Source organism: Phyllostomus discolor, chromosome 13 (assembly GCF_004126475.2).
Source record: "Phyllostomus discolor isolate MPI-MPIP mPhyDis1 chromosome 13, mPhyDis1.pri.v3, whole genome shotgun sequence".
In the NCBI taxonomy this organism is placed as follows: Eukaryota; Metazoa; Chordata; class Mammalia; order Chiroptera; family Phyllostomidae; genus Phyllostomus; species Phyllostomus discolor.
Window position 1 is genome coordinate 36,312,031 of NC_040915.2, and position 139,224 is coordinate 36,451,254.

A 139,224-nucleotide genomic window follows, 5' to 3' on the forward strand; every position below is an offset into this window, starting at 1 on the left:
CATACTTTTGACATTGACATTATACTACTTCCCTAGATCGTGCAAAGAGGAGCCACATTTTCAAAGGCAATTACTCCGAAGAGAAAACTGGCATCCGGATGGAATCTGGCCAGGCATTTCTGCTCCCTAATGATCAATTCCCTATGGTTACTAAAATGAGATTTCTGTTCTGTGCTCAAAAGATAAATTCTGAGACCTTAAGAAGTATAAAGAGCACTCTGGAAGCACAGGCTATGATAGCTGGGTCATTTACTAGCTCCCTGACCTTAACCAAGTAACATGACCCTTCTGAGCTTTAATCCCCCCCTGTGAAAACCGGTCTATTACCATTGCATGTGCTTGTAAGGATAACTAAATGAGGTGATAAGCCCATCCCAGAGTACTCGTTCAATAATAAAGCATCGCTGTTATTATTGATAGGATTAGCGAGCACAAGAAAACCTCAAGTCCATGAGTTACGAAGGTTTGAAGTTGTGTACAGGTCTTCTCTCTTAAAAACGCACACAATCTGATCCCTGTGTCTGGGGCATACGTGCGCAATGAATACTAATTGAATGAATGAACGAAAGAATGACTGAAGGCAAGGTCAGTCTCTGGGAATTAAGACGTTCATTCAGACGGATAGGCCATTCATAAAAACAAAGTCGATACGAGCTCTCAAATTAAAATGCCCTCTGTTCCCGCAGACCCCTTCGAGTTTCGGTGAACTTAAACTGAAAACGGGCATGCCGACACTTCAGGCCCTACCGCGAAGTTGTGAGGTCAGAAACAACATTGGGGGACGATAAAGCCTTTGTAAACGAACACGCTCCACAACGTGAGTGTGGCTGGATATCTCAGATGACCCTCGCCCACGCTGCCTTGGCAAGCGCTGAGCCCCCGGTCCGCCCCCTCTTCCGGGTTTTTCCCGGCAACCCGCCCCTCCGGTGTCACGTGACAGGGGTGCCCTGCCAGGACAAGCTCCTGATTGGCGGGGCTGCAGAACGCCTTGTGATTGGCCCGAAGCCGGCGGGCCCCCGCCTCCCTCCACCTCCTCGCCGCGGCCCACGTGAGGGGGGCGAGTCACGCGATTTCCGGGAACCCGTCAGGAAGGACATAAACAAAACAAACCCGAGGCAGCATGGAGAGGGGCCGCGGCCCCTGCAGCAGAAGCGGACCCAGTCCCTGAGCCGCCGCACAAGCACAGGTGAGCGCCGCTGCCTGCTGCCCGGAGCCCGCAGGGGCCTGGGCTGGAGGACAAGCCGGCTGGGGGGCGGAGGAGGGCCGCTGGCCTAGGAGGCAGCCGCGCCGGAGCTCTGGGCCGGGCGGGCGCGGGCCGGGGCCGGGACCAGGGCAGCGTCTGGGGGCACGCGGGCCGCAGGCTGCCGCCTGCCGGTCACGGGGGCTCCGGCCTCCCCTCCCCCACCCCTGGCCCCGGACGGTTATGTAAAAGCGCGGGGCGGCGGTAGAAGGGGCCCACGGGCGGGAAGCAGGCTAGGTCAGGGGTGGGCAGTGCCGGGCGTCTGCCCTGCCGGGCCGCCCGGCCCTTCGCCGCTGCCTCGGAGCCTGGGGCCGTGGCTGCCGGCAACCGGCCTGTCAGAGGAGCGAGCGGGTGGGAGGGGCCGGGGAAGGGAGGGGAGGCAAGGCCGGCGGGGGAGGAGGAGGAGAGAGAGAGGGGCGTGTGAGGAAGGGCCGGGGCCAAGAAGGTTGTAACTGGGCTGGCAGGAGTCGCGGAGGCGCCGGCTGGGGCTGGGGGGGTACAGGCAGGGGTGCCTCGGGGGTGGCCGCTCCCCCTTTCCGTCCCCGCCCCAGCGACAGGCAAGAGGGGCCTCCCTCCGGGGATTTGTTTATATGTTTTCTCAAAGCAGCTTGAAGAGGACCGGGGGCGGAGCCCTCGGCGCGGAGTGGCAGGCCGTGCAGTCCAATGGAGAAGGCGGACGGGGGCAGCGCAGCCAATGGGCGTGGGGGAGGCGGTGTGTGGGTTTCCCAATTCGTTCGGTTGTGTCGGGGGTGGGACGGGGGCTGCGGCCATGTTGGATGGGAGGGGACCGGTGGTGGTGGGTCACTGAGAGGGGAGGAGACAGGGCAAAGGGCGCGGGAGCCGGGCTGGGGGCGTTTCGGGTGTCCGAAGGGGAGTCGGATCGGAGCAGGAAGTAGCTCAGGGGAGTCTGACCCCGACCCGCCGCTCTCCCCACCCGAGCAGAGGAGGCAGGGAAGTACCGAGGGTAGTCCAGCCGGCCCTGGGGGTGGTCCCTGGGACTGGAAGGAGCTCAGTCTCGGGATTCTCCCTCTTTCTCGGCCCTAGGCTTCCTGGCAAACCCGGCCGCCAAACCCTGTAATTGTCCTTCCTGAACCCAAGAAAGCAAACCTTTCGCTGTTTCTGAGCGGGCTTGAGCCTTAAGACTACCTTAAGAAGGTACTTGGGTAAACTAGCGGTCTGAATTTCTGCACCAGGCCTCGGGTAGAGGCAGGCAGGGCGAAGGAAGTTCTGCTTTTCTGGGTTTTTTCACAGAGAAGACGAGGACTAGAAAAGCAAAGAAAGTTAAGGGCTCCGCGGGGTTTCCATGTTTTTCATCAGGCTACCCGCTCAAGATCAGACCCTCTCGTGCTTACTCCTCCTTCTCACACTGGTAGCTTCCGTAAATGAACTTCATGAGAAAACTGAGCCTTGAGAAAAGTCTTTAGAGTTGAAGGTTCTTTAGGATTTTGTCTTGCGCATACCCTTCAGGTGAGAAATAGGATCAAGATCTGACTTAGTTCTTTTAAAATAGCAGAAATTAAGACTTCTGTGTAAATCTTGTCATCTGTGGTAACCTGGTTGTCACTTGATTGTACTTTTAAATATTTTTCCCCATTGTCTCTTAATTCAGAATAGCCAGGAGGAACACCAGAGATGAAGGGGGAAATGCTGTGCATAATGACAAAATCACTAATTGTACTTGTTTCATGATTATATTGACATCCTGTTGGCCTTACGAAATGCTTAATTTAGCTTTATGTTAACATAAACCTACAACCTGTGGCTACATTGGTATTGTCAAGGCTACCAGGTTGTCGATGCATCTTTGGTTAAGCACTGAGGGGTGGTAGTAACACGCCTTAGATACATCATGCAGGGGCTATTCAAGAGTTGACTGCATTTAGGGATTTGCATCATTTCCTATTTTGTTAACTGGAGACAAATAATAATTGGTAAATAAATGATTTATCGATTCTGTATTAATTTGACTCAGTTCTGTTAGGAATGATATGTAAAAGTATAATCCGCTCATTTGATAGACTTCAGTTAATTATAACTAACAGCAAATAAAAATATTAGCTTGTTTTTTCTCTTATTGTAAGAATGGCAAGTATATCCAACAGGACTAAATTGGGTGTAATTTCTTTATATGACTCATACAGCAACTTCGGGATTTTTTAGGCTAGTAAGCATAGAAGAGACTAGATACATCCAGAAAAGATTTCGGATGCTTCACTTGCCATCCCCGTCTCTGTCTGTCATGGCAGGTGAAACAAACTTTTATGAAGACTATATCCTACTTAGTTTACCTAGTTCATGGCGTGTGGGTTCTTGGATGCGGTTGTAAGGGTGTGGAGGAATAACTAGTATGGCTCCTGGTTGTGCTTAACTAAGTACAAGTGACAATAAAAGTACATTGAACTTCTATGTTGATTTTAATGCGGCACAGTGTTTAAAAGATTAAGAGAACTAAATTCACCATTTGCTTTTAAAGTTTAGTTTTTAATTAAGATTGACGATTGTACGACTTTGAATGAGTCAGCAGAAGTTGTTTCATGTGGGTTTCTACTTGGATGCGTTGGGGGAGATTTCTCTTTCACTGTATTGAGTAGTTCACGTTCCAGGGCAGATACACTTTTAGGGGAGGCATACATTTGTCAGATCGTCTATTTTGATGACTCTAATAAAGGGATCATTGTATGCCATATAGTTTCTGTCACAATAATTCAACTCTGCATACTGTAGCATGAAAACAGCCATAGACCACGTGTTTGGGGCTATATTCCAATAAAACTATTTACAAGAACAACCTGAGGTCGAAGGTGTAATTTGTCAGCCTCTGTTTGAAGATGTTAGTCACTGGGCTCTGAGAACGTAGATGTTCGGATATTGTAGAATGTGCTAGTACATGCACTTGTGCTAGTAGTATTTGAGCACTTGCATAATGTACATATCTCCTGCCTTGAAGGATTTTTAGACTTAGAGCACATGACACTGTGGTCTATATTTTTATTTCATTTGCAAATAGATGTTTTCCTGAAAAAACATTTAAACAAATGTTGAATATTAGTTCTGTTTAAGAAGTGCATTCTGATAGAAAAGACTTTGGGTTTAAGGTATGATACCTAAGAACCTCAGTGTATGCGAGGGCACAGTCCAGCTGAGGTTTAGAAGTGCATTTAGCATATCATTCTTTACAAGACCATATGTAGCTGTTTTAAGAGATGTTAGTCAAGTAACTAGTCAACACACTTAGCTCACCTGTATATATGTCGTACAGTTAATTTGGAAGCCACATTGATTGTGCCAGTGCCTGAGATGTTTGTAGATTTGCCGAATAGGGTAGGATACTTTTTTAAACAAGACTCAAAAAGATACAGCTTGCCGCCCCTCCCATTCTCTGGAACAAGTCAAGTGGTGCTAAGTGCCCACTGAAGCAGAGATCCATAGGCAAATACTTTTTTCCATGTGTAGCTTTCCACTTTGTTTTAATGTGATATTTTTGTCAGTTTCGTTGATATGAATTGGGCTTCTGGATTTCAGGTGCAAATTTGAGAGTTTAGAAAGAAGAATATATTGACCTCTTAAAACTGTTTCATCATGTGGTCTGTAACCTTATTTCTGGTTAACCTATTATTCGTCTGGGTTGACTGGATAACACAGTTATTTAATTTGTAATGGTAGGGATTAATGATGTTCTGTATCTCACAGATACTGGGCAGTTTGTTATTGTGTCCTCAAGCTCTTATATTTCGAATATGCTAATACGTGGGGCTGCACATACTTCAGGCTGATTGGAACCACCTCTCAAATCTGGATTCCATTCTCCTAGCTTATTTTGCCTCTCAGTACTAATCTCTTTAGCACTTGCCCCCGTCGACAACATTTCTCTACCCATTTAACAGCGGGCTCAAGGTTAGAGTCCTCGTCCTATTTCTGTGCCCCCAGTGCCTGACACTGTGCCTGACAATTTTTAGTGCTCCCGAACTGTTTAAATAAACGATGCTAAAAACTGCTTATCTGGTGCTCGCTTTGGCAGCGCACGTACTAAGATTGGAACGTACTAAGGTTGGAATAATACAGAGAAGGTTAGCACAGCCCCTGTGCGAGGAGGACACGCAAATTCGTGAAGCATTCCATATTTTTTTAAAGAGGAATAAAAAAAAAAGAAAAGGAAAACTGCTTATCTGGGAGGTAATGGAAGTCAGTCTATTAGTAGAGACGTTAGGCTTTTCTTGGTTGGAGGGGAGGAATTAATCACCATCTGCTCAAATATTCACTAAAAAGCCTTTATTTAAAAATTGGCCCTTTCTTTTAGGAAAGTTTATGTAGAAGCTATTTTGATGATGTCTAAAAATCCCTTAAATGCTTTTGTTATCTTTTTTCAGATTAATTCTGTTAGTTAAACTTGTTGAATACTTCTTCCAGGTACAATAAACCTTGTCCTTTGTCCTTTGGGTTTGTCTTTAGCTCTGCATACTAGATCTCCGGGTGTTTGGCAAATGTGAGTGGAATCTCCTTTCTTAGTGGTTTGAGATCATTCATTGTTCATCTCTATACCAGGGACCCTTTTGTGGGGAAAGCACTGTAAAATCATTCTTACTAGTAATTCTGATTCACCCTGGTGGTGAGGGCTAGACTTGGGGAGAAAGTGGTGCAGGTGACCTCAGTGGTACTTTGTGAATGCAGCACCATCCCATTCCATCTCCAGCCAAGCCTGGTTTGCCTTTTCACTAGTTCATGACCTTTTCCCCAATGTCTGTTTCAGAACTCGCCTCCCTAAACAGCGTTCTGAACTAGTCATCTCCCTGCTAATTCTCAGCAGCTCTGATCGTGTTATCATTCTGTTCTTTTAACACCAAAAGCACTTTTACATCTTTTGTTACAAAGTCATGTTGTCACTTACCTTCAGGTATTGTTAACTTTAAGTTTCCCATGAAAACTTCACGAGCTTGCTGGCTTTTTATCCTGCTCCAGTTTTCTTCAGATTCCTGTTGTACAAGATCTTCTATCTGCGAGAGTTTAAGGAGCTCCTTTTATTTTATAGAGGAAGTTCCTCCTTTGACTGCTATATGCTATCCCTGATGCAATTTGCTTTCTTCTATATTATATGTTTGCCATTCACTGAGAAATTTAAAGCATTACAGAAATCAAACTTCAGTAAAGGTGGGGCAGTGCCCTGGCCAGTTAGCTCAGTTGGTTAAGGGTTAGAGCATTGTCCGGATGAACCAAGGATGTGGGTTCCATCTCCGTAAGGGCACATAAAGCAACAAATTGATGTTCCCCTTTCTTTCTGGCCCTTACCGTCTCTCTCTAAAATCAATTTTTTAAAAAAAGGTAGGGCAGATGTGCTCTTGTTCAAGTGATTCATTGTAGAATCCCTTCAAACAGCAAGGCTTCTAGCATCCTATTTGTGTTGGTAAGAGGAGGGACTTCACATTTTTAAAATGTATTTATATTTAGACAGGGGAGAAGGGAGGGAGAAAGAGAGGGAAACGTGGATGTGAAAAAGAAACATCTATTGGTTGCTTCTTGTATGTGCCCTGACTAGGGATCGAACCCACAACCCAGGCATGTGCCCTGACCAGGAATGAACCAGCAACTCTTTGCTCTGCAGGATGACACCCAACCAACTGAGCCACACTGGTTAGGGCACTTGACATTTTTGAACTGCTTTTTAGTAAGGGCTTTTGTTCTTATTACTGAACCCTCTGTTGGAGTTGCCTGTAGACTAGTAGAGGAGACAGACATTGCAGTTCAGCATTAGGATAATATTTAGAACAACGTGTTCTGAAAATAAGGAAGAGGGATTGCTAACAATGCGTGGGAAAGTCGGAGAGGCTTCACAGGAAAGGCAGTATTCGAACTGGGCTTTGAAGGCCAGTGAAGGGAGCATTCTAGTCCAGACAAGGAGTGTGAACGGTGCACAAGCTGTGTGGGCCGGGGTTGGGTATGAGAAGACTCCGGCTAAGGCAGGCATGGAAGAGACTGCTTGGTGAGATTTAGGAGAAAAGAACTTGCTTGTTTCCTCTTGTCCTCAAATTCTCCGGGGCCTGCTGTCAGGTCTTTGGTCTCTCTTCTCTGTAGCTCTGGCTTTTGGTTGGTTGGTCTCTTTTCCCCTAGTTTTTAGTTTTACTTTTAGTCCCTCATCAAGGTCCAACGCACCTCCCTTCTCTCTTCTAATCTGTCAGTATCAAGGCCCCTTTGATTCTGACCCTGTGTGTCTTCATTTCACCCCCTTGCCTCTGTTCTCCTACCTTTATATCCTTTGGGTTTGTTTCTTTTTTGACTCCTTCTTTTGCTTTGTTTAAAACAAAAGAAAACAAATTATTTTACACTGTCTGCTTATTTTTCATATGAACAGTAATGTATGTCTGAATTGATTCCCTCTTGGGAAATCTTGTAAGATCAACTTGTCTTTGATACCTATCCAAGTACTCAATATTCATCTCATTGAATTTCCTTTTATGAAACATTTCCCTTTGTATTCACTTCTAGGCTGCAGTGCAGAGTATGACTCCTTATCTCGTGAGTTTTCTACTTCTTTTGCACCTTAAAATTGTTCTATGCTGAGATCCAATTCAAATCTCACCTTTTCCTGAAACTTTCCTAGGTAGAGATATAGTATTCTCTTTTGTAGTTTTATAGTATTTTGTAAAGACCTCTTTTTAAAATCAGCTTTATTCAGGTTTAATTTACATAAAATTTGCTCAGTTTTTAGTTTTGGCAAATTCGTGCAGTCGTCCAGTTACCTCTGCAGTCGTGATGTGGAACTTGTCCACCAGCACGAAAAGCTCCTTCATGCCCCTTCACCCCGACCACAAGTACTGGTTTACCGTCTTTCTCTGCAGCTGTGTCTTTTCTGGAATTTCATATAAATGCATCCAAGAATGTGTTGTCTTTTGCTTCTGACTTCTCTTATTTAACATGATGCTTTTACTTAACATGATGGATATTTGAGTTGTTTCCAGATTGTAGGCTGCTGTGAACGGAGCTGCAGTAAACATGCATGTGTAGTCTTTTAAATACGTCCTTTAACATTAGCTGCCTTTTGTTTGGAGGGCAAGTTGCACAACGGTTAAGAGTGAGAGCCCTGCAGTTAGCTATAATATATTCACAAATATACTGTGGTTTTGAGACTTTCTCAGCTTTGATTCCCCATCTGCAGAATGGTGGTACTGGGTGGAGACGGGAGCAGCTGGAGAGCACAGGCCACTTAGAGGGCTAACTCTGACTTCAGGGCAGGTGATTCAGCTCCAGTGATCTTGTCGGGCTGTGTACCCATCGTTGATCAGATTTAATAACCAGCCAAGACAGTGGCATTCAATAATAGTATTTAAAAATGTTATATGAAATTTCCAATTTAAGTGCTGGCAGTTAAAATTTAACTTTTTAAAAGATTTTATTTCTTTTGAGACAGGAGAAGGAGAGAGAAACAGAGGGAGAGAAACATCAATGTGCGGTTGCCTCTCACACACAACAGGGGGTCTGGCCCACGACCCAGGCATGTGCCTTGACTGGGGATTGAACCAGAAACCCTTTGGTCCACAGGCTGGCACTCAATCCTCTGAGCCACACCAGCCAGGGCTGAAATTTTTAATTTTTTAGCAGCACTAACGTGCGGCTTGAACAAAACCCATGTGTAGGCTGCAGGACAGTTTGAGTTGTTTTGCTTTAAATCTTCAGCTAATTTTTGTCTTTTGTTTTAAAATGTCCATATTCCTAGTAGAGTGAATTTGAACTTTTTAGGACTGTGTCATCTTTATTTTGTAAATTAGCATAATAATTTCCTGGCTGTCCAAACTCGCAATTTAAAAACTAATGAATTACTGCAAGTGAATTTTATTCTTTTCCTATATTGGAGAAATATAAGAATTCTGAGTGTCCGATGGGAGGGTGGGACCAAGTTCTTGTTACACTTTGTACTCCTCTGATAGCTGCTGATTCTGTTCAAAGTTATCCTCTTCCAGCAGTTGGGATAGTCACCTTCCTTTGTCTGACTTATTCAGAATCCGGTTGAGACAAGTATGGCATAGATTAAACTCTGTGAGTGTTTATTAGAAACCATTTAAGATGTTATGGATATAAAGATAAGTTTTATTTAAGTCCATTCCCTCGAGTTGCCCAGAATCTCTGGCGAAGCCATTATAACTCACTATAAAAAAAGTTAAACTGTACGTCATTGTTGGAACAGTAAGAACAAGTATCTCTCTGAAGAAGTCCTTTCCCCTTGTAATGTATCTGCCAGTTCTTTATTGTGTATAGAGATGACTTGTTTGCAGCTTTATGAATTACTTCATGAACCCAAAGATCTTGTGCTGATTAAACCAGCATAATTGACATTCACCCTCATAAAGCTGGGACAAGGGTGTTAAATGACCCATGTTGCCTCCGTGTTCCTTACTCACTCTTGTTCCAGGTAGTTGGGTTTTTGTGATAATTAAGTGAGGAATTTAGATAATCTAGGATTCTAAGTTGAGCTTGGGTTTGTGTCTTCAGTAGCAACAGCATCCCAGGATCATCTACCAAGGAAGGAATCTGAGAATAAAAACGGCTGTCATTTATTGAGTGAGTTTGTGTGTGTGTGTGTGTGTGTGTGCGCGCGCGCGTGCCAGAGCTAGATACTTAACATAATATCATGAATCACAATATCCCTGCAAAGAAAGAAGGGGAATTCTTTTATTTACAAATAAATGGAGGCAAGTGAGAATCAGGAATGAAGTTCCAAATATTCAGTTATAAAACAGAACCCTTTATCTTGAATCTAGAGTTTGTTTCTCATCAAGCAAGCCTTTTTAGGAGTATTAGAGGCAAAGAGGCAGCCAGCCTTTCTCAGTGTTGAAAGAAATAACTTAAGAACTGTATCAGCAATCTCTTTGTAGCCCTGTGCCCATAACCTGCATACCAGCTGTTCTGTAGACTTAGCATGTGGTTTTGTCCTGTTTCACAGAGTAGGGAGGAATTGAAGGGAATTTCAATGTAGTGTCTAGTCTGTGTTCATGCTATGTTTGAGAAGGAGACAGTACATCTTGAGGGAAGAGCCCAGACCCTTGCTGACAGCAGGGGAGTATGGAGGTGGTTAGGGTATGTCCAGAGTGTCCTGTGATGGATGTTTCCGTGGAACCTTGCTGTATGGCTCCAATGAGTTCTCATCTGCACCACTGTCTTTTCATGCTGCTGACTTCCATTGTACTGTTCCTTTTTTACATTTTGTGGATTACTGCAGAACAGCCCATAAAATAAAATGATTCTCTAAAGCTCCAATCTCAACCCACATTAAATATTTTATTTTAATTAAAAATTGTGTGTGTGTGGGTGTGAGAGAGAGAGAGAGAGCAAGACAGAATGGAAGGGGGAGGGAGGGATAGAGGGAGGGAACAGTGTAACAGGGGCAATCCATCGGTTTAAAGAAGTTCTAACTCCCTCCTTCCTCTGCCCTCTCCTCCCTGGATGAGAATCATCCCAGATCTTTAAAACTGGCTGAAATTCAGACAGCACTCTTCCTGGAAATTGAAACAAAAGGGGTACAATTTTAAATATTTTTACTATATGATACTACAGTGGTTCAAGCCTCAATTAACAAGCTACCACAAGATACTTCAGAGCACATAAGAGATGGTCAATAAATATATATTGAATGACTGACTGACTTGTAATGCCCTCTTTGTATATGAAGAACATGGAACCTCCTTACTCAGAAGGACCTGTGGTCTCAGGATTTCCTGTCCATTGTTGGTCAGCTTTTGCCTGGGTGCCTGTGCTGGGCAAGACATTGCTTTTGGCACTGTGGCGAGATAGACATGAAATATGATGGTCATCAAAGGTTTTACAGTCTGGTGGTGGAGACGGGGTTGGAGAGGAGGGTGAGGAAAAACATAAGCCAGGGCATAAAAGGCCAGGGTCTCACGGTTGGAGCTCCTTAGTGGAGTGAAGTGGGATTTTACGTACCTCAAGGATTTGGGGGAAATGTTAAGATCAAGAGAATGTTAATTAGCGTTATATTTATAGAAAGAGTAGTGGAAGATGGGGTTGGAAAGATAGTTTCATTGTGTCTGAGTATCATGAACATTATCCCAGAGATGTCTGGGAGTGCTAAAGTGATGTGGGAGTTTAGGGAGAATAATTTTATAATGGGACATAATAACTGCAGGGAGGGGGAAGATCTGTAGGTCAAATATTGGATTGATCAGTAGAAAATGATGAGGCAGGTAAGGGTTGAGAACGTGGGAAGGGCCAAGTCAAACATGTGCTTGCTACAAGAGAAGTTGTCAGTATATCTTTGTGAAGGACTGGAGAGTGAGGAGGAGGAACTGAAAAGGCTGAGACAGGTGCTGGCGCCTGCGTGGCTGAGAGTGCCAGTACTATAGACAGAACAGGAGTGTTGTGTGGGGAGGTGGTATGTTGTGAATGAACACAGAAATACCTGTTCTCAGGTGGCAGGGTTTGTGCACTCGGGTGTTGAAGGTAAAGATGTAGATTTACCTGTCCTCTAGGTGTGATCTTTGAGAGCGTAAGAGTAGAGGTGGTCTCTGAGATGGAGGGTTTGCACAGAGGCATCATTTCCTGAGTGACCTTGGACAAAGCCCTTATCCTTGCTGAACTTTTTTTCCTAATGTAAACATGGTTGGACAGGGGGTCGAGGATGGTAGTTACGCTAATACTTACCCTAACTACTTTGCCAAGTTGTTGTATGAAATGACAGGATATAGCTGTGTGCTTTGTAATCTGTTAACAGCTACACAAATATAAATTTGTGAATATTGTGTTGCCAGTAGTAACCAAGTATGGCAGGAGTTAGAAATGTGTTCTTTGGTTTTGTCTAAAACTGTCCCACACTCTTACTCTAACGCTCTGAGCAACTTTATTGACAGGTATCAAGGCTTCAGAAAGCCCCTAATGTTTTATAGTTACAGAAATAAAAAGTATCTGTTCCCATTCAACTCACATTGGTCCAGAAACCTGTTTTTTACGGCCTTTCTTATTGGTTCCCAAAGCATTTTAAGCAAACTTCCGTATGTTGTCTCTGTAGTCCAAAGATTAAAGTCGAGCGAAGCCTTTGGGAAGGAATTGAATACAATTCTGAAAGGTCTTATGTCTTCCTCCAAGACAACATTCCAGACAGAGATAATTTTTGAGCTACAGTGTCTTAGCTCCTTAGGGTCCTCAGTAGAATTACTTTGTTTAATTAAGTTTTGGTGGTAAAACTAATTTAAGCCCCGTAGTTTTTGAACTCCTGGAGTGGGAGGATGAAAGGAGACTATTGGATTGACCCAGGGACAGAGTTCACTAGGCGTCGGGTCACATCTGCCTAGTGGCAGATGAAATCACATCTGCTTATAAGGTCGTAAGTACTCCTTGGCTAGGAAAATGCTGTTTCCTCACCTGATTTGAGGGGAAAAAATATGTCTTCTCCCTCCGTACTCTCCTCTTCCCCGTTTTCTGTCCTTAAAGACCAGCAGCAGCAGGATGTAGAAAATAAATAATGCGGGTCTTTTGCTGATAACTCCTGACATAAACTGTCATCATCCAGCTCGACGTTTACTTGGCTGTTTTCTGTATTTTGGAGCTCGGAGAACTGCTGTTGAAGGGCAGGGAAGCGCTCTCTGCCTGCACTCCGGTCACGGGATTTCTATTACATAATAAAGGGAGAGCTCGGCCCCACCTTTCTTCCAGCGTGTTCCTGGTTTAGGCAGCCTCTGCCTCCTCAGTGGTGTGGAGATTTGGGGATCTCCGATGGCTGCTGCCCTGTGAGCACTGGGGGGACTGTTTGGTTCAGCGTCTGCTGAATTGTTTTCAAAGGAATTACTGAATGGGACGTACGAGGTATAGCAGAATGGCTGGGATGGGTGGCGGATGGGTCCTGGTCTGTTAAAGAGCTTGAGCAATGGAATAAACCGTTTTTCTTACCAAACAAGGGAGTCCATGGGGTAGAAACCTTTAAATTACCAAGTCAGTAGTCCTTTCTTCTTCCCACCATCCCATCCCTCCACTTTCTTCCCTTTCTTTGAGCTTGACTTGGGGGATTAAGAGCCAAATGATTTGCTTAAATTGTGGGTCAGGACAGTTACCACCTCTTAGAATTGTGAATCTGGCACAATTGAAAGAGACAGAGACCCCAAGAACTCTGCCTTCCTGAAGGAAATGATGAGCACAAACCAGCAAAAATCAGTCAAGATCCAAATAAACCATGGAGTATGAATTGTGAAACAATGTAAATGTGTTGGCACTTCTTACCTCAAAAATTTTTTAAAAATATTTTTCATTTTGGTAAACAAATTTTTCTATTTAAGCCATTTTTAAATGTGCAATTCAGTGGCATTAAGTACACTGACAATCTTGTGTAACTATCACCACTGCCTATTTCCAGAACGTTTTCATCATTGTAAACTGGAACTCTACCCATTAAACACTAACTCTCCCAGCCTCTGGTAACGTCTATTTTGCTTTCTATCTCTCTGTGTTTGCCTGTCCCGACACCTCACGTAAGTCATACAGTGTTTGTCCTTTTGCGTCTGGTTCAGTTTATGTAGCACAGTGTTTTCACTGTTCATCCATGATGTGGCATGTATCAGCATTTCATTCCTTTTTATGGATGAACAATGTTTTGTTGACTATAGGGACCGCATTTTCTTACCTGTCCATCTGTTGATGGCCACTAGGGCTGTTTCCACCTTTCAGCTGCAGCGAAGAGTGCTGCTGTGGACGTGGGGGTATCTGTGTTCGTCCCTGCCTTCCATTCTTTGGGTGTATCTCCAGGTGTGGAATCGCTGGATCGTACAGTAATTTCTCTGTGTAACCTGGTGAGGAGCTGCTCAACTGCTTCGCGGCTGCATCGGTTCACGTTTCCACTGGCAACGTGCACCTGGGTTCTGATTTTTCCATATCCTCGCCAACACTTGTTATTTTTCTTTTTTCTTTTTTCTTTTTTTTTTTTTTTTTTTGGATAATAGCCATCCTAATGGGTGTGTCAGAAATTTTTGACCATCTGCTCTGATGAATGTTGGATGACTCAGAAGTGCTGCTCACCATTGTGAGGAACCAGTTCCCTCCAGTTACTACAAGGGAGCGGTGGCCTGAGCCAGTGCCCTCTAAGGGGAGCTGCAGGGACGCCGGCCACAAGGACTGACGCTGCTTGTCCAGAAGACATTCTCATTTTCAGAGAGGTGTGTGTTTTTCCTGGTGTCAGCCTTGTTTCTGTACCTGGACCGTCAGGGGTCAGCTGGAACCCTCAGAGTCAGAAGGGGCATAAATGAGAAGCTCTTGGATATGTGTGAGCTGCCTGGGGCACACCAGTCAGCCCTAGGGTTTGGCTTTTAAAGATTGGATCAGTGGTTTGAGCAGTCCCAGGGAGGAGGAGCTTTTGTAAGATGTCCTTTGACTTACTTCTCTTACATTCCATTCCCCCTTGCCTGAGGTACATAGTGAGCCTCGCATATTTTCCATGGAGAACCAAAAAAACCTGTGGTAGGACGTGGTGGGAAGGGCTGTTACAAAAGAGATTGAAACTCTGGGCGTCTTTAAGTGGCACCGTCACTGCTCATAAATCAGACATTTGCCCCATCTCATTGCTTCACAGGGCTGGTTCACGGTTACTAGAATATTTTCCTGTGCTGAGAAGTTGCTGTCGAATAGTTTTGGTTGAGCCCTGGTAGAGAAAATCTGTTGGTAAATATCATTTCTGATGGACCACAGTCTTCTCCCTTGAAAAACAAAACTGTATTGGGAACTGTGAATAAAAGGAAGTAAGGTGACATAATTTAGTCTTTCAGCTTTTTTTTTTTTTTTTTAAAGAAATGCTAGTCTTGAGTTCAGCTTGAGGGTAGCGTGGAGGATTTTATGATCAAATAAGTTTGGGACGTGACATCTGTTCTCTTCACCTATTGGTGATTTATAATGTGCACCGGGACCTAGCATACCTAGCACCGGCAGGTTTCCAGGAAGTCCTGCACGACGGTGGTGTAACAGTCGTGTTTAATGTGTTTTCCAAAGCTCACAACCCTTCTGTTGAGTAACCGTTCTGACATTCCTGGGAATAAATATTCTTCAGGTCACACATCAGGAAATCAGACTATTGCTTTTTATGGACTTTAATATTAAAGCTTGAGTAAAATAGGGCTTTTCTTGAGCCTAGAAAAGTGTGCAGGCATCCTGAAAAGCAAGCTTTTACACCGTCCTCTTCAGCATTACTCGGCCACCCAGGCATTCATGTCCCCTTAGCGTGTGGCTCCCCGGTGTAGGTGATAGCGTTGGAGCGGTGTATCGTGATGGGAGAGTCTGTGTAATGGTAACTGCTGCAAAAGTGCTTTTCTTCCTTCCACTCTTGGGTGGGGGATTTTATTCTTCATAGTTGTTTCTCAATATATGTCTGGAATGGGACCAAGCATTTCTGGGTAATGGATGCCAAACATGGGGATGAGGATTGTTTGTTGTGAACTTGGGTCATTAGTTTTAGAGATTACAAGAGTTGATCACAGAAGTCCTACTGCTTGGTGAAGAGGTGGCCCTTCCCTCACTCCTGCTTGCTGCTCCTTGAGAGACTAAGAGAGGCAACTAAGGACCTTGAACTATCCCAGGTGAAGGAGCTCAATCCTTTCCATAGTGGACACTCTCACTCAGGAATAGGTATCTTTAAAACAGTCAGCCTTGCTTACAACAGTGGTCCCAGAGGTTGAGTTTCTGAGCTGGGCTAGCTGTGGGACAAAAAAAAGGCATTGGCAACATTATACCTATTGATAAGAATCCCCTTTTAGATGTATTTTATTACTGTATCCTAATTTAATGTCTCATTTAATTCTCATAACATCCCTATTACATAGTTAAGAAAGAATAATTGTTAATTCCTCAGTCTGGGAGCTAAGGCAGAAAAATTTAAGCTCTAATTCCTGAGTCTGCTTAGTTTTGATTATGGGATCAAAACTGGAATCCAAGTCTCGTTTTTCTAAAACAAGTGGTCTTTTTGCTAACTGCATTGACTGACGTTTGCTTCGAGGCCAAGTGTTTAAATGAATTTTAAATACTTGTGTTTGTATGGCAGTATTATGGCATAGAAAATTCAGTCGCAGAGAGATGAGAAAAGTGAGGCTTAGAAAGATAGACCTACTCAGTGTTGCATAGTTTGCAAGTGAAAGCTGCAACCAGCATTTAGCCCTGTTGTTGATCTGGTGTTTCCCTGATAAACCACGCTGTTGGGAGATGGTGTCTTGAGTAGATGCTAATAAAAATATGTTGAATACAACTCAGTCTCTTCTTGAGTCATCGACCCTTGCTAGGAAGGGTACGTTTCAGGATTTGCAGAATATCAGACTTTTCTCCCAGACCCACATTGTAGACCAGGGTTGCACTGGTACCCTTTGGTGAATGCATCCCTTAGAATCTCATGTCTTTTTGGCGTCTGCATAATAGGTCCAGGAAATGCACCTGACCTGTTTCTCACAGGAATCAGGGGAAGAGTTTGGGAGACTGCATATCAGCAGTGGGGCCAACCATGAAGCCACATAAGCAGAAGCTGGGCCAGGACTGGTCTTTGGAAAGAGCAGGGTTCAGTCCACTTAGACCGTAGCCCTGGATTGAGGTGCATTCACTAATTCTGTTTCTAGGCCCAGGCTGGGCACTTGGTGGTGTCTCCTAGGCTAGAAGAAAGAGCTCAGAATGACAACCAGCCAGAGGGAAGAGCCCAGCAACGAGCCAGGAAATACAAATGGTAGTCGATTTATTAATCTAATTAAGTAGAGAAATGATTGACTCCCTTGTTGCCTATGTTTTATTTATTCAGCAGCAGACCTTTGAAATAATGTACCACTCTAACCTTCTAGCCCAGAGAGTGTGCTAATGATAGAGGCAGCTCTGCTTAAATTGGCTCTTACATCAATCTAAGAAATGATACTGCATCTGGACTGAAAGAGCAAGGAGTAGGCAGTGGTTCTCAGCTTTAGGGAGGGTCAGAATCACCTAGATGGCTCCTTGAGACATATATCTGGGCCCCACTTCCAGAATTCCTGCTTCAGTAGGTCTGGGCGGGGGACCCAAGCTTTTGTACTTCTGACGAATTTCCAGGTTGACACTGATGGTGCTGCTCCTGGGATCACACTTTGAGGCCCACTGATCTAGGAAAGATGATGAAATGCTTACCGCTGATCAATTCTGACGATGAAGGCTTTCACAGAGGAGGGACAAAGGAACTCACGTTTAAGTCTTCCACAGTTAAGACCTTGCGCCAAGTGATTTGCAATCATTGTTTAATTTAACCCTAAAAACCACTCTGCAAAGTAGTCCTCATCCCTGTTTCCCCCTCAGCATACACACATTTAAAAACGTACTTGAATAATTCTTTCTTCAAGGTCAGCTTTCACTTCCAGCTGAAAGAATAGTGCTGCACATACCATTATGAACATGATTTTATTTAATGTGGAGGATATGTCAAATTACATCGTTCACTGTTATGTATTCGTTGCTCTTGTATCTTTATGAGTGATTTGAAATACAGATTAATTTAGCATTAATGATTAATAGATGGAATTAAAAGTTGCAACGTATTTTCTCATACAGAACATAAAGTGAGCAGGAACTTGAATGTTAAGTATAATACATCTTTCAGGTCACACGAAAAATCAGCTTTTGTTAATTTTTCAGGGTTTTCTTTTTAATCCTCACCTTAGGATATGTATATCGATTTGAGAGAGAGAGAGAAACATTGAACAGTTGTCTCCCGTATGCACCGAGACTGGGGGTCACACCCCCTGCAACTTTTTGGTGTGGGGGACAACGTTCCAGCCAACCGAACCACCCGGTGAGGGCGCAGCGCTGTTTTGTTTCATTTAATGTGGTTCGCTTCTTACTGACTGACTTCTGTTTTAGAAACAAAGGAAAGAATGGTGAATTTTAGAATAGTTGGTATTAAGAAAGAACCAAATTCTTGATATTGCAACCGCAAGACTTACTCCTTTAAAGGGTTCTTTGTTAAGGTCGTTTTAGAAGGTCAGCTTGTTTTTAACGGTGCTTGGTGAAGTTACTGTGTGTTGTTGTCTGACAGATTCGCACAGGAAAGAAAAGCAGCGACCCAAGCAATCTAAGTGAAGGCATTCCAGGGAACCCTGCCGTTTATTGTGAAAACCATCTTTAATTCTGAAATTAAAAGTAAAGCTGGAAAGGAATTTACAAACGAGAAAAAAAAGAAGTTGGGGATCGGACTCACGGGACCTGGGCTTGGAAATGCCTCAGGTAAGCCGTACAGAGCGGGCGCGAGGTTTCCCGGTCTCCCGCGGCAGAAAGTCAGCGCCCTTGGTTCTGCGAGTCCTCCAGTCCTTGACACAGCCTGACGCACGACCTTCCTTTTTAAGACATTTGCCTTCTGCTCTCAGCTAGTTTCGAATACATGTCCTTCCTTCCGTTGCTTCTGTTTTCTGCTGTGCTGTGCAGCTTTGAAGTTTATGAGCTTGGCACAGGGAACATGGTAAGTGAAAAAGTTAGAACTTGGACAGATCTGCTGGCTTTATGGGGCTAACCCTACTCCCCTGAAAATGAATCTGCCACAAAAGCCTGTTTTCGTCTTCTCTGTCTTCTGTTTCCCAATTGTTCCTTTCTAGTCATGCCTGTTGAATTGAAAGGTAATTAAGAGGAAATGGAGTGTCTTTCATATACATATATGTATGAAAACACACACCTCCCATAAAACATGTCTAAGAATGGTTATATGCATTTATATTACTTTAATTGATCGGTTCTGGTTTCAGATAATCACTGAAGCCATAAACAAAGCCCGTTAGACCCCACTCTGCATTGCCAGACTTCTTCCTTTCCTCCTCATCGTTGGCTTTTTACCCTCTCCCCTCTGTGTGTTCAGTTTTGGGGAGAAGTCTGGAAATAATGAGAGGGCAGGGGTGCTTAGGTGGCTCCATGTGAGGCCAGGCGGAACTCTGCCCTGAGCACAGCACGTGGGAAACTTGCCGGGGCTGTGCAGTGACTCGGGGACAGGCAGCAGAGGTGAAGAAAGCGGATTTGCTCACCGATGTTGAAAAGGCCAGTGGCCCACCTCACCCCGACCCCCTGCCAAGTGGGCTGCACGTACCCATTCAGAGTTCTTTCCCACCCACGGGTTAATTTGCTGCTTATTGAATGCTTGAATTTAGGGCTATAAAGCACTTACTTTGAGCTTGCCAGTCTGGGAGGGTTGGGGAACGTCAGAGAAGGAAAAGCATGGGATGGGGTATACCAACGAAGGGAACGTGATGAGAGAGTGTATGTGAGTCTGTGGTCGGTGGAAGGTACATGAACACAAAAATGTAAGCAAACAGTCTAATAATTTTTTAGAGTTTCAGCAGAAACTTGCAGAAAGAGAACAAAAAGGTGGAGAGGAAATTTGTATTTTTTCCCATCCTCTTCCTTCATGCAAGTTCAGTGTCAAAGGCAGACCTCTCTCTTGTTTGGGCCACTTGAGGAGCGTGAGCCCCCCTTCACTCTGGAGTGATTTGTAGAGATGCTGCAGTGGGAAAGGGGGATTAACTCTGGGTGCCAAGTCTTTTTTCCCTTTCTTTTTTATTATAGAATGAATTGTACCGTTTTCAGGAACCAGGATTAAAGCTACTGAGCTCATGTCCAAGTTAGTCCCACCCAGGAGATTTTTGAATATTTGATTGTATCTCCATCATGGCCCTGGAGGCATTTGTTGATTGGAGACGCCCAAATTCCCTTCCAGCTTGCATTGGGAAATTAGACATTGGGCTCAGGAGTATGGAGTTAGACTGACTTGTTCCCTTTGAGACCCCAGAAGTGGCAGGGAGTTCTCCTCTTCAGGGAGTTAGTGCAGAGAGTATCAGTACAGATGGATTTGAAGAATATCAATAACCCAGTAAAAGTACTCCTTAAGTACTGTATGCTGATTCTGGTGTCTAAATAAACTTTCGTTTTTAGAGGTTAGGTATTTTGAACACTTGCCACTCTATTCTTTTTTTATGCATCTTATTTTCCTAATATAAGCCCACAGTGTAATGCTAGTTAAGTTTCTGAAATGTACTAAACAGTAGGAAAGATTCTGAATTGTCTTCTGAAGATAGTCAGTGGGTGCGGGATAGGGTGTGTGTGTCATAAATTGGTCTCGAAGTAGTCTTTCAGGTTCTAAAGCTAAGATCTCTCTGTGATAGCCCAGTGTAAGCGGAATGGATCCGCCTTTCGGGGATGCCTTTCGAAGCCACACCTTTTCGGAACAGACTCTGATGAGCACAGATCTCTTAGCAAACAGCTCAGACCCAGATTTCATGTATGAACTGGTGAGTAACGTTTTCTCGGGTTCTTCTCTGATTTACGGGACAAGTGTTGTGGTAGAGTTCTTTATTTATAAATGACGGGAAGAAAAAAGGATGCCATTAGGCCTAATTCGATACTTGTGACTGTCACTCTAGTAACTTTAGAAGAATGTATGAACTCACTGGAAACAGTAGGATGAAAGGTTTTCTAAATACCTTTGGTCTGATTTTTGATGGTGAGGGTGGGAAGCTGTCTTCTTTAATATGCCTGAATGCTAAAGGAGTTCTCAACTGGAAAAGTCAGGAACGATAACATTGAGCAAGGTGTATGACACAGAGAATGTGAGACAAAAAAAGCAATATCTGCATATACTTACTTATTCTTGAGGTGAATCGACACTTAAGATTCCTAAGAGAAACATTTAAAAAAATAATTATAACTACATATAATATAAGCATCACAGAAGTATATAAAAACTGGAAAACTGAGAGTACAAATTGGCTAATTCACTAAAAACCATTGACTTGTACACTTAATATCGGTGAATTTTATGGTATATAAATTATATACTTCAATAAAGATGTTAAGACACACACACGCACACACACAGAATAAAAAATTTCAAACAAATACAAAAGTGAAAACAACAAAACACTGGGAAACTGAAACTTTCTCGTTTCCTTCCTGAGCCTCTGCTCTCCAAACCCCCCCAAGGGGAACTACTACTGACATAGTTTTTCTATGCCTACAGAACTATATGGATATTTTAAATTGGATGACATACTTATAAGTGCAGTATTCTGTCACCTTTTTAACATAAAGATATATGGGGAGCAGCCTTTCATGTTAGTTCATTGGAATTTAACTGCGTTCTTTGTAACGGCTGCATAGTCTTACTCCCATTGTTAAAATTACATCTCTGCTTGTGAGGAGTACTTTATTCCCAAGCCCAAGTGTTGTTACAAGGTCTTACTAAAGATCTGATTGTTCTGTGGCTGAGTTCCAACTCTCTTTGAATTGGTCTTTGCCTGTAACTTCGAGTTCTCATTTGAGAAGACACTTTGTTCTGTGATGAAGGTAAGGTCTTCGCTGTTGCTTTGTAATTGAAGCTTACTTCTAAGGAGGTCCCAAAATCCTTCTAGGTCAAAGATCAGGAAATGTAAACTTTTTTTTTCAGGAAGAGTGTTTGTAGTAAAGTTCAAGAGGCCTTGATATCTGGACCATACTTAAACCTCTCAAAGGACATATTTTCCCTCCTTTTTTTTCTTGCCCAAGAAAATGATGTTATATGGAATGGTAAAGTTTCATGTAAGTAGCCTTTATCTTAAAATAAAACAGACCAGAAGTCAAGCACTTGTTTTTATCAATTTGATATGTGGAAGTGGATGGAGGTGAATGTTTCCTGAAGCAGGGCGTGTAATCTTGTCTCGAACCTTCCTCAGGATAGAGAGATGAACTGCCAGCAGAACCCCAGAGACAACTCCCCTTCTCTGGAGGACTGCAAGGACATCGAGAACCTGGAGTCTTTCACGGACGTCCTGGAGAACGAGGGCGCCTTCACCTCGAACTGGGAGCAGTGGGACACGTACTGTGAGGACCTGACCAAGTACACCAAGCTGACCAGCTGTGACATCTGGGGGACAAAAGAGGTGGACTACCTGGGTCTCGATGACTTTTCCAGCCCTTACCAGGACGAAGAGGTCATAAGTAAAACTCCAACTTTGGCCCAGCTCAATAGCGAAGACTCTCAGTCTGTTTCTGACTCCCTGTATTACCCGGATTCGCTTTTCAGTGTCAAACCAAGTCCTTTGCCTTCTTCATTCCCTGGCAAGAAGATCGCAAGCAGAGCAGCCGCCCCTCTGTGTTCTTCTAAGACTCTTCAGGCTGAGGCCCCTTTGTCAGACTGCGTCCAGAAAGCAAGCAAACCCACTTCAAGCACACAGATCATGGTGAAGACCAACACGCATCACACGGAGAAGGTGAACTTCCATGTGGAGTGTAAAGACTACGTCAAAAAGGCAAAAGTAAAGATCAGCCCAGTGCAGCAGAGCCGGCCCTCGCCGAGCCAGGCGCACGCCGACGCCGCCAAGGAGAACACCTGCTACTGTGGGGCGGTAGCAAAGAGGCCGGAGAGGAAAGGGGTGGAGCCTCTTCAGGGTCATGCCACTCCAGCTTTGCCTTTTAAAGAAACCCAGGAACTATTGCTCAGTCCCCTGCCCCAGGAGGGCCCGGGGGCAGCTGCAGCAGGAGAGAGTAGCAGCCTTTCTGCCAGCACATCGGTCTCGGATTCATCCCAGAAAAAAGAAGAGCACAATTATTCCCTGTTTGTCTCCGACAACTTGGGTGAGCAGCCAACCAAACACAGTCCTGAGGAAGAGGAGGAGGACGAGGAGGATGTCGATGACGAGGACCATGATGAAGGATTTGGCAGCGAGCACGAACTTTCTGAAAATGAGGAGGAGGAGGAAGAGGAAGAGGACTATGAAGATGACAAGGATGACGATATTAGTGACACTTTCTCCGAACCAGGTATTGTAAAGCTTGGGTACTGTAATGCAGGCTTACCAGACTGGCCTTTCTCCTCCTGTCTGGAAATAGAACGCTTTGCTATGGATGCTTTCTTTGTCTTAGTTTGAGGATTGAATGGCTTAATGTCTTGGCTTCAATATGTAATTGCTTTTTTTTTCTATTCAGACAGCTCTAAAATAATTACTTTTGCTCATATAGTGTTTCATGTGCTGATTCCTCGAGGGCTACTTCTTAATTTATTTTATGCTAAGTGACCTGATTTATCACTCTTGAGCAGCTGTGCAAAGATGCCAAGAATTGATTGGCTTGAAAAAACATTCCTATTTATGCAGGAGTCCCTCCATTAAGTTATGAGTTTATAGAATGGTGAACCAAGAGATGATGGTTTATATTATTCATACCTATAACCAACAAAGCCTACTTAATGAATAATGTAAAAAAGAGATTTTTCTTTGTGTGTGCTGCATCTTTCATGTGCTCAGTATTTTTCCACTTAAGAAAAATATATGCTATAATTTCATGAGTGTGAAAGAGATTGTGTTTTATTTCTGTGCAGTGCTTACAAACAAAAGTGAGAAAGAAAGTGAAAGCTGCAGGGGCTGGTCCACTTCAGCATTTACGTGCTTGGGCTGTCGCCACTGTTGGCTCGTGCAGTTTCCTTATGAACATGATACTGCCAAGTGGAACACAGTTAATACGCAAAGAAATGGAGATCTTCAAGTTTAAGCAGAAGTTTTCTTCAGAAATGATGTTGATAAGGCCTACATAAAAAAACTTAAGTTATTAAAAAACCTTACAAATTGCCAAAGAACACCCATCCCTGTTTGTTATGATGATTGCTAGAATTTCCAGCAGTATAAACATTGCTATTTAATTTTTGGAAAGGTTTTTAAGGCATAGTAGCCGGACTGTGGGCACTGGAGCACTGTTCCTGCTGAAAGACCCCTTTTATTGCAGTCTTCCTATTACACAAATGCTTAGAGGGATGTGTTTGATACAACCAAGTTGTTTGACTTGGGCGGGGTTGCAAGTAAGGAAAAGGTACTTTCAGTTTAATGTGGAGGAAAGGGAGTTTACACTTTTCTTTGGTTTACTTTAGAACTCCAAAGAGTCTAGATAGTACAGTTGTCTTTCCTACTTCGCAGGAAAATTTTTCAACAAACTAATACTGTCTGCTTGTAGAGGTTTCAAGGAAAGTCCTCTTTGTAGCCGGTAGGGAGACCAGAGTGGGCCTTACTGTCTCGGAGGCCAGCCCTGTTGCTTTGAGTCCACATTTAGAATTAGGTTAGGAGGCTGGGGGAAGGGTGAGGCCAGAGGGAGCCAGGTAGTAACTAAGGGAAATGGAAAGTGTGGGGAAGTAAGTACCTCTGCCAGCTGGTGCTTAAAGGGATAGATAAACCAGGGAGCAAATCTCCCCACCGCCAGCCAGGACTAGACTACACTGCTTTACATTTTGCTCTTCGTTGACTTTTCACTCCACTTTAAATTTATTTTTGATCTTTTGACTTGGTTTCCTCTTGAGAGGTGAGTGGGCCCTTGAAGAGATACCACTTGGTAGGTTGACCCTTGTTTCCCTGTTCTCAACCTTTGACCCTGATATGGAGGAGGAGCCAGTGTCAGGGTTGGTCCTGCCCTGTTAACAGGCCACATCCCCCGGATGGTGTTGAGCGAGCAACACCACTTTAGAGCAGAGATGGGCTAGTGGGCACTCTGTGGGGGGCAGCTCTCCTCCTGGGGCTGTTTGACAATGTCACAAGTTTGGGTGGCATTTAATTCACTCATTTCCAGTTGACTTTAAGTAAAATCTCCTTGGTTGGTATCACTGGGACAATTTTCACAAACTTTAATGAATGACATTCTTTAACCACAAAATCAGCACAATTTTGTGGTTGTAATTTGGGCTTCATTCACATTCACTAATGAAAATGTTCCTTTTTCTTGAAGGAAAGAGCTAAACAAGAAACTTTAGGAATGCATAAGTGAATTAATGCTGAGAAGCAGGAAGAAACTGTTTGAAGATGAAAAGCGGGAATAGTTGTAGCTCCTTTAGAGCACTAGTTTCGGAGTGGGTTGACGGGTGTGACTTGCAGCAGACGGTGTACAAAGGCCCTTTTGTGACGACTGGCTCCCTTGATGCTGGTTCTTGGCAGCTCGCTGCAACAGTGCCTGCGCCTGCAGAGCTCCAGGAAAGGTGTAAAATGGAGTTTCAGTCCCTATTCTGGACTGGCTCCCAAGTTCTAATAGAGCCTATTCTGTGGACAGGCTACAACAGTCTGGGGTCATGGAGTTACTTGGTTGTAAGACTGAGAACTGGGCCCCCAGAATGAGACTTTATTTTGTAATCCTCACTGAGCATTTTTACGATGGACTTTACCAGCTCGATGGCAGCAGTCCTTACCAAAGATGGGGGATTGAAGTTTTAGGCAATAATAAGCCTTTTTGATTTTCTTTTGATTATCATGTCAGGAAGGAATGAGTTGGATCAGTATGGTGAACCATCAAATGAAAAAGAAAAGGGAAAAGGCTTGGTTGGAAACGTTGCATTAAACAAACCATTGGCTTGTTAAAAAAATTGTGAGTGCCTCCTTTCGTATCAGGCACTGTGTGGAGATGAGCGGAGCAGACGTGGTCCTCGTCTCCGTGGAGCCTGGAGTTGCGCGGGCCCACTCATGGTCGCCGTCTCCGTCTTCTGCTCCGCCTGTGCGCCCTGTGACTTGGCTGGAGGGAGGTGCAGGACGAGTTTCTTAAGACTTTTTGGACCACAGAACCCACTTGGGGATGAAGGCATATCTGACAGTGATAGTGTTTCTCAGAACATACTTGGAGAAATATTTAGCGACCGTGAATGCCAGCCCAGTGGTCTGAGAATGTAGCTTGTCTGCATTTACTGGGTCACGGTGCACTCCGTGCTGGAAGGTGGGCAGCTTCAGCTCACGGGTGCATTGTGTGCATGCGCTGTGGTGGGCTTACCGTGTGCACTCTTAGACAATGTTAAAAATACTCGGGCAAAGAAACTGATGGCCCTTTAAACACTTATTTTAAAAGACTGACCATATTTAACCAATATGTCCAATCCAAACAATTTAGGTGGTACCTGGTTTAGGTGGGACAGAAGAAACGAAAATCTTCATGGCCCTTTACATTTAACGTGGAATGTCTGTGGGGAAAACCCCAGTTAGACCATTTCACTGGGGCGGCGCAGGAAGCATGGGAAGCCAGGGGGACCCAGACTCCTGGAGTCATGGGGCCTACCTACATCAGTCCGGGCTCTGTCCGGTCACTGAGCTGTGCTGCCCACATTGTTTAAACGAACCACAGATGCACGCTAATGCTGTAAGAGCTTGGCCTGGCTGTTGCTTCGAAATCATTCTGCTCTCCGAACTGGTTCTCCTTCCAAAGGTTACATTTATTGGGGTCTGATCGTCACACAGTGAAACTCGCTCCCTTCGAGTGCACGGGGCTGGGAGTTTTGACAAGTGTGTGTGGTCGTGTAACCACCGCAGTCCAGACACAGAGAAGTTGATCGCCGCCCCCAGATTTCCCTCAGGTTCCTTTCTAGTCAGCCCCTCTCTCCACCCTCAACTCCTGGCAACCACTTTGCCTCTGTAATTTTGCCTTTTCTAGAACGTCATATAAATGGAATCATATTCCTAGTTAATTCTTAATCTGAAGAAAACCTGGTAAAATTCTAACTTTTCCCTAAATGCTCAGACGTCATCACTTTGTGTCAGTTCCAGAGGAGTCAGTTTTGGGAGGGAAAGTGGTCGTTGTACTTGGCCAGTGCCGCCCAGTTTTCCCTGGCCACCTCAGGTTGTGCGCGTGCTGTGCGAGGGCGGCCCCGCTGCCCCGTGCACCTAGCCCTAGCTGCGTGAGTGCGTACGGGGCGGCGCTCTCCGAAGGGACCCGAGGGCTGTGGCTTGTCCTGTCCGAGGGCTGGCCAGACGGAAGCTGCCCCACAGCTCTGCCACAGGGCGACACCCTGCTGCCCCCCCCCCTCCCCCGCTCCCCCGGAAGGCACAAGGCAGCTGTCCGTGGGGACTGTTCCAGAGGCATCCACATCAAAAAGAAGACATGTAAGGTCACAGCGTAGTGGCCAAGCACCATTATCTAATAGGCTCGTGACATTCCTGTTGCTCTCCTTCCTTACTCTCTGAGTCCTGTGTGAGGATGCGAAGTGTCATATACTGCCTCATGCAAACCAAAGAGAAACCGCGGGGAGATAGTGTGGTTGTCTTTGATTTTGATCGCTGAATATTTTATGAGTCAGATTTCTACATTAAAATTTATTTTATGGACCTGGTTTATTATCTTTGACGTGCTAGTGATAAACAGTGATATTTTTAGGTGAAAGGAAATGTATCAAACAACAGATAGAAGGATCTTTTTGTTTGTCACGATTGGTGTATTGTAATTTATGGAACTTAAAAATTGGGGTGGCGGGGCTTTTTTTTTGAAGGTTATGAAAATGATTCTGTGGAAGACTTGAAGGAGATGACTTCAATATCCTCTCGGAAGAGAGGCAAAAGGAGGTACTTCTGGGAGTACAGCGAACAGCTCACGCCGTCGCAGCAGGAGAGGATGCTCAGGCCCTCTGAATGGAACCGGGACACCTTGCCGAGTAATATGTACCAGAAAAATGGCTTGCATCATGGTAAGAGGGGGTGTGGTCAACTATTTATTGCCCCTTTAAATAGAGATACTAAGCCGTAATGTTTAACCGTCGCATGTGGGTGTTCCACCCTTCCTGGCGGACTGGAGAGGGGCGCAGTAGCGCTGCCGTGTTTGCTGTGACCGCTGCTCGCTCGCAGACAGCTTTACCAGGGTTGGGAGCCGTTACCTGAGCAGGAAGGGAGGCCCCCCTAAAAACGATTTCTTGTCTAGTCACTTCTAGGAAGTGCTCAGGAGACCGCGATCACGGCCTGCCCCAGGTGCCGTGGACCCAGAAGGGCCGCGGGGGAGGAGAGCGGGCCCTGGCGCTCACTGCCATTCTCACCTGGTCTTCAGGCCTGAGATGGGGCGGGGGGTCGGGCTGGGCTCCAGACAGTGGTGGGAGGAAGGGGGAGGGTGAGGAAGAGACCAGGATAGCTGTAAGAAAAAGGGAATGGAAAGAGAAAAGGAGAAAATAGGGGTCAGGAGAAGCTTATCCTCTTAGGTCAGTTTTTGAATTGTGAACCCCGGCCAATGTCATTAAATAGAATTTCTTCTGCACAAATGTTATTCTTCCATTAATCCAAAGTGGAGGGCACTAGTAAGTTTGGTGCTCAATGGTCCGCAGATTTAAGTTGCTAAGTGTTTCTGACGCTGGAATTGTACCAGAAGTATGTTTGTGCCTCACTTTCCCTTTCCTCTGGGACCCAGGTCTGTGCTTTACTGTCTCTCAATGAGTAAAAACCTAGTTTTTGCCTTAAGATTGGTTTTTCTACCCAAAGTGGAAAGGCAGGACCAATAGCTAGGTTCAGAGAGCATGTGGAAAGCACTAAGAAAGTCGTGTGGTGCATTGTAATTTGAGGACAGAGCTGTGCCTCTTGCCTGCAGTGATAGGGCAAGACCCTCAGGGTCTTCCGTGATGTCATGTACCAAATGCACCAAAGAAAAACTTTCAGAAAAGGCAGTCTGAACTTGGTGGGCTTTGGGGTCCAGCATGTATGACAATTCCAATTTAGAGAATCAAACTTGGTTTGGGTAAAATCTCCACAATCTTTTTCTGACTGTATTTTTACCCTAGCCCTGATTTTTTTTTTAGAGAGGGGCAAGAGAGGGAGAAGGAGAGGGGAAAGAAACATCAATGTAAGAGAGAGACATTGATCGGTTGCCTCTCGCACGCCCCCAACAAGGGACCTGGCCCGCAAACCTTGCATGTGCTCTGACCAGGGATCAAACTGGCAGCCTCGCAGTTTGCAGGACGATGCCCAACCCACTGAGCCTGTTGGCCAGGACCTGATTTTTGTGTGTAGGTGAACTTGCACTTTGGTCCTAAAGCCCTCAGATGCTTATTACTGCCATGCAAAAATAATAAGACTCATATCAGGGCTAGAAACCATAAGCTGAGAAGGCTTGGAAAAGGCTGGAGCTGTCACATTCCCCCACTCCTTGAGTCACTACACGGGGAGGAGAGGAGGCCAGTGCTTCTCGCTCGCATGGGCTGAGATTGTGAGACTTCTGAAACATGCCAAGACTTCTGAGTGAGGAAAGGGAGTTGGGTGGGGAAATGTGGTCTTAAAATACGGCTGTAGAAAATGTATCTTTTGGTAAAGAAAATGATGTATCTTACACTTCTTTTAAACCACCTGTAGGGAAATATGCAGTAAAGAAGTCACGGAGAACTGATGTAGAAGACTTGACTCCAAATCCCAAAAAACTCCTGCAGATAGGCAATGAACTGCGGAAACTGAACAAGGTGATCAGTGACCTGACTCCGGTCAGCGAGCTTCCCTTAACTGCTCGGCCAAGGTCAAGGAAGGAAAAGAATAAGCTGGCTTCCAGGTAAATACTAATCATGGCTGCTTGCGTGAGTGAAGTTAGGAGGTGAGGTTAGACTTGCTGTGAGTTGTATAGAAACTCACCCAACCCTCAACCACTTATTCAGAAATAATACTCTTATAAATACTGCAATGAGAGTATTATAAACTTTCCTTTGAAAGTAAAAGTTAGTATTTATGCTATTTTTTATCCTTATCCGAGGACATTTTTTTCATTGCTTCTAGAGAGAGAAGAAGGGAGAGAGAGAAACATCAGTGTGAGAGAGAAACATTGATTGGTTGCCTCCTGTACGTGCCCAGATGGGGGTTGTTTGTGCCTGGACCACCGGGGACTGGACCCGCAGCCTGGGTATGTGCCCTGACTGGGGCTCAAACCAACAACCTTTTGGTCATGGGACAACACTCCAACCAACAACCAATTGAGCCACATCAGCCAGGCAAAAGACAGATTTTATGCTTGATGGAAAGTTTTTTAGGGGTAGAGCTGAGCCCTAGCTTGGTGGCTGAGTTGGTTGGAGCATTGTCCCATATACCAAAAGGTTGAGGATTAGATTCCCAGTCAGGGCCCATGACTAGGTTGTAGGTTTGATTCCCAGTTGGGGTGTATATGGGAGGCAACTGACTGATGTTTCTCTCTCTCTGTCCCTTCCTCTCTCTAAAATCAATAAAAAACCTATCCATGGGTGAGGATTAAAAAAAAGGTTGGTGGGGGAGGTGAACACACTCAAGTCTAGTATAACAACAAAAATTTTTATCATAGTTTTGGTTTTTGTTGGTTTTATAGTAATTAAAATGTGTCCCTTTTAATGTACACTTCTGTGAGTTTTGACATACTCAGTCATATAACCACCCCTACAATCAAGATATTGAACATTTTCATCACTTTAAAAAATTTCCTGGTGCCCCGTTGTAGAAGTAAACCCCTTCTCCTGCCCCTGACCCCTCACCACTACTGACCTTTCCCACCCCTGCAGGCGAGTTCTCTGGAGTAGCGTACAGGTGGGGTCCCGCTGCTTACAGCCTTTCGGCTCGGGGTCCTTTGATTTAACTCTCCGTGTTTGAGATTCATCCATGTTGTTGTGAGGGGTAGTGAGGTTTGTTCCTCTCTTTGTTGAGTGGCGTTCCTTTGTCGGGACACACTGCAGTTTACCCATTCACCGGGTGAAGGACATTCGGGCTGTTGCCAGTTTTTGGCAATTACGAGTAAAGCCACCATAAACATTCACTTAAGAGATGTTTGTGTGAACATAGTTTTTTGTTTCTCTGGGTATATACCCAGCAGTATAGGGTTTGATTTTTTAAGAAACTGTCAAAGTGGCTATTTCCAAAGTAATAAAGCAAAACTTTTAAGAAATTGCTCTTTTCCAAAGTAGCCGCATGCACTGCTTTCCACCCCCACCAGCGTGCACGAGGGCTGCACTCACTCCCTGCTCTCTATATTGCCAGTTTTGTTTGCTTATTCCAGTGCACTGGTCAGAGCTTTATTTTTTAATGTGCTTACAATTTTTAAAAAATCATTTTGGATAAATTATTATATTGTGGCTTTTTTGTTAGATGGGTTACTTAATACAAAAATATTGGTGGGCAGTGGTTTCTGGTTGCTATTAGAAAATGTCGGACAGCAACAAAGAGAAGTGTATATTGAATGCTCATTTTTAGAAAGTAAATTAATTACTCCTTCCTTTCACAGGGCTTGTCGGTTAAAGAAAAAAGCCCAGTATGAAGCTAATAAAGTGAAATTGTGGGGCCTCAACACAGAATATGGTAAGCTTAAACTTTTAATAATTTGATTAACCTCCTGTTATTTGCTAACCACTCTTTTTCTTTGGTTTTGTTATTTGCTCCCCCTGTATTCTGCCCACATTTAGGCCAGCCTTATTTTCGTTAATCCACCCAGTAAGTGACTTGCTCTTACTCATCCGTGTCCTTCTAGTGTGAGTGTCTCTATCTGTGGCTCCCCGGCCAGATCTCATTCTGCCCTGAGGAGCTCATCTACTTGTGAGCATAGTAAGTGCTTGCTTTCATTTTACAGTGGTGTGACCGGGGTAGCCACATTTAGGGACTACTGTTCATTTAGCCTTCGAGTGGGTAGTTTAGATCTCTGGTTTACAAACTGGTTTGCTCTTTGGAATCATCTGTGCACATGCTGAAATACAGATTTGTAGGCCCCCCCTCCAGCTCCTCTGAATCTGTGCAAGTAGACCGCAGTAATTTATATTTTTTACACTACCCTGGTTACTTGCATGCCACCATCTAGCATGTATGTGGGAATTGCTGGTTCAGATCTCGAGCTGTCACGTGATCGCACAGGTAGAGAATTACTGTCTCTGAGGCATCCTGGGCTATAACCAAGTAGGCTGCTCGTGAGGGAAGGCCCCGTGGGTGGAGGGGACCCATCTCATGCACCTGGAACTCTTCCCAGCACACGAGAGGGTGGGAAAGCTCTGGTTTAAGGTGTCCCTCCTTCCCCCCTTGCTTTAAGCTTGGTATCCTAAGCGTTTGCACGTTCCTTTACCCCTAAATTTGGACACTTCACCGTGTAGCTGTTGGGCTAAGTTGTATCAGAAAGTGAAATGGTGGCAAAATGATTGATTATGGCTGGCTTCTGAAGGTTTTCTGAAGGCCAGCATGACGTCTGGCACGCAGGTGCTCACAAACTTCCTGGAGTTTTTCTTAATCCTTGATCTGGATAATCTTGTTTCCATTTGTGAGAGCAGAAAGAGGCTTTCCAATTGCGAAGTTTACAGTTTGTTAAATGAACTGTTGTGTTATTTATTAATGGCCACTCTGGAACTCTAATCAAGGTAAAATATATTAGGTAAAACAATAGTTGGCTTCTTGGAATGGAAATCTACCCCATTTTTCTATTCTTTCTTGCTGCTGAAGCATTTTGATCTTGAGCTCTGAGAAGTGCATATAAATGCAGTGATTGCAATGGCGCTGGCATTTGTATTACTTTCAGATCCCAGCTGGCTCACACTGCAGGGCGACGCGGTGGGCCACTGGAAGCCTCTGGGTCTGTGTGTCTTCAGACACGTGTTGGCATCCCTCCGTGTGCTGTCAGTTAAGCCACTTATCTGCGATGATGTGTGTGTGTGTGTGTGTGTGTGTGTGTTGCGCTTGTGTATATGCACCTCTGTTAAACCAGTTGGCCGTGTATATGTGGTTCTACTGTGGACTCTGTTCTGTTCCATTGGTCGATTTGCGTATCTTTGTATAAACTGTCCTGATTACTGTATTGTATAGTAAATCCTGAAGTCGGAGTTTTAGTCTTTGCTCGTCTTCCAATTTTGTTCTTTCCTTTCAAAGTAGTTTTGACTATTCTAGGTCCTTTGCATGACCACATAAATTTTAGAATTAGTTTACCCCCTTTAAAAAAACTTACTGAAATTTGATTGGTATTGCTTTGACTCTGTAGATCAGTTTGGTAGGAATTACCACGTTAACAAAAGGGAACCTTCCAGTCCCTGAACTTGGTATCTCTTTCCATCTAGTTACATTGTCTTTAATTTCCCTCCGCCTTGTTTTACAGTTTTCAGTTTTAGAGTGCTTGAACTTCTTTTGTGAGGTTTATTCCTGGATATGTTATGTTTTTTGGTACTGATGTAAGTGGAATTGCTTTTGAAATTTTACTTTCAAACTCTTTCCTGCTTATAAATGCATACAAAATGGATTTTTTAGTATTGCTCTGTGTCTTGTTATCTTGCTAAATTTATCAGTTCTAGTAGTAGGCATGGAGATGCCGTAGGATTTTCTATTTAAGCAATTATCACCTTCAAATAGAAGAGGTTTTATTTGTTCCTTTCTGATCTTTATGCCTTTTATTTTTTTTATTGCCTTATTGCAATGTCAAGGACATCAAATATGAGTGATGATTGCCTTGTTTGCGATCTTGGTAGGGGGCATCTTTCCCTTTTACGATGTTGGCTGTAGGCTGTTTCTGTACATGGGAGGATACCCTCTGTCATCATTTTGAGTAAGTTCTCTTCTTTTCCTAGTTTCTTTTATCATGAATGGGTACTGAGTTGTCATATAGGCTTTTTTTTTGTTTTTTGCATTTATGGGAATAATTGTTTTGTTATCCTTTTTATCTGGTATTATTTCACAGTAACACCTATAAATATGGTGAATTACATTAACTGATTTTTGAATATTAAGTCAACTTTGCATTCCTAATAAACTCTACTTGGTTACGATGTATTTTCCTTTCTTTATTAGAATCTTTTGCAAATACTCAGTTGAAGATTTTTGTGTCTATACTCGAGAGGGATATTAGTGTGTGATTTTCTTTTTTTATAGTGTCTTTGTCAGGTTTTGGAATTTGGGCTATACTGGTCTTATGGAATGAATTTAGCTATAATCTTTATCTTTTTTTAAAAAAGTTTAAGAATGGTTTTTATTTCTTCATTGTCTGTTTGGTAGAATTTGCTATTAAAACCATCTGGGTTTTCTTAAAGGAATACTTTTGGGTAAATTCAGCTCCTTATTTGGAAATAGGCTGTTCAGATTTTCTGTTTCTTCTTGTGTCAGTTTTAAGTTGCATTTTCACAAAAGTTGTCCATTTCATCCGAGTTGTTGAATTTTTTTGGCATAGCATTTTCTTGTGATCCTTTTAATGGCTCTAGATTGTGAAGTGATCACCCCTTTTTCATTGTGGATATAAATGATCAGTCAGTCTAGCTGTGGATGGATGCAGGACGGGGTATCAATTTTGATGATGTTTTCAAAGAACTAGCTTTTGGTTTTGTTAACTTACTCTAGTATGTGTTTGTGTTCAGTTTATTTCCCTCCTCCTATTTACTTTTGGTTAATTCTGCTCACTCTTTTTAAGCTTCTTAAGGTGGGGAAATTTTTCTCAAAGCTTTTTTATTTGAAGGACTTTGTTTGGTTTATTTAATAAACTCTTACTAAGATCTTGTGAATCGACATACCAGGCTCTGTCCTAGTCCTAAAGCTGTGAGGACAAGTAAGGCAAGTTGCTGACGGGGCAGCGGACACTGGTGCAGGTCTGCAGTGTGCTCTCGAAAGGCTCATCGTGTGAAATTAGTCTGTTTGGATAGGAAAGCTTAAAACTGTCATAGCTTAATGTTTTCTTACACATGCTCCATTTTAAATCGAATGTTTGTTACTATATAATTAAAAGCAAATTCTTCCATGTTTGCGACACATTCCGAGTATCTTCTTCTATCTTGCAGATAATTTATTGTTTGTAATCAACTCCATCAAGCAAGAGATTGTAAACCGAGTACAGAGTCCAAGAGAGGACAGAGGACCCAACATGGGGCAGAAGCTTGAAATCCTCATTAAAGACACTCTTGGTAAGAAGAATATTGGATAATTAAGGATGAAATAATAACATGTTGTATAAAATATGTGACTTCAAAAGGATAAGGAAAAACTCAAGTGCTCTCATTGTGGTTACTCTCCATTATAAGTAGTTTTGTCTTTTGAGATTGAGCATTCATAAACATACACTGCTGGTTACCACATGTTGCATTTAGACCTCATCGCTGAACTATTTAACTCTTAGAGAAGATAAACTTCTGGCAACTTTAACTTTCTCCGGGGGGAAGGAAAATAAAGATCGCTGAGCTGTGGAGCCTGCAGCTTACACTCTAGTTGAGGTGCTCACCTACTCATTTTACACTTCACAGGATCCCAACAAACTCGACTGCCTGGCTTTCCCTTCCTGAGCAGACTATGCAGTGTGGAGAGGAGCAGGCGTCCTGAAGTCAGGCACAGTGCGGCCCTAGAGCAGAGGCAGCTAGAACACTGGAGGCCGGGAGCTTAGCTGCCCTGGCAGCAGGCTGCTCACAGACCAGGCGCACCCCTAGGGCATCACTGCAGAATGCGATCGGTGGAGACCCTGTGAGGCGTCATGAAGTTGCTCCAGCTATGCTACCTGTTGTTTAACAGCATTTGTTTTGTGTTCTTTCAGTGCATTTCTGTCTTTTGTTTCTTCTTCTTTAAAATAATTTTCTGCCTTGGCTGGTATGATTCAGTGGGTTGAGCACCAGACTGCACACCAAATCGTCGCTGGTTGGATTCTGTGTCAGGGCACATGCCTGGGTTGTTGCGGGCCAGGTCCCCACTGGGGCGTGTGAGAGGCGGCTGATCAGTGTTTCTCTCACACACTGATGTGTCCTTTTCTCTTTCTCCCTCCCTTCTCCTCTCTCTCAAAGTAAATAAAATCTTTTAAAACATAATTTTCTGTCTTTCTTTGTTAGGTAGAGGGAGGAATTTAATATTCTAAGAAAAGAAAAATTTCTTTTTGCCTTCTTTTATTTTAATTTAAAGAATTTCTATGTTGAAAAGCTTGTCTATTCCTTTTATATTTGAAAGTCTGTTTCATCAAATACAAAATCCTTGACTCATATTTTCTTTCCTCGAGTATTTTAAATGTGTTTCTTCATTTTCTCTGGCACTTAAGAGTTGCTATTAAAAAGGTAATAATTGCCTAATTTTTTTCCTTATTAAGCCATTTGCTATTTTTGCCTAAGGGTTTTTTTTGTTTTGTTTTGGGGTTTTTTTACCTTTAAATCCCAGTAACTTTACTGGACTGTGTCTTGGTATCGGTCATTTAAGGTTGATACTCTCCTGTGTTCACTGTGCTCTGTCAGTGCGTAGTTTTAAATCTTTTTAGGGCTTGACTTGTTCCCTTGCATTGGTTTTCTTCTTCAGGGACTCAGCCGTTTGTGGGTTAGCTCTCCTTTGCCTGTCTTTCATGCTGAAATTCTTCCTGCCTTTCACCTGGGTTTCTCTTAAAAGCATTATCTGTTACATTTATTTCCTCCTGTGTTTCTTTTAGTTTTGCCTTCATTTCAAGAATTAATTTTTTCTTTTATTTCTAATTCTTTTCTGAGTTCTGTCACCTTATTTCTGAGTTTTTTTCTCATTATGTTACTCCTTCATATCTTGTATCATTTTCTGTAATGTCTTCTAGTTTATTTTGAAATAAAAATGGATTAAGGTTTTCATTCATTTTCATGTCTTTTGGGCATACTTCTGTTATTTGTAGGAATTTTCTTATTTTCTTTTGTCTTACAATAACTTACTGGGATTTTTGACCTTGATGCTTTTCTGTTACTAATTTGTATATGAAATCAGGTATTTTTTGAACTTTCAAAAGACAGTTTCATTCATAACTTTTCTAACTTTGAAACTTCACAGAATCCCCTGTTTTCAGTTAATGTGAAAAGTGTCCTGTATTTGCTCATGAAATGGTCATTCCCGGGCATCCACGAGAGAGGCCCCGGGGAGGGGCAGGGAAAGCGAGCTTGAGCCTGCCCTGGGGAGATCAAGTCCTGCCCGCCTCGGCGAGGCCGCGTGGAGGGGGCATCTGAGGAAACGGGCGCAGCCAGGCGGGTGGAGAGGAGGCAGAAACACACCATCGGGCCGAGTGCCTTCCGTGGGAGCGGGGTGGAGTGCGGAAACAAGGGTCTGGGGGTTTTGATGCAGTTGAACGTCACTAGGCCGCAGTCAGTGAGGGAGAGAAGAGGACCTGGTGGCAGGGCCAGCGTTATCACACTGGTGCTGGTGGCAGCTCGCTTTCTCAGATGCCTGGTGCTACACCCCTCCCCCATTCCGTCCAGACCATTCTTTCCTTTCCTATCTGTTGTCCCTCCCCGGCCCAGTTGGGATTCTTACCAGTCTTGGCCCCAGTCCTGCAGGGGAGTCCTGGCAGTCGGTTTCCTGAGTTCGCAGAGGCCGGACTGCGGCAGCCCCTTCACTGCGCACTGTGGGCTCCCTGCGCTCACGCTCTACTGGGGGCGGTGGGGCGGAAACGCCCATCGCTTCGGGCCCTCCGGGGACCAGCCTGCCGGCTGGTTCAGACCTCCGCTGTCCACTGCTTCCTTTGGACTCAGCCCGCACGGGCAGTGACATTGCTAATACCATTTAGGCTTTACAGCTTTTCGTAGTTTCTTCTCCCGCTCTAGCATTTTGGGGTCGGGGTGATACCATGTCACTTGTTAACGCTTTCCATGGGTTCATGGTTTTGCTATCTCATTGTCCTGGGGAATTCAGGAGATGAAAAATCTATGCTGTCATAGAACTGTCTTCCCAGAATTACCCTCTGGAGCAGTTTAAAATACATTGGAATTTTTTTTTTTTTCTTAAAGGTTTGGTAGAACACTCTTCAAAACTATCTGGCCCAGTGGTTTTTGTGATCAACTCTTTAAAAACATCCTCAGTGTCCTCTGTGATAATTTATCAGATTATAACATCTTCTGGACTCAGTTTTGATAATTTATATATTCCCAGAAAATTATTCCCTTCCTCCAGGCCCTCAAATTTATTTAAATTGTTTTTTAATTTCCCCTATATCAGTGGCTAGTATTCCATTTTCATTTTTTAAAAATTATTTATTTACTTTTAGAGAGAGGAGAAGGGAGGGAGAAAGAGAGGGAGAGAAACATCAGTGTGAGTATATCAGTGAGTTGCTGCCCACACGCCCCCAACTGGGGGCCTGGCCAACCCAGGCACATGTGCCCTGACTGGGGTCAGACCGGTGACCTTGTGGTTCGCAGGCCAGGGCTCAGTCCACTGCACCACAGCAGCAGGGCCATCTTCATTTTCCCTTTTATATTGTGTTGTTCTTTATTTCTGGAGTTGAGAGCGTGTCTTACCCCCTGCCCAAAGAACCAGCTCTTGAGTTTATCAGTTACTCTCATTTCTTCAGTTAAATGCTGGATTCATTTGTTATTTTCTTGTTCATTAATTATAATTAAAAGCCTTGGGAATTTCTATCAAGTTCTACTTTAGCTATATTTAATAAATTCTGATATGTCCTACTTTAATTGTTTTCTGAATACTTTGAAATTTTAGTTTGATTTACTTTTTGACCTAAGAATGGTTTGAGAGAGATTTAAACTTTTCCAGAAGGTAGGGATTATTATTTTCTAGTTTTATTATTAACTTCTATTCTGTTATGATTTATTGAGATTTTTTTAGCTACCTAGTATATGTTTTGTGGGCTTCTGAAAAGAATGTACATTTTCTGTTTTATAGTAAGACTGTAATATACATACGTCAGTGAGATGGTCTTAATTGGGTCTGGTCTTCATTTCCTTTTCGCTTTCGTAGGGGGGTGTCCCTGCATTGTGTAGCGCTGAGAGTGCCCCCGAATGCGTTTCACTGTCTTCTCTCGTTTTCTGTGGTTTTGCTTTTGAACGCTGCAGTATTTGAATGGGACTCATTGCTACTGATCTTCATAGTGGGATGTAATCTTGATCATCATGGGTTAAATCTTGTCTGGTACTGCAGTCCTGAATGCAGCTTTCTCTCTTGTATTTGCTTGGTGTCCCCTTGCCTGCCCTTTTATTTTCAGTTTTTTCCGAATCACTTAACATTAGATACATCTCTTTTAAAAAACATTTTTAAATTTAATTTTTGATTTGCATACCACAAAGTTCATTGTTAGATTTTTATATTACAATACATAGTGGAATTTTCCTTAATAGTCAATCTGGGAGTTTTTCTTCAATAGGTGAATTTAGCTCATTTTTATTCTTGGTATAAGTTCAGTTTTAGTTCTGTCATAAAAAGATCTGTTAGGATTTGTTCATATGGATTTTTTTCCCTTTTCACGTCATTCGCTATATTATTCATTTTCATAGTTTGTTTTTTGTATGTGTTATAATGTGCAAGCTCTGCATTTTTGTCTTTTGGACTGCTATTGTCGTCTGCCCCACTTTATAAGGTTGATTAACCATTTCTTTATGGTTATTCTTGATTTGACCCTTCTGATCTTAAAATTGCCAGCTCTAATCTAGTGGGTGGAATTATTTTCTGGGCTGCAGTAGCAAGGAGCAGAGGATGCATCTGGGACCAGTGTCAAGCTGAGGGCCACCCTTCCTCTACTCATGCTCTCTCCATTTCTGTGTCTAAGTGTGCCTTTGATTCTTTCTGCAGGTCTCCCAGTTGCTGGGCAAACCTCAGAATTTGTTAACCAAGTGTTAGAGAAGACCGCAGAAGGCAATCCCACCGGAGGCCTTGTAGGACTGAGGATACCAACATCAAAAGTGTAATCAGCCTCATTGGACCACTGGTCAGAACTGTCTGAGTTTGTCATGTTATCCGTTGTAAATTTTCATTCTGTTTTGCATGTCAGTTTAGCATTATGTAAACATTTGCAATTAGGTTACATTGTTTTAAGAACTAAAGTAGCATAAGTGAAGCATGATCCAAAACACTTGATTATTGCATTTTCAGAGCGTAAACCATGGTTACAACTGCTACTGGCATCAAAATTGAAACTCACACATCTAACTAAATGTTTAGATACAGATCGCAAAAATCTGTTAAAGCAGAACATTTTGGGGGGTGAAGATTTTAGTAAATGCCAAATATCGTGGCAGGTTTATGTTCTGAACTACAAAAAAATCGAGGAAGCAGTTTTTTAAAGCAGTTTAGATTGTTTTTAGAATTATTGCTTTTTGTTCCAATTTTCCACGCCCATCAGTCTCACCTGTACGCGGCACAGCCCAGCATTCACGCCGTGCGCCGTGTCGGAGGTTCGCGTTCCGAGCTCAATGCGGCATATATAAATATATAAATATATATATAATGTCTGTGCGAGTCAGAAAAAAAGCATATTCTTTGTGCCTTGTATTTTGGGGAAACTATAAAACTGGTAATATTTTGTATGATGAAAACCCTAATGAGGAAAAACAAGATATATAGATGGAAAAATTATGGGGTTTAAATGTTTTTTTGTTCCAACTCTTTTTCAGAATTTTTGAATGTATATAGGACTATGTTGAAATGTAGATATATGCCACAGAGTCTGTGTATTGTATAAAAAAAAAACAAAACAAAAAACAAAAAAAAAGATGGCTCTAGAAAACTCATATTTCGGTACTTGACCGGAAGAAGACAAATACTTGCACATTATTGCGATTGTTTTATTTTTTTGTACCAAAGACAAATGCAACTGATATGGCAAACTGCCAGTCTAAGTAAAGTTTTGCACAGCTTACATGATACTGTATGAATGTATGAATAAAAGGAGAAAAAAGAAAACGAAAAGGTCAGGGTTAGGGATCTTACTGAACTGTGAATTTTATTTCTGTTTGGGTCCAATTATCTACAGAAGGAGCACCCACATGTACAACTATGATTTCGCTGTTCCTCTAGTTCGCTTCCACGGTAGATAAGTTGGTGGCCATTTAGGTGTCTCGTCTTTTTGTTTCTGCACTTATTGTAGAAAAATTTAATATATTTCATTTTAGTAAGCTATTGATAAAATAGTTTTTGACCTTGAAAATTTAAAGTTTATTTAGCTTATTGTAGTATACTTCCACCAAACAACCAAAATACAGATTATTTTTATTGTATTATGTATATATATGTAAAGAAAGAGAAAAGCTAAAAATATCTAATTCTTTAGTTGCCACTTTTCCAATGGATGTATTATTGTGCATGTAATATTTTCAAAGATCAACACAAGCTTAAAACAAAAACAAAAAAATTTATAGATTTTTATATTTTTGTACAGGTATTTTCAAACTAGCTTCTTCTTCAGACTTACATGTGACTTCTTCTATAGTTTCTAGAACTGAGAAATACTAACACATTTAGTTTTTAGGTGCTCTGTTTTGCTCACATGAAACAGCTTCATTAGTCAGTGTTTAACTGTGTTCAAGCTTTACCTCTCGATGAGAAGTTTCTGTGTCAAGGCAGCACTGCAACCCTTCCCCTGGGTCTTCCCAGCCTGTCTCTCTCTCACTGTGTGATTCTCAGATCTTGTGGTTTGAACTCTGAAAACTGGTAGCTTAAAACTATATGTTAAAAAAAAAAATTCCTACCTAGCCAGAAAAAAATACCAAAAATTTCAGACCTAGCTGCTGAGAGAGTATCTATTTCTCCATTACCCATTGGAGAATGTATTCTTTAATTATAGTTTGTCTGTATCGTGTATTTCCTTTCTTTGACTCCTCCCACCCCCAGGCATTTGTAAGCGATTGCACACGAAGCTCTAGCTTACAAAGGTTTGATTCTAAAACTCACAGTAACACCCGAGCGATGCTTCACACGCTTCTTTGACTTCGCGCACTGTGACACACCCGAGTCTGTGGTGTGCTTGGTGGAAATGTGCCTGGTTAGTGTGTTCACACCGAACAGATGATAAGCTCAGATCTGTTGGTTGAATAGAATGTGAGCTCATTGTTTCAAGTTTTTCCTTTCTAGGTGGGAGAATGCAAAGCACAGGTTTGTAACTTGGAAGTATGTAAAGTTTTGACAGGATGTCTCTGGCAAATTAAGACGTATTCCAAAATACAGCAGTTTTGCAATCAGGGGAAAGTCATTTTATGATAGAGATTCAGCTGATGAGATTTCTAAAATTGCCCCTTTCTAGCTGCTCTGTTAGGAATTCTGGTTTTTGATACCTTTTTCCTCTCTGCAAACCAGAATTTGATTTTTTGGTCTTGCATTTCAAAAAAGACTTTGAATCTGTTTAGTAGATTCCATATCCTTGCATTTCAGTGTTTTATATGTACTACTTAAGTTAAATAGTTAAAAGCTTTTAAATAGTTGAGCTTTTTAATGTTGACACTTTATTTTGTACCTATTTATATACGTATGTATATCTTAGAAAAGCACTTTGTTAAAAAAATTTGCATTTTATATGATTCCTGCCATTTGCTGCTAAATCTGGGCTGGTCAGAATGCTGCAGCGATACTTGATCTAAACAAAAACCTGGCGGTAAAATGTAGAGTGCGAGTTAAACCCTCTTGCTGTTTTAACTTGATCATAAAGATGACATAGGCAAGCTGTGCAGCTTTACATTTTAACCAGGGGACTCTGTGGCATTTAAAACCGTCTAGAAATGGTTGTACTTTAATGCCAGTAATAATCTGCTTCCTCTATTGTCATTAAATATGTATGTTTAATGTATCACACAAACAGATCTTATAAGGGTAATGTAAAAACCCCAACAATTGTACATGTTCTGTTTTTGAAATTGTGGCATGTATTTTTGGGTGAAGATCCTTAGAGAAGAGCTCTCTAAAGGTTTTCCGTGTTGTTCATACATGGTATACAGATCACTCATAATGACGTCCAGAATCTGTCTTTAAGTGAAGGCATTGTGAACTCACCTCAGATGAACCCATTGTTCCAAAAGCAATTATAGAGACTCTGACTCTAGTAGTACTATGATTTCAAAACAAAACAATACAAAAAAAAAACAAAAAAAACACAAAAAACGTTCTTCCTCGTTTCAGATACACTGGATTCTTTATAGAGTTTGTCTCCATAATGAAAGCATGCTGTCCAGTTGTTCTTGTTAAGATCTTGTCTGAGTTTTGAACTGGGTGCCACACTTCTCCAGTCAATATGATTGCCTGTTCTATTGTACCATGTATGATCTTGTCCCTTCCTGTATTCTTCATGACAGATTATGATGTGGCTTTATATTGTGCCTTACTTGTACATGAAAACAAACCGTCTCATTCCCTTCCACTTCCTAAATCTTTCACTTCGACCTTTTTGGTAAGAGAATCAAAGCTATTCTACAAACATCATGAAGGATTTCAGATGGGTATGGTTCAGATTCCCTCTCTCTCTCTCTCTCTCTAGTGATTTTATATTTGTCCGGAAGACCGGTTTTGAGTGGTCTCCGAACAGGAGGGGGGAGGACGAGCGGTGGTTCCACTACGCCCCTCTGTCCTGACTCATCAGTTGGTCGTACATCTTCTTTCTGATGCTTGACTTCATTTGCTTCACCGCAGTAGTCTGCATTTAAAGAAAGGTGTGTCCTGTTCATCAGCTTGAAGTTGACTATTTCATTTTTCCAGAATTTTTTAGAAGAGTGTCCGTTTTGTTTGTTTTATAAAACAGATGACAAGTCTCTTTAAAAGAAACAGAAGTACAGTACTTTTGAAATACAATGCTGTTAGTTTGGATTTCTTTTTTATATATATAATATTCATACAATTATCTGATGTTTGCCTTCATTAATAAAGCTGTTAGTTTATTCACCAAAATGTCAAGAATGGATGTGCTTTTCTTTCCACACGTGTAAAAATATTTTAGCTGCTAAGATTTAGTTAACTTTCTAAGAGACGAATTCCAGTTGCCTTCAGTAGACATTAACCCTGATGTTCCCTTTCTTTATATAGTCTTCCTGAAATTTTAAGTATTTTCCAGTTAAGTGTGTAACAGAATGTTAGCATCTCTCCAAATCTTGAAACTTGAATTTTGAGGATGCATCGAATCGTGCTCCAGTGTTCGGCGTCCTAGTGAAGTCCGCTGTGGAATGGCGTTTCCCGTGGGACCGAGGCCGTGGCCACAACTCCGCACAAGACTCCAGTCTCGTTCTTCCCTCGAATCACGACAGACCCGTCTCACCCAGTGCCGTAATACTTGTGGATTCTTTTGTAATCTTTGTAATCTCAATAAGGGCATTACGAGAAGATGACTCCATGTTTTTTTACTACTTCACACACGTCGGGGTGTAACCGTGCACGTCCCCGGTAGGGATGGTCGTTTCGTTTTAAGGAATCAGCGCGCAGGGGAGAGACGGTGAAATGCACTACTGAACGTTTTCCACTCCGCAGGCGCGTGGGGTCATGTGTTGAAGCATAGCCCTCCTGCTTAGTAAACTGACTGAAGCTGTGGAAATTACACCTAGGGACCGAATTCTGCCAAATTGCCATTTCTGTCCAGAGAAGAGAGATTTGGGGGTATCTTAAAACTACTTCCAGATAGTGTTTCGGAGACATGGTGACCTGCACAGAACATCCGAGTTGGGGTGTCAGGTGCCAAGTTCGGGTGAACTGCGTTTGCCTCTTTCATCACAGGGGTGTCGTCGGTTAAACCCCGGGGGTGGGGTGGGAGCGGGACTGACTACTGTGTCTTGCCCTTGGTTTTCCTCCCAGAACCAAATAACAGAAATGTGTATGCGTGTGTTGTATCTGCCTTCCAACCACATTTTTTATGACGCTGTACTCCACTGCCTGCCTTCTCTGCCTTCTCTCCCTGGGATCTGTCCTGCAACGCAGCGTTTGTGGCTGGCAGTCACGCGACGGCTGACCTCGCACGAGAAGTCACAAGAGCAGAGCCAGAAGGGCAAGGATTCAGAGCATTTGTCCATACAATGTGCGACCTCTCTTGCATAGCTGCGTAGGATCCTCTTTGTCATGCTGTCGTCTTCTGTCGTCCTGTTCCTCCGCCCCCCTCCCCGCCCCACCCCCACCCCAGCTGGAGCTATGAAACTTTTAATTGGATTCAGTCTTGTCTTTTGTCTAGAAAGAATTTTATCTTGTTGACGCATGAGCTGTTTAAAAATTATTCTATTAAATGTTGGTTAATAGTTGTGCAGTTTTTCTTTTCCGGAGAAAAGGCAATTCACACGTTGCCTTTGTTTTCTGTCCCCTTCCAGTCCCCTCAGCACTTCTAGTCACAGATTTCATCCGTGTATGCAACGTCCTTTGTAATTTAAAATAAAAAAAGATGGAAAGAAAAGGTTTTGACTTGTCTGCCCCGTGTGTTCGCCGTCCTGTCTCCGTGGCTTCCCCGCGGCTCACCAAGGCAGCCATCCGCTTTTCGGACAACCCACCTGCCAAGAAATTCCAAACGGAAGACGGCAGAGAACTACGAAGAAATTTAGCTATTAGAACTATTTATTGATAAACGTTTGCATTCTTTATAGCTTGGAGCACAGTGTATACTTATTTCTCCCCTTCGATGCTTTGGGCAAGTGGGCTTTCTGAGAGAGAGGAAATGTTTTGAGTCCCTTAAATAAGAATACTTAGAGTTGGGAAATCCTTTAGTGTCCTGGCTGGAAGGTTCAGAACAGCAAGGAGGAGTTAGAAAGTCCTAGAAAGCTAGGGTGGCATTCTGGAAGCCCCTGCTAGCTGCTGTCCCGTCAGGGAACCCTGCTGCTGCGCTCAGTGGTTCAGTGAGGCGGGCTGTCATCAGACAAGGCTTGGAGGAGAGCACTCGCTGCAGACCCAGCTCATGTGATGTGGAACTCTGGTGCAGACAACTCCAGTCTGCTTGCTGGGCTCGGAGACCACCCACCCTCACTTCTCAGGGACCGGGCCCAGGCCCGGGCGGTGTTGGGATGGGTGTCTGTGTAGGAGAGAAACAAGGGGCTTAGAATCAGAAAACCAGAAAGAGCTAAAGCCAACACCTAGCAGATGTAGGAACCAAAAGCTGGTCTCAGGATCAGTGGCTAAAGGTGATGGGAGCTAAACAGAGTTGGCAGTTGGGGAGTGTGGGTCACCGTACTGCGTGCCTGTCCCTCAAAGAGGACCTCTAGCTTACAGGTGGGTCATTTTGTTAGAAGGGACTGTGTTGAAGGGTGGAGAAAAGGGGAGCTGTGTTTTCTTTAATTGCAGAGAGATGCAGTTGGGGACTGTTGATGACATAGGGATTTGCAGTGAGAAGCAGGATGTTAAGAGGCCCGAGGTCACGTGGGCAGCTCTGCTGCTTGCAGACTTCGGGCTGCTTCATTGCCCTGTATCGGGAGCTTCTGTTTGAAGAGCCGGGGTTTTTGACCTGAATAATGTGAACTTCCATTTCTTGAAGAAATTTTAATCTTAGAATCAACACAATGTGTAAGGTCTAAGGAAATCTTGAAAATACTATGAAGGATACAGAAAACTTGAACAAATGCAAAGGTAGACCAAGTTCTTGAACAGGAGCAGTCAATAAAGCTGTCAGTCCTACATTAAATAAAAAATGTAATGCCATCCCAATAAGGACATACCAATAGAGTTAAAAAAAATACGTTCACATGGGGAAAATAATAGGTGGGAGATGCTGGGGGGAGGGGGTGTTTAATCCCTAACAGATATTAAAACATATAAAACTATAACAATTTAAAGTGTCATTTTGGCCCCAGGTGGTGTGGCTCAGTGGATTGACCACGGGCCTGCAAAACAAAGGTCGCCAGTTCAATTCCCAGTGAGGGCAGGTGCCTGGGTTGCAGGCCAGGTCCCCAACAAGGGGCACATGAGAGGCAACCACACATTGATGTTTCCCTCCCTCTCTTTCTCCCTCCCCCTCTCTAAAATAAATAAATAAAAATCTTGGAAAAAAAGTCATTTTGGTGCATGAATGACTGGGCCAACAGAACAGAAATACATCAGCATAAGAATTTAGTACGATAAATGCGGCACCCTGCACCAGCAAGAAAAAGGTGGATTCTTCAGAAAATAGTGTTGGAACAATCAGATAGCTGGAGAAAGTCAAGTTGGCTCTATACCTCACATTCTGTGCCACCATACTTTTCAAAATGGGTTAAGATCTAGATGTTAAAAAAAGAAAGAAAAGAAACAATTCCTGTTGCTGGTGGGAGGGCTTCCAAATGTGGATCCCAAATCCAGAAGTCGTAAGTGAAGATCGGTAAATTCTACATGAAACAAAAATAAAGCAAAAATTAAAAAACTTTTAAAGCCCCAAAAACACTAAGCCAACTCAAAATTCTATAGACTAAGGAAAGTTCATGGCCAAGGGCTAATCCTATTATAGAAAGTACCCTTGGGAATTGACCGACCAACAACCCGATAGAGGAATGAGCGGACAATAAATACAAATAACTCTCAACCTCATTCATGGTGAGAGAAATGCAAATTTAAAAAATGGCATTTTTCACTTAATCGGATTGGCAAAAATCCCAGTGTTGAACACGCCAGGTTGCCAAGGCCGTGGGAAGCAGGCATTGGTAACGCATGCGGGTGGGAGTGTGAACTCCCACAGACAGAACCTCTGTGGGGAGCAGTTTGGTGGCATGGGTTGGAACGCCCATGTCCTTGGGCCTGGCGATTCCATTCCCGCCAGGCAAGGATCGAGCCCTGTGCCGGTTCCCCCGTGTGTAAAAGAGGGGTGATTCTATCTCATGGGGCGGTTGTGAGAGTTAAATTAGATGGTACACATAGTTAGTACAAAGTGCTTGGCACATAGGAAGTGCTTCCAAAATGTCAGTAACATCATAATAGCAGCCGCGGGCCACTGCGTTCTTCCCAGAGGCCACCTCCCCACCCTGTGCTGGGGGCTTTGCGCGTCTTACTGAATCCTCCAGGCGACCCCGTGCGTACCACCAGGTGGCCTCCAGTGGGCACTGAGGCACGGACACGTGATGTGGGTTCACTGTACAATATGAAACATACAAGACAACTTAAAGAAATGTAAAAATGTGTCAATGCCAGCTTGCAGAGACATCCCGGTTGGGACTTTTCTTTCAGTCTCCCCTCCGACCCCAAACCTCAATGCAAAAAATCTGTAATCGTTAGAATGGCCGATCGGCGGAAGATGGGGAGAGGACACTGCGAAAGCATTCTTGATATTCTCTCTTCTCTTCCTCTCCGTTTTTTGGGGGCCACAAGAGCTGCGAGAACGATTTCACCGCGACGTGCTGGGGAAAGTCCCCACGACTTGGCGCCGCCAATCTCGCTGGCTTTAGGCCAGTCTCTAGGGGGCGCTGCAGCAAGCCCGGGAAGCGAGAAAACGCGTTTGAACTTGGCCACCGCCGCTGCCCGTAGCCGGCGTCTCAAACATGGCGGCCACCCAAGATGTCCACGTCCGAATCTGCAACCAAGAGATTGTCAAATTCGACTTGGAGGTGAAGGCACTTATCCAGGTACTGATCCTCGGGGCCCCTGCTGGGCTCCCACTGCCCTGAACCCGGGCTCCGCTGGTCCCCTGTGAACTTCGCGCTGTCATCCGAGCTGTACCTACTTGGTCAAGTCTCCCTGGTCGTTGGCCCCGCTGTATGGCCGGCTACCTTCTCTCTAGCCGCTTTTGGTCCCTTCCCCTTGACCTTTAGCCTTGAGCCTCCATCCAGGTGCCGTTGGCTCGCCCTTTCCCGGGACACCCCTTGCCTCGCCCCTGACCAGGGGTCGCCTTTGTGGCCCCGCTTGGTCCCTCCCATCCGGACCCCTGGGTATCGCCTTGCCCAGGACCACCTCTCAAGGTACCCGTCACCCTGTGGAACCCTGCCTTCTGATACGGCGCTCCCCACCGTTCGGTAGCGTTCTGGAGGCATTAGCCCCACCCCCTGCTGGCCCGCTCCAACGGGTCTGGTGCCAGGTGGCACCCAAGGCCACCTGGCGCGGGAGGGACCCGGTGAAATGAACGTCACCTGGACGTAGTTGTGGTTTTGCAAATGAGGAAATCGAGTGAACCGGCAGAGACTGAACCTGAAGGCAGATAGTGGCAGAACTGGGAGTTAGCCTAGAGAAGGGACTTAGGTCATTGAGGTGCCTCGGCTTACTGAAGCCACGTAAGGGCAGGAGGAAGCAGTGCAATAAACCAATTGCCACAGGCAAGAGTTGGGAATGTAGTGGTGGTTCCTTAAGTCTAGCAAAAAGAAACGAAGAGTTTCAGACCTTGGTTTTGGGCAGATCGTTGCCATTTCCAGCAAATGTTATTAAACATTAGATATGGATTCAGGGTTTGCAACTAGCTGGGGCAAAGAGTGAAGGACAGTAGGGCCACCACGGAGACGAGATGCAAAATAAACCAAATTAGTGGTTTACCATCTGATGCCAGGGAGTGTGATTTAATGAGTAAGCCAAGGGGCAAGTGAGGCAAACGATGCAATCTTTTAAACTTCTTGAACTTTCCTTCTCCCATGTGCAAGCTACAAAACATTGGACTGTTTCTAAAATCTAATGAAAAGGGTTGACAACAGCTGGATTCATTATGCTCTGTGTTCCAGCTCCTTGGCTGCACGCTTTACGTACATACATGGTCTGTGAAGTGGGTGATGTGATGAGGAAACTGAGGCACAGAGAAATCAAGTGATTCCTTTCCCCAGGGTTGCACAGCTAGTAAATACGCAGCCAGAACCCCATCCGCATAGTCCGTCCCCAGGGCCTGCTCTGAAACCTGGCTCCAATAATTCCGACTGTCCAGAAACAAACTCTAAAGGTGTTCTTGAATATGTCTGTAACCACGGCGATTTATAATAGAGGGTTTGTCAAATCAGATTGAAGTTAATCTTGTCATACGGTGCCAGGAATTTAGCACCCCAGTTTTCAAAGACCTAAAGTCATTAGTGTCAGTTTGGGATTTCTCTGTTAGTTGGACCCACAGGTTACTTTAAAGCTTTCATACTCACCAGGGGGTGTTTCTTTAAACTGCAGGAACTAGCAAGTCAGGGCAGAGTTGTGTTTCTTCTCTCTAGGCTTTTATATCACCTACTCAAACCTAATTTAGAGAGGGAGGAGAACCGTGTAAACAGTGATGTGTTTGCTTGTGTTGCAGAGGGAGACAGCACAGATCAGGATGAACTGCAGGCAGGGGCCAGCCGGGGTTGCGGTCCCTGTGCAGCTGGTGTCCACGTCATGGCATGGCCCTGAGAAAGGCCCTCACCTCTTCCATGTCTCCTAGGATATTCGGGATTGCCCGGGACCACTAGGCGCACTCACTGAGCTGAACACTAGCGTGAAGGAGAAGTTCCGAGAGCTGCGGCACCGGATACAGGTGAGCGGCGGCGGAACAGGTCCAGGGGGAGTGCAGGGACTGGGTCTGGGGCTGACCTTGGCCTGGGAGATGTCCGCATTCTTTGCCAAGCGTTTAGATGGTGGGGGTGGCTGTCCTGACCTGCCGTCCAGGTTAAAACTGGACACTCCGGAGTGCAGAGTACTGCCAGCTGTGCTCGGTGGGTGGCAGGGACATCATTGCCCTTGGAATTTCCGACTTAAAGACTCTGAGGTCACTTGAACTACTTCCTTTTCTCCACCACTCTCTCCAGCCCGCCCACCCCAATCCATCACCAGTGTGGCCTGGGTTTGTTTTGTTTTTTTTTTTTCAGGCTGTCGCTTTGCCCAGCCTCTTCCTTTCTGTTTTGTCATCACCAGTCACATCGTATGCACACACAGCGCTCCTGTATTCCACTCTGGTATGTGAGGTCTGTCTGGAAAGAGTCCAGCCATTGCTAATACAAGGAGAACGGTTTGCAGACATCTGTGCAACCTGGCAGCCGAGGCGCGTGGACTGGAATGTGCATGCGTGAACAATGACGACTTCACTGTTCTAGTCAGTGGGACAGTAGAAGCTGTTGAGTGAGCCTGTGTGCTGTGTGGCGTCACGTTCAAAATGACTGAGCGAGTAGAGCAACGAATCTGTGTCAGAGTTTGCATTAAGCCGGCACATTCCTGTGCGGAAACGATTCGGATGAGTCAGAAGGCCGCTGCTGTGGGCAGCTGGTGATTGGCAGCTTCATCACGACAGTGTGCCCGCTCATGTGTCACGTCTGGTGCCCATTTTCTTGGGAAACATCAGCTCACCCAGGTGACTCAGCCCCCTACAGCCCAGAGTTGGCCCCCTGCGACTTCTGTTTTCCCAAAGCTAAAATCACCTTTGAGAGGGAAGAGATTTCAGACCATCGATGAGATTCAGGAAAATAACGCCGGGGCAGCTGATGGCAATTGGGAGGACTGTGTGAGGTCCCACGGCACCTACTCTGAAGGGGACTGAGGCATCATTGTCCTGTGTACAGTGTTTCTGGTATCTTCTTCAATAAACGCCTGTATTTTTCATAGCACGTGGCTGGATACTTTCTGGACAGACCTCGTCTGTGCCATCTGAAAAAACACCCAGGCGAGAAGCACCGGGTTGGATAGTGTAGGGTCCCTGCTGCTGTGCCTTCAGGGGGGATAACGCGGGTGGCAGGGGCCTGCCCGGCTCCGGGTGAGTGTTGGGCCCCCAGCCCCCCTGCACGTGCAGATGGAGCGGAAAGACGCGTGCCTTTCGTGTTGCGGGGCCCCAGGTGCCAAGCCAGTAACCGTGGCTGCTGCTTAGCCCAGGGAGACGGCCCGCTCTGCAGCCGGAGAAAGATGGGCCGTGGGCCCCTCCGAGCGGCGTGCCCGTGTCCTGCGTGTTCCTTCCCCGGGGGACGCTCGAGGGCACTTTGGGAAGCAGGCAGCTCTCGGAGTTCCCGAGCCGCCTCAGAACAGGGTGCGTCTCCCGAGCAGTGCCTTTGTGCCTCTTCTCCTCTCGGGCCTGCGCCGTGTGCGTCACCCGAGGCCTCTGCGCTCCCGGGCAGCTGCGCCCCTCACAGGCCGACTGCGCTGGCCAGGTCCCCTCCTCGCCGTGGGGTCTTGGGCTTGTCCTTACTTTCCTGCCAGCTCAGCCATGTGTTTGTTAAAAGGATGTTTGCGGTGTGTCACCTGGCATTCCGGGTGCTCTGCTCAGGGAGGGCTTCCAAGGGCTGGCTCTGACCCGGCTACAAAGGGAAGTGCCCTCTGGTTTCTGTGTCGGCTTTGAAGTCATTGTAATGCGGAGCCGCTGTCCCCCACAGGAGCTGGAGCAGTTGGCCAAAGAGCAAGACAAAGAGTCGGAGAAGCAGGCGCTGCTGCAAGAGGTGGAGAACCACAAGAAGCAGATGCTCAGGTGGGCGGCCCGGCCTCCTGCCAGCGGCCTCTGCTGGCTCACGTGCCCCCGGGGAGCCTCGTGCCTGGGTTTGCCTGCGGAACCTGGGTCTGGTGACCTAACTGTGTCTCTTATACACGGACTGAATGTTCTCTCCAGAGCAGTAATTTCCAAAGAAAAGGGCAAGCAGGAGCTGTTGCGTAGGTGGAACTGGGCATAGTTTCACAAAAGCATAATTAATGTTACACTGTATTTTATATTTTTAAAACAAAACCAAAAAAATGGTTGCTATTGTAATACAGGACCTTTTTTTTAAAATTTATTTTTATAGAGATAGGGGAAGGGAGGGAGAAAGAAAGCGAAACATCACTGTGTGGTTGCCTCTTGCACGCCCCCTACTGGGGACCTAGCCTGCAACCCAGGCACATGCCCTGACCAGGAATTAAACCAGTGACTATTTGCTTCACAGTTTGGTGCTCAATCCACTGAGCTGTACCAGCCAGGGCAATACAGGACATTTTTATCTAAGGAGAATTGGTACCAGAAGACGTCCATTAAAAGTGAACACATTTAAAATGGACCAGCCCTGACCTGTGTGGTTCAGTTGGTTGCAGCTTTGTCCTGTAAACCAGAACATCATGGGTTCGATTCCTGGTCAGGGCACATGCCTGGGTTGTGGGTTCAGTCCCTGACCAAGGGTGCGGGCAAGAGGCAACCGATCGATGTTTCTCTCTCACTTTGATGTTTCTCTCCCTCCCTTTCTCTCTCCCTTCCTCTCTCTAAAATCAGTGAGCATGTCCTCAGGTGAGGATTAGTAGTAATAATACATTTTTTTAAAAAGATGGACCAAAATTGAGAAAACTCTGAATGGGACTTTATCTTGAGAAGTGAAACCAGAGAATGCACCTGAGCTCATGTTCTATGAAACCGAGGTGGTGTGGCCGTGGGCCATGCTCGACGGTGTGATTGACAGTCGTGCCGTTTCTCGGCATTGCACTGGGGGGCTTTCCAACAAAATTGTCGGGTGGCGTGAACTCGTACCTGCCCCTCCACATTTGACTCTTGCACCAGGATCCTGGAGGATCTTTATTGCAAAGCCGCCTGCGGGCTCCGTCACCTCTCCCAGCCCTCTGGTCGGGTGCCGGGTCGTTCTCCTTAAAGCCCCCGCAGGCGGCCCTCCTCTGGGGCCTTCCCTGCGTCCTCGGCAGTTCTCTCCGAACTCGGCCACATCCGTGCTGGTCTGAGGCTCTGCTTCTGGCGCGAGTGGCGCTCTTCCCGGCCGGCGGCAGCCGTGTGTATAACGCCCGCCCCTCCGGAGGGGCCGGGCCGACCCAGGCGTGGGCGTGCGGGGGGCGGGGGGGGGGGGGGGGGGGGGAGGGGGCCGGTCCAGGCTGGGAGGGAGCCGTGCGTGCCAGCAGCGTTCCAGTGCGCGGCTCAGTGGTGACGCTTTGTGTGTCGTGAGGACCTGCGCTTCCCAAGGCCACCACCGAGGGCGCTCCGGTTCTAAACGCTGAGTGAGGGGGACACCCGCTACGGAGTGTAGTGAGCATGCCGGACACGGTCGGCTCAGCGCGGGTTTGAAGTTGAGAATGGCCGCCCGTGCAGGGAGCTTGAGGGCAGGGGAGGGAGGGCCATAAACCGAGGCTTTGGCCACTGTGTGCGGAAGCAGTGGCCGAGCTTGCTGGGCCGCGTGCCGTCACACCGCACGGTGACCACATGGGCTCGCCGTCTTCCCTTCCGGTGAGTGTGGGCCCACGGCCCGCTCAGCCCCCCGAGCAGGGCCCAGCAGACCTGCCTTGATGACAGCTGGGACATGTCACTGATTCTTTTTATCTTTTTATTTTGAAGGTTTTATTTGTTAATTTTTAGAGAGAGGGGAATGGATGGAGCGAGAAAGAAAGGGAGGGAAACATGGATAGTTGCCTCTCACACGCCCTCAAGTGGGGAACCGGCTTGCGACCCAGGGCTGTAAACAGAGCCGCTCTGGGGCCGGCTGCCCCCTCGGGCTGCCCAGGGCTCAGAGACAGCGGCGGGCAGTGGGAGAACATCCTGGCGGCGGGCAGGGTCCAGAGGTGCCTGGGCAGCCCACAGGAGGAAGTGGTGAGGGCCAGGGACTGGAACTGCCTGTCAGCCCGGCGGGGTCCGCAGAAGCTCACGTGTGCCCCTTCTGATTCCAGCAACCAGACGTCCTGGAGGAAAGCGAATCTCACTTGCAAAATCGCAATCGACAACCTGGAGAAGGCAGAACTTCTCCAGGGAGGGGACCCCTTGAGGCAAAGGTAACGAACGGCCTTTGTTCCAGAAGGCAGCACCATGGACGGTCCCCCCTGCCCCTCCCCGCAGTCTGTAAGAGTGTGGGCTCCCCATGCTCTGGTCGGCACTGGCCGTGAACACTTGAGAAACGTGTTGATCTGAGAGGCGAAAACACGGGGTCTCCGCTTGCATGTGGGACTGGCTCCCTTGCAGCCAGGCTCTCGTTGACACTCCCCCTCCTGCCCCGGACTTCCAGGAAAACCACCAAGGAGAGCCTGGCCCAGACGTCCAGCAACATCACAGAGAGCCTCATGGGGATCAGCAGGATGATGTCCCAGCAGGTGCAGCAGAGCGAGGAGGCCATGCAGTCGCTAGGTACAGCCCGGCCCGGAGCCGGACGCGTCTCCCGGGGGTGGGCTGCGGAGTCCCTGGCCCGGCGCCCGCCCACCACAGGCCCCTCCGCCTCTGCCTCTGCCTCCGGCCGCAGCCTCCTGACCTGTGTGGCATCTCACTTCTGCGGCGGCTGGTTTTCCCCAGAGCGAGACGTGCTGCTCCGGCCGCTCCCCAGTTCCTGCAGCTGCGCACCCCCATTGGAAGGTTTCCCCGCAGCCGCACTCCCAGGGGCTCGTGGGCAGTGTGGGCGGCAGCAAGCAGGGGCGCAGCTGGGGGGGGTCCTGTTCTTCCCCAGGGCCCTCGGGACCAGTCAGGCTGCTGTTTGGGACCCGTTGCCCAGGGAGATGGGGGGCCGGCTTGTCTGCTGGGACTCGGGCTTACAGGCACGCGGCCCGGTGCGGTGTTGGCTGGGAGCTCCCTGTAAAAGGCACAGCTGGAGGGCACCGAAGAAGCTGTTGGGACCGTCTGGTCCCCCCAGAGCTCTCCCGTGGCATCTGCCTGGGGACGCGGAAGAGGGTCGGTCCCCTCCAGGGCCCCCCATCCCATGTGGGGAACAGAGGACGAGGGTTTGCTCCTTGAGGTGCTTCTGGAAGACTTCACACAGAGACAGGGGCAGGGCATGTGGTGCTCCAGCCCCACGGAGCCGGCACCCAGCCCCAGTGGCTGTCACCACACGGCCGGTCTCGTCCCAGCCCCGTCCTCACTGGGCCCCGTCGGGGTGATCTGGGGCAAATCCTAGGCATCAAAAACACCTCGCTATGTGTCTCTAAAGGACTGTTGAAACAAAACAAAGAAAAACCAAAACCACAGTCCTGTTACTGCCCCTGAAAGGTATCCATGATGTGGAGCCACCTTTTCTCAGTGCGCCGCGCAAGCAGGCAGAAGCAGCAGGAAGGCCAGCAGCCCGTCCCCGGGGTCACTCCCTGTGTTTGAAGCTTCCCGGGGCCCTTAGGCCCAGAACCAGCTGGGCACGCATCTCCGTGTGGGCACACATCTCCGGGCACGCGGTGGCTTGGACTGCGCCTTGGGGGAGGCCTTGGGGACGTGGGGGAGGGGACACATCTGGGCTCTGAGTCGAGGCTTTTCCGCTCCGGGGCAGGTGACACCCAGCCTCCCCCGACACGGGCGTCGGAAGCAGATGGTGTATTTCGGGGGTAGGTGGGGAGCACGGGTGCTGAGGACTGCTCTTGGGGCACATTCTGTAGGAGAGAGAGCTGTTGAGAAATAAGAATGCGATTCTTCATCTTTTCTTTATGGCTCACAAATTCAGCTTGACCTAAAAGCTGGGGGGAGCCGCGGTGTTCTTTGAAAAAGCCTGTCAGGGATGCGATGTCCGGACATCGCTGGCGGAGGCTGCGAGGGGACAGGGTTGCGGGGAGTCGGCGGCGCTGGCGTAGGGGTGATGGGTGCATGATGTTCATGACACTGTTCCGTCTGCCCCCGTGGGGCTGCGCGCCCTGTGGGCAACGCCGGGAGGGATGGGCCTGTCAGGCTTGTGCTTGACGGGGTTTCACGTGGGCGCGTTCAGAGCCCTGGGGACAGAGGGCCGAGGGGGGCTTTCTCAGTCGGTGCTCGTTTCCTCCCCAGGTCTGCCTTCTCAGGGCGCTTCTCTGCTTCTTCCCGCAGTTTCTGTTGTTTGCTTCTCGTTGTGTGGGAAGGCGGTCCACGCTAGGTGGGTAAGGAGAGGTCCGCCAGGCCGCCGTGTCCGAGAGAAGCAGCAGGAGCCGTGGAGGGGGCACAGAGGGGCTCGGGGGGCGGGGCACATCAGAAGCGGTGAAATGGAACGTGAGGTTCACTTGAACCACGTGCTTCCTTCAGCCCGCCGCACACCAGATGAGATGCATGCCATCTCAGTGTGCCAGTGACAGGGAAACTCCCGAGACACTCTGCCCTGAGACACTCTGCCCGCCTTTGTCCTCCACACCGAGGCTTCGGGACCGTCCCACGTGCAGACACACCGCTGTCTGGGTGGGCTGCGCCTCCGAGAGCAGGCGCCCGTGGGTCCGGTGGCTGCCCCATTGGATAGCACGGCCCTGGGTGGTCCAAGAGGGAAGCGGAAAGACAGCCACCCCCCAACCACCTCCTGAGCCCTGACCCCCAGGTCCACCCCCCAGAGGGTACCGCTGTCACCAGTGCCTCTTGTGTCCTCCCGAGGTCCCCGAGCGCACAGGGCACACGCACCTGACTACCGCCCATGCTCTCCCTTCTCAGGGAGACGGCGCACTCCCCCCCGTGTTCCCTCCTGGCTGTTCCACGTGACACGTCTCCTTCGGGGTGTCCGGACAGTGGCGTGTTTTCCTTTGTGGGAGAGTCTCACCGGGCAGCCCGCCTTCCCCAGTGTCAGGCCCGGAGACCCCCACTCGGAGGCAGAGCGGGCGCCTGGGCACAGCGGGCCCCGAGGGACTCAGGCCTCCTCTGAGGTCTCACGCGGTGTCCGGTGCGCAGCTCCCTGTCCCGGACTGCAGGGCGAGTTTGTGTTTGTGGGAGGCGTGTGGTGGGGCCGAGCCCGGTGATTAGCGACCCCTCAGAGAGCAGCCCTGGCGGCCAGAGGTCCTGGCAGGGTGCCTCTGCCCCCACGCAGCCCTCACGGCCGGTCCACGGTCGTCTGGGCCGGGCCGGTGGCTGGCGGTCCTCAGCAGCACCACCTGCTCCGGAAAGCCGAGGTCGGCGCGGAGGGAGAACCTCTCCCTGCCCTTTCCCCTGGGGGCACCCACTGCGGGGGACCCCGGGTTACGGCCTGTGACAGTGTGTGCACACAGGGAGAGCCATCCTCCCTGAGCTGGATGGGGCCTAGGGAAGTGCCTTCCTTGCTCTGTCCCTGTTCGCCACCACTCCTCGGATGGACGGACGGTCGGTCGGTTGGGGCCTGCTGCCGCAGAGCGGGCTCTGAGTCGGCCCCTCCCTTCCCCTTATGTTTCAGTCAACTCTTCCCGGACTATCCTGGACGCCAATGAGGAGTTCAAGTCCATGTCGGGGACCATCCAGCTGGGACGGAAGCTCATCACGAAGTATAATCGCCGAGAACTGACGGACAAACTTCTTATTTTCCTCGCTTTGGCCCTTTTCCTTGCGACGGTTCTCTATATTATAAAAAAGCGGCTCTTCCCGTTTTTGTAGGGCCTGAGAGCCGCCGGCACGTGCCTTCTGTGCTCCAGTGTCGGCATCCGGCCACGCTCCTGAACGCAGGCCCCGGCTGCCCACCGCCCGCCTCCCCCAGGCAGCTCCAGTTGCCGGGAGGTCGGTGGAGACGGGCCGCAAGCTGTTGCCTGCGGCCACCCTGACAGGGCCAGAGGAGCCAGAGGAGGCCCATCGTCGGGGTGCCTGTGGGGACACAGGGCCTCCGGGAGCCGGCGTGCACCGCAGGGGTGGCTGTGCGGGGCACTCAGAGGCCACCCTCTGGTGTGGGATGCGATGTCCCTCCTCCCCCTCTCCGGCTGCCGCCGTCACGCCGGATCTGGTGGAGGGGAGGGACATGGGAGGAGGAGAAGGAGGAGGATGAAAACTTGTGTCCATTCCCTGAATAAACTTGACTGTATCTAACAGAGTGAGATGCGTCTGGGTTTACGAGGTGTCTCGCCGGCCCCCGCTGGAGGTGCTCACCCAGCACCCGAGGAGGCCGAGGCAGCCTGCTCTCTCCTCGCCCCGCACAGCCCTGGCTGGGGGTGCTGGGGGGTGCGGTGTCACAGGGGCTGGCCCGCGCCTTTCTCTGTGAGGTTGGGGCTAAATATAACCGAGGAGAGCGAAGCTGGTGATAAGCAGAGGCCTGTCGGGGCCCGAGGCCTGTGGGGGCTGAGGGGGTGCGCCCCTGGCTCGGCCAGGCCGGGGATGCTGGTGTCTGTCCGTGCCGCGGGCCGGGCCCACCTCGCACCCGAGTCTCCGCCTCCCCCACTGTGGAAGCCCCGGGGACCCTGGAAGGGCAGTGTGGGGGCCGAGGGGACAGCGGGCTCAGAGACTTGGTTCTGAGTCTTTGCTCTGCTACTTACTTACTAGTGGGCCCCATGGTTCTGGGCAAGTCCCTTCACGTCACTAAGCCTCAGTGTCCCCGCCTGTGCCATAGGGCCGTCGTTTATCACGGAGCCACTCGCTGTCGATGTGAGAACCAAGTGAGAATGTCAAGTATCGAGAGCCGCTTCTGGGGACTGAGCAGATGCAGAACCCTGGGCCCCGGGGCCCTGTGGCGCTGGCCGGGGCGTCCCGGCTTCTGTGTGGGTCTGTTGGAGCAGCAGGGCCACGGTCAAGGCCTCCAGTCTGAAGTGCCAGCTGGTCACGGGGCCGGGCCGTGGGGCCGGCTGCACAGGGCAGACTCGCTCGTTCAGTGGGGGGCTCTGAGTTAAAGCGTGTGTGCGCGTGTGCACGCTCTCTGCGCATCACCCTTACACAGCGTCTGGCCCCCGGAGACGCCGGGTGCAAACTGGGCCTGCGTGCGTCCTGGGCACGGTCCAGGGAAGCTGAGAGCGAGACCCAGGTGGCAGTGTCCACTCAAGCTCCAGCTGGAAGGGCAGCAGGTGGGCGTTACCGGGTCAGGATTTTCGCGTCTCCACACTTCCCTTCGCTGATTGCCAACGTCCTCCTCACAATACGGAAGGGTGTGGGCTCTGTGCTCCGGAAGATTCTCCCTTTGACGCTTTATTTCTCCTTCACTCGCCTCCTGAAAAGAGTGTTGAATTTGCCCCATTTTGAAATGCCACCGATGACCTTGATCTCACAACCCCACTCGGCCACGGGGGAGTTAAAAGTCTCCCCCAGCCGGCCGGCTGTGCAGGCAGTGGCTGGCTCCACGTCCCACCAGGAGGGGGCACTGTTCTCATTCGCTCCATGGACTTGGCCGCTGGAGGACTGACCCGTCAGTCGGTGTGAAATGCTCTTGGGGATTTTTTTTTTTTTAAACAGATACCAGGTTTGGAAAATCACATGCACAAAGCTGACTTATGTATCTTGTTTTTGGAAGACATGTCATGAAGCCCTTTGATTTTCACTGTTACACTGGGAGGCGAGCTGGCATTCTACCGTCGCATGAGCTGCCAGTCCGGGAATTCGGAGGAGGGAGCCCACCGGAGCAGAGATCTCCCGCCCGGCGTCCGCCCCGCGCCGGCCTCGTGCCGGGCACCACGCCAGGGAACCCCCGTGAACAGGACACAGACGCCCCGTCGCAGGGGACTCAGAGGGAACGCCAGGTGGCTGGTGAACAGTTAACGCACCGAACCAGCCGGTCCCTGTGTCAGGAGACAAGTGTGTCCGGGAAAGCGGATCGGGCTCACGGGGGGCGGGGGTGCAGGCCTGGTCGTGAGTGGGGTGGGCAGCGCCGGCTCTTTGAGGAGGGGAGGGCTGAGCAAAGGCTGGGGGTGGGGGGGTGGGGGCGGGGCAGAGACGCACCTCACCCAAGCACACCCGAACGGGCAGCGGGACAGCGGAGCGGGAGAGAGGGCCAGCCGGAGCAGGGGCCCGTGGTGGACGCACCTCCGATACTGTGACTGATGATAAGAAGAAATATATCTGTTTGGTCTTCGTCCCGATTCTGGCACACAGCGCCCAAAGCCCTTGGAATTTCCTGCGAGGGGAGTGAGAAATGTGTCTTTTGTTATGTTAATGGGGTGACTCTTGGACCCGCCCCCAGGATGGGGGCTGGTTGCCAGAGAAGCGGACCCTGTGAATAGGGGGTTGGAGCTTTCAGTTCCGACCCCCGCCTCTGGGGAGGGGGGCACTGGGGACAGAATTCAGTCACGATGGCCAGTGATTTAAGCCACCGGGCCCCTGTGACGAGGCCTCCATGGAGCCCCCAAAGGACAGGTTCCGAGAGCTGCTGGGGCGGGGCACACCCGAGACTCCGCAGCAGTGTCGGGAGAGTGCCCGGTGAGCGAGCGCACGGAAGCCCCGCCCCCTGCCCTACGCCCCCCCCCGCCCCCCCCCCCCCCCCCCCCCCCCCCCCCCGTTCCACCTGGCTGCTCCGGACTTGCAGGCTCTCCCATGCCCAGCGATCTGGCAAGCGCTGCCGCCGAGTGCCGGGAGCCGGTGAGCCAGCCGAGGGAGCCCCCGACCTCTAGCCCGCTGGTCGGAGGCCCGGGGCGCGCCCTGGATCTGAGGCTAGCCTCTGACGTGCAGGCCAGGGCCGGTGTCGGGGGACTGACCCTTCGACCTGCGGGACCGGATGCTCCCTCCAGGTGGCTCGTGTCAGAATGGAGTGGAATCTCAGCACACCCAGCCGGCATCTGAGACTTGCTTGGTGATGTGGGAAACACCCCTGGGCCAGCTGGTCCAGAAGCTAGGCGTGCCTGGCTTACCTGCAGAGTAGCAGGGGAGCCGCCGCGTGTACATCAGAGTGTGGCGTGGGGTGCGGAGCGGTAACCCTGGAGGTCACACTGACAGACAGGCAGTGCGGGACAGGACCATGAAAGGGCGTGTAGGGAGGAATGGCCTTGTGCTCTGAGAGACCCAGGGAGCCGCAAGAAGGCTTAGCGCAGAGGATCGACTTACTGTGATTTAGGGGTTGACAACCAGGTGAAGGGGACAAGGGCAGAGCAGAGACGCCAGTTAGGATGACGGCTGCCACCGCCCAGGGGGCAGACGACGGTGGCTTGCACCCGGCTGACAGCAGGAGACGCAGGCAGGTCATCCTGTTCTGGGTGTATTCCGAAGGTAGCTCTGAGTGGATAGGCTTTCCGGAAGGAATAGGTGTCATTCTTGAAGAAATGAGAGCAAAACACGAGGTTTTTGGCTTAAGCAACCAAAGGGGAAAGAAGATCGGGAGCTGGGTTTTGGACACGTGGGGTTTGGGGTGTCCGTTGGACATCCGCTTTGAGGGGACCGGTGGGCAGGTGGCTGTGTCAGTCTGAAGTCTGGGGGACCAGCCGGGGCAAGAGCTGTGAGTGCGGAAGCCTCTGGCCTGCGGACTCCGAGTCCCAAGGTTGGAGGGGACCCCCGGGATGCGGGTGCAGACGGGGCGAGGTCAGGACCGAGAGAGGAGAGGAGCCAGCCGGCATGACGGAGTGGGTGGCCAGGGCCTGAGGAGGCGCCCTGACTGTTCTTTTAATCCCTGCAACAAGAGACCTTAGCTTCAAGAATCCATACTTTTCATCATCGTCTTCCTCATCGTCATCATCCCTGCTATGGCCATCAAAAGTGGACAGTGCAAGAGCAGAGTGGAGTTTCCGGACACATGGAGTCACCGTCGGCCATGACACTTGTGTCAAGTGCTGTGGCTGAGGAAGGGGTGTCACAGGAACGCCCTTAGGAGGGGCCCTGAATGGCCACAGCCACAAGTCCGGACACTTGGGTAAGGACCCATCTGGGTGGGACCTGTCTGCCCCCTACAGGCTGTGAGAACTCAGAGCTCTGACCGCCCACACCCCAGCTCGGCTGTAGCAGGGGTCACGTTCGGAGCCCTGCTGGACTCCCACCGCACCGGACACAGGCCGCCACCGCAGCCACCTGGCTTGAGACCGACACCCACTCTCCACCCGCAGACGCCGCCAGTGACCGGGACTTCACACCGGACACTCCCTCCGCTTGCTTCTGTCACATAAGCTGCCCCCTCGGTGTGTAACCTGCGTGTGCCTCCACGGGCTCATGGGGGGTCTCCCCGAACACACCTGGTCTCGTGGGAAGACACGGACGTGTGTGACTCCTTCCAGGGACGCTCCCTCGCTCCTGACAATAGTTGTCGGGTTCCCACTGCGTGTTGGGCACCTGGAGACCACACGGAAACCCGAGGCCCCGCCCTTGGGAACAGCACAGGGGACAGCGGTGCCCGAGTCCTGCCGCCACTGAGGCTCTGGAGGGAGAGCGCGGCTCTGGGACAGGACGCAGCTCCGTCCTCTCCCCTCCCACACCCCATCTGCTTCAGTCTGCCTTCTGCCACCATCACTGTCCCCGAGACACAAGTCTAGCCCAGGTCTCGGTGGCCTCCAGGCTGCCCATCTGGAGGACGGTTCCCCCGCCTTCCTCCTCTCCCAGCGGTGGCGGGCCCTGCTGGCCGCCGGTTCTGCCCAGCCACCTGTGGCAACCACACCCTCTCGTGTGTCTCTTGCTCCCCCCCCCCCCCCCGGGCTCACCCCCCTCCTTCATCTCCTGCTCAGCCCTCAGCGCTGGCTGCCACAGACCTTCCCTCTTCTCCCCTGCATAGTCTCTTGAGGGCAAGGCCACCCGTGTCCCCGTGGCTTTGACCTCTAGGGGGTCAGCGTCCAAAGCTCCAAGGTGGGGTGTCCACTGCAGACCCCGCCCCACCCCCATTCAGATGTCTGAGTCTCCTGCCCCGCACCAGCCCCGGCTCCCCCGCACCCCGCCACTCACAGCGGAGGGGAGCTGGCTCTCTGCCCCTTTCCCTTCACAGAGCCCGTCTCCGTGACACCTCCTCCCACTGCCCCCAAAGGGGACACTTCAACAGAGACAGGTCAACCACGTCCTGAACAGAAGGTGACTGTGCTTGGCTTTGGGGAGTGCGGGGAGCCGAAGGACCCCCCTGCTCACGGTGATGTGGCAGGCGACTCCGTTTGGTCGGAGATGCTCCGAAGGGGAAAAAAAAGACAATAAATCAGCTCTGTTCTCTTCCTTGGCTCCCGATGGGCTCCCTGGGGCCCCGCCTGGGGGTTCGCCCAAGCTGCGTGTCTTCCCCGAGCAAGGGCAGAATAAAAATAGCTGGGGGCTAATCTAAGAGATACAGGATAGACGCTGTCAGGAATGAGGGCTGGGGTGAGGGGAGGGCTGGGTGTTAACCCCTGCCCTCAGCCCCCAGCAAGCAGGCAAGCCCTGGGGCCTGGGGTATCAGCCCACTTTCATTTTCCATGGGCCGCAGGACCCAGTGGTCAAAATGCGGCCTTTGGTGGTAGAGAGGCCAGGGTTCAGATTGCACCCTTCCTGGCCGTCCGCCCCTGGCCGGGGCTCCTCTGTCACTTCCTCATCTGGAACACAGGGACAGCCCATGGCATTGACCTCTTGGGGGTGCTGGGACGATTCAAGGACAGAGCTCACGCCTGGAGCTGCCACGGGGGGCTGGGCAGAGAGCGTGGGAAGAGAAGGCTCGGTGTCTGACCCTGGTCGCAGCCATGCTGGAGGGCGGCCGGGGGAAAGGAACCGGCAGACAAGAACTATGGGGGTGCGGGCGAGGAGCACTGGCCAGGGTGCCAAGCCCAGGGGGCCGAGGTGTGGACAGAGACCTGGCTGCCCGGCTGACCCACCAGCGTAGTTTCCGGGGGTGGAGGGCAGAAGGCGGGCGGTGAATGTGGACCCTTCCATCAAGAGGTCTGGCCGAGGCGGGCAGGAGGGAGAGAGACCAGTAGACAGGGGCTGCTGAGACAGGAGACTTGCATCTTGCAAAGCAATAAAAAGGATTTGCTGGGAAAGACCGTACGGCAGTTCCTCAAAAAAAAAAAATCAAACATAGAAGTGCGTATGATCCAGCAACCCCCCTTCTGGGTTTTCTGCCCCCGGAAGGGACTGAAAGCAGGGACTCCGGTGTTTGCACCCCCCGTGTGCAGAGCCCGGACTCCCCGCCCCCCGCGGTCGGGAGAGAGACGGCAAACTGTCCTTCCCTCCAGAAAACGGATTTGCATAGCAAGGTGAGCCCCCAGGGGTCGCATCTGCAGCCATCTTTCAGTCTCACGCTCATGTTACCCCGCGGCAACCCGGACTTCAAAACGCTTCCCCGTAGAAGCGCAGGCGTGGCAGCGGGCCCCTCCCAGGGCAGACCGGGACGCGTCATCCCAGGGCCTTCCAGGAATGTGGCAGCAACCCACCGAGTCGTTAACCATTTTCTGGGCCCCAACCCGGTAGGTAAGCAGGGAGCAGAGACGCCCTGGAGCAGGTAGCGGTCAGCAGCCCAAGGATCTGACCAACCCTCCCGCCAAAACCCATCCACTTGCTCCGACCTGAAAGACGCCGCTCCTGGCCGGCCAGCGTGTCACCCGTGCACTCCGGCCCACTGGAAGCGCTTTCTCTCGCTGGCGTTTCCGGGGAAGGAGCCGGGAGGAAGAGGTGCAACAGAGTGTGAGGGAGCCCGTGGCCCTGGAGTCCCCCTCTCCTTCCTGTAGGGATGGGGGCGACTTGGCCATGTTAGGGACGGTTTGGGAGAAAGGACCTGCACCCCCTTCCTTGGGCGGGGACGCAATGTCCCTCAGCCCTCGGCGGAGGGGCAAATGTCCTGTGGTGGACATCCGCCGTGTCTGCCTGTCCCGCACGTCCTCTCCTTCCTCTGGGAATAGCTCTCCCCCTGGTCTCCGCTGGGGGGCCACCCTCCCCACCCTGTCCACACGGGGAAGGGTGGAGCTGACCCAACTGCAATGCCAGGGCTGGAGATGTGACCAGGATAGTCAGGGCCAGAGGGATCGGCCCGCCGATTTGTTCCCATGACAGAGCGTCAGGCCTGGGATTGCCTGCTGCCTTTCTCTGGGAAGGAGCATTCGTCTGTGATCCAAAACCTCAGAGGGAAGGGTCCTGGTGCTACTGGGGAGCTGTCTTTGTGGCAGTGGGGGGCTGTCCAGGAGGAGAGCTGAGAGACAGAGGAACAAAGGGGCAGCTTCCTTGAGTCCCTGGATCCAGCCGTACCTGAAATGAAGTGAGATCTATCTTTGGTTTTCTAATTTTGGTCAGCCAAAAATTAACTTTTTTCGCTTTGGGTTTCCCTTACTGCAGCCCACAGTGTCCTGAACCAGTGCAGCCCCTGTGCGCTGAGAAGGAGAGACCCAAGAGGGAGGGACTTGGCAAAGCAGTCCCCCGCCCCCAAGCAGGCTTCTGGAGAAAAGAGCCCCCCACATCAGTACGGCCAACAGCGGAACCCGCTTCCGTCCCGACTTCTCCCTGCAAAGGCCCCAGACCCTCGTGCAGGTGTGGGCCCTCATGACTTTCGTTTTCCATTCGCCCCCCAGTGGTGCCAGCCTGACCGCGACCTGGCCTTGCCCGAGCTGGGAGTGGTAGCGTTGCCCCAAAGTTCTGGGATTTGACCCCCTCTTGGCAGGTAGTCGGGCTGACCCTGGGCTTCTGCACGGGGCTCTGCCCCAAGACCAGGCCCCCCTGAGCACAGCAGGGGGTTGAAGGACTCCTGGTGAAACCCGACCGGGACCCAGGAGCAAAGAAGCTGAGGGCCAGAACCTCTGCCAACCTCAGTGTTCTTCCCCGTTTGGTGCAGCCCCTGACGGGGTGGCATGGCGGCAGCCTTCCCCGGGGGCTCGTGGGCTCCCTAGGGGCGCCGTTCAGCGTGAGGGCACATTGCGAGAGAAACAAACCACCTTTGTTGTTCATTTTGTTTATTTGTGGACACTTGGATCCGCCCTATGGAAAAGTCCAATGAGTCTATTATTATTATTATTATTATATTGATCATCATTATCACTTAGCAGGGTTCCTGGGTATAAGATCAATACAGAAAAAAATGCATTCCTGATACAAGCAGCACCCTGGAAACATATCTAAACAGGTTGCACATACAACAGCAAAAAAGGAGCTCGGGAATGAGTCAGACGGGCCTTGGGCTGGGCCTGAACTTCATGGAGAAAAGTGATAAAAATGTGTTTTAGAAAGACAATAAAGAGTGTTCGAAAACACAGTGACCTCCAACGTGTTCAAGGGACCCACGGATAGGAATGGGACTCTCTGTGCTAACGGTAAGCAAATTTTCTCCCAAATTCGTCCTCTCAAACCCCATGCAGCTCCCAAAACAAATAAAATCACGTCCTGGTAAGAATTTTTGCAGAACTTGGCCATTTAATCTAACATGTGGAGGGAATAGCAGAATCGACAAGACAATTTCAAAGAATGAGGCTGGGAGCATGCCTCCTCCCCCCACCCCGAGGCAGTTCCGAGAGAGATCAGAAACCACAGCGATTCTGACGGGGCCGTGGGCACCCCGCGCACTGGGACTGGTAAGGGGGGCGTGCAGAGCGCCCCCTGTGGGCAGGAGCCGCACACATCCCCTGAGTGCGGGCTGGGGCCCCAGGGCCAGGTCTGCATTCCTTACGCTAGACCACTGAGTCCTGGGGCTCCAGTGGGGTTGGCAACAGTCTGCTTCCGAAGCCAGCGGCGGTCCTAGCTGCCGGGTCACCTCCAGTGCCGAGCCCGGCAGGGAGAGGACAAACGAGCGAGCGAAGGAAGGAAGGAAGCAAGATCTCCCGCCTCCCAAGAGCGAGGGCCCTTTCCCTTCCAGCCGTCACTGTCCGCCCGCCCGGGGAAGGCCGGGCTGCAGCCTGTCAAAGGGAGGGAGAAGCAGCTTCCAGACCCTCAGAGGCCCCTCCGGTCCCACGGTCATCCATTTCGTGGGGGAGCAGAGGTCACGGACGTCCTTCCTGTCTCTCCTCCCTCCCCCCTGGCCGTGTTCACAGGGCCTTTGAACACCGTGGCCCTTCCAGGTGTGGCCCCTGCCTCCCCCTCGCTCTGCGCCCCCCCCCCCCCCCCCGCTGGCTTCAAAGGGCGGCCCTTCAAGGGAGCAGACGGGGCTCAGCTGTCTGTGCCCGCGCATAGTTGTGAATTTGGGCGGGAAACTTCCGCAAAAATGTGAGCGGCTCTGATTCCCGTGCTTAGGGCCGCTCATCCTCCCGGCTTTGAAGCCCCAGCTGGGGCGTCTGTGCGGCCTCCAGCGGGGCAGGGCTCAGGGGTAGGAGACAGATGGCCGCGTCGTTAGCAGATGACGAGGGGACAGTGGGCTCGGGAGAATCCGCGGTTCCAGGGGGGGTCTCTGCAGTTCCCCGGGGGAGCTCTGCGCCTTTGGAGGAGTGATTCTGGCAGGCCGTCCGCCTTGACGGTGCCTTTGGGAGTTAGGAAAGGGCGGCCCCCTGGGTGTCCCGGGTCCCTGGGCCCACAGCCGGCCAGTGCTGGCACCCTTGTGTGAGAGAGTACCCCCCCCGTTGGGGAAAGCTCGGGTGGCCGCAGAAAAGCCGTGACGCAGGCGTATCGTGGGCTGGAGAGGAGGACCAGGCGGGGTCGGTCAAGGGCGGCGCACCCAAACCCCGGCCTGCTGAAGCCCGGTTTCCAGAGGGCTAGCGGGGGTGCTGGGCCGTGGAGGTTTGGGAACGAGGCTGCAGAACCTCTGACTCTGGCTTGTCCCCCAGAGGCGGGGTCTGTGGTCGGGGCCCCGGGGGCTCCATGTCCCTCCTCTGGAAGGGGGGAGGGCTTGGGACTGCTCAATGTGTGGTTAGCTCTTGTGCGCCTCCTACTGAGACCTTGCCTGCAACACAGACATGTGCTCTGACTGGGAATCGAACTGGCGACCCTTTGGTTCGCAGGCCGGCGCTCAATCCACTGAGCCACCCCAGCCATGCTCCTTGTGTATCTTATTAACGCGTATCCCCAGTCTCCAGCACCACGCCTGAAACGTGGGTTGAGCTCATGCAGGAGTGAACGAAGGAATAGTGACTTGTCAGGGGGAATAAAGCTTTCAGAACCTCCCTGTGAGCCCTCCATGGAGGCGCGGAGACCCAGCCCCGGCGGGACCAGTGAGGTGGCTGCAGCCACCGGCTATCGCGTCGCAGTCGGACGCTGATCTGTGGAGGGTCCAGCGTGAAAGCAGAGTTGCCGCCTGAGCCTCTCGGGAGATAAAGCGCGGGTGTGCAGCGATAAGGGCTCCCCGGGAGCCAGGGCTGCGCTGGGCAGGGATCAGCGCACACCCGGCCCCTGCAACGGTGGTAAATATAGAACAGCATGAAAGCAGGGCCCCGCGCCCTCTCTTCCAGCTGTGAGAGGGTCACATACGCCCGAGCCAGGCTCCTGAACCCCGCCCCTCCCAGGCCCTGTCTTGCCCACTGCACCTTTCTTCCTGGTCGCTGAATACAGCCAAGGTCACCCGGGCCCAGTGACAGCAGAGCGGACTCGTGCACTTGGCAAACCCTGGTGCAGAAAACAGCCCCTGGCCGCTGGCCCGTGGACATGCACAGCAAACCCCACATCTCTCTGCTCAGCCGCACTCTCCAAACCCCACTCGGTGATTTCCAGCTTCTCCGACAGCTGCCGAGGATGCGGCTTCTGCGTCCGAGGGCCGCATCACGGCAGCCCTGTGAGGGGAGCCGTGGGGCCCCCGAAGATGCGCCAGGAGGACACCGAGCCCAGTGGGGCTCTGCCACTCTGTCTGATGAGCACCTGCTGCGTGCCAGGCACCGCGCTCAGAGCTTTACGTCCAGCCTCTCGTTGAGATTGTCTTCCCAGCCCCGTGGTGCAGGTCCCCGCAGTCCCCGAGTGACAGATGAGAGAGCACGTGGCCCAGAGAAGTGAAGTACTGGCCCCAGCGCCCTGGAGGCCACCTGGGACCCGAATGACGTGGGACAAAAGGGATGTGGTCTTGGCCCACACAGGACCTGTCCCCCGTGAGCCTCGCCCCCCGTCAGCGGTGCGGGGAGGCCACAGGTGTCCTCTGAGCCCCTGCCATGAGCTTTGCAAGCCGGTTTCAGAAAGAGTCACAGAAACCACATATGTCGAGTGTCGTGGGAAGCAGAGTGACCCAGCCAGGCTTGTACGCAGCCAGCTGAATGGCCGCCGGCGCTAGTGATAGGAAAGCACGACTGAATTTGGGACAAGGGCTTTGTGTGGAGAGGGACCGAGAGTGAGGGCAGCCGGGATCCTGGGCTGGCGGGAGGCATGGAGCCCGCCTGATGAGAAAGCCTGAAGGTCAGGTGACTGGCCGTCGCCGACTCCAAGGTCAGTGGTGGCTCTCAGGGACAGGGTGAAGCCGGGGTCTTCTGGTCTGCAGACGGCCCCCAGGGCCGGGCGGGGGCCCACCTGGCTCACAGCCGGTTTTGGCCTGGAGGGAGGGTCGTCGGCCAGATGTGGTGCTGGGCACCCGCTGGGCCTGCTCTGGGGACCCTCACAAGGACAGCCGGACATGTGTTGGGTTTTCAACACAAAATGTACCTTTTCCGTTTTTCAAGGAATTATCTGATCATCGCAAAACTTCCAAAAAGAAGAAAGAAAACAGACATGCATGCAATCCCACCGTTAATGAAGGCCAGATATTGGGTCCAAGTTCATGGTCTCGGAATCGGGGGAAAAGGCATCTTTCCCCCATGAATGCAGCGGCCCACAGTCTGGTGGCCCACCCGCCTGTCTCCCATCCGTCCGAGGAATGTGACGAATCCAAGGACTTTTCTTCGCCTGACAGAATGTTCTGGTCCCAGTCCCCGGCTTCTGGTGTCCCCCGATGTCACCCTCTGATGTCTGCCCTCCCCTTCCTGCCGTCCTATCCAGGCGGCAAAGCCCACGGAGCGGTGGTGAGGAGACCCCCCTCCTGTGCCATGCCCGCTGACAAGGCGCAGCTTCCCAGCAGCACGGCCCGAGCAGAGCCCGCCGCGGTTTCTGGTAAAGAGATCAGGGACATGAAAAGGAGCGAGCGTCTGGGCAAGGGAGCCGACGGCTGGCGAGGCCTCCCCTGGCGCAGCCCCTGCGGCTCAGCCTGCACTTGACTCTGGACCGCAGGCCCCAGAGGCCGCGGATGAAAGCGGGAGAGGAGGCACCCCAGCCGCTGCCTTTCAGCCCACAGCCCCGACAGCTGCGGAGGCCGGCCCCCATCCCCACCCTGGACGCTCGGGGCCCAGCCACCTGGTGGGCGGGGGTCCGGGCCCCACTTAGCTTCTCGCACAAGCGCGCTGAAACAGGTTCTCGGCTTTGGAAGACGATCCCTGCAGGAGCCCAGAGTTCAGTGCCTGGAGTGGACGCTGTCAGGGTTAAAAGCCCTCACTCTCCAGCCAGGCCCTCTCCTGTCTGTAAACAGCGGGGTTCAGTTTCAGTTCCGAGGGGCTTCACATTAGAGGGGGAACCGGGGGGCATGGGGAACAGCTGGGTCGGAGACGGCCCGAGCCGGTCCGTGTTGTCACCTAACAATGTTCACCTGGGGGTTTTCTTTAACGTGGTCTTGCGGGCCCACCGTGTCCTCAGCCTGTGGCTGCTCCTCTGGACAGCGGCCACTCACTGCCCCGTGTTCGTGAGCGCCGCCCTCTGGCCAGGCCAGTGGTGTCCCGCAGAAGCAGTGGCGGCCGGTGAGCGAAAGGATGAGCCCCGGACTGGCCTGTCCGGTCCCCGAGCTCCGTCCTGGCTCCGCCCCTTACTCTCCGTGTCCTGCCAGTGGAGACTTTCCCCGTGGCGTCTTTCTACAGGGTAAGGGCTCCGTGTGATGGGTGTCGGCCGCGCCGTGAGCGTGGACGAGGATCGCGTGGTCCCCGCACTCGTGGGTGCGCGGTCTGCCAGCGCGCCGCAGCGGACCTGGCGGAGGGGCACCCGGACCAGGCCAGTGTGGAGGAGGGAAGAGGAGGAGGCAGCCGGGTGTGAGGACGGGTGGAAGGAGGGACGGCAGGAAGAGCGGAGAAGAGGCCAGTGTGGCTGGGCCCCTGCTCAGGAGTGAGGGAGGGGGCTGGACAGCAGGCAGGGCTTCAGTGCCGAACCCCCCACCAGCAATGGGGGGCCTTGGTAGCAGGGGAGTGACAGCGTCCGATTTCTGGATTTGTATAGATTCCCTCCCGGCTGCCGGGTAGAAACGGACTGTAGGGAAATGTGTTCATTTTCTATTCCATGAACTCTGCGGCTTCAAACAACACCATTTATTATCTTCCAGTTCTGAGGTCGGGGTCCTACGAGCAAGGGGTCGGCGGGGCTGAGTCCTGGAAGTTGCCTTTCTAGTTTTGACAGGTGCTGGCCTCTTGTAGGGACCCTGTGATGCCAGCGCCCTCCCCCCATAATCCAGACCATCCTCCCACCTTGAGACCCTCATCCCACCTGTGGGGCACGCTCTGTTTTTGCCCATGACTGCCGCCCATTACACTACGGGGGGTTAGGACGAGGCCGTGGTTGGGGGCCATTATCTGTCTGGCGAAGGGGCAAGGGTGGGAAAGGGGGAATGGCTGGGAGGCCACTGTGGTCACCAGGCAGGAGCTAGTGAGCCTGGACCTGGTGGGTGGGGGGCGCTGGCGGGGGGAGAGAAGTGGATGAACGAGAGGTGCCCCGTCTGCCCCGCAGAGGGGGAGTGAGAGACACCGCCCCCCGGAGGTGGTACGGTAACACCACTTCCGCTCCCGAGCCCCGAGGCGGCCGTGCTGACTGTGCGGTGGCGGGGAAGTGTGGTCATGGCCTGGTGCCCGCAGGAGGACAAACCCCGTGTGCGTGAGGGGCCCCCGCCACACCAGGCCTGCTGCGGACACCTGGGGCCAAAGGCTGGGCCTCCGAGGCGGTGCTCCCCCAGCTGGCTTCTCCCTCCCCTTGAAATCAAACCCTCGCTCCTCACCCCACTGTGGCTTGCTCCTAGTTAACCCAATCCTCGGGGGTGCTGGGAGACACCCCACCCGCCCCCCCCCCCCCACAAAAGCCCAGGGCTGAGAATCACACCCGCTCTTCTCTTCCCTACACCTCTGGGTCGGCCCGCGTCTGGCCGGGGCCCAGGGAATAGATAGGCCTGGCTCACAGGCTGGGCCCAGGCCTGCTCCCACAGCTCGCATCCTCCCGGGCCAGGGGCCTGCGGGGCAGCCTCTTCACACGGCGGAGGCAGAGGCATCAGACGGCACGTTCCCCCGAAAGCACATGCCAGACTCTGCCCTGTCCTATCTGCCAGCGTCCCCCTTCCCAAAGCAGGTGCCACGGGCGGGACGCGCAGGTGTGGACACGACACCTGCACAGCGGGGCGGACACCCGGACCCAGGAGCCCATCTGCCCGTGTTGCGGGAGGCTCGCCTCCCCGGCCCCCGCCCACCCACCATCCTATTCCTCCCCCCCCCACCCCCCACCTTGGGTGCACTGGGAAAGTTTGCTGAACGTTAAAAAATTGTTGAATATACAAACAGAATGAGGAATAAAACACATCTATGCGAGGTTTTACGTACAGTAATAGAGCAACACCCACGTCGAGAAATACAGCATTGCTGGAGAAACCTCCAACGGACTGAAACTCCGACCCATTTTCTGGAGGTTCCACACTCCAGCTCCATTTAAACTCTCCCGTCTTAGAGGGTGTTTCTGTCTGCGGTGGAGGTCTGGCCCTCCTTTCCTCAAAACCCCACGCCTAACGGGAGGGTTTGCTTCCATGTGTCTGCATATTAGCGCCTTCCCTAGCTGTCCACGCGTCATCCATCCAGATACCACGTCATGAGCTCACTGCCATCTTTTTTTTTTAAGATTTTATTTATTTATTTTTAGAGAGGGAGGGGGGAGAGAACAAGAGAGAGGGAGGGAGGGAGGGAGAGAGAGAGAGAGAAAACATCAATGTGCGGTTGCTGGGGGCCATGGCCTGCAACCCAAGGCATGTGCCCATGACTGGGAATCAAACCTGCGATGCCTGTTTTGCAGCCCGAGCCTCAATCCACTGAGCTACGCCAGCCAGGGCTTATTGCCCGCCTTAAAATGCATCAACTGACTTCTTAAAAGGTAGCGCTTTCAATTTCTGATACGATAAATCTTGATCGATAGATCTGACCCAATCTAAAGCCCTTTGGAATCCTCAATGATTGTAAGAAACGTGCAGGTTCCTGAGACCAAGGGCTTCTGTTTGAGAACCGCTGGGCCAGTTGGGCTTTGGTTCCTTCACACACTCCTTGTTTTCTGAAGGCAGGGGTCCGGGGGTGGGGTGGGGGTAGGGCGGGCCTCGGAAAGTGAACGTACTGGAACCCGGTCTCAAACGTAGTTCCGTGAATGCTCTTCTGGTCCCTTGTGGATCTGGTCATCGCTGCATTCGTACACTAAGTCCTTGCAGGGACAGACACGAATTAGGAGTTGACGGGGAGTTTGGGGGCGTCGTTTTTTCTCTGACGAGGCTGTGTCACCGCACACGCCACCCTTCATGTCCACGGTCATGGGCTTGCCTGGAAGAGCTTCCTCAGGCCTCCTGAGATCGCTGGTAACCCCGATGCCCGGATCCTTCCCTTCAGACCCTCTTCCTCTCACCGTCAACGGTGGGGGCTCAGCCCGCAGGTCCTCGCCTGCCTTTGGCACAGGTGGAGATGGATAAACACTTTCCTCGGCTTCCAGAAAGTCTGTCTCTTTTTCTTTCCTTTTTAAAAAATTTGGGACTTAATTTTTTAAGTTTGTGGTCAAAATGTTTATAACATGGCATTTACCATTTTTTAAAAAGATTTTATTTGTTTATTTTTAGAGGGGGAAGGGAGGGAGAAAAGAAGAGAGAGAGAGAGAAACATCAATGTCCATTTGCCAGGGGCCCAGGGCCTGCAACCCAGGCATGTGCCCTGACTGGGAGTCGAACCTGTGATGCTTTGGTTCGCAGCCGTGATCAATTCCACTGAGCTGCGCCAGCCAGGGCTTGCAGTTAGCATTTCCACTCGTTTTCCAGCGTGCAGTTTAGCGCCGTAAACACACTCACGCTGCTGTGCACCCGTCAGCACCGTCTTCTCAAGAATGGTCCCGTCTTCCGCACGGAGAGACTCCGTCCCCCAAGAAACACTCGCCCCCCCCCCGCTCCGCCCCCGGGGGTCCCCCACTCCCACCAGTCTGCTTTCTGTCTCCGTGACTCTGACCGCTCTAGGGACCTCCTGGGAGTGGACCCGTCCCAGCATTTGTCATCTTTGCGTCTGGCTTATTTCAGTTCCCACAATGTCATCGAGGTTCATCCGTACGGCAGCCTGTGTCGGGACTTTCCTTCCTTTGGAAGGCTGAGTAGTCGAATTCCGCTGGGGGGTGCTGCGTTCGGTGTCCTCCTCCGTCCGTCAGTGGGCGCGGCTGCTCCCCGCCGCTCCGCTCCGCTGAGTGACGTCACTTGCGAACGTCGGGGCACGGCCATCTGTTTGAGTCGCTGCGTTTACTTCTTTCAGTTGCAGACCCAGAAGTTGACTTGCTGGGTTGGGATGATGATTCCTTATTTTCCATGTTTGAGGAATTGCCTTATTGCTCCTCCCAGCAATTGTACCGTTTTGCCTTCCCACCAGCAATGTGCGAGGTTCCTATTTCTCCACGTCATCACCAGCACTTGTTACTTTTACTTTTTTTTTAAATAATAGCCACCCTAATGGCTATGAAATGGTATCTCACAGTGGCTTTGATGTGCATTTCCTCCTAATGATTAGTGATGTTGCGTATCTTTGCATGTGTTTACTGGCTATTTGTATCTCTTCTTGGAGAAATGTCTGTTCAGTCCTCCGTCTATTTTAAAATTAAAATCCCATGTCTTTTGTGATATTTATTGTTTCAGCTTACAATTAAATGGCCCTTATAGAGTTGCACTGAGCTGACGGGCAAAGGAAACAGCCAGTGCAAAGGCCCTGAGGCAGGAGTGTGCCAGGCTCATGTGACAAACCTCCCCTGAAAAGCTGAGGACAGCCCGGCTGGTGTGCCTCAGTGGATTGAGTGCGGGCCTGAGAACCAAAGGATTGCTGGTTCGATTCCCAGTCAGGGCACATGCCTGGTTGTGGGCGGATTCCAGTAGGGGCATGTGAGAGGCAACCATACATTGAAGGTTTTTCTCCCTCTCTTCTTCCCTTCCTCTCTGTCTAAAAATAAATAAATAAGATACTTTTTTAAAAAGCTGAGGACAGAGGAGACCAGTTTGGCGAGAGGGTGGAGCTAATGTGAGCCAATGGGATTTCTGCAAGTTGGTGTTGGGGTGGGACTGGGCATAGTTAGGGTGTACTGGAAGGGAAGGAGGAGGTTTGGTGTTTAGAACTCTAGTGGGCTGCTGCCTAACTGTGGAACAGGGCAAACTCTTCAAGCCTCACTTTCCTCATCTATAAAGTGGAGTCCAGGGCGATCAGCTGATGATGAGACTTGGAGGACCCCCGCAGACAGGGGGCCAGGGGAAGGCCTCGCACAGGAAACTCCCCTGGCGGCGGGTTCGCCCCTACCCCCCTGCTTGTGGGGTTCCCCAGAACAGACGGACTGTCTCCGGACAAATCCCTCTCCTCTCCCATGCGGCACTGCCAGGCACGGGGCTGCTTGAGCCACAGGATGACGTCGTGGGTCCAGCCGAGACAGGTGTATCCCAGGGGACCTCTCTCCCGCTCTGCCCTCCTCCTCCCCGGCCGGCGTCCCCAGGGCTGCCCGGCTTGGGCGGGAGCCACTGGGTCAGGGCAAACACACGGCCATCCCAGGATGGGAGAGCAGGGTCTGGGGAGGGGAAACCTGACTTCCCGACTGCCCCTGAGGCCTGCGGGTCTGGGGCCGATCTGAGAGGCGCAGTTCTCCAACCGCCAGATGACGAGAGTCACCTGCCTGCCAGCCTGGTTTGCAGGCTCGTCCCGGGGGAGTCCTGTTCACCGGGAGCCAGGCAGGGCAGGGGGTGAATATGGCCCAGCCTCCTGCGTCTATATCTTCCGGAAAGTTCGAGAACTGCGGAGAGTGGTTCAAAGAGCCAGGCTCCAGTGGAACTGCCTGGATACAGGCGGCGACCCCTCTCGCCCACCCCTCCCCCGGTCCCACGAACAGCGTGGGTGGCTCGGGAGGGCATGTCCTCGCTTCTCTGCGTTTCAGCTCCCTCCTCGGGACGTGATGGGATGGGAGCCGCAGGGCCCCACGTTGCCCGGGCGTGGGCAGGAAGTGGGCAAAAACGGGGTGTGGTGCAGGGGTCTGCACCCAATCCCAGGCACCCCGTGGCGGCTCTGGGAGACCCACACGGCAGGGTCTGCTCACTCCGGTGAGCTCTGGGGGGGGGGGCAGTTGGGGCAGTGGACTGTCCCCCTGGAACCCCGGCGGCCACGCCTCCCCACGTGTGGTCCTGGCGAGTCACTGTTCTCTGTGGCCAAAGTGAAGAAGAATTGTGCCACCTGCTGGGCTCGTTACATCACCTCACACCAAAAAAATCTCCATAGATTTGTAGCCAATATTATTACTGTATTCTTCAGCCAATGGACACATTGATAAGGTGGCCTTGGTGTCTATGCTTTGGGCCAGGGATGGAAAAAACACCGTGCTCTAGGGCTCGGGAGCCAGACTGCTGGGTGTTCAAGCAGCTGTGGCACTGCCTGCTGTGTGACCCCTGGGCCAGTCACTCCTCCTCTCTGGGCCCATGATGGACTCCTCTGTCTCCTCAAAGGTGCGAGGGAGGGTTTAGACGGGCTCCCTTTGTAAAGGGCTCAGGACAGGGCCTGGCATCTGGTGAACTCCACGAGTGATAAATCCATGGATTCCGAGCCGCCAGCCCCCCTCTTCCAGCAGCCCAGTCTAGAGGGGAAGTGGGCAAGACCTGGGGGCTGCGGGGTGGCCCCTCCTGTCCAGGTGCAGCCCCTGAGCCTGGAAATACTTCCCGGCGGAGGGGTGGGGGGGCCAGCCCGGGAAGGCGGGGCTCTGGCTGCTGCCGAGCGTGCGGGTCTGCAGTGCGCCGGCGGGGGTTTGCGAGTTCTTGTAAATACAGGTGTGGCGACACACAGCATCGGTGGATTTGAGGGGAAATCTATACAAAATAAACAGATGGAAGCTATTCTGATTGGCAACACCTGTTTCTGCTGGCTGGGGATGCCGCAAGGAAGCGAGAGGACTTCCGGGAGGGGGAGGGATGAGACCGGGGAGCGCGCGGTGGCCTGGCCTCTCCATCCAGGGAATCCTTTCTTCTGCGCGCTGGCGAAGGGCCCCACCCCATCCCGGGGAGCCGGCTTCCTTCTTTTTAGTACCACGGTTTAGCTCTCACTAATTTTCGTGCATGGCGTGTGCTTGTCTGGCTTTTTAAATTGTTAAATGTAGCCAGCCCCCCTAGGCCCCGTGGCGCTCCGCACTGGCGGCGCCGCCCGCGCCACCCCGGGGTCTCGAGCGCTTTGCCACCCGGAAGGCACTCGCAGTTCTCCTGTTCCCCGCTCCTCCATCCTGGCTGCGCCTTCCTCCCTCCGCACGCGTCGCTTATATAATCATCGGAAAACCAAACAAACGCCGCGGGTTTAATTTGGAGCGGGATCGCTACATAAACGCCGGGGCGGGGGAAGCGTAAGTTACGGCACTCCCGACCCTGCGCCCCCAAGAGCCGCCGGGCGCTTCCCGGAGCTCCGCGCGCTACAGTTGGCCCCGAAGTGGATGTGGAGCCTGAGACCCTCACCCACGGCTGAGAGCGTGGGGTCGGCTGGGTGGGCGCCTGAGCAGGGTCCCCCGCATCTTCCTGGAGGAACACTGCTTCTTAAACGTGTCCCCGCCCCAGGGGACGTCCCCTCCGCCCTTCGGCGTGTGGCCCGCCGGCTTCCCAGCTCAGCTCTCGGAAAATGTATGACCTTGACCATTGATTACCCCCGGTCCTCAGTTTCCTGGCTTGCAAATGAAGATGGATTAGATTAGAGAACCTTAAAGCATTTAACCCTGGCATTCCGGGCGGCCAGTGCCCGCCAGCCACTGTCATCCCTCTGTGAGAGACCTTGGGTGTCCGTCGCTCAGCTGGTCCCTGACAGATGGGGCAGGAGAGGAAGGCACCATAGGAAACTCCTTGCAGGACAGTGGGAATGGAGGGAAATACTGTTTTGGGCCAGCACCGCAGGCCTGCGTGAGATGAGGAAGACCCTCGGGGTGTGCGGAACCCCAGAGGGTCCTGGGCGAATACACTGATCTGGTCACCGGTCAGCACCAAGGTGGGGGAATTCCCGGGAGAAGGGTCCCCGCGGCTGTGTGGGCTGGGCGGCCTGCTAAGGCTGCGGGCCGAGGATGCCTGGCAGGAGAGCCCCGAGGGGGCTGAAGAGCGGGTTCTGGCGGCCTGGCGGAGCCTCGGGGTGCTCCTCCTGGAGAAGGGACCACGGCGCGCATCGCCGAGACCGGCAGGGAGGGCTCGTCCCGCACGAGGCTCCCAGGTCGGGTTCTAGGCCCAGGAGCTGAACGCGCCCCCTCTCCCCCTGGCCCTCGCAAGCCTGGCTCTCGGACCTCACAACAGAAGGGACTCGAGTCAGGGCCCAGAACCCAGACCCGAGCTCAGCCCTGTCGCCTCCTTCCCCCAGCCCAGCCCGCAGCACGGCGGGTGGTGGTGGGCCGAGAGCCTCCTCTGCCCCCCCGCACCCTGCATGGCGCAAGTGCCTGGCGCAGCTCTCTCAGATTCTCCTGGCATCGCCCCTCCCCCTAAGCGGCTGGGGCCAGGTTGAGGGTATGCACTTATCCGATGACCACAAGGCGTCACTGGCGCGGGGGGCAAGCGCTGCTCGACCCTGGACCCCGGCGCCACAGCGGACAGCACCAGGCCTGGCCGGGCGACTCTTAACGGGGCAGCAGGGGCGCACAGAGCCTTGCCCGGTCCCTGGACACCACCAGCAATGTTCTGAGTGCCGGCCAGAGCTTTGGCCACCCGATTGTCCCAGGCCCTAGGCGGCCAGCCCAGCACTTCCCAGAAAAAAAAAATCACATTAGACCCTTATTCTGTGAAAACTGAAAGCCCAGACTCCCTCCCGCCTTCCTCCCTTTTTAAGAGCCGGTGGTTCCTCCCAGCGCTGGGGGCCGGCGGGCAGAGGAGCTGGCGGCCAGGCCCGCGCACCTGTGGACCAGGGGACCCCGGCTCAGGGAGCAGCCCTCCCGCCACCCTCGCTGCACAGACAAACGGGTCCGGGGCAGGCAGTGGGCCAGCCTGCAGCCAGGGGGGCGGGGGTTTAGCTTGACTTGGCCTTGGCTCCGCTTCCTGGGCTGTAAACCCTGCACCGCGCTCGGGAGCATCTGTCAGTCAGGGACCAGGGCAGCGGCCGAGAAACGCCCGGAGGAGAGAGAGCAGGACATGGGCGGGTTGGGGAAGCAGGTTCCCTCACCACGTAAAGTCACGTGACCTAGCCACTGCTGGGGTGAGCACAGTCCGTGGCCCTAGGACGTCTCTTTGTGGTCCAGGTTCGGCTCTCTGCCTGCAGCTAGGCAGCAGGGGAGACTCTGGCTGCGGGACCCCAGCTGCGGCCGCCAGAGACCCGCTGGGCCGCAGGGCTCTGGGAAGTTTGACAAGGGCTCTGGGTCTCAGCTCTTCGTCTGTCCCACGGACTGAGGCGCTTCTCCCCCTAAGCAGGAGGAGCTGTGGTGCCCTCCAGGCCCACAGGGCCCGGGAGTCCGCTCGCTCTTCACGTCCCCGCGAGCACCTGGAACGGCACCGGGCGCACAGCAGGGACAGCACCGTGCGCACAGCCGGGCTAAAGGATGGGAGCTCGGCGCAGAGGGCCTCCATCTCTCCGGGGCGACCCGGAGCCCAGCCGCACGCAGTTAGTTCCACCAGTACTGGCGCTCTTTGGCCCAGGCAGGTCATTCAGCCTCCCCGACACTCAGTCCACTAACCTTTTACACTAGAACCACCTTCCTGCGTTGTTGAAGGTTAGGAGAGGCAATCCCAGAAACTGCCCAACAACGGACGCGACGTGGTTTAGCGGCGTCACCGCTTTGCTCAGCGCATGCGCCTCCACCTGCAGCTCGAGACGCGCAGGGGCAGCCTCTGCTCCCCCCAAATTGAGAGTCTGAAGCGCCGCGAGCTGAAAGAAGCACACGTGCCGGGTCAGCGCACTCTCTTTAATGGGAAGGGGAGTCTCATTACTTACAGCAACAGGTAAAAACATAAATACGGGTGGGTGGGTGGGTGAGCGGGCGGCGGCAAGGCAGCACGTGCCCGGGCGCCGGGCCCAGGCTGCAGAAAGGCGGCCGGATCTCAGGCCCCGCGCGCCCGGGCTCCCAGTCCTAACTGACCGGTGTTCGGCCCGCTGAGGTTGCCCGTGGGCGCTCGGAGTGCACGCCGCGGCCGAGGGAAAGGCACCAGGGTGCGGGACCGTTCACCGCAAGTGGCAAACTCGGCTACCAACTCTCTCCCGCGTAGGGACAAAGGCAACGCGGGGCGGGGAAAGCCCGAGGCCTCTGCGAGGGTGAATGGGAACCCCGAGGGCCGCAGGAACGAGTCCGGAGCCCTCCCTCCCTCCCCCCGAGGGTCGGTGCCCTTCGATGGAGGTGGGATCCGTCCGGAGCGCCCCGGGCAGGTCCCTTCCCTACCAGGCTCGGATACCGTGCAGCGTGGACACTCCCGAGTTGCCCTGCGGAATCCGGGCTCTGCACCGCGTTCAAGTCCCCGACGCCGAAGTTCACGAAGCTGTTGTTGGCCGCGGCCGTGGCCGACTGCGCCGGGGGCGGCCCGGCGGGGTAGGCGGCGGCGCAGCTGTAGCCGGGGCTGCAGGCCGCGCCGCCGTAGCCCGGGTAGGCGGGGTAGGCGTTGTAGCCGTACCCCACGCCGTAGGCGGGCGCGTAGGGCGCCGAGTCCCCCAGGCAGGGCTTGCCGTCGCGCACCAGCACCGGCACGGCGATCCTGCGCGCGGGCGGCGGCGGCGGCGGCGGGGGCAGCCCCACCAGCTCCAGAGTCTGGTCCTGCCGCTGCCGCTTGCACTTGTAGCGCCGGTTCTGGAACCAGATCTTGACCTGTGTGGACGTGAGCTTCAGCACGCTGGCCAGCTGGTCGCGCTCGGGGGCCGACAGGTAGCGCTGCTGTTTGAAGCGCCGCTCCAGCTCGTAGACCTGCGCCTGCGAGAAAAGCACGCGCGGCTTCCTCCGCCGCCGCGCGCGGGGTCGCTCCGCGCTGTCAGCCTCCGGCTTCTCCAGCTCCGCAGCCTTCTGCAGCGCGCACAGCTCTGCGGGGCACAGAGAGGCAGAGAGACGCTCGGTCAAACGGTCAGGTTAGAACGGCCCGGCCCGCGAAGCCCGGGCGGGGAATGGGCCCTAGTCGGTGAGACTCCGACCAGCCCCGGGAGAGCCCAGCTGGGCGGCGGCTCCCCCTGCCCGTGCACTGAGCACCGCGGGCGGCTCGGTTTCCGCTCCACAGCCAGCAGTTGTTGAATGCCTACTGTGTGCCAGGCATGGCTCTGGGCACTGGAGGACGAAACAAGAGCGGTCCCTGCCCTCCGGGAGGTCACACTGTGTGGTGCGGGGGCTGGACAGCGATTCACGATTTCAGGCTGCAAAGAAAATAAAACTCCGGGGGGCGGCACGGGGGTGAATTCGATTAGCGCTGCTTTGGTTCGGTGAAGGGAGTGCCGAGGCCTCGCCCAGCGTGGGTCACATCATCTCAAAGTTACGGAACCATAGCAAGAGAAGGCAAGAGGTGCTGGTTTGATGACCTAAGCCCCCCTCCCCCCCGCGAAACTGGCGCGGGGTGTGTGCAGCGCCCAGAGGCCGCGGGGTGATGGGCAGGCGGCCGCAGAACCTGCCCTGCGCGCGAGCTCGAGTTGGAATTCCAATGGGGAGCAAGCACTTCAGCCCGCCGGGCCCGCCAGCATCTGTCCGGGCCTTCTCTGTGCTCCTAGACAAACCTTTCTGGGCTCAGACGAAGATGCTCTCCCTCCGGGCTCCCAGCAACCCTTCTCCCGGCGCCCGCGGCCGCCCCGGCTCTCGGGGACCCCGCGTCGAGCCAAGGCGTCACCAATGTGCTCTCTTCCGCGGGAGGGGGGGGGGGGCAGGGGGTCAGCCTCCCCCGCTTCTGGCAAGGCGCACGCTCGCGGGTGATTAGGCCACCTCCCCAGTCCTCTGTCTCCTCTGCTGCCCCGCACCTTTTGCCCGGCCTTTTCTAACCTTTCCCAGGGCTGAACTTCTTGGCCCTGAGTGCGTGGGGAAATCGTGCTGGAAAACTAGAGATGGCAAGTCAGATTCCTGACCGCCCGCGCAGTATTCCGGTTTTAAAATCGAGGCCCTTGTTCCCCAGATTACACTGTCCTGGAACAAAGGAGGAAAAGCCCCAGAAACGCGGGTTACGGTTGGGCATGAAGGTCCTGGACCCTCCTCCAACTGTGCGTGCGTAAAAGCACGTCTGGTGTGCAGCGTTTTAGTTTGGTCACCGATCTTCCTCAGGTCCTCAAACAAGGGCCCCCATATCCAAAAGAGACTTTTAAAAAACACCGTCACAGAGAATCTCTCTCTCTGTTCTGTCTGCTACTACAAATCGGTTGCTCGGCTGAACAGATCCCGGCGCAGGGCTGCCGCGCCCGGGGCTTTGTTAGGCCCCAAAACACACTTTGTCTCTTGTTTCTGACCGTCTCCACCCGGAATTTTTCTCCAAAACCCCCGACTGGACGCGGGGCGCCGGGGCCTTGGCTGCAGGGTCCCCTCTTCCACTCCCAGCCCCCTGCGCTCGGCCCTCAGCCCCGGCGCTGGAGTCTCCTCCACCCAGGCCAGACTTTGTTGGCGGCGGGGTTCGGGGACGACATCGACTCGGAAGGGGGAAGGGTCTTGTGTCTCGTCCTTACCTTTTTTATCCGATCGAAGGTCCTTGGCAGGGTCGGGGTCGCCGTAGGCACGCGGGTAGAAGGCGGGGGCGGCGGAGAAGGCAGGCGCGCACTTGGCGGGCGAGGGCGCGGGGCCCAACTCCGTGCGCAGCTCCGGGAGGCCGGGCACGGAGGCCTCGGGCCCCGCGTAGGCCTCGGGCTTGAAGGCTGCCAGCATGCAGGAGGCGGGCGCCAGGGTGGCCTCCAGGCGCGCCGAGAGCTCCCCGGAGGCCAGGCCGCGCTGCTGCTCCAGGTTCAGGATGTCTTTGACCGAAAACGGCGTGGGTGCGAGGGCAGGGCTGGGGAACATGGTGGCAGCGCGCGTCTCACCACGCCAGGTGGGCGGCAGTGAGCCGCGCTGCCCACGGCCCCTGGCAGCCTCCCTGCATGGTGCCCGCCGCCCTCGCGCCCGCGCACCCGCCTTCCCACTCCAGTTGTGGCCGGGCAGCAGGTAGTGCGGGGCTCTGGGGCGGCGGAGGCGGGATCAGGCCGGAGGAGGGGGGCTCAGCTTGCCATTGGGCCAGGGGCTGTGTTGACAGGAACGATGAGCAGTTTCGTGTCACCTAATATAGTCATTAGACTAAAAAAAAAAATTCCTGCTCAGCTTTTTAAAGGGGCCGCAACACACTTGAAAGGCTCTCCTTCTGCTCCTGCAGCGTGAGATGCCCCCACAGTGTCCACCTGGAAACCCCTCCAGGATGCATGCACAGGGAAGAGCTCGATTTTCCCCGAATCTGGGCGGGGTGGGGAATGTGAAGAGATGTTTCCCAGCACCTGAAACAGAGTGGCAGAGGGAAGGACTGGGAGGGGGCTGGGCAGGGGGGTCATGTGCAGGGAGGGGTCTTAAAGGCTTTATCGCTGAAGGTATAAGACTGGGAAGAGTCTGCAGAAAACAAGGAGGGCTGTTGCTCCGGGTGATGGCAGGAGGGGCAGACTCCGGACGATGTGGGGGCTCTGTTCGACTTGGCTGAGGGGGCTGGTTCTGCCCCAGTGGTCCCCTCCTTCCCCCGGGTGGGGGGTGCTTGGGGGTATCCAGCAGAAAGGCCAGATGGGTGGTTGTGGTGTTGGAGTTTTACACACACAACTCCAGGGGGCGCCAGTCACTGCCAGTCTCCTCCCAGAGAGCTGACCCTCCCCTTAATAATGAAAGAAGTCCAGAATTCTGGCCCGCAGACAGCTTCCCGGAGGAGGGCTGCTTTCTAGGGTGCCCTAGCTCCCTGAGGCCTACTCTCTCCCATTCTGGACCTCACCACTCCTGCCTCCCTCCCTCCCCTGTCCACACCAAGTAGCTGTAAGGCCCCCAGACCCCTGCCAGCCCCAAGGCCTCAGGCCCCAAACCAGGCTTGGCTCTCCAGCGGGGCGGGGATCCTCTGAACACAGCGGGAAAGATTTCTCTGAGGTCTCTGGGCCAGATCCAAGTGGGGCACCCTGACTGCCAGTGGCCAGGCGCGTGGGGGAAATGCAGGACGGGGGGGGGGGGGGGGGGGCGGGGCGGTGTTTAGCCCAGGGTCAGTGAAGTGGTGGTCTTTGGTAGGGAAAATCTACCCGTAATTAATGTGGGAGCACAAGCTACCAAGCCCGATCCCAGCGCCTCATCCTCTGGGTTCCTTGGGGGATGAGATACAGGCTTCTGGCCTCCCCCTCGGCCCCGGAACTCCGCGCTGGGGCGCTCCATTGTCCGTACAATTTCAGGGGGGTTCTGGCCCCAGGAAGAACGGCCCCAGGTTAGGGCCGCCTTCTCCTGTCCCTGGGGAGAAGCGTCGATTTCCCACCACCCAAGTTTTTGCCGGCAAGGTGCAGGGGAGGCGCGGACTCTCGGAGCACGGAGGCTGGGAGGGCTCGGCCTCTCGCAGAGGGCGAGTGGGAGATGGGGGTAAGAAGGGCTTGGATTAGAAGAAAGTCTGCTCAGGGCCCAAGGCAAGCTAAAGGCCCGGTTCTGGCCTAAGGCTTCAGAAGGTAGGCCCTGGGCGCAGGGGAAACGCACAAAGCGGCGAGGGGACAAGGTGGCGACTGTCGTCCGGAACGTGAACCTTAGGCTGCTCTTGAGGGGCCGCGAGCGGTGGGGCAGCGCGGTGGGCAAGGGCCCCGAGGAGTCAAGCCTAGGCCCAATGTGGAGGCCCTCCCGGCCCCTCATCAAGCCCATGCTCGCAGGGTCTGTAGCCTGCGAACTAGGGCGCAGGACCGGGGAGCCGCGCGGGGACCGGAGCCTGGGAGCACTCCGACCCCGGCTTCCAGGCGCCGGCCGCCAGCATCAGGCCTGGGCTGCTGGAGCGGAGTGTCGCTTGAGTTTGCCAGCCGGGGTCCACAAACGGCTCTGGGATCCTTAGCTGGTTTTGCAGAGAGGTGCCTGGTTTCAAATGTGCGGGTTATCCAGGCCCCGGAACCTACTGCCCCCGCCCACCTCCCAACCCCCCAACCAGCCTCCTCCGCGGACCCGTCTGCACACCCGTGGCCTCGCTTTGGCCCTTCCTCGCCAGAGTTTGGCCAACGCTCTAGTCGCTGCTCTCAACTAACCTAGCTTAGGGGCCCGCCTCGCCTTTGGAGGTTGCCCTTTGGGGAGTGGGAGAGGACCCCTATCGCGCAGGCGGTGACGCCTGGCAAACGAGCCACATCCGATTCAATTAAACGTCTCGCTGAAAGGAGCCCAGAACCAGGGTCCCGGGAGCGCGGCTAAGTGAATGGGCCGGCCCGGCGGCCCTCGATGACAGTTTGAAAGATTAGCGTGAGCTGACGCCTGAAATATTGCCGTTTAATGGGGAACATGGAGGCCACATCCGGGATCCCTGTTTTTAGTGGGGTTTTTAAATTTTTCTTTTAAGGAGATAGTTCTGGAAGGAGGAAAAAAAAAAAAACCCTAGCATTTCCTCTGCATGTCAAGGCGGTGAAGATTTATCACTTATTTCAACTTATTCCTGGTATGGGGGTTTCCAGGGCTGACACACCTGTGGGTCAGGTGTCCAGAAAAGGGGAGGAAAGACCCTCCCCCCGCCCCCGCCCCCAGTTTGGACAACTGCGGTGGCTTCTCCACCCCTACACCCTCTGGGGGTCCCCTCACAATTTCTCTCGGCTCTAAAACAGGCCTTAGCGTTCATGGAGGGAGAACACTGGGACCAAAGTGGATGAGTAGGGGCAAAACCGAAATTGGGGCGACCCACCCCGGGTCTCCCCCTGGACGTGTGTCCAAGAGCAATCTCTAACTTGTATCCGCCGTCTTCTCTGTTTCCGAGCGAGTGAACACGGTTTTGTTTTCTCTATTAGTCGAAATGCTAGGGCATGGGGAGGGGCGAAACCGGATTCCCCGGCCCCACCGGGGAAGCCTCTTCCTCTCCAGGGGCGGCGGACCCGTCCTGGACGCCTCTCTAAGCCGCACTTTGGCCGGCGGAGCAGGACAAACAAACAGCCTTCAGCCCAGCAGAGAAAGGCGGAGAGAGACACAAAAGGAGGCAGAGACGAGAGGGAGAGAGAGATCGAAAGTGCCTCCGTCTCTTTCCTTGCCTTTTAAAGAATTGCTGCTTTAAGATGAGCCGGGTTCCAGGACCACTCGAGCGCCTTCTGCGCACATAAAATATTATTAATTGGAGAGCGATCGGCGCGGGCCCGAGCGGCCCCCGGTTCCTGCCGTCAGCCCCGCCGGCCGGCCGAAAAAGGTATATATGATTAATTGAAAGATAAGCTGGAACTATAACCGGGAATGTCATTAATGCGCCAGGGAGACGTCCATTGGAGACAGGCGGCGTTATCCGCGGCTTTATCTTCAACAACGCCTCGCTCTCGGCCCGCGCCGGGGAAACAGATGGGGGTTTCTGTCTGGGACGCTCGCCCCGTGTTTATATTTTGGGAAGAATCGCAACTCGCGGAGTCCCGGGCGGGCCCCCTGATAAATGAACATTAGCACTTTTTCGGACTACTGTATCAACAAAGGGGCTGAGGCGCGGCAATAATTGGCGAGAAAGCAAACAGAGGGCCGAGAGCGCGCCTCTGCTCTTCGTCCGGCTGATGGATGAGCCAGCGGCGGCGGCTGCGGGCCCGGCTCCCGGCCCTCGCCCCGGCTCCCCGTCCGGCCGCGCGGGGGCCCCTCCGCCGCCCTGGCTTCCTTCCGGGCCCGGGGCGGGGGCGGGGGCGACTCTTGGGGCTGCGGCCCTCGCCCTAGGCTCCTGAAGAGTCGGGTGGCCTCCGCCCCACCGGGTTTTTCTTGCCCCTTGATGCGCCTTGTTCAGGTGGCTCCTTCCGTGCCACCGCCGTGTCTTGGGCGCCCACTGGGTGAGCCCCACGCTGTCACCTACTTCATCTCCGATCCGCTTACCTCGATTGCTCCGCAGAGCTCAAAGGCTCAGGGAGGTGAAATGACTTGCCCAAGGTCACGGAGATGGGAAGTGACCACGAGTCAGTACCGGAACAGAGGGCCCACCGCAGAGCCGGAGACCCCTCATTGCCGGTCCCTGCCTCACCAACGGCGGGGGAGGCAAGACGCCCTCCCCCCACCCTCTTCTCCCGCCAGCGCCCCCGGGGGAGGACCCCGTTGCTGGATTTAGGGTGCTGGGTTCCCCAAAACCTTCTGGAGAAGGGGGACTTTCGCATAAGGTTCATTTGACAGAATGAGGGGGAAATTTAAGATCCCTTCCCCACCCTTCTCCTCCCCCTGCCCCCTTCTTTCGGTAAGGGCTCTGTTAAGATATAATAGATGTCTTTCACACGCCATACACTTCATCCATTTAAAGCATACAAGTCAGCGATTCTTAGTGTGGTGACAGATGTGTGAGACCGTCACACATTTTTAGGATCTTTTCATCACCTCCCCAAAGAGACCCTAACCCTCCCCCCCATCTCCCACCTCCCCAGCTCCAGACAACAACCGTCAATCCACCTACTTTCCGTCTCTATACTTTGCCTTGTCTGGGAATTACACACAAATGTGACTACATAACATGTGGCCTTTTGCGACTGGCTCCTTTCACTTAGCGTGATGTTTTCCAGGTCCATCCGTGTAACGTGGGTTAGTACGTTGCTCCTTTTCATGGCTGAATAATATTCTATTGGACGAATAGGCCACATTTTGTATCTACGTTGGTCAGTGATGGGCGTTGGGATTGCTTCCGTTTCAGCTGTGAGGAATGACCCACCCCCAGGCCATGTTCCTGAAAAGTTGAAACGTTAGAGGCCAGAGGTGGACTCTCGTCTGCCCTCCCTTATCACTGCCCCTGCCCTTTCCCAAGGCCGGCTTCCCGGGCGTGGGACCTGGGCCTTTGCATGGGGGCTTGGGCGTGGAAGGCCCCAACGCAGTCCTGTTGGTGTCTACACATTCTCGATATGTTTCTCATGGTGGGCTCCACATTGTCATTCTCTACTGGACCCCACAAACGAGACAGCCGGCCTGCTTTCTGGGCAGTGTGAGCGAGCTCCGGAGATGCCGTCTCTGTGTCCCCAAGGCCTCCCCTCCATCGGGCTCCTGGCTCTCTGTGCTCCACGGTCAAGCCCCTGTTAGCCAGCTGGGAGAGGCAGGAAGTTCCCCAAACTGCTTCAGTGGTGTCTGTCTGTCTGTCCGTCTGTCTGAAGTCGCTTGGCCCGAGGAAGGGCCTAGGGCCCGCAGGTGGATGTCATACATGCATTTGTACGAGTGTGCGTGTGGCAGGGGGACAGTGAGCGGAAAGGCAAAAAGAATGGGCTGCAGCGTCCGCCCAGCCTCAGGTGACTGCACGGCCTGGCCCCTGTTAGACTCCGGGCCTGGTTCCCTGAATCCCCGCATCCAGGTCGACCGGGTGCTCACCAAGCAGCAGGTGCTGGAGCTGCACAGCCCGAGACACATGGACCACTAGGGAGGCAGAGCTGTTCTAGGCCATGAACCGGTACTGGGTTCGGGTCCTGCTTCTCTCACTGACTGGCTGGCCAGGAGCACATCGTTTTTCTTCTGGTGGTATGAGGTCCCTCCCCAGCTGTGTGGTTTGGGGAAACACCCCAGGCTGTTACCCCGGCAGGGGAGGGGTGGACAGGCATGTTGGTGGTTGGTTAGTCTACAAAGTGAAACCAGTGGGTTGGGAAACAAGGCCCTGTGGGCTGAGATGCCAGGCTATTTCGGAGGCTGTGGTCCATACAACAAGACACATGCAAGATAAAGTGGAGGTGGTGTGAGGGAAAGAGAATGGACTATTCCTACACTGACTGTGTCTAGTTCCAGAGAGATGAGAAATTTAAACCTAAGTACTAAAACATAAAAGTGCCGTAAATCTGGAGTGTTTGTATATTTGGGAGGGTGGACGAGGAAAACCAGAGACCTAGAACCATGACAGATGAATTACATAAACCTGATGGCATACAAATGAACTCGTGCGCAGCCGAAAATGCCATGAATAGAGTCAAAGTGAAAACTACATGCAGGTTAAATGCTAGAAAGAAGGACAAGAAAAACTGATTTCCACAATATGGAAAGAGTTCCTGTAAATCAATGAGAAAACGACCCAAGGAAACAATTGAAATTGGCCACGGGAGCAGACCCTTGCTGGTAGGCAGAGAGCAGGAAAGAAAGGCAGATGAAAACACAAAGAAGCAAACGTTTTCACTTATCAGATGGGCAAACACCGGAGCTTTGATAACCCCTCCCCCTCTTCACTCTTTTGCCTTGCCGATGGGAAGTGAGAATTGGTGAATCTCTTTGGAGCCCTTAGCGGCTATCAAAATAAAATGAATAAGCCCTTGGAAAAGTATTTCCACTTCAAGGACTATTCTGTAGGTATGTGCACATCAGAAGGGTATTTTCATTGAAGTTTTTAATTTTTAAAGCATCAAAACATTAAAAAAATAACATGTTTACTGCAGGGGGCTGCTTTAAAAAAATGCTCATCGATTGAGCAGAATACTTAGCAGCCGTGAGAAGGAATTTGCTACCTTTGTGTTTCCTCCTCTGGACACATTTTGGGGTACGTGACATATCAAACCAAGTGCAGAATCTGCATTTTGCACGGAGCGTGTGCGTCTGTGGGTTCGTTCTGGAGGAAGCAGGAGAGGACAGTGAAGCCTTCTGGGGGAGGTCACCGGGGGCGGGGCCAGGGCGGCAGGAATAAGACGTGCCCCTTTCTGCAGTGCCTTTCGAAGGAAGGACAATTTCCTGGAGGTGGTTGTTGTTGTTGTTTCCACACGCATTTATTGCCTTAAAGGGATTTTTAAAAATCATGATTTCTGAAGTGTAGGGAGTTAAGCCGCGCCCTTATAGAAGGGCAGAAACTCCTGGGGCTGTGGAGATACCTAGGCCAGAGCCCCCCCCCCCCCCCGGGGTGCGTTTGTAAAATGCACACGCCTGGGCCCCACCCCTCACCTTGGGGTTTAGGACCAAAGGTGTGTACCCGGGGCTGGTGGCTTCCCCACAAGTATCCACGCTGCTTTGCTGGCAAAGGTGCTGTGGGCCTGCTGGCCGTGAGTGGGCAGCAGATGAGGCCAGCCCCAGGCTTGGTAGCCGCCGCCCCCCCCCCCCCCACTCCCCAGCGGAGGAGTCTGGCAGTTCCTCCTTTTCCTGACCCGGCCTCTGGCCCACAGTCCATCTGTCTCTGCAGGGCCAACCTCCAAAAGCACTCTGTGAAACTGCTCTGAATCTGAACCAGATAGGCAGTCTGTCCTAAGTAAGGCCGAGGTGACTCTCCCCTGTCATCCAGGACAATAAGTGGAGGGGGTATTTCATATGTGGTTCCCCCCAACAGCCACTTGCAGGCGACCCTTGGGGCCACGAGCCCCATCAGGAGGTGGACTGGGCCAGGCCCCAGGAGCCCTGAGTCCACTGGGGCGCCCCGGGCAGCTGTCATGGACAGAGATCCAGGGTCTGGCCTCCTCCCACAGTGCTGCGGGGCTACCGTGCTTTGCTCCAAGCGGGATAGCGTGCTCCCGCCGCTCCTGTGGCCTCTGTCGCCCTCTCCCGTGGCCCGCCTGCCCTGGGTGTCCGAGAGGACGCGGCAGCCACCCGCACCACCCGGAAGCTCCAGAGAAGTTCTCCGTCCTCACTTTTCGTTGCTGTGCCGGCCACATTAGCCAAACTCAGATGGAACAGATCGGACCATCAGAGACAGAGCTCACCTTCCGAACCCTTCCCAGGCTTGGACGGCGTTTGGTCTGTCTTTGTTCCCACGGTGGGCGCCCAGGCTTCTTCCGTTCCTGCTTTTGCGGGCTCTCTCAATCATCGCTCTGTAGTCACGTCACAACAGTACCCTGCTTATATATTTTGAATGAGCAATGCACCCTAAAAACAAAACAATGACAAAAAAGCCCCAAAACAAACAAGTAAAAAACGAGCTAAAATACAAAGCGTACTATGCCCCTCTTCCAGCCACACAGGTCCTTTCCCTAAAGTCAAAATTGTGTCTGGGTTTATTTAGTTTTAAGATCAGCTTTATTAAGGCACACTGTACCAAGAACGGGATTATCACAGTTGAAGTGAGCGGTGTGCAATGAGTCGTGACGCTGAGGAGCCCCCTGTAAGGACCTCGGCAATCTAGATACAAAAAAAAAAAAAAAAAAAAAGCATCACCCGGAGAGGTTCCCTTCTCGTTTCACAGTTAATTCCCACCCCCTCCTGGTGGTCACCCGCTTTTAAAAAGTATATCGTTCTAGAGACATTTTCTGCAAATTTAAGTATCATTGGATTTATTTTTATATTTAAGTATATATTGGATTTATTTTTTCCCCCGGAGAGCAGCTGAGTTGGCCGACTCCGGTGCATTTTCGCCGTTGCCAGTGTCGCCAATAGTACCTTTGTGTAAGTCACTTTCTTTCTCGTGCTGTGCGGGGTATGTTTCTAAAACCGAATGTATCCTGCGTTAGATGTGACCCGCTTCTAAGACTCGCGTTAGGGTTTGCCAGATCGGAGGGAGTCGCTTTCGAACTTCCGTGGTCGTTTCTCGTTCGCTTCGAGCTTTCACCTGCCTGTTGCCAGGGCCCCACGACCGCCCCCCACCCCCTTCCCGGGCTGCAAACTGCTTCGGCGACAGCAGCAGCGCCGAGAGGCAGAAAGAATCCGTAGCGGGAATCAGCCCGTCTGGATCTCTTTGGCGAAGGTCACAGCCTGAAAACTCGGGTGACAGTCGAGTCAGAGGGACGGCGACTCGGAAACGGGGGAGAGGAGAGTGGATTTTCTCGGGCCAGTCCACACCTGCCGGGTGGGTGTGCAGCCCAGCGAGGTGCGCGCTCGCGCGGTGCAAGCACCTCGCGCGTCCTTGTGCGGGTTCGGGAGCAGGGAGTCGGCGAGCCGCTGCCTGCTTTTGCACAAAGCGCGGGGGCCTAGGGAGGCCTACAGCCGCGGCGGCCGGCTGCCCTCCGTGCGGTCCTCCGGGTCCCGGCTGACCCGGCAGGTCCCCGAGCTTTCACCCTGGGTTGCCGCGGCCTGGTCAGGATTGAATTTAAGCTGGAAATGACCGGTCAGCGGTCGGTAGCAGGTCTTAGGCCCGCCACGCTTCAGTCTCTCGCATCTTCCTCCCACATCTTTTCCGACCTGCCCTGCAGGCGGGGGCGGGGTGGAGAAACTACCACCCGCTACAACGCAGCTTCTGCGGCGCAGTTTCCACCGCGGGGGCGGGGCTGCACTGCCAACACCCTTCGGTCCCGTGCGAGTGGGTCCAGTCGGTATTTATTAGCGTCTCGCCGGGTCACGGCGCAGGGGACCCGGAGGCCAACGAGCTGCAGGTCCCGGAGCAAGTCCAGGGTCAGCCGCGGGATGTCCCCGGGCGCATTCCGTACTCCAGACAAATGCGCGAGGTGCAGGGGCTCAAACGCGAAGTGAGCGCACTCTCAAGGGCTGTGTGGACGCAGCCCCACACTGTCAGTGTCCATAGGACAGTGTGGACGTTCAAGCCCTTAAAAGGAGCACCAGGGAGCGCCTACGATGTTTACACCGTAGACACGTATCTGTGGAGGTCGTCCACAGCCTCCAGGAACCGCTTTGAATGTGTTTACTGGTGCGCTTTAATTAAAGGTGCCCATGCGGTGTGGATGGACACCCGCACTTGAAGAGCACAGTCGCTTTCTTTGTGTGTGTTTTACGTGCACACGGCCAGGATTTTCCCAAGGGTTATCCTGGGAAGTGCCCGTGGTGCCCTCCCGCCCCTGCTGCCCTCCAGGGCCTGTCCGCGCGCTCCGCAGTGTAAGTGTCTTTGCGCTCCCTGCGCCTCAGTCGGCCGTCGCCAGTGCAGACCTCCGCCGTGTGGAGGCCTGTGGCCTTGTATCTCTAGGCGGGGAGCATCTTTTGTCCCAGGGCAAGAAGCTTTCCTCCGGGAAAGATAAAGTAATCGATAGGGTCTTTTAAATAGCTCCGCGTTTCCTGTCGGGCGAGGAGTATCAGCGCGCGCACCAAATCTGCTCTGGTATGTCACCTTATCTCCCGTCCCCGCTGTTGTCCCCAAACGTCTCCTGTCAAGGGAGACGCCACCCGCATTAGGACCCAGACTGGGGCCCTTCCGCTCGGGGTCACGCGCAGCGCCCCGGGCTAGGCCCCACCGCCCCTTCGGGCGTTGGGGGTGGGTGGGTGGGAGGAAGGGGGGGCAGAATGGAGGTGGGGAGGCGTTAGAACTTCCAGCGGTGCTGGGGAGGAGACTAACTAACAGGCTGAGATGGGGAAGCCTTCCGGTGAACACCGGGTGGGTGGGGAGTGTGCTTCTTTATTGTAACCTCCAAAACAGCCGGTCTGGGTAATAGGCAGGTTGGGAGCAGCGCTTCCGCGGCTAGGCAGGCAGCTTGCTTGTGCACGGAGGTGAATCTGGTTTATTATTTAGAGAGGGCCCCTGCAGGGGCTTGGGAAGCCCCACCGGCACCAGGTCAGCATTCCCACTGCGGTAAGGAGAGGCTTCACCAACCTCCCGGTGACTAGTGTTGGGGAAGGGAGCAAGCCCCAAGTCCTGAAGGTCAACAGGACCCTGATTTGGCCACAGTCCTAGCCTCTGCCCGCATCACCTCCCAGCCTGCAGCAAGCTGGAGTCAGGGCTGTCTCCAGGGCAGGGCTCAGCCTAGAGACACGACCCCAGGATGGTCTCCCAACCTCTGCAAAGGTCCTGTGGCCAACGGGGCTTTTCCTTCCTTCCCATGATGACCCCCCGCCCCCCATCTGCAGGCCAGGCCCCACACAGAACTGTTGTCTTGTGTCCACCAGCTAGCAGGCCCTGGGCTTGTTCCCCGAATCTCCTCATTTTTGTTTCAATATTCAGTTGTATGTGGTTTGTTTTTTTTTTTAGAAAAATATTCCAGCCCTGGCTGGCTTAGCTTAGTGGATTGAGCTCAGGCTGTGAATCAAAATGTTGCAGGTTCGATTCCCAGTCAGGGCACATGCCTGGGTTGCAGGCCATGGCCCCCAGCAACCGCACATTGATGTTTCTCTCTCTCTTTCTCCCTCCCTTCCCTCTCTAAAAATAAAATAAAATCTTAAAAGAAAGAAAGAAAGAAAAATATTCCAAATAACAATAACACAAGCTTCCCCCCCCCCCCCCCCCCCCCCCCCCCCGTCCCTCGCCCCATAAATGTGCAGGAAATCAACCCCCTAGGTAACTGGGACACAGTGGTCCCTTTATTGCAGCCTCACACGACCCTCAGGGCCCCCTCCTTCTGGGAAGCGGGAGGGGGGGGAAATGACTTCTTGGCTGCCATGCAGACTCGCTGCCTTCCAACTTGCCGGGATCAGGCGGATTACTCCGACTGCTGAGAGAGGACCACCCAGGGGGACCGACCGCGGGCCTTGGGAAGATGTGGGTTCTCACTTATCAGGGCCCATCTATCCAAACAGAAATTCCCGGGTGGAAATTAATTCAGCCTCGGAAGGCATTGCCCTGCTCCCTCCTGGGGAGGAATTCCTGCATCTTCTTATTCTCCGGGGCCCTCCTCGAGGCCTCCCTCCTCTCTGGGGGCCGTTCCCCTGTGACCTCAACCTTCAGGGAAAAAAGGCTGAATGTGATGGTTATCAGTAACCAAAGTTGGGTGGCGGTGGAGGGAAGGCACTAGCTGTGTTTTCTCGCAGGGCAGGTCCTACGGAGCGTGTGTTAGGTTGACACCTGTGGGATGTGGGCTGACCCCTCTGGGCCACCGTTGAATGGAAGGCAGAGTGTCCTCCGTCTCCGGGGAGCCTTTCCCGGTTCTTTCCCCAGCAGCGGGGGAAGAGCCACATGCTCCCTTGGGGACGATCAAACCTGAGTACCCTTTTGTACAACCCTTCCAGAGAGCAATTTGCGAATTCTCCTTTTCAGAATTGTTGCATGTATTTAAGGTGAAAGCAGCATAGTACAATTATTTTAATTATTTTCAAAGATGTGCAATCCACTTGTATTTTTCTTTCTGACATGTCTCACCTGCTTGCACCTGCAGGCCACTCCTCCGCTGAGATCTTAGCTTTTTTTCTTACTGATCTCCACGAGCCGTCTTTAACAAGCAGTAACTCTTTGCCATTGTATCTTTCGCCCTTAATAGTTTTACCATCTCCCCATTTGTCTTCCTAGAACCTTCCTTTTTATTTGAAGGCGCTTTAGCCAATTAGGACTGCTCGTGGGCCAGCGGCAGAAGGAAGGCTGTGTCTGTCTGGGCCAAGGTGCACAGCACCAGCTGTCCTGAGCCAGGGACGGTTCCACGGGACACAGGCCCTTCCCACTGTGGCCTCATGGGGTACGAGGAGCCTGCATGTCGGGGACATTGGAGATCCGCCACACCTGTGGGGGGGGGTGTCTTTCTTGAAATTTCCATCTTGGGCTCCAGGTGAAGGTGGCATGGAAGTGGGAGTCTCACGCAGGCCAAAGGAGATTCAGAGCACACAGACCAACACACAGAGGTAAGGGCAAGATGGTCTCGGAGTTGGGGCCGGGGGTTTTGGGGGGGGGGCATCCGGAGCACAGGAGGGCATCGGGGGAGCGCCAGGCAGGGCGGTGTCCCCTAGGCAGTGATTTGGAGCCCGGGTCCTGGAGTGGGGTAGCTGGGACTGTGTAGCCGCCCGGAACCTCAGCGCCCCCATCTGGACAGGAGGGAGAACGCGCGTACTCCCTCCGCAGGTTATTAGGTGGGAGTCCCACCGAGAGCGACGTAAACCACTGCCGTAAGGTTCTCTGGCGGCCCTCTCCGCGAGGGGGTCCGTGTGCTTGCTTTTCGACACTGGGCAGGCTCGGCCCTGTCCCACCGCATGCAGCCAACAGGACGCCGTAGCCGTGGCTGGGTTGGACGACCCGGTGTGGCTTCTTTCCTGTTTGCTGAAACACTCGCTCTCGGACCTGCGAGCGGTTGTCCTGTAAGGGGTCGAACTGCCCCGAGGCCCCTGTGTCATGAGGAAGCTCGGGCCACAGGAACAGGTAGGGGGGCACTTGCAGCTGAGCCAGGCCTCTGTCGCTGCTGCAGAGGAGGGGCCAGGCCAGGAGCGAGGAAGCCTGCAGGCGGAGCCAGCCCCCAGCGGGCTGGGGGGCCAGCTGTCCTAGCCAAGGCCCCCGACTTCACAGAGTGGGGGATGAGCCCTCCCTGTGGTGTCCCGTCCGAACTCCCGCCCCACTGCACCAGCGAACCTCATCGCATGGTTGTTTTCACACTGCTAGGCTCTGGGTCTCTTATGTGTTGCTCGGCAGCAAAGATGACCAGAGCACTGTTCGAGCACAATGGATTCACACAGTTTGCTTGGTCGCGGTCGTCTCAGATGCGGGGGCTCCCGGGAGCAGTGGTGTGGGTGACAGCGTTGTCCCGGAGTGGAGGGCAGGGGCTCCGAGGGAGGAGAAGCAGACAGGCCCGCTGCAGGAAAGCCGATCCATCGTGATCTCAGGCCTCCCACCTGCACTGTGTCTTTATTTTGGCTCCAGTGTGAGTCCGGGCGGTGAGGAGCCAGGAAGGGAGGTGGTCGGAGGGCCTGGGCATTTTCTTTCCCATCCTCATTCTCTTAAAAAAAATGCTAGAGTCATGTTCGCAAGGGTTGTAGGCAGAGGGTGGGAGCAGAGGGGGTGTGAGAAGACATTCTGTTGCTTGAACCCTAAAACCAGAGCAGCACCGAGCCGGAATCACAGCCAGGCAGGATAACAGCACCCCCACGCTGCTCTCCAGGAAGTGGAGCGCCTTCCTGCGCTTTGCTGTGTCTCCAGGCGTCTGCGGGCAGAGAGTACGTTCTCGGCACCCTTCTCGCACGCAGGTTGAGAGGGTCCCACAAAGGCTTGGTCCGTACCCACGGAACATTGAGCAGTGACTTTACAGCAAGTCCGTGCGCGGGCACAGCGCCTCCGGCACAGGACAGGGGTCCCTGCGTGTCTGGGCCTCCTTCTCTCAGTGGGTCCTGCCCCAGGTCACCTGCCCCTTCCTCCCCAAGCCCTCAGGAAGGACAACTGAGAGATGCGACATCAGGGAGCAAAGCCTTGGATGCAGCCAACAGGGTAGAGTTTCAAGCGACAGCAGAGCCATCCTTTCCTTTTCTCTGGAGAGGGTGGTCCCCGCGGCAGCATTGTCAGGGGCCCGTGCACAACTGGGCCTGGGGAATCTTCTCGGATTTCTGCGGTGGGCGCCGCCCAGCTCCCCTTACAGGCAAGAGGCTTCTCCTGCCTCTGAAGCGGCAGGCAGAGCGGCACCAGGAGATTTTCCACCGCGGCCAGGACATCTGGGCAGATCGTTACAGCGGCCGGCCGGCTGGCAGCCCCGCTCCGGGCAGCTCTATCTGCGCACGCACCGCACTTGCACCTCACCTTGACTGTCGGCCTGGCCTCGGGGAGGCTGCCCAGACCAGGCGCCCCCGCCCACTCTTCGTTCTGCTTTGCTGTCTTCCCTGCTGGTTGCTTTTCCTAGAGAACTGCAGGAGAGAGGGAGGGGCATTGAAGGGGAAAAGACAGGCCGAGAGAGAGAAGACAGGGGAACAGATGGAGAGAGAGGCAGGATGGAGACAGAGACAGAGACTGAGAGAGAGAGGGGAGAGAGGGAGGGAGGGGGAGAGAGAAGAGATGGAGAGACACACAGATTACAGAGAGAGATGGAGGGAGATGTAGACAGTGATAGGACAGACTGAAAAGACACAGGAGAGGCTAAGAAAAGAGAGCTTTAGGCCCTGGCTGGCGTAGCTCAGTGGATTGAGCGTGGGCTGTGAACTAAAGCATCGCAGGTTCGATTCCCAGCCAGGGTACACGCCTGGGTTGCAGGCCACGGCCCCCAGCAACCGCACATTGATGTTTCTCTCTCTCTGTCTTTCTCTTTCTCCCTCCCTTCCCTCTCTAAAAAAAAAGAAAAGAAAAGAGAGCTTTAGAGAGATGGATACAGAAATGGGGGAGGCAGGGAGGGAGGGAGAGAGTGTGTGTGTGAGAGAGAGAGACATGGGGAGGGAGGGAACTTTCTAGAGAGGGGAGGGTCCCCCCAGGGGAATGGCCCGGAGGGAGGGGAGGGGAGGGTGTGGGGCCGGAGAACTGGCCTTTCCTCTCACCCACGGGGAGACTGACAGCGGCCAGGTGTCCGGGAAGGAAGATGGGCATCGGATTATTAAGGGACCTTGAGCTTTGATGAAAAGGTTCGGCTGCTTGTTTAACTGTTGTGAGAGGGCCTTCCTTTTAATCAGCTAAACGTGGCTGAGTGGGGGTGAAGTGAGCAGTAAATCATCCTGTGTCAGAGCCACCACTGCACGCGGAGGCGGGAGGGAGCCCGCGGAGGGGCCCCGGGCGCTGCCTCTCACCGCTCTGTGGACCCCCGCCCCTCCTGCAGGGGTGGGACAGGGAAATGCGCTGTGACCCCAGCACCCCCTGCCTCGCTCACAGCCGAGCACAGAGGGGAGCTCACTAGGGTGAACCTCAGTGTCTCCCTCCAGCTTCCCGCCCCCCCACCCCCCCATGATCCCTCCTGAGTCTTGAGATGTTCTGAGGGCTCAGTGTGTGAGAAAGGCGGTATACACGTGGAGGCAGTAATTGTTCACTCTTGAGAACGTGCCTTTGAGAGAATTGTCCTCCCTTTTATTTTATTTTTTAAAAAAGATTTTATGTATTTATTATTATAGAGGGGAAGGGAAGGAGAAAGAGAGGGAGAGAAACATCAGTGTGTGGTTGCCTCTTGAACGCCCCCTACTGGGGACCTGGCCTGCAACCCAGGCATGCGCCCTGACTGGGAATTGAACCCGAGACGTTTTGGTTCGCAGGCCCATGCTTAGTCCACTGAGCTGTACCATCCAGGGCAAACCATTAATGTGAAAAGACAGGCACCCCTGTGTTCATGCCACCATTGTTTGCGATACCCAAGTATAGAAGTGATCTGAGGGTTCATTGACAGATGGATGAATGGTGTGGTACACGCACACGATGGAATACTACTCAGCCATAAAAAAGAATGAGACCTTGCCCTTTGCCCCAGCATGGATGGACCCGAGGGTGTTGTGCTAAGTGAGATAAGCCGGACAGAGAAAGCCATCTGAGGTCAGAGGTGGGGCGTGCAGGGGAGGCAGGGCCTCACGGACGCTCTCAGTCCAGTGGGTGGTGGACAGGCCAGCAGGGAGTTTGCAGAGGTCGAGTTCGTTGCTGACCACCTGTTGCTAACTCAGGGACAACCTGAGCTGCTGCGACCTCGAGGTGAAACACCCCAGATCTTGTTACCGGTCCCTTCGGGAAACCTCCACCCTCTTCCCGCCCTCCTTTCTGTGACTAATTTCGGAAATCTCTGTAACCGAGAGGCACTGGATGAGGTTCCCCGCTCTGGGAGGGCCGTAGGTGCCAGACGGGGGCCGGGGGGGGGAGTGGTGGGCGAGGGAGACCGTCACATGCCATCCCTCAAGCGCAGAAGCAGAGGCCTCCGGATTGGGCGGTGGCAGCTGGCAGGGTGTTGGGATAATCTTGTCGATGACTGGGCAGATAGGAAACTCTTGTGTCCGTGGATTCCAGAAAGCAACGCGCTCCTTGACGGAAAGGCCACGGCCATTGTCTTGGGGGGTCTGCCTGGCCTGGCTCTGACAGTTCTCAGCTGCTCCGTAAATCTCCCATCGGCTTCATCTGGCCAAGAAGATGTCATCGCCGCTTTCTCGTGGCGACGAAGAGTGAAAGGTCAGTAGTGGGTGGGACAGCCCTGCCACCGTGTTCCAACCGGAGGAGAGGGACTTCAGCGTTTCAGCGTAAGCCGGCGGGAGTGCTCCGTTGGGTTGCTCGTGCTGCAGGATCGTGGGTACTCATGCATGAGAGAGTATGACAAGGGGGTGACTGTGGTGCAGTTCTTACTAAATAGTAATCCACGGAGCCTTGCAATCTGAAAGTCCGTTCGCGTGTTTGATCCCTAAATTCCCACCGTGGCGCCCCAACCATCACTTGTTAATGCCCTGCCTCTCGCAGCCGTGACTCCGGTGAGGGGTCCTGCTCTGCTGAGATGGGGCCCACGCTCGGAACAACTTAAGTTAATGTCGGTGAAGTCCTCTTACCTCCCTACCACCCGTGGCCCCCAGGAGGCTCCGCCCGCCCTGGAGATGGTGACTCGCCCAGGCTGCTGAGCCCTGTTTGTGCTGAGCAGGGGCTGAGTCTGTGTGTGGGACCATGCGGTTTTCGGGGATCTATCCGAGTTCGTCTTGATGTGGACTGGACTGAGACCGTGTACGGCCCCACTGTCCTTCAGGGTCCTTGAGGACCCGGGGCTCCTGGCTGGGAAGGTGGGAGAGGCTGTGAGCTCCACGCCCTGCCCCTGCAGGAGCTCCGTGGGCCGAGGCTTCCCTGGTGCAGGGGGACACAGCCCGGGGGTTAACACCCCTTGTGCAGCGCTCTCCGCTGGCCCTGGGTGGGCCATCACAGTCTCGGGGACCGCCCAGGTGAACACAACCAAAACTAAACACCCCAACCAGGGGCGCAGTCTTCAGAGGGGACTCATGGGTAGCTCGGGGACCCAACCGTGTTGGGTTTTGCCTCTGGTTTTGCCTGACAGCTGCTGAGCGTGGTGGCGTGAAGGCCGGGTGCGTCGCCGCCTCTGTGTTCCTTCAGCTGGCAGCTGCCCGCAGCGGTTTGGTCCGGTTCTGCTTCTTGGTCGGTGGTGTCCAGGGGAGTTCTGGGCTGAGGGCAAAACACCCTGAATGGGGTCTGCTAGGTTAGTTTTGGGCTTTAAAAAACCACTCAATTATTTATTTTATTGAATGTGAACATGTTGTCCATTTCTTTTTTAAAACAAGATTTCATTTGTTTACTTTTAGAGAGAGGAGAAGGGAGAGAGGAAGAGGGGGAGGGAATCATCAATGTGAGAGAGAGAAGCATCGAACAGGTGCCTCTTGTGTGTGCCCTGGGCCCGAAACACAGGCGTGTGCCCTGACCGGGAATCAGATGTGAGACTTTTCGCTTTGGCAGGTGATGCCCACCTAACCCATTCAGTCACACCCATCAGGGCTTGTCCATTTCTTATGCTAATATTTAAAAAAAGATTTTATTTATTTATTTTTAGGGAGAGGGGAAGGGAGGGAGAAAGAGAGGGAGAGAAACATCAGTGTGTGGTTGCCTCTCGTGTGCCCCCCACTGGGGACCTGGCCTGCAACCCAGGCACGTGCCCTGACTGGGAATCGAACTGGCGACCCTTTGGTTCGTAGGCCAGTGCTCAATCCACTGCACCACAGCAGCAGGGACACTCATGCTAGTATTTTTAATAGCATAAATGAAACCAGATAATTCTTCTGGTTCCTTCCTCAGCTCCCAGGGAGAGCCGGCTGCCTTCCCACCTACGCTGCTCCCTGGGGCTCCCTCCCACCCCCCGCAGGCTCTGCTGGCCAGTAGCTGCCCCTCAGGTTCCTGCCCACTGGGTGACCACTGACACACTTCTGCCGGGAGTGTAAGGACTGTTCCTACTAAACCCCCTTATTGAAAACCAAGTTTTGGCCCTGACCGGTGTGGCTCAGTGGATTGGGCATCATTCTGCAAAGCGAAAGGTTGCCAGTTCGAATCCCAGTCAGGGCACCTGCCTGGCTTGCAGATTTGGTTGCCTCTCTTTTTCTGTCTTCCCCTCTCCCTAAAAGTAAATTAACAAAAATCTCACAAAAAAAAAAAGACAGAATTTTGTCCTCAGGTGGATGGCCAGAGACCCAGGGAGAAGTGGGCTTAGCTGGGGAGAGACGTTTTGGTTTCTACCGATATATTTAAGCCAGTGTGAGGGCAGGCGTGGGTGTCTGGCCTGGTGGCTGACTTTAGATGCCTGTCCCCGGGAGGGCTCATCAACACACAGAAGGCCGGTGGTCATTCTCGCGGTTCCGAGCCAGTGGGATTGAGCAGGGCCCGAGAACTGGCATTTCTCAGAAACCACTCGTGTTGGAGGTCCGGGCTCACACTTTGAGAACCGCTGGCGTAGTTAGGACTGTCCCCTGAGCTACAGCGCTCCAGCCGAAACACATTCAACATCTTCAGTCTCATGTCTTGTAGCAGATGGTTTCACAGTCAGAGGCTCCTCCCACGCCAGGGCACACACCCCTGCCAGTGTGGCTGCTGCTCCTCCCAGCCGGGGCGGGGTCCCTGCCTCCACCACCCAGAGTCTGGGCGACCTGGTGCCTTGCTTTGGCCGATGGAATAAGACAGAGGCAACCTCGGAGGAGTCCCAGAGCTTCCATCTTAAGCTTGTGGCTTGCTCCTTCCCTCCCTGGGACTCCGCCCCGAGCCCGTGGTGGGTGGGAGGAAGAGGGTCTCGTGTGTGGATACCAGGATGTCCCAGCCAGCTGCCGGCACCAATGCCAGGCCCACGCGTGAGGGCAGCGTGATCTTCCGGCTCCGCCGGCCTCCCCACCTCGCATGGGGGCTTCTCGGCGCCTCGGCACCCGTGACTTCCTCCTCACGAGACACCCTGAGCCAGAATGACCCAGCCAGGCTGTTCCTGTCCCAGAAACGGTTGGAGACAATAACTGTTCCTGTTGCTGTTTTGGGCTGCCAGGCTTTGGGGTCACTTGTAACGCAACAGTCGGTAGCTAACGCGCCTGCTCTCACAACTGAGAGGTGTCCACGCTACCTGCCCGCCTTGGGATGAGGTTCGCTGCTCACCTGATGGTCGGCACGCCAGGATCAGTTGCAGATCGGTGAGCCCTGGACCCCACCTGGCCGTCCAGTCACATCCCCCTGAAACTTCCCAGGCAACCCCCAGTCTAGCCGTGTGAGGTTATTAAAACTGCGCTACGGAGTATGCGTGTGTTAATGCTAATGAAGCTGCCGTTCCTTGGACACTCACCGCACGCTGTGCCCATTCTTCCATAGTTATCGGGACAGCCCTCTGCAGAGAAGGTTAGTCTTCATTCCATTTAATTCAGGTAGGGAAACTGCGTCCCGAAAGGCCACCGAGTCCGGGGCTGAGCTGGGATTTGCCCAGAGCACGCGCCCAGCTTCCGAGCCTGACCCTGTCCACGTCCTCCCCTGCCCCGCTGCCCGTGCTCACACCGCCCCCTCTCCTGGGTGTTTCGCGTTCCCTTCTCTAGCAGGGGACACCTACGTATGTTTCAAGGCCCAGGTCCAATGTCACCTCCCTGGTGACACATTCCCTGACATCCTGAGCTGGCAACACATAGTTCGTGGAAGGCCAGTGAACCGGCAGCTGCTGTCTGCAGCCTGGGGATGCAGCAGTGAAATGGGAGTGGACACGCCCTGCGGGGACCACGAGGGCCCTGCTTTGCAGAAGGTGACATTCTGGAGGAGAGAGGGAGCCGGTGCCAATGGGTCAGCGACACCTTTGTGGAGGCAGAGCCCGGTGCTGCACTGCTGGGTGGGTGTGAGGGGGCAAAGGCAAGGAGGACCTGAGGCAAGGGGTACCTCCAGACTGAGGTGCCTGGCCCAGGCCCCGAGTGTTTCCCCGGCGGGGGAACTTGAAGATCAGGAGTGTGTGTGTGTGTGTGTGTGTGTGTGTGTGTGTATCGGTGTGTGTGTATGGGTGTGTGTGTATGTGTGTGTGTATGTGTGTGTATGGGGTGTGTGTGTGTATGGGGTGTGTGTGTGTACGGGTGTGTGCGTGTACGGGTGTGAGTTAGCGGAGGGCTGCCCGGGAAGAACCCAGTGGCTCTCTTTCCGACGTGTTAAGGGTTCAGTTCCGGTAGACGTTCAGGTCTCTGATGGGCAGGTGTCGTCTACATGACGGTTGGTCTGGGTCGGCGATGTCATTTCAAGTCCGTCGGGGTCCAGAGAAGGCATTCAGAGCCATGATGGTGGGTGACACCACGCAGGGAGGTTATAGAGGAAGAAACGAGGGCCCAGGACTGGGCTTTTCTTAGCGCAGGTCGGGTTTCCCGTCTCCTCACTGCGCCGCGCTCCATCTGACACTTGCTGAAACGGCTTTTCCCCAGCAGACGGGGAGCGCCTTGGGGGCAGGCTCTGTGCCTCGTCTCTGCGGCTGTGACGCGCTGTGCCACGCCTGACCCACGGGCGGTTCTCCCTGAGTGGTAACTGGTGTCACGTGACCAGACGATTGAGGAGGAGCCGCTGTCTTCCTGCAACTGTCGTCTGGCCACGGGCAAGCTCATGCTTTTGGTCTTCCAGAAGACAGCTGTAGTCCACCCCTCAGGTGGCCTGGTGTCGGATGCGCCTGAGCAGGAAGGAAGGAGCGGTCCCCACCCCCACGGGCGACTGTCAGGAGGCGGGGTGGCCGGAGTGCTGAGCTTGGGTGACTGTCAGGGGCTGTCCTGGAGTGGTCCAGACCAGGACCCCTGGGGACAGCCCAAGAAAGAAGGACGGTGAAAGAAAGTAAGATGGACTCGAGCAGACCGCTGTCCCAGAAAATTTAAATATGTGACATGGAACTGCGGTTCAGCAAGCCTCTAGAACTTGCACAAGAGCAGCACACAGAGAAGGGGACAGGACTCATCCGTGGTGGTTTTCTGATGGTGTCGCAGAGTCTCACGGACAGAAGAGAGAAAAACGACGAGGCAGGGGTTCAGTTTCCTGGCGCCGCTGCTGAATGTCCGATGCTGTACATAAATGCGCCACTAAAATTCACCGTCTGCGTTTCACGGCAAGGGAGCAGCGGCCTGACGTCAAACCGGTCGTGTCTGAACTCAGGCTTCTCCGGCTCCCGAAGCCGCCGGGATGCGGAGGCTTGCGGGGCCCAAGGAAGACAGTGAGACTTGCCTTGGCCCCGAGAGTGTTGTGGGCAAACGGGAGATGCAGTCGGACTGTCTCCTGGCTTCCACCGTCCGGTGGGAGGCCAGCTGGGCGCCCGCTCCTCCCTTTCAAGGCGATGCATTTTTTTTTTCCTCTGGACCCTTGAAGATTTCCTTCTCATCGTTGGTTTTCTGTGGTCTTTTTCAGCCGCGTTCCTAGGTGTGGGTCCCTTTTTCTGTGTTCTGCTTGGGCTCTGTTGGGCTTCTCGAGTCTGGGGTGTGATGGCGTCTTTCATCACTTTGGGGAAATTCCCAGCTGTCCTGTCTCCAGACACTGTTTCTGCCACACTCCCTGTCCCCACGCCGGGCCCGTGGTGGGCACGTGATGGGTCTCTGTCCGTCTCCTGCCCCATCTTCCATGCGGCTTCTCCTTTGGTCTCTCCTGCTGTATTCCCACCATTTCTTCCGAACTAAAATCGTCTACCAATTTTTTTTAAAAAATGATTGAGATTATTCTTCGAGGAGTTAATTTTTAGTTATTGTCGTTTTCCGTTCTAACCTTTCCATCTTGTCCTTTTCCAGAGTGTGCCCTGCTCTGCCGAAAGTCTGCGACATCCATGGCCTCTGCTTGTCCGTTCCTACTGTTGGTTGATTTTTCTGCTTTAAATGTGTACTGCTTTGTGTTTTCGTGCCTTATTGTTTTTTAGTGGCTTTGGGCGTTGTGTTTGCAAACCTGCTTGCAAAATTCACTTGAGGTCAGTGATACTGTTTTCCTTCGAAGACGGTTGGCGTTCACTCCTGCCAGATTCCTCAGGCTCCAGCGATGCAGGGTCGCTCAAATCTAATTTCAGGACTTGAGGCCGAGCCGTGCGTGTGTCTTTGCAAGGGCCTGTCTGCTTCCTGTCCATGCTCAGCCTACAGAGCTTCCTTCTGGAGTCCTGACCCAAACCGAGGCCCAGTCCTAACCCGGGGGGGTGCCTCAGCCTCCATTTCCTCTCCTTTGGCCCCGGGAGGCTGTCGGAAGTGCCACCCCCCCTCCCAGCCGCTTCCTGCAGAATCGGCAAATGCCTCCGGGTCTCCAAGCAGCTCAGAGAATGGACTCACCGCTCCGGCTGCCTTCTTCCCTTGCATTCTGCCCAGTAATGATGCTTCATTGTTTCGTCAGCTTCCTGGCGTCTTTAAGAAGGGTTTTCGCTTGCTTGTTTGTTTGTTTTTTACTCTGAATGATCTTCAGTTTTAGTAGAGCACAAAACAAACGTTTATAAACAACTACTACGTAAACTGACACTGCGTCTCACTGCATTTACCCCTTTCCTTTCCCAAAAGGTGTTGTGGCAAGCAACGTTCTTACAAAGAAACCACTTCTAAAAAAAGCATGTATAGATTTTCTACATAGCCTGTTTTATCTTTGCATGCTCATCCTTACGTCTGAGGCAAAATGGTCACTGTTTAGGACTAACATTAATAACAATAATAGTAAGTGATTTTACATTTACCGAGAAGGGTGAAGAGTATTTCGCTGTTGCCTTTGAGTCCGTTACTAATCTCCCCTTTTAAAAATGTGCCAGGGGAAGTGGCTGAGCTTAGCAATGTTGCTCTTTATCTATTCTAGGAAAACCCACGAATTTTTCCCATTTGTTCGGTTCACGATTGGCTTGATGGGCAGCTTTTCTGCATGTCCCCAGCAGAAGGGCGGGTCGTCGGAACAACCCAGTTTGCTAGGACTGGTCACAGGACTTCCCTCTTCCAGGGTTTGTGCTCCTCTCAGCTCCGTCACAAACTACGTGTGGGACCGTGGGGCCCATGTGCCCTTGTGTCCTCAGTCGTCAGAAGAGGACAGTAACTCCGGTGGAATTGCCTCACAGATAAGCTGCATGGAAACTTGGAACCCAGTATGACGGCCAAGTGCTGAAGCCCGTCCCCTCCCCCTCCTCCCCGTCCCAGGCTTTGCAGAAGCGTCTGAACCCTTTGGGAGGGAGGGTGCGCCCTGCGTGGGGGTGGCGGCGCCCGGAGCAGCTGGCGTGGGCAGTGCGTTCTGTGCCGCCCCGGCACCAGGCTGGTGAGGGCACACCGCCGTGACTGTGACCGCAGCGCAGCGTTGCATCTGGATCGCCGGTCAAGGCTCTGTCCTCCTCTTCCTCATTCCTTTCTCCAAGTAACTGTGTGTCAGGAAGCGCCCCTGGATGGCTGTTTTTTCTCTAGTTTGTGTCGCTCATGGCTTCCCACAAGCAGACCCACAGCGTGCACCAGCAAGGAACCGGGACTCGGCCAGGAGAACGCCAGCCACCAAGCCTGACCTGCCCCAGCCAGCCAGGCCTGCCCCCCTCGGGGGCCCCTCGGGGTCTCATTCTTAGACTGGCCCTTCTGAGCTGTGCAGGGCCAGGGCTGACCCCGCCGATCTGTGGATGTGTGGGCCAGACAGGCCCCAGTGTCCTGCCGGGGCTGGGCGTGTGAGGGGACCTGTGATGTAACGTGATGGCATTTGTGACAAGGCGAGGGAAAGAGGTTCCTGGCTGGTGCTCCAAGGCCACGATTAGATTACGGCGGTGTTGCTGTCTGGCAGGGACGGGAGGCCTGCCCGGTCCCACTAGTTTCGGGCACAGGAGAACGCATGTTTACGCACTGGCAGGGCGGGATTCGGTCCGGAGCTGTGGGCAGCAGCCCAGTGGACAGGGCCAAGGGCAGCCCTGGGCCTTTGCCGGGGAGCCTTTACTTCTGCTCCTTCTCTGGCTTTCCTTCTGTCCCCAGGCTGAACCGTCTGGTGAGAAAGGTCGTCCCCCACCTGGAATGTTGTCAGTCTCGGCTCCTGTCCCCTCCCCTCCCCTCGCCCCCCCTTGTGTCCCCTGCGTCTCAGCACAGGCGTCCTTTCTGAGGCACGAGGCGGTGTGGCTGGCTGCAAAGACCTTGCCTTTGGCGACGGATTCACCAGAGGTGAATCCATGCTTGCCTGCTTGTCTCTGGGTGACCCTGGCTGAGCCGCCCAACCTCTCTGAGGCGCAGCTCTTCATCTGTGCCGTGGAGCGGGCGCCATCCAGCGTTTAGTGGTCGTGAGGGCTGCGTGAGCTGAAATGCATCCTGCTTCTCCTCTAGCTTTTGGAATGCAGCGTGCATTCAAGGAACGGCATTTCCTTCTCTTCCTGTTGTCTTGTCGTTGCTGTTCACCTGTCCGCGGCACGTGTGAGGAAGGGCTTTTCCGTGAGGAGAGACTCAGGTGTAGTTGGGATGCACCGTGCTTATGAGCCCAAACGCCCTCTCTGACCTCTGTCTTTGGGGGACGGTTACCAAGGGTCTGTGTGGGTGCGCAGTGCCGGGGCCAGGGCAGGAGGGGACGGGGTGGGGAAGAAGCTCAGAGAGGGCCTTGCAGAATTTGTAGGGGGGGAGGGGGGTTGAGTCGCCTCACTGCCCTCTGCTGAGTGGCCTCCTGGCCTTTGTCACCCTCTCTCCCACTCCGCGTGGATCCCCCGTGTGTGGCAAAACCCCCAGGGATGGAAGTGGGTTCTCCTCCACCACGTCAGACGTTGGTTCCTGTTTTCAAGGCGGTTTTATAAAAATTAGCACCCTAACGTAGGGGGTCTGGAACCTCAGTGGTTTGCCACAACCAGGCAATGATATCCGTGTTGTTTTTTATTGACTTTAACTTAAATCGGCTGCCCCCTTTTCTTCTGCTTGAGAAATCACTTCAGCCTTGAACGATCGGCAGTCATACCCGAGCGGTCGTGGTCTCTGTGACGCCGGGGACAGCGGGGCAGGGGGACAGCGGGGCCGGGGGACAGCGGGGCCGGAGTCCCGTCTGTAGAAGGGAAAGGACTTGGGGAGAGACCCGTGGCGTGATGAGTTCGCCCGAAAGAAGAGGGAAAGAATTTGCACCCTTGCTAAGCGACTGAAAACACAGACAGCCTTTCGGTGTGGGGCTTTCCCTCGTCTCTCTGTTCGCATGTGTTACACAGCTGAGGCCACATCACAGGCCGTTTCTGTCCCGATTTTTCCACTTAATATACAATGATCAGCATTTCCCCTTGTCATCAGTATTCGTTTCAAATGTGACCGTGGTTGCCCAGCTTCCTGTGGTGGCGTTTCAACCTCGCAAGCCCCCTGTCCAGGGTTCTCCTCCTCCCGGTGGGTGGGATGGGGGTGCTGGGGGCGGGGCTCCGAGGAGGGCCTGCCTTCCCCTTCCATTTGCCACCCTCTGCTCCGGCCTCAGAGATTTTGCGCAGCTCTCATTTCACTCTCCACTGAAACATTTTTGACCGACCTTCACGACCAGTTGGGGCAGAGGACACAGTGGTCTCCAGCTGCGGTGGACTCTGCACAGCTCTTGTGTGATAAGGGGCATGAAACTCCCAACAACAACAACAAAAACCATTATCCATAATGAGCCAGGTTCTCCAGGCTGGAGGATCAGGGGACCGTGTCTCAGAACCCAGTGCAGGACGGGGTGGGGGGTGTCTGGCCACTGTTGCCCCGGACTGCAGCGAGGACAAACGATCCCACCTCCCACTCCTCCCGGCATGCTCTGGAACGTTCCTCCCCCCTCTTCCTGGACACACGAGGGGTGGTGGTGACAGCACCCCACGGAATCCGAGGTCTTGGGAACTCCCTGAGGACACGGCTCGGAGGCCCAGCCCCTGCCCTGGCTCGGAGCCCCTCAGGGTCCTGGTGACATTCCCCAGTCACACTCGTAGCCTCCCGCGGAGGCCAGGTTCTGTCTGCCACCGGCGTCTGAGTGAGACCCCACCTCCGCACCCAGCGGAGGGATACGGGAGCCAGGACCCGTGCCAGAGAGTGAGAGGAGAGGCGGGACTGGTGGCTGGGATGGCTGGGATGGCTGGTCCGCGCCTCGGCAGCCGGACGCAAGGATGCACTCAGAAAGACAGAGGAGGCCGGAGCCGTTTGCACCATCGCAACGAGCCCTAATCAAATGTCTTGTTTGGACACAACGGCGGACGACAGCAGCTTGTCCCCGACGACCAGAGAGCCGCGGCTCGCTGTCGGAGCCGCAGCGCCCCCATGCGGGGATCCGGCGTGTCCCAACCGGAGCCCGGGGCCGGCGGACGCCACTGGGCCACCCCGGTGGTGCTCGGAGTCAGGTTGTCCAGCGCCCCCAGGCTGGACAGTAATGACGCTGGCGGTGACAATAACACCCGCAAGTTAAACAGGACAGACCCTAGGCGATTCCTAGGGACACCGTCGCATGGCTCAGCCGGAGCGGGCAGAGCGGGCTCACATTGCCGCAGGTTCTTAAGTTTCATGGTGCTTCTAGAAAAGTCACCCTCCCCAGGCAGAGCGGCGATCAGAGGTGTTTGTCATCGGGCTTCTCTCTCCCAGCTGCTCTGGGCTCCCCGCTCTGTCCCGGCTCCCACTCCCGGCCCAGGCCACCCAGGGGCAGCGGGCTGTCCACGGGGGCAGCCCGGCAGCTGCTCCCTCCAAATTCTCCGGGATTCCAGGCCGGGCGCTGGGTGATCGCACCGCTGTTATCTGGGATTAGCTATTTTCGCTCCTGTATTTATATCCTGGAAGCCGCGGCCTGATGCTGCCGCCAGATGCCAACGCAGGCAGGCGGCCCTTCCTTCTGGGCCCACCTGCTGCTGTGCTCGCGCCAGGCAAGGTGGCAGTTGGTGGCCGCCAGACCTGCCAAGGCCTCCGTCCCCTCCCGAAACGTCCAGAGTTGTGAGCGGAGAGACATGGGGACAGGCTGGACCCCGGCTTGGGGGAGGGGGGCCTGGCAGCGTTCCCTGCAGAAGACGCCTGTCACTTCCCTAATCCCCTGAAGTCTCGGAGTCTAGGAACCCTCCTGCCCGCCCCTCCTCGCCCCCAGGGCAGCTTCCCGGCTTGCACGTGAGGGGTGCTGAGGGCCCTCCTTTTAGGCCTCCCAGAAAAGCACCGAGTGCCCGAGAGTCCCAAACTCAAGTGCAGGAGGATTAAAGGGCCTCGCTCTGTTGAACTTGGGCCATCTTTGTTTCTGCCCCTCTCCCCTCTGCCTTCCCCCCCACCCTCTTGGGGGGGGTTGGGGAGGTTCTGGCTTGTCCGGTCTTCTTTTAGGCAACGGGGAGGTTTTTCCCAGGTGCGTTATAGCTCACTGGGATTGGACTAGAGGACCTCAGCAAGCTACTTGAAAACGCAGCCTGTCGCTTAGTGGGGTGTGCCCCCTGCTTCTGGGGTGTGGTGAGGGGATTCTCCCCCTCAGTGGGGAGGGTTGCTTGCAGATTCATTCCCTCTCCTGGGTGGAAGTGGACAACGCCGGGCCGTGGCTGCCCGCCCGGGGTCAGGACGAGTCTCCAGGTACAGGCCCGTGGAACTCTGCTCTGGGATTGCTGGGGGGGGAGGGCGGGGCCGGGCTGAGGCGCCCACGGGCCTCCCACAGGCCCCCTCTCCCGGCAGGAGTCTCAGGGAGCTGCCCCTCCCAGCCCTGGACGAGACAGTGGACACCCTAATAGAGAGTTTCCTAAACCTCAGTGGTTCGCCAGAGCCAAACACCAATGTACAGACGTCATGGCCCTGCTGTGTGTCGGATGGATCATTAACTCAAAAGAAACTGAGGACGAGGGAAAAGGGAAAGAATTCACCCAAGGTCCCCCAGCTGAGGAGGGGCAGACCCAGGCCAAACCAGGGTCCTGCCTTTAAAGCCAGTGCGTGTGAAATAATTTTTGAAATTTGGTCAGAATGGTCTTGCTTTGTCTCCCCCGAGGCCCCCCAGCTAAGGCTGACACCTTCCTCCTGGAAGCAGCATCACTCAGCCAATCCAGCCGTCTGCTCCAGCACTGGCCACTGGGTTCCGAGTGCGCAGGGACACGCAGCAGTCGGTGGGCGTGGCCCCGAGTGCCGGCATCCCCGGCGTGGTGGTGGGTGCGGATGTAAGCTCTCTCCTAGCTTCTCCGAGCCCTGCGTTATCTCTGCCTGCTCTGCGCTTCTCTGTGGTCTTGGTATGTTTTGGTCTCCCCAAGAACCTGGTAATCCCTGCCTCTAGTTCCCATCTACATCCAAAACTGACAGGAAGCTCTGTGTACTCTTTAAAAAAAAAAAAAAGGTAGTTGAGCTGTAACTCACATCCTACAAAACTTATTCCTTTAAAGTGTAGAGTTCAGCCCTGGCTGGCGTAGCTCAGTGGATTGAGCTAGGGCTGCGAACCAAAGCATCGCAGGTTCGATTCCCAGTCAGGGTACATGCCTGGGTTGCAGGCCATCACCCCCAGCAACCGCACATTGATGTTTCTCTCTCTCTCTCTTTCTCCCTCCCTTCCCTCTCTGAAAGTAAATAAATAAAATCATAAAAAAAAAAGAGAAGAGTCCCCATTAAGTTAGAGATGAGACAGCAACTCTCTGTGGTGTCCTAACTGCTGTCCAATACCTGGTCTTTTGGCGAGGCAGCACCCCACCCCTGCCCCCGCACCCCCCTCCCCAGCTCCCTGTAGCCCCGGGAGATAAGCAGACTTGCAGCGCCTGACTCAGCTTCAATGGGAAGCTGGCGCGGAGCCTGGCTGCCGGTCGGTGCGGTGCGGAGGTGGCGCGAGTGACGAGTTCTGGCGGAGGAGGGCCCTGCTCCCAGACAGGCCTGGCCCGCGTGGCGCGTGGCCCTGCATTTTGAACCCAGCCCTGTCTGTCTGGTTTTGTCCTTGTGCCCAAGTTAGTGCTGGAAAGGACAGGTAGGACAGGTACAGCACAGAGGCCCCTGGAGCAGGGGCCGGGACAAAAGCCTTCCCCGCCCCGGGAAACTTCAGCTGTCAGCAAGCATGAGTGGGCGGCTGCAAACCCACCTCTTGGGGTCCATATTGCACTTTTCATGGCTTTTCTCCTTATCCCAAGTCCTGTCAATGTGAGGTGAGAGGGGGCCAGTGCCGCATCAACAGTAGCCCAAGCTAGGGGAGTGGCAGGGCCAGCCGGACGCCTGTGTCCCGTTCTGTTCTCGAGGCGAGGGTGCTGGGTGTGGAGGGGGCCTGGGGGGCGGGGCGGGCAGCGGGCTCGGCCTCAGCTCAGACTCACCACACGGGCCTCCTTCCACTGCCGTCCCAGGGCAGAAATAGACCCGGGGAGGTGGGGGGAGGGGAGCGTGCATGCTTTGCGACCCCGACTTAGCCAAATACGTCAAGAACACGTTTCTAGCCAGGAACATCTTAGTGAAAGAACTGACCGCCTCCCAGAGCGAGGGCGGCTCCTCCTCCGTTTCGGGGGAGGTCAGAAGCTGTTACAGGGATGCCAGACCGGGTCACGCGGGGCCTTCTGAGTCTGGACTCTGTAATTTCAATGGTGATTCAGTAACAACGAACACCTGAGTGCAACCACCTGTCGCTTTGCCGGTGTTTACTTATTTAATGCGCACCACAACCCTCTGAGGGAGATCTTATTATATTATATTATCATCGGCCCATTTTATAGATGAAGAGCCCGAGGGTCAGAGTGGTGGTTATGCTTTTGCTCTTTATTCCATCGAAACGGGCTGGCGGAGCGAAAGGCACTATATTGTAACCATTGAGAGCTTGGGCTCCGGGGAGTCCGGACTCTGGAGCCTGTCACGCTGTTCCGATCACGTGGCCTTTAGGGAAGTCCCTTCCTGTCTCTGAACTTCAGTTTTCTCATCTGTGACATGGGCACCACCAGAGTGCCTCTGGTTAGTCCCCTGTCTACACACAGGCGTCCGCTAAGCCCCGCGCCTCGCCCACGTGATTGCCCCAGGTCGCTGCGTGAGCTTCATCATTAGAATTGAACATGTTCCTTCGAGCGGGTGCGTTGTCATTTACTTAACGATCACAGCTCTCACTGCAATTATTTCATTATTCAACAGTAAGTCTGCAAAGATGCACACAGTCCTTCCTCCATCTTACTTTTTGTCTCCGTATCTTCTGAAATCCGTTTGTTTTCCGCTGATACCACCTTAAGGTTAGCACGTCTCATGCCTTTACTCCGTGGTGGGGAGTGGCATGTCTCGGTTTTGTCTCTGGAGCTGCTCTCTGAGCGTTTGGGTTAAATCTGTGACGGTAGCAATGGAACTGGGCAGAGTGGGTCCCTCTGGCAGGTTGAAATCCAAAGCTCGATGTTTCCTCCTAGTGAGAACTCAGGGAACTGCAGGGCAGGCAGCTGCGTCTGCAGCTGGAATGAGCAGGACTGGGGAGAGTGCTCCGGCTTCAGGTGTAGGGTTGAGAGGGGAGCAGGAGGTGACTCTGAGCTGCTTCAGAGATGGACCAGTTAGGTGCCAGTCACCAGGCCAGCCTTATGGTTGACTTCCTCTCTAGAAGAAGGAGGAGATGCGGATGCTGGTAAGGACTGTGGTCACCACTAATCAAATGCCTTCTCTGTGTCCACCTTTCCGTTAGGTGGTCTGTGTGCATCCATGCTAAATGTTATGACGATGCTCTCATACCTGCTGCTTACAGATGAGAAAATCGGGGCCCAGAGAGGTCATTTGCCCAAAGTCACCCAGCTGTCAGGCAGGAGCCAGTTCAAAGTCAAGTCTGTTCAAAGCCCTGCCCATTTGACCCCTTGCCCCACCCCTCAATCTGCCTGCCTGTGAAACTGTTAGGTGGTGCTGACCTACCTGAGCCCAGGTGGGTCAGGCAAATCCCCAGCTCACACTGGTTGCTCTTGCAGCTTGCGCCCTGTGGTTCCCAGGTGTCCACCCCACAGGCCGCTAGGGGGCTCCACTGCTTAAGTCAGCGGCCAGGGGCCCTCACAGGACGGAAGCACCAAGCCCTCAGCCCCCGTGGACCTGTCCTGGGTCCTCAGAGGTGGCCTCGGAACACCGAATGGGGCCGGCCTCCCAGGAACACAGGGTGTCCGGGACCCTGGGTGGTCCTGGATGGAGGGGCCACCCTGTCCTGGAGAGGGAGCCGTGTGGGCCCTGCCAGCTGGTCCTCCTGTGCCTACAGCCAGCCCTCCTCCCCCTTTAGAAACAGTGTGCATTAGGTTAAAAAACCAAGAAATCGTAAAAAAACAAAACCACAAAACCTTCACAAATCCCAACGTCTAGATGACCCCTGTGGATTAGGCATAATCGACACAGTCCAGTGGCAGAACGTCATGCAAACGGCACAGAAAAGCAACACAGAAAAAGCAAAAGCCCCTCTTCCAAAGGTAGCCTGAAAATGGACGCTTGGGTTTCCTTCACAAGTTTTCTTCTGCACAGACCAATGGCCAGGTAATGCATGTGATTACTTACATGGGGGGAGGGGGCGCTGTATTTGCACACCCACACTTCGCTTTTTCTCATCATCGTGGGCTGGAGACCCTTCTGCATCGCAAGGACCACGTTCTTCTTGTGCAGGCTGCGCTGGGGTCAGCGGGACCAGCGGGGTTGCTGTAAGCCGCCCCCAGCAGGGGGCGCTGATACTCTGGTGCTTGCAGTGTTTTCTTCAGCACTCCCGGCGCCGTCCCTCTGCCCCAACAGCTGCGGAAGGAATGAACCTGCAGCGAGGGCCCAGGTGGGGCACCAGGCGGCGGCAGCCTTCGGAGCCAGCCCTGGCTGCCCGGGGTGGGCCGATTCCCAGAGATGCTGAACTGCTGCCCCCTTGTGGCCTGGCGAGGGGGAGCCGCTGGCTAACCTGGTGTGTCGGGTAAATCAGTCTGGTAAACCAGAATCGCACCGAATCCTCCCCACCAAAGCTCAGCTCAGCTCAGCAGCCCATTCTTGGTGTGAGGGAGGGAGCAGAATCTTCGGTCCTCGCCCCAATGGCCCCCGTCGCTGTGGCTGCATCCAGCACCCGGCCTTGGGGGCGGTAGCTATGGAGACTGGTTGGGGGAAGGATGCTTGGTTGTTCTGTGTGTTGGGGACTGTTTGGCAGCAATTGGGTCCCTGCTGTGTGTCCACTCTGGGTGCCGAAAATCTGTCTCTGGCTCGCCTTGTCTCCCACTCCTGGTCGGCTTTGCTTGTGGACTGACGGATAAGCCATAGAAAGAGCAGAAAACTCATGGCCTTGGGCCAGAGTGTCCGTGTTTGACTTTCACCTACTCGCTGTGCGACCTGGACAAGGTAGCTGTTTGCTGCCTCAGTTTACAAATCTGTGGAATGGAGCCGACAAGGGCTGCTGAGAAGGCTAAAAAGACTTAACATACAAAAAGTGCCTGGTGCGTTGACATTATGTAAACATCAACTACCATCGTAATTGTCTTTTGGTGGCTGGCACTTGCATTTTGGCAGGGGGGGGGGTCGGTTGCTGCCTCTCCTTCACAGTGACAACTGCTTTTCCTTCTTGGGCCACCGACCTCTGCTTCCGCCTGATCTGAGAGTTAGGAGAGCTTGCGGAGGGGTGATGAACTTGCCCGAAGTGCTGGTGCTCAGTTGCAGGGCGCAACACCCAGAAGGCATCTCACTTCGACCCCAGGCTGTCCCCCTACCGAGGCCGAGGTCTGGGGGCTGCTGCTGCCGCCGGCCGGGAACCTACTCTGACCTGGGGAACCGCTGAGCAGGCTGTCACTCAGTGTCCCCGACACCCCGGCCTGTCAGGCTGAGCCCAGTTCCTTCTGCTCAGCACCAGACACCTCCAGCCCTGGAGCGGGGAGACGCTTACCCAAACAAAGGCGGTTATCTCGTCCCCTCTCCTGCCGCTCAGCTGGGCTGCTCGCGCTGCTCTGGACAGCGTAAAAAGCCAGGCTCGGGTGACAGAGACAGAATTTAGAGCCCTTCTGGATGGCAGCTGGGATCCAGCCTGTCAGCCGGAGGCGAGTCAGCACAGTCGGGCTTGCGGAGACGCGGGTGCCTGGGAGAGGGCGGGGGTGACGCTGAGCAGGGCTCCATGCACCCTGCCCTTCTATTTATAATTCCCCTCGATAATAGGGCCCATTCATCCCCCCTGCAGGCCACTAATTGCTCCGGAGCAGGGGGATGACAGCCTAATTATTAACTTCACAAAAATTAAAGTTGGCCCGTGTCAACAAAGTCCATTTGCTGTCACCCAGATGCAATCCGTCGCCCTTCCTCGTGGCAAAGGGCAGTGAGAAAAAAAAGGACAGGCCTGGCCTGTGTCCAGCCCCGGCAGGCTTTTAATTTCTGGCCTGAAAAACGTATCTTCGAGAGGTGCTGCTTGCAGGGGACAGCATGCCCCTCCCTCCCCGGCCGGGAACTGCCGGCCTTGCCCCCTCCCCTGTCCCCGATAGGGGGCAGCATTCTGGTCCCTGGAAATCCGGGATCGGAGAGTTAGAAGGGACCTTAGGGACAGTAGAAACCAGCCACCACCAGGCCCAGTTCAGGCCACGGATATGTTTTATTTGGTTAGCCGAGTGTTTAAAATAGTTTTTTAAAAATTGAGGAGAAATCCACGGCATGTAAGATGAACCGTCCTACAGTGGGCAGTTCAGCGGCACTGACTGCGTCCGCAGGGCGGCACGGCCTCGGGTTCCAGACACTTTCCTCCGCCCAGGAGGAGACTCCAGCGCCCCCCTGTGGCCCCAGCCGAGGCCACCACCCTTCTTTCCGCTCTGGCCTGTACTGGCTGTTTCGTACACGTGGAATCGCACCCCAGGGGGCCTTCAGGGACTGGCTTCTTTCCCTCTGCAGCCGGTTGTCGAGGCCCACTCACGCCGCGGCCCGCGGCGGCACTCCGGTCCTCTCCAAGGCCGAATAATTTCAGAGGGCTTCTCAGTTGGTTTGCGGCGACCTTATTTGGACACAGTCCGCGCAGCACCCAGTTCTCCCGCTGAAGGACACAGATCAGGGCGCCCACAATGCACACAGAGTCGTGTGGCCATTGCTGCAGTTGAATTCGTTTTGAATATTGAAAAGTCGGTTTTAAATTCAATTCATTTTTAATATTGAAAGATCAAGCCCCTGGCTGGCGTAGCTCAGTGGATTGAGCATGGGCTGCGAACCAAAGTGTCGCAGGTTCGATTCCCAGTCAGGGCACATGCCTGGGTTGCAGGCCATGGTTCCCAGCAACTGCACATTGATGTTTCTCTCTCTCTCTTTCTCCCTCCCTTCCCCCTCTAAAAAAATAAACAAATAAAGTCTTAAAAAAAAAAAAAGAAAGAAAGATCAAGAGAGGTGACAGAATGGCTTGAAAAAGCAAATGACCTGGTGACCCCGGGGTGGCGTCACAACGGGACCCGCGGCCGAGCCGTGTGCGTGGGCTTGTGCTCCCGGGTGGCACCGTGCCCTGCCGTGCCGAACCGGCCACATCAGGCATTTGCCTACCCAGCTGGCCCTGGGGGCATGTGAGTGCATGGGCCTGGGTCCCGGCCCAGCACCCTGGTGGACAGATGAAGAAACCGAGACCCGCCCGTTTCCAGACCACTAGGACATGGGGCGGGCTGCAGGCAGAGTGCGTGTCTCCTGCCTCCCAGCGGGCCTGCGCCCCCTACTGGGAGGCCCTGCACACAGACCAGAAGCTGGGTCTCACCCTCTCTGTGCGAGACAACCTTCGTGCGGTGTTGTTTGATGAACGCTCGTGTGGCGGATGTTTGCCGTTTCTTCCTTCCTCCGGTCCCTGGGCCCCAGGTTTCCTCTGGGGAAACGCCCCACATAACCACGTGGCTTGGTTGGGGCGGGCCCAGACTCTGCCCTCCCAAGGCAGCGCTGTGACCTCCCAGGCTGGACCGTCAGACTCCTGCGTTGCTTACTGTTGGGTGAGGGCGGGGCCACTCGTGCTGGGATCGCTGGGGAAGAGACGCTCTCTTCCTGCGAAGGCTGCCGAGACCAGACCCTGGAGGCGGTGAGATGCGGGCTGAGGCCTGCCGGGGCGTCCTGCCACTTCTAGGAAGAGCCTGCCTATGCAAGATGGGGGACAGGAGCACAGAGAGCTGGAAAACGTAGATCTCTAATGACGCCATCTGAGCACCCTGATACATCTGTGCCTGAAACCCGAAAGTTTTCAGGGTTATAACCTAACACATTTTGCCCTTCTTTCTCTTCCTAAACTGGGTGGAGCCGGCTTTCTGTCACCTGCATTCAGGTAGCGGCTCCCTCCTGAGTGTGGAAACCACTGTTACCCAAAGTGCATTTACCGAGCTCTTGGGCCACACTGGTGTTTTTTTACGTACAGGATCCCATTTGGCCCGACAGTAACTCGGGGCGGTGGGTGGCTACAATTATTTCTAGTTTATGGAGGACAGGATGGGGGTGGTTAGGGAGGGGACTTACCCAAAGACACTCACTCAGCCTGTCAGTGGGCTTTCAACCTCATGTGTTCAAAGCCAGTTCCCGCATCACAGCTCCCCAGGGCATCATGGGAAATGTTTTCAATGTTCCAAAGGGCATGTAAACATGGTTTCTGCCTCCCCTTTATGATAAAGGTATCCCAGGATGATTGTGGGGAAGATGAATCTACAGAAAGGTGTATTAAAAATTCCTCCCACAAATAACATCTTCACATCTGTGCAACATTGTAACATATGAAGTTTATGTAAAAAGTATCAAACTACACCCAGTATGTACAATCTTTCTATTCTGCATTTACCATTTAAAATGATGCCATAAAAGTGAGTTTTCCCCTGAGCTGTTTGCTGAAGCTTTGGGATAACCTGGGGCTGACCGTCTCTGGCCTGGTTCAGAGCTGTGTGTGGCGTCTCTGTGGCGGGGGTGCCCCTTCCCTGCCTGGGGCCTGGCAGAGCAGCGGGACTCCGCGGCAGGGCAGGGCGTCCCCTGCTGTATACCGGACTGTGCCCAGCGCTGCCGGAACCTGGTGATGTCGGGGAGGTCTCTGTGTCCATGTCCAGCGGTGGCAAGGCGGGCTGCGGTGGCGTGAGTGCCAGTCCCGCGGGGAGGTGGGGCGGGCTGTGCCCGAAGCACTGGTTTTGCTCTTGGTGTGACATTCAGATCCTTTCCAGACCCGGGAAGAGGTGGGGCTTACCTCCCTTCGCCCAGTAGATCAAAAACGTGCTCTACTCTGTACGACCACCAGGTGGCGCTGTGGACTAGGAAACGAATTCACAGCCCGAACATGGAAGAAGAACTAAGAGCGAAGCTGAGATGTTGAGAGGAAAGAGGAAAGCAAGCGGACAACGTACAGATATTAAGGGCTCGCCATCCAGGGCGAGGAGGGAAGGTGAGATCCCAGACAGAAGACACAGCGGGAGTGAGTCCATTGTTATGTTGCCACGGAAATCCAACATGAGAGGCAGCAGGCCTAGAGGGACTTCCTGTGGGTTCTGGGGTCACACTGACCCCAGGCAGGGGCAGGCTGGGGCCCCTGCCCCCCGTGGAGGCCTGAGGGTACCTGGAGCTCTCATGCAGGCGCGTGTGCATACTCTGGCCAATGGGCAAGAGCCCCCCAAGCCTGGACCCCCGAAGGCTGCTAGGGCAGGACACTGGCCTGGGGTGATGGGACAGGGGCCTTTGGCTGTAAGGAAGAGGAAACCTGACCACCAGTGGTTTACACTACAGAAAATGTAATGACCTCACGGACAAAGCATCTGGGGAGGGCAGTCTCACAGGTTCGGCACAGCGGCCCCACAGCAGCCCCAGAGACCAAGGCCTCTCCTTTCTTCCCTGCTCTACCACCTGCACCGTGTCGGCGTGGGGGCTTTAGAGTTGCCCTCTCGGTCACAAGAAGGCTGCTGCTGCTCCAGACCAGCGTGTGGGAGGACCTGGGATAGTCTAGTCCCTACCCGGCCTCCCTTGTCTGTGCCCCAGTGTCCCCGAGCACCCTCTCTGACCCTCCTGTTGCTTCTAGTCGCTGTGCTGGGGGCATCCCTTCATGTGGGAACATCGGATGAATCAAAGGCTCCATGCAGGGTGGGCACTCACCAGTCCGTGTATGATGGTGGTGGTGGTGCCCGAGCTAAGCCATGGGCCCTCTCGGCTTCCCTCTGCATCTCAGGTCACCGACGGCCCTTTCGCTTCTCCGGATGACGTGCAAAAGGACGCCACCGGTTTTTGGACAAATGATGGGGGGCGGGAGTGGCCAGGCTTGGGACAGGACCCTTGCAAACCCCTCTCCAGGGCTCCCCACGGCTTCTGTGCTTGTGACGGTGGACCAGCTGTGCCATCTGTGTGCCTGACGCAGTGTTACCACTCAGCTCCGGAAGCCACTGCCTCGGCCCTTTCTCCTCCACACGCTCCCTGGAGGATTCAGTGTGTGTGGCCCGTGTCAGGCGACACTGGCGGCCGGCGGGCACTCATCTGCTGGGTCAGGCGCCAACACGCGCGTGTAAACTCCGGTTTCCGAGCTCCTGCCTGTCGTGAGCTGGTCCCTTTCCTGGTTGGAGTTCTGACACCCATTTCTACGCTGCTGACCGATGGAGGGCGGATGCTGGGCCGTCTCGGGAAGCAGGCACCCAGGGGATCAGGAAGCAGAAAGAGAAAGGAGCAAGAGGACTGAATTGTAGGTGTTGCGCCGCCTCTCTTGAATCTGCGGATGTTGAAATGTTTTGCTGGAGACCCCTCTTCATTCCCTGAACCTGATGATGGTGATGATGATGGTGATGATGATAACACAATAATAATACCAATGCTAGCAGCCACCCTCGCTGAGTGATTTTTTTATGCACGAGTTGCTGAATTCATTTAACATGCAAACAACTGTTATCACCATTTTACAGACGGCAAAATGAGGGCCAAGGAAGGGGAAATGCTTGCCCAGAGTTGCATCACTAATGAGACTTGGAGCCAGCATTTGGACCCCAACAGGGTGGCTCTGAAACAGGTGCTGGACTCGGCGGCACTGCCCACCCCCCACCCCCAGCCCCCTGTTCCGGCCTCTCTGACCAGGAATTCGGCTCAGAAAATCCCAGGAATACGCACTCTGCTGCCAGTAGCAGCCCCGGCAGGGAAGAGCTAGAGGGATTTTTTGTTTTTGTTTTTAATCTGGCTCATTTATTTTTACTTTAAAAATTTTTACTGTATTTTTTCCGTTGCCATTTATCCCCCTTATATGGCTCCCCCCGTGCCCTGCCCCCTCTCCCCCAGTTCTTTTAAGAGTTACTCCAGAGGCCCCCACCCTGGGTATTCTTGCTCTGGGGGGCGCCCCCTGGTGGGCAGGTGGAGCAGGGCAGCCTTGCCTGCCTCATCCTGCCCCTGCTCTCCCTTCCTTCTGACTGCTCCTCTCTGCACTCCCACCCAGATCCGGGCTGTGATTGATGGTGTCATCACACAGCCATTTCCAGGAACAGGGGGCGGGGCTATCCCGATGTTTTCCTGAATTCAAAGAATTTCTCCAGTTTCGTGGAACTCGGGGATGGCCTTGACTCACTGAGCGATCAGTCTCTGAGGGTCACTTCTCTCTGCCTCCTTCCTTTGCTTCCCTTTCCTGGGCCCACCCTCTGCATCCGCGGCCCCACTCCCGTTCCTGCCTGGATGCTTCTAAACCCAGGGGGGGCATTCTTAGAGGCCCCGCACTTGGCTTTGCTGCGGCCCTTTTCCTGGCCCCACAGCTCTGGACAGCTCACGATGTCTCTCGGGCAGCAGCCCCTGCTCCAGCCCCAGCCTCGGCCTCTCGGGGGCCCCAGGCACACCCAGGCAGGATGGAGGGAAGAAGCAATGAGGCCCCGCAGCACCCCCTCCCCCGCGCCCCCCCAATCTCTTCAGCTCAGCCCTTCCCTGGGCACTGACGAGGGCAGAAGGCGAGCCTCTGGCAGTCTTAAGGTGAAAACAGGAAAGAGGGAAGCTAGAGCGAGAAACAAGTGCAATAAAAAGGAGCCCGAGTGCTCTGTCCTAGGCCCTTGACGCAAATTATCTTGTTTGGTCCCCATAGCAGCCATCTCCCGGAAGCACCGCCACCCCACCTACGGAGGGGGAGACAGAGGTTCACAGTGGGACACCCATTCACTTGTCTCCTCAGCAGAGCAAAGGTGATGTGCCCCAGCCTGTTCCCCACACCCCCCTCTTTAAATCGCCAGCACAGGCCTTTCTCCCAAGTTCAAGGCCCTCCTGTGAGGCTCTGCACGTGGCTCTGGCCTGAGCAATCAGTGCATCCCTTTGCCCGGGCCTCCGTGACTGTGCCACACACCAGGTCAGGGGGAGCCCCGGGAAGGAGAAGCTCTTGTGCCCTCATGGTTGCCAGTAGGACGGAGACAGTGAGCCTGCAGCCTCCAGGGGCTGCCCCCTGGCGTCCTCCAGTGCAGCTCCAATGCAGCTGGCCCGGTGGGAGGCAGGGCCGAGAGGTGGAGAGGAGGTGGCTGAGCACTCACAGTGCTGCCTGAGCCTGGATCCAACCATGCCTGAAGCTGGACCTCCTGACCTCTTCAGTTGAGTGAGCCAAAAAAATCCCCCTTGTTGTTGGCTTAAGCCGGTTTGACTTGGGCCGCTGCCACCGGCAACCCCGATCGTCTAACAACTGCCAGGACTTGTCCTCGTCCCCACTCACATGAGCTTGTTAGATTTGGTCTTCTGAGGCCCCTTCCGCACGACGGGCTTTCGGTCAGCCCCACCCCCAGGGGGGCTCTGTCCTTTACATGTGGCTGTCCGCTTCCCAGCCTCATGCATGGAAGGTGCTGTATACGGGTTTTATTTTTCTTTTACTTTTCTACTTTTTTTCCTCTACAACAACTTTTGAGCTGTAGACAAACAGCCAGGAACCACCCCTCCCTTGACTGTTCTGACCCAGTCATATATTTAGTTCTCTTCAGCCCACCCCCACCCCCCAAACTTGGCGGCCTCCCCACACTCTGTTTTTGTTGCCTTTGCAAGTACACACGGTGCTGTGAGTGGCGGGTCGTGCGTCCGCAGAGGCCCCCTCACCTTTGGTGCCCCCCAAGTGTCGGGGCGCTTTGGCCAGCCCTGTTTCTGCCGGCTCTGGTCGCTTCGGAGAGGCGCGTGGGGGGCCACGAGCTTACAGTCGGTGGCTCAGCCCCCCCCATTTTTGTTTTATTGGGGGCCCAGTGTAAACAGAGAATGAAGATTGGCTGGCTAGACTGCCTCTCTCTCTCTCTCTGTCGGTGGAGAGTCTAGAAAGTTCTCTACGAAAAGAGGTGGCTTGGTTTTGGACGGCTGTCCAACCTCGCCGGAGCTGGATGGGGAGGCTCTTCCCCTATCAAAGACGGGCTCCCTTCCCTGGAACGATGCCTTTCACCCCCATTTTGCCAGTGGGTAGACCGAGGCTGAAATGCAGCACCGACCTGCCGGAACTCGTAACGCAGAGCCCGACCCTTGGCCCCAGAACCCCACGCCAAGCATGTCCGACCCTCCTCATTCCTCCCGCTGTTCCTACCGCCCCCTTCCCTTCCCTTCGCTTCCCTTCCCTTCCCTTCCCTTCCCTTCCCTTCCCTTCCCACAGCTGTCGGAGCTCCGGGGGAGGATGCGGTGCTTGCTGGGACCCCTGCTCCCCAGGCAGTGGTTCAGCGGGTGAACTCCTGACCCCCGGGCTGCTGCAGGAAGTGTGACGTAGGGGCTCCGGCTGGATCCGGAGGTCTGTGGGGAGAGGCCGACAAGCTGGGTTGAATTCTTTCGTCCGGGAGGTTAAACACATGCGAGGGATGGCAGCGCTGAAACTGCCGTGTGCCTCCTGCAGCGTCCCAAGGGCTCGGTGCTGCTGGGGTGATGCATGAGCATCCATGCGCCTGCTGCGGGGAGGCTCCTGGGGGGATTTGGTGGCCCTCAGAGGCCGCAGGTATGAGCACTGGGCCTCCAGGTCCTGGCCGGACGCCTGCAGGCCTCCAGCAGGGAGTCTTGGCCAGAGCAGGTGGTGGGCGGCAAGGAGCGGGGCGCAGACCTATTCCTGCTGGGAGGTCTGAGCTCCCTTTGGGAACCCCAGCTTTTATGGCAGGAATCTCCCATGGGTGGCAGGGAGCTTGGTGCTTTGGTACGTATGCCTTGGAGGGAGGGATCACTAGACAGAAAAGGGGGTCCCAGATGCAGCAAAGGTTGGCGTGAAGTATGCCCAACCTCCGGCCAGCCCTCTTCCGAGTGCATGTTGTGCTCTGCTGGTTTTTGCTGCCCAGGGTCCATTCCCTTGTTCTCTTTGGAAGTAGCATCTTTAGTTTCCTTTGGGGAAACCTCAGACCACAAGACTAGGGTGGGGCTGGCCTTAGCTCCTTGGTTCCAGGGGTGGGCCTGTGACTCAGCTTCACCAATCAGAGCACCATACCCCTGAGTATCAGCCTGGCCAATCAGAACAGCATACCCCATCAGCCTGGCCAATCAGAACACCGTACCCCATCAGCCTGGCCAATCAGAACACCATACCCGGTGAACCTGGGGTGGGGAGGCTGGTGCAGTAAGCTTCTGTCCCACGCTAGACTAAGGAAACATGTATTAGTCAGGATAGACCAGGTGACGCTGCGGTAACAAATCAACCCCTCTAGAATTTCTTCACAACAAAAGTTTTTTTTGTTTGTTTTATTTAAACCTCTTTCAATTACTGGAAAAGAGAAGCATGTTCTTCTTGGTGGGGCTGCAAAGCTTTAGGATCTAAGTCCAGGGAGCCACCCTGGCGGGAGGCTGGCTTAGAATGGAGCTGTCACAGAGGAAAGCACAGTGGAGAGAGGGGGGTTCCTGGTGTCCTCCGAGACCCTGGCCCCAGCCTTGCCTGTATCCCATTGCCCGCAATGCAGTACCTTGTATTTCTTTCTCCTTCCTTCCTGTCTTCCTTCTTCTAAACTGCTGTTGCTTGAAACCAAAATAATCCTAATATATAAACTCAAACTCTATTTCTCCTAGGAACTGGTTCAAAGCTTACCTCCTCCAAGTAGCCTTCCCAGATTAATGCTCCCACTCTCGGATTCACTTGTTTTGTCATTGCTCCCTCAGGATTTGTGACTTTTACTGGGATGGCATGGTTTTGTGCTTCCTTGCGCATTGTCATTTTTTCCATAGAGTTCTTTTTTAAACTCCTTCAACTGGATCATTTTCTAGTGAAGCAAAAAAGAAAACAAAACAAAGATATTTAGTGAGCTCTGTCGACCCCACGGCATTGCAGTGGGTACTGGGGCGGAGTGAGGCTTGGTCATTTTGACGTGACAACGGGAGACTTGAATGGGGTCAGAGGCAGAGCTGTCACTTGAGAGAGGCCCGTTTGAGCTGGAGGAGTCCCGGGAAGGGTCACCGACCAGCAGGGCTTTGTCTGGGGTGTTGCCCCAGGGTCTCAGGGCTGCCTTGAAGGTCACCTTTAATGATTTTGGGGAGAAGGACCTTGTGAGCAGGAGGACGGGGGTGGGGGGGTGGGGGGGGAAGTGCCCTAGCCCGGGCTGCTCCCTGCGTCGCCTCGGAGGTGGCCGTCCCCAGACTTTCGAAGCCTCCTCGGCTCTGGCCTGCGCCCCCAGTCCCGCAGCCGGTCAGGGAGACCGTAAGGCAAGTTCCCCTGAGGCCTCCCTGGCTGAGTCGGCATGACGTCACCTCGCTCTCACCTGGAGCCCTACAGGCCCGTCTCCCGTCTGCCTTCCCGAGGACCAGTCCCTGACTGAGCTCTCCCCAGACCCTTGGCCGGAGAGCAGACTCTCCCTGGGGGCGGGGTCTCACCTTGACCTCAGTCTTTGCAGGGGCCGGGCCCTGTCCCCGAGCCTGGCCTGGGTCTCTCCTGCTGGCCTCCACAGGTTCTGCCCTGCCCTCCACTTATTTCTGTCTGCCTGGCTCTCCCCGGCCCGCCTGCCTCTTTCCTGTTGGGCTGTCTGGGCCCTGCCCGGCCCCCATGAGGTCACTGCATCCAGGCGGACCTGGCGAGGACGGGGTTCTAGGGGCAGCAAGTGCCCTCTGCCCTCTGCCAAGTTGCTGCCGTCTCCCCGAGAGCCGTCTGCTGTCAGAACGGGGGTGCCGGGAGGGGAAATGACAGCCCCAACGTCCCTCCGAGCGTCTGCAGTTTATCCAGAAATGCCAGCGGAGTGTTCTGAGGTCCTCGGAGGAGAGGCAACAAGTGAGTATTGTTGGAGCAGGGCAGCGTGGCTGTCCCTCCTGGCTTTGGAGGCACTGGGAGGGAAAAGCTTGGGATTCTATATGGCCAGGCTCGTGGTCCAGGCTCCACAAAAGCCCTTTCAGGATGGAAATAACCCTGCAGCTCCCGGCCTGGCTGCCCGTTGCAGCAGCAGCAGCACCACCACCACCACCAACACCACCACCTCCGCTCTCTCCTCGTCTGCACGCTGCCGCGCTGCTCTCTGCAGACGGGGTTCCCGCCTGCTCACTGTGCGCCCTGCTTTGGGCGACTTCCTAGGAAACAGGACCTGGCACCCCACGGGGCCTCCCTGTTGTTTATCTTGTCTTCGGATGACTCACTGCTTCTTGTGACTTGCTGACAGGCCTGCTGTGGCCCTGCGGAGAGTCCAGAGGCCGCGGGTGGCCGCCCAGCTCCCTTGGAGGGACGCCTGGACCGCGGAGGGAAGGACCCGGGACTCGGCCTTGGCTCCTCAGTCCTGACCTGGGGGAGGAGTTGCTTAACCTCTGGGAGCCCGTGCTGCTCTCTGTGGAGGAGGAACCGCGATGCACACCTTTCTGGGGCATCGCACGACGTTATCTGTTTGAAAACCGGTCCAAAGGTCGTTGTCATGGAGTCCCTGGGCCCTGTGGTGGGTCATCGCCTGGTGTGCGTGGCCCAGGACATGCGTTGCACGACACCAGCTTCTCGGTCTTCCTTCTGTGGGTCCCACCTGTGGTTGCCGGCCATAGGGGGAGCCTGAGGGGGCGGCGCTGCTCTCAGCAGGTGCTCTCTCCCACCTGCCCAGGTGTGCACTCAGGCCCCGGGCGGCCTGCAGTGCGAGTCCACAGGGCAGAGCTGCTCCTCACTTCGTCTGCTGGCTGTTTGTGCTGTTTCTTCTTCTTTTGGCAGAGACTCCTCTCACAGGGATATCCAGAGTAGAGATGGTGTTTTTTCCAGCTTCCCTTGTAGCTAGGAGGGACCACGGGACTCAGTTTGGGCCACTGAGTTTTAAGCAGGAGTGTAGTATTGTAGCTTTGGGGAACCATTCTGGAAGGACAGTTGGTATGCACCCTTTTTCATATGTGTCCCTTCTCCCATCCTACTGGCTGGAATGTGGATTCGATGGCTGGAGCTAGAGCAGTCATAGGGAACCATGAGGTAATCCTGAAACTGGAGGCTGTGCGTGGTATAGGAGTGAGAAAAAGGGGCCCGAGTCTTTGAGAACTTCATGGAGCAGCCCGGAGTTTGCCCATCTCCAGGCTTTTACCTGACCCGGAAACACATTTCTGTTTTAATGAAGGGATTTTGTTTTGGGTTTCTGCCTCCTTCTGCCCTAAAAACCTGCCCCACCCCTCCCCACCACTGATTGCGACTCCCCAGAGACAACTGTTTGTTTCCCTGTAGCTGTTTCCTCTAGTATTTACCTCCCGGGGTCAGACTAGCCCACCCCTCTGCTTTTTCTCGTTTGTTTGTTTGACTTAGACATGTTCTGTTGACTTCCTACTATAAAATATTGGGGTTCACCCCCCCAACCCACCGCCACCCTCAGCCACTGCCCCGCTACTCGCCCTGCCGGTGCAGGTTGCTGGTGGAGTCCCCGTTGGGCATGTCCATGCCTACAACCATGTAATTATTTTCACAACCAAGCTAAGTTTATACTACGGGGAGTGCCCCAGGATTACATTTTCTTTTTTAATGCAACTTTTTTTATTTTTCATGGAATTAACAGGGCATCTTCTGGGGTTTGGTTAGTTTTCCGTTCTTCTAGTACTTTACTGAGGAATAACTTGCGTGTCATAAAACGTAACTCTTTCGAGTGCCCAGCTTAGGGACTTGGGTCTACGATACCTTGGGCACCAAGACCCATCTGTTACCCTGGAGGTGTCCCTTATGTCCCTGTCCCTCAACACCTGCTGACCCTGCCTGCTCCTCCTCTCCCCGAGATCAGCGCTAGTTTGAATTCTACCCCATAGATTAGTTTTTCTCATTTTTGAAACTTATATAAGTAGACTCATACTGGTGTATTTTTTTTTTCTTTCTGGCTCCTGATCCTCACCATGTTTTTAACGCAGAACCGTAGGCCTTGGACGGAAGCGTCTCGCTCCGGTTGTCCATTCCCGAAGTGACGGAGCTTTGGGCCGTCCCAGGTTGGGGCTGTGGCGCACACGGCTGCCGGTCTCCGTGTTCCGTACTCGAGTTTTTGTGGCTCTGTGTGCTCACGTCTCTGGACACGTTCCGCAGCGAGGTTGCTGGGCCACAGTGTGGGCGCATGCTCAACTTTATAAAAAGTGGCCACGAAGTGTCCCAAAGCTGTTCGTGTCCCTGCTGGCCACGTGTGTGAGGCCCAGCCCCATCAGTGCCTCCCCCACACTCGGGAGGGACCGCCTCTCGTCCTTAACCGGGTCTGCTCTGCAGGGTGGATGGTGAACATCGCTGTGGCCCGGTTTGCCTGTTCCCAGTGACTTGTGACCATGAGGCCTTTTTCATGTGCTTGTCGGCCCTCGGACGTCCTGTTTTGTGACACGCCCATCAAATCCCTTGCTCGTTTTTGGTGTGCCAAGTCCCCTGTGACCAACCCCCGGCCCACCCCCAGCCCTGGGACAGAACCGTGACGTGACCCTCTGCTCTCTGTTGCCTGCTTCTGGCGGGACGGCCTGCTCGGCCGTCCCCTGGACTCGGCCGACTGTGGTCCTGGGAAGTCCGGGCCCTCTCTCCTGTGCCCGGTCTGCCTCCCCAACCCCACTGTGACCGTCTGCCATCCCCCCTCATCTTGGTGGAGCACAGCATTCTGGAGCTTCCCATGAAACGGTGTTTAAGAAGGGAATTTTCCGAGACCTCGAGTGGTTTGAAGAGATCTGGACAGTTTGTTCTCTGCTGAATGGATGACACGCCTGGGGGAGAGGTCCTCCCCCACCCGTCACACCCTCACCTCCTGGAGGGCAGCTGCAGGTGCTGGGAGAAGCCCGAGGCCACGGAGACACCCGATTCTTTTGTGCAATGGCCCCTCCCCCACCCCCCAACCCAGCCTTTGGAAACATTTGGGGTTTCCCTCCTCTTCATCCTCTTCATCCCCAGGAGTTATGAAATTCCACAAGAACGCGTCTTGCTGGGGAGCGTTTCATGTACTGTCCTGGGTCCTCCTTAGGTCCTTGCAGTCTGAAAAGTCTCGTGAGATTCTTTAAACGTCCACCAGGGTCCACGTGTCCCTGAGAGAGGTCACAGTTCACGGGCCATGCTTAGCTGAGCTCCACCTCCCAACACCCCCTTTTCCAGAAATGTGACTCTGCACCCAGGGCCTGCCAGGGAGGAGGTGGAACCCCAGTGTGACTGGCTGGGGGGGGCGGGGCAGGGCTGTCGGGAGGTGGCTCCTGTCCATGCTCTGCTCTCTCCTCATTATCATGCTTGTTCCTCTGTCGACTATTTCAAAATGATGCTTTTACAATCAGAGTCATCTGACTTTGGCTGTTGGAGGGGACGGACTTGTGCCAGCTTCTGGGGGGGGAGCCTCCTTTGCCCTCCCCTCCCTCTTGGGCCACAGGCCTCTCTGGGACAGGAAGGGGCAAGGGAGGGCGTGGAGGGCCCCATGGCATGGCACCCGGGCCCCAGCGGCCGGCCAGCCGTGCCCTGCCGGGCGGATGAATATGAGCCTGCGTGCGAGCGAGCTGGGTTCCCCCCCAGGAGCTCACTCCGCTTTCAGAATCTAAATCCTGGGGCCCAGCGGCTGCAGCACGTCTCCTGCGGAGGGGGCCCCGGCCCCCTGGGACTGTGCCTGGCAGGCCCAGAAGAATCTCTTCATTTTCCCGGTGTTATTCTTGGTCTGGAAGCGCGGCGAGTGAGCGCTCTGGCGTCCTGCACAGTCGCCCCCCCCCCCCCCCGCCCCCCGAGGCGGCAGTTGGACCCCGTCCTGGGGCTGCGCTCCGTTCCTTTGTGCCTTTCATCCCCGTGCTCTTTAAAAATACATCTCTCCTCGTTTCAGCTGAGTCATTTTCCTCCTCCTCCTCCTCCTCTTCTTGACACTCCCAGGAGCCGGAAGGAGCCCTGTCCTCGGCCCTTGGCTCCCGCAGGCCAGCGCTTTCCCAAATGTCAGACTCTCAGGGACGCTGGCACGGAGCGCCGTGGGCTCTGGCCCGGAATCCGTTTCCTCCCCCGTCTCTGCCCGTCTCTGCTTCCCCCTCTCATTAGGGAGGTTTCTGAACGGGCTTTTCTATGGGTGCCTCGCCTGGGGGTTTGCAGACAGAGCCCGGGAGGAAGGCCCTGTGCTCCCCGCGGGGGGGGGGGCGCCCGTCGCTGTCCCGCGAGCGTGTCCCCCGGAGCTCCTCTCGGAAAGCAGGCCTGGCTAGAGCGGAGGCGTCACACCGCTGCTGGGGGGGGCGGCGCTCTTCCACCTTACGGAGGGTCCCCATCTAGTCCTCTGCGCTGGCTGTGGACGACTGCATGCCGGCCTCGAAGGGCCGGCGGGACAGGGGAGAGGACGGGGCAGCGGGCCCCGGCTGTGCGCCCGGCGTGGGGCGAAGCTTCCCAAAGTGGCCAGGAGAAATAACGGGTTCGCGCGGCGTTCCCGTCTGCGAAGCTGTTCCTGCGGATCGTGACTTCCGTGCAGCGTCAGCCACTTCATCTCAGCGCCTGGGAGGCGGCAGGCTGGCTCTTTGAGGCTTCGCTGTGCAGCCGGGGAAACGGGCTTGGGAAGCATGACCGAGTTGCCAAGGTCTCAGGGCCAGTCCTGATTTACTTTTTCAGTTGTTATTTAAAGAAAAGAGAGGGAGAGAGAGTGAGAGAGAGAGAGAGAGAGATGTACCTGGTGCAAGGTGAGTGAGTGACTGGGCTGGTATTTCTGTGTCTCCTGACTCCGAAGTCACAGGCTTCCCAGTGATTTTTAATGTTGACAGCCACCCACTGATTCTATGATGTGTTGATGACCCTTTGCAAGGACACAGGATTTATTTACTTTAGGAGTTAAAGTGAATTGAAGCTTATCTGATTTGAGAATTTGTACCATTTTAAAAAAGATTTTATTTATTTATTTTCAGAGAGACGGGAAGGGAGGGAGGAAGAGAGGGAGAGAAACATCAATGTGTGGTTGCCTCTTGAGCGCTCCCTACTGGGGACCTGGCCTGCAACCCAGGCATGTACCCTGATTGGGAATCGAACCAGTGACCCTTTGGTTTGCAGGCCAGTGCTCAATCCACTGAGCCACACCAGCCAGCGATGATTTAAAAATCTGTACCTTTTAAAAAAAATTTATTTATTTTAGAGAGGGGAAGGGAGGGAGAGAGGGAAAGAAATATTGATGTGAGAGAGAAACATTGATCAGTTGCCTCTCGTAGGCCCCAACTGGGACCAATCCTGCCACCCAAGCATGTGCCCTGGCAGGGAATTGAACCTGCGCCCTTTTGGTTTATGAGGCTGACACTCAACCAGCTGAGCCACACTGGTCAGGGCAGATAATTTGTACCTGTTAGAGAAGAGGTTTCATTCATTCACTCACTCATTCATTCATTCATTCATACTGTGCAATGGCGGGTCTGTTGGGGAGATAGGAAACTGTGTAAAAGTGACCTGGTTTTGCCCTCATGGTGTTCAGATCCTGGGGTTGTTACAGTATCAAGGATGAAATCAAAACCCTAGTTTAGACTTTAGGAACGTCTCTCTTGGGGAAGCCACTCCCCTGTCATTGAAGGTGAAGACCAGATGGTCCTGCTGTGAGAAGCCCCGGGGGATGAGGGGCCAGGTGGCAGGGGGGAGAGAGAGAGAGGGAGAGGGAGAGAGAGAGGCTGGGGGAACTGAGGCGCCAACCTGAAGGGGACCTCCCGCCCCGGTTGCCCACATTTTTTCAGGAGACAGACCATCCACCCAGCTGAGCCTTTCCTAATTTCTAACTCACAAAACGGTGGGCAAAATGAAATGGTGGCTTCAATCTACTAAGTTTTGGGGGTGGTTTGTTAACATACCAACAAACACCCAGACAGAATTCTAAGGCCTGGCCCTGCTTCCTGCAGGAAGCTCGCTGAGGGGCCCTCGGGCCTTTGCTGAGGGTTGTGCAGGGAAGGCGGGCCGGCAGCCAGGCCCCATCCTCGCTTGCTGGGGTGTTTGAGAGCCACGAAAGCACCCTGCGACCTGGAGAACGGGAGGTGGAGCCGGTTGATTCTCTTCTGTCCCCTGCGAGCAGCTGCCCTGCCTCCCAGGTCCGGGGAGGCCCTTGCCTTCCTGTCTCTTGTGTTTTCGAGGGCCCAGGTGGCGAGGTGGGTGCACCCTCCCAGGTGCCACGAAGCTGGGCTTCTGTGGGTAGGCAGGGTTCATCCTGGTGGGACCTGAGTTTCGTGCCCGAGTTTACGCCGGATTTGCGGCTCCCCCCTTTCTGTCTAGAGAGTGACTTTTCTGCGTGTGCTCTCTCTGGGGGAGTGATGACAACCGGACACCAAAGCTTCCATTGCTTCTCCTCCGCCCACAGAAAATAATTCCACATGAAACCTGTTCTCCGGCCAAGGCTTGTCCTGCCCATCCCCCGCCCTCCCCTCTGCCCCCACCGCTCAGCAGGCAGGGAGCTTTCTTCTTTGTTGACTTTAGAACAAATTCAGACTTCTGTCTCCAGATTTTGGGGTGCGTGGGCCCAGCTTCCTCTGGAAACTTTGCTTAGACCCCAGTGTGTGTGGAAGCTGTTCCATGCTCTTCCTCCCCCCACCCCCGCCCGTTCATTCCCCAGTGGGTGGACTGGCGCCACACCTGGGCTGAGGGATGCTGAGTGAGATGGGGTGGCGTCAGCCCTGCGGTGGGTGGGCGCACCACCCCCAGAGCTCGCTAGCCTTGCGACCCCTTCTAGGCCTATTAAGATGCCTTTGAACCTCCGTTTCTTCACGTGTCGAACAGCACTCAGAAATGACGTCTGCAGAGCACCAGGCAGCACGTGAGGCACGTCATGGATCCAGAAGAAACTAACCGTCACGGTGAGGAGGATGACGGTGGTGACTCAGGGGGAGCCTGGCTTCTGAGACAGGGCTGGGGACAGGGTGGGCTCCCAGCAGCAAGTTCTGTCTGCATGGCCACACATTGAGGCACAGAGCACGGCCTTTGAGGATGACCCGTGTGCATGAGAGCGATGAGCTGATGCTGCTATTCTCTTGGTCTCCCGGAGCAGAACCAAAATTTGAGTCTGCAGAGGGGAAAGATGCGTATCAGTTTTCCTCTCTGTTCTCAGGTGGAGCTCCTTGGAGGCCGGGCACCATCGATGTGAGAGCATCATTGTGCTTTCTCGAAGCCTCGTGTAAAATAGGAGGAATGCTGATGGGCGTAGATGAAAAACACATCCAGTGTGGCGAATGGAGGCCTGCAGTGGGGGAAGCACGGGGATGGTGAATCGCCGATCTGGGCTTGAGTTTTCAGAACCCCGCTCGCTAGACACTCGGTGTGGGACAAGTCACGTTCCCTTTCTGTGCCTCAGTTTCTTCACCTGTATGATGGGACAATACCTGCTGCTGGAGGGCACGGGATGAGAAAACACATGTAAGACGCCCAGCACAGAATCAGTGTACTGGCCACTGTCTAAATGAAACAGGAAGAGGTGGGGAGGAGGCGGTGGACTTCCTGGCCTGCACCAGGCCACTGAGCTGTTGGGGTGGTGGCTTCTGCGCAGACTCAGCCTGAAAAAATGGGCGGCCAGGCCCCAGAAGGGACTCACGGGGGCGGCCAGAGAGAGCCGCAGAGACCTCCCGAGTGGCCCTGGGGCCGGCACCTTCAGGCTGGCTGCACGGAGTTCTGCCTCCTCTGGGTCTGGGTGACTCAGGCAGGGTGTCGGACAGAGTCCGGCTGACCAGAGGAGAAGGCCAGTCTCTTTTCCCGGGCTCCCCTCCCCGTGCAGCGAGCACCCAGCACTTTCAAAGGGCCCCCAGCATGCACTGGCCCGAGGCCCCGCCCCCTTGCCCTCCCAGACCGTAGCGCTGCTCCAGTGCAAGCCGGGTATTTTTAAAAGCTTCATCAGTGCTTGGAGAAAATAATGCCCAGCGACAACGCAGAGGGCCTGCTGCCGGCATCCACAGCAGACACGGACGCGGTGAGTGCATGAGCTCACACGGCGCGGGTTCGGAGACCACACGACACGAGTGGTCCTTCCTTAGGAAGCGGGCCCTGCAAGCCTTGCTCTCCCAGGCTGTGCCAGCGAAGCCCTTTCCTTGGTCGGGGTTGGAGTTTCTCTGTGTGTGTGTGTGTGTGTGCGCACGCGCGTGCATGTCAGAGCAGGACGCCAGCTCTCGGCTGGTGCTGGCTCTGCAGTTAGTTTTGGGTGCCCGCCTGTCCGTCCATTCAGCCCTCTCCTTTCAGAAGAACAGGGGTGTTTACTGACACAAAGGGGAGGTGTCAGATCGTCTGGTTAAGATGCAAAACTCAAAATAAGCATGACATCTTTGCCTGGAAACCCACACCCTTCCTCAAAGGAAGACTCACGAGTGAATTTGGACGAAGCATGAAGCCCAAGCACGGGCTCCGTTTCTCATGACGGCTTCGTTGACGGCAGAGGGTGCACCACTGCCTGTCCACCGACGCCTCCAGGAATCCGGACTTTCCTCGGTTTCCAGCAGAAGAGCCTTAGCCCTAAATACTATTATTGTTGCCCTGAAAACATCGGGAACCAGAACGAAATGCTCGCTGCCCGACTTGGGAGAAGAAACAGACCCGTGGTGTGGAAAATCGGACCACAGAGCTCATGGGAGGGATTCAGAGGGACATGGTGAGTGATTTTGTGCCTCAGAGGGAAGAAAATGAGTACGAATGGCACACACTTACAATGGAAGCGACACGTGAGACGTGGAACACGGAGGGCGATGCCTCTCGCACGTCCAGCCCGGCAGCCGGCGGACATAGGAACGGCTGACCCAGCAACAACGCCGGCGAACGTGACTGCCTCAGCTCCTGAGTGGCTGTCAGCGTGCTGCGGTGGCCCGTGGCAGGAGACGGCCACAGTTTATGCTCCGTTCCCATGGCAGAGCCTGACACACCGGTCCTCCCCGCGCCCCGAGGGCGGGGCCGGATTAAGTGCACCGTCTCCTCCGCTTTCTGCAGCTCCAGCTCTTTCGAGGTGCTCCTCCAGCATTTGGCCCCCCTCCCTCTAACACCCAACAGGGGCCGTGAAAGATTGGCAGCAGGGACCAGGGTCCATAAATCCCAGCTGTGTTTTGGCCAAGGGCCTCCCCTGCTACAAGCCATTTGAGCGGAGATAAATTTAGCTTCCTTATCTCTGGCTTCAGGTCGCTTTCAGGGAGAGCTCTGAGCTGCTAGAAACAGAGGGCGCATATATTTTCATCAGCCCCGTGGAACAGGGGTCAGCCAGCTCGGGCCCAAGAGCCAGACCCAGTCGGGCGCCTGTCAAATAAAATTGTACTGGCGTGGATCCGAGCCTGCGATGTCTCCTCTGTGTGTGTGTCTGCTTTGGGGCCACCACGGCAGAGTTGGGTAGTTGTGACAGAAACTGTGCGACCCACCCAACTGAAAGGTGTATTTACCCTCCAGGTCTTGACAAAAACCTTGCCAATCCTGCTCTAGAAGGACCTGGCTCAGAACCCTTGTCCCCCCCGCTTGCCGTCCTGGGTTCCCATTTGAGTACTGGCTGCAGAAAAAGGGGGACTTTTAATCTGAGACCTGTTGGGAGGGGGAAGAAAAGGCCTCTGTCTGCAGCTTTGTCAGGAACCGCCGGAACTCCTCCACGGACACTTTCTGCTATGACCCACTGCCCCCCCCCCCCCCCCCGCCCCGGTGTTTTCCATTCTGTCCCTGCTCCCCGCCTTTCTCCCGCTCCGACTCCTCTCCTTGTGGCTGAATCGCCAGTGCAGATCTGGAAACCCCTGGCCCTCCACGTGATGTGCGGCCGCTCCTCCACGCGTGTGAAAGGCTGGCGGCATTCCCCGATGGGAATTACCAAGTGGCCTTGCTTCTGTGTCCCCTGGCCTGCCCTCCAGCAGCGTGGCCCCCCCGGAATCCGGGGTGCAGGTGGGGTGATGGGGTGCCGAGGGGCTTGTCAGATGTTCTCATGTGTGCCCAGCCCGGCTGGTGTGGGGTTCACCCGAAGCAGCGACGGCCCACCAGGGAGTCACAGGTACAGCGACCCTGCTGTAGAACCCCTTTTAAAAGAGCACTCCACACACACACACACACACACACACACACACACAATCAGCCCCCAAAGATGGGGCTGGGTTTTTTTGTTTGTTTGTTTTTCCTTCCAGCCAGTTTTAATGACCCAGTTGCTTTGTTTGAAAGCTGTTTATTTAGATGGCAGATATGTAGGTGTAACTGGATAAATAAAAAAGTGAAGTCGAGACTTGAAGCAGTGGTTAAAATACAAACACACAGGCACTCCCGCAGAGTGCCCCAGACAGGAGAATGGCTCAGAAGTTACACTCAGAACCCTCGCCCTCTCCCCTGCTCCCCCACCCCGCCCCAAGAAGCTCCGAACCTCTAGGTCCCATGCAAGAAACTGAATATCCACTTGGCACCAAGCACCCAAATTTCTACCCTTCTCTTCCTTCCGGGTAAGATTTTCGTGCCCATTCCGGCACCGGAACCGCCGCCCTCCCCCGAGACAGCACCAGAGGGGCGGAGCACCAAGTGCGTGGTCCAGCCCGGTGGCCTGCGGCCCCCTCCCCGGCCCACCGCCCCGCCCAGCAGAGGAAACCGCAGGCCACGCCCAGTGGCTCCACGGATGGAAAGAAGACAAAGCTACAGGGAACGCCCGTGGCGCGTTCACGGGAGGCGCAAGCGTGGACCCCATCGGGTCCAGCCAAGACCTCGCCGCCGTCGCCTGGAAAGTCTCCGCCTCACCTGTTCATTCCCCTAACATACACCGTCATCCAGTTCCCAACCCCCACCAAATTCCGCGTGCGACATCCCCCCTCTTTGATGGCAAGTGTCTTGGGATGTCCGTAGAGAAGAAAATGCACGGTGTGGAGGAACGACTTCCTGGCCAGGCCTCTGGCTTCACCTGCGGATGTCAGCATACTCGGAGGGCTCCTCCTCCCACTCGCTGCTGCCGGAAGTGCCCTGGGCCCCGCGGTCAGCCGCTCGGCCGTGGGCGTGCGCGTGGGCGCGGGCACTCGGCGCGCTCTTGCTGCCTCGCTCGCCCCTGGCACCGCGGCTGGTCTCCCTGCTGCCGGGCTCCGAGAGGTGGTGCCCGGCGTCCCGGTGGTGGGCCCTGGGAGGCTTGGCTCTCTCCGCCTGTGGCGGGCGCTCCGGGGGTGTGGTGGGCGGCCTCTGGGCGGCGGAGGTGCAGGAGCTCAAGATGGAGCACAGGCTGCCCCAGTTCTGCTCGCACTGAGCCTGCACACTGTGGGTGATGGCCTCCTTCACCTCCTCCCCACAGGTCAGCAGCAGGTTCACCAGGTCCACGTAGGGTCTGGGGAGGGAGAGCAAAGGGACAGAGAATGGCACCCGTCCGGCCTGGGCCGCACAGGGCTGTGACCAGAGCAGAGAAGACAGAGGGCATAAGCCTAGGGCTCACCTGGGGTTCGGGGTGGTGGGACGGCTCTCTGGAATTACCTCTAGCCTTTCCCCGTAGCCTACGCACTGCTGGTCGCAACCGCCATTTACCGGGCACCCGTTATGCGCCAGGCCCCACACCAGGCATCGGAGAGCGTTGGAGCCTTGGGGCAGAGCCCCCCACAAGGGGAAGGGCCAGTAACAGTTCACAGGGGGCTACGGTGGAGGAAGAGCCCCTGGGAAGGCAAGGTGGGTGGGCAGTGGTGCACATGGTGACAGGCAGGCCAGAGAGTCCTGGGCCCGTTTTGGGGTGGGCTGGAAGGTTTCAGTGGGCGTGGGGATGGGTCTTGGGGGCCAGAGGCGTGATAGTAATTAGGTGAGTGGTAAAGGGCCTTAAATACCAAACCGAGGAGTCTTTTCGGTATGAACGGGAGGAGCCCTGGCAGGTTCAGGACTTGGGGAGCCCCAGACTGTCCCCTCCCACGTGACGTCAGCAGGGCCCACGGGTTGGGTCACTCTTCCAGGTAAGCGAGGCTCTGCAGGAACCATTTCCCCCGTGTCGGTCTTGGCCCCTAGTTTGGGCTCGTGACTGAGAAGGATGGTTATGGAAGTTACTGGATGCGCTTCCCTATGCACCTGGACGAGTCTGGACCAGGAGGAGAGGGTGGGGCGGGGTGGGTGGGGGGGAGAGACTGCCTCCCTGGGACGTCATGTCCCATGGAGCGCTCCTCTGGGTCAGTAGTAGGGGTGGAGGAGCAGAGCTGGCTGGCTAGGCTCCTTCCCATGGGGGCTTCCCCAGAACCGGAGGTGAGGGCTGGCCTCGGGGGGCTGGTGTGTTTGGAATGAAAGCCAGCTGTCCCCAAAAGAGACACGCTCGGTTCTGCAGGGGACAGCTGGTTGCTCAGGCCATTCCAGTGGCCGCGGGTCTTTCTTCAGGGAAAGCGCAGGAGAGATGACCGCGTGAGGCCGGTCCTCCTCCTGGGGTGGGGAGCTGCGTGGCAAGCTGGGAATGGTGTGCTTGCCTTTTATATTTAAGGGCCCAGCTGGACAGAGGTCTCCCCAGCAGGAGGTGGCTCTCACGGCCCATAAACCATCCTCACACCTCACTGGCCCTTTCCCATGCCCCAGGTGGGCGTGGAAGGTTCCCTGCGGCTCACCAGCCCTCTGAAGCGGGCCCTGGGTCTCGAAGTTCCGGGGTCTTCCTGACCATGAGCATCGCGGCCATCAGCTTGGGCAGCAAAATCATTCTAGGCCCTGAGATCACTTACAGGGACCACGACTGTTTCCCCGTGTGAGCCTGGACCGCCTGGGCGGCTGCGTCGCATACAGCCCACTGACGCTTTTCCTTGCCAGGTGGCGGTGTTGCTAGGCAGGAAGGCAGATAGCGTTAAGGCCTGGGAAGCCGTTCACTGCCGTTTTTAGGAGTTAGTCCTCCAGTGGTCGTTGAGGGAACTGTCCTCGTTTTGTAGAGGCAAAGATGGGCTCAAGGTGGAGAGAAGGTGCCTTGTGGAAGCTTCTGGGCCTGGCCGGCCTTGGGCTGGGCTGGGAGTGGAGAGGGGGCCTGTTCTGATGCATCCGTCAGGCTGCCTTTGAAGGCCTCCTGGACACTGGTGGAGTCACAGTTTGT

General features: G+C 53.8%; 4 protein-coding genes and 1 non-coding gene across 8 annotated transcripts in view; 3 read left to right on the plus strand and 2 right to left on the minus strand.

Annotated features, from left to right (window-relative positions):
* The first annotated feature begins 1,015 nt into the window (after positions 1–1,015).
* Positions 1,016–42,651, plus strand: CREBRF (CREB3 regulatory factor). Of its 4 annotated transcripts, XM_028527483.2 has the most exons (10): positions 1,054–1,186; positions 14,170–14,382; positions 18,249–18,436; positions 20,356–20,481; positions 21,901–22,987; positions 27,444–27,638; positions 29,281–29,470; positions 31,157–31,230; positions 34,662–34,784; positions 39,379–42,651. In XM_028527483.2, exons 3-10 carry the CDS (start codon positions 18,428–18,430, stop codon positions 39,492–39,494), a joined length of 1,920 nt encoding a protein of 639 aa, XP_028383284.1. In that variant the 5' UTR covers positions 1,054–1,186; positions 14,170–14,382; positions 18,249–18,427; the 3' UTR covers positions 39,495–42,651. The 4 variants fall into 4 exon arrangements, with proteins under 4 accessions (XP_028383283.1, XP_028383284.1, XP_035869781.1 ...); XM_028527482.2 differs by lacking the exon at positions 14,170–14,382 and having other exon boundaries at positions 1,016–1,186; XM_036013888.1 differs by lacking the exon at positions 20,356–20,481.
* On the plus strand, positions 5,262–5,365 carry LOC114510536. Its single transcript, XR_003685696.1, has one exon. It is a non-coding gene; the product is annotated as a U6 spliceosomal RNA (small nuclear RNA).
* A 5,276-nt stretch (positions 42,652–47,927) lies between the features above and the next one.
* Positions 47,928–57,984, plus strand: BNIP1 (BCL2 interacting protein 1). The gene is made up of 6 exons (XM_028528345.2): positions 47,928–48,056; positions 49,811–49,903; positions 51,723–51,814; positions 53,971–54,072; positions 54,303–54,421; positions 57,360–57,984. The coding sequence occupies exons 1-6, from the start codon at positions 47,973–47,975 to the stop codon at positions 57,554–57,556; spliced, it is 687 nt and encodes a 228-aa protein (XP_028384146.1). The 5' UTR covers positions 47,928–47,972; the 3' UTR covers positions 57,557–57,984.
* A 22,143-nt stretch (positions 57,985–80,127) lies between these two features.
* NKX2-5 (NK2 homeobox 5) lies at positions 80,128–83,069 on the minus strand. Its single transcript, XM_028528683.2, is given in 3 exon segments — positions 80,128–80,284; positions 80,286–80,862; positions 82,471–83,069. Coding segments are annotated over 3 exon segments (960 nt in total). The 5' UTR covers positions 82,799–83,069; the 3' UTR covers positions 80,128–80,229.
* Positions 83,070–136,672: 53,603 nt separating this feature from the next.
* Positions 136,673–139,224, minus strand: part of STC2 (stanniocalcin 2) — an 11,226-nt gene continuing 8,674 nt past the window's right edge. Inside the window, exon 4 of the mRNA XM_028528517.2 lies at positions 136,673–137,514. Coding sequence (XP_028384318.1) covers positions 137,100–137,514 — 415 coding nt within the window. The 3' untranslated portion in view covers positions 136,673–137,099. The remainder of the gene's footprint in view (positions 137,515–139,224) is intronic.

Bases quoted from the DNA above. Each gene is read 5' to 3' on its own strand.
- CREBRF (XM_028527482.2), top strand. The intron at 29,471-31,156 runs GTAAATACTAAT...TTCCTTTCACAG, and splicing joins AAGAATAAGCTGGCTTCCAG to GGCTTGTCGGTTAAAGAAAA. The intron at 34,785-39,378 runs GTAAGAAGAATA...TTCTTTCTGCAG, and splicing joins CCTCATTAAAGACACTCTTG to GTCTCCCAGTTGCTGGGCAA.
- BNIP1 (XM_028528345.2), top strand. From the start codon at position 47,973: ATGGCGGCCACCCAAGATGTCCACGTCCGAATCTGCAACCAAGAGATT. The intron at 49,904-51,722 runs GTGAGCGGCGGC...TGTCCCCCACAG, and splicing joins AGCTGCGGCACCGGATACAG to GAGCTGGAGCAGTTGGCCAA. The intron at 54,422-57,359 runs GTACAGCCCGGC...CTTATGTTTCAG, and splicing joins GGAGGCCATGCAGTCGCTAG to TCAACTCTTCCCGGACTATC.